Raw genomic sequence first — 142,081 nt, 5'->3', positions numbered from 1 at the left:
CTAATGTACATGTTTGTATTTTTGAGAGAATAATGTTTATGCATGGTTATTGAAAAAACTAAAGTTTCTGAAATAAGGCCACAAAACACATAGGCTACTAAATATGTGTCAATAAGACTTTATGTTGCTTAGAGTTTTTTCTTCAAAATGATGTGAAAATCATCCTCCCTAATCATTCACATAAAACAATACATTGATTTAAATTTTGCAAAACACTTTCTGTTTGGAAAGGCGATATGCGAGTGGGCGTCAACGATCCAACACCATCATGCATATTTAGTGGTTCGCACCTGAGGAGACAATGGGGCCCACATACTTAATGAGCCATTCATTCAGGTGTGTCACTGAGCCACAAGAAAAAATGCAAGAGCAATATGTGTATATATAAAATATATATATATATATATATATATATATATATATATATATATATATATATATATATATATATATATATTAGGGCTGTCAATCTTCCTCTATAATACTATTCGAATTCCATTCCTTATTTTATTTAATATTCGAATAGTATTCGAATATTAAATGCTCAAATGTATCCTATTAGTAATATTTACGACATTACACAGTCTTATGGATCGCCAATGCGTGATGTTGATCGGTCTCATATCTTCTCAGATAAACTCTGTCAGTTTGTCTGTTATCGCCTTTTATTACATGGCTTGGTTGAATTCTAATGTAGAATGCGGTCAAAGAGTATAGAAGTACTTCTATACTCTTTGATGCGGTCTGTTATTTCTTGATAACAGACTGCTGCGAAGTTGCCATAAAAAACAGCATTGCTATGGACGCGGAACGGACCATTTTCTTTAGCGGAAGCAATACAATCGTTTTTAAATCAATAAACTCCTTTTTAAATCAATATTTTGTGTCAAATTATTTATTTATTTTGTAGGTAGCCATGTAATAAGTTCAGCCTGTCGGAGTTGTTATTCGCTATAACAACCGCCTCGCTATTACATTATCCCTTACTTGGCAGACAGCTGGTAACAGTTAAGCCCCGTGATGAGGAGAGAGGCAGAAAATAATAATTCTTGCCTGTTTTAGCGGCGATTCCTCGGACAGATTGCCTATTTGTCAGGGTGTAACGTTGTCAGTTTTTCCATTTAGGGTTTGAAATCTAAACACCTTCAACACATCGCTTCTCAAATTGTCAGGAGTGGTGATCTCCGTTTCCGTGCAGACATTGCTCTCCGCGATTTTTGACAGTATTGTTATGATACAGCGTGGATAACGTGCACAATTGTGTTACAATTCAAAAACGTTATTGTTCATCTGACGAAACAGCATTTCATTTTCACGAGAAAGGCAAGATTGCATTTTATTTTATTTTTTAAATGTAGCCTACATAAAAAAAGCAATATTCGAATAGGAACTTCAGCATTCGAATAGTATTGATTTTTTTAATATTCGAATTATATTCGAATTTTATTTTTGCAGATTGTATTATGGTTGAGGGCAAGGCGGAGGAGGACACATGTTGTCTGGGCATACCACCGATCACACTATTGGTGGGACACAGTTGTGCCGGATTTCACCCCTACACAGTTTGTTGAAAACTTTCGAATGTCCCGGGAGACTTTTGCATACATATGCGATCAAGTCAGGCATCCCATGGGCAGAATGAACACCAATTACCGGATGTCTGTTCCAGTGAAAAAACGTGTAGCAATTGCTCTCTGGAAGCTGGCTACCGGCATTGAGTATAGGACCATTAGCCACCTTTTTGGGGTAGGTCTAAGCACAGTGTTTAACTGTGTTCAGGATTTCTGTGACTCGGTCATAAAGGTCTTGCTCCCTAAACACATCACCACTCCAGATGCTGCTAAGCTGGTTGAAATGTCCACCTTCTTCCATAACCGCTGGAGAATATCACAGTGTGTTGGTGCAATAGATGGAAGCCACATCCCAATCATTGCACCCGAGGAGTATCCCCGTGACTATTTTAACAGGAAAGGATGACACTCGATTATATTGCAAGGAGTTGTGGATGGCAGAGGCCTGTTTTGGGATGTGTGTGTGGGCTATGCAGGGAGTGTGCATGACGAGAGTGCTAAGACAATCAAATTTATGGGAGCGACTAAGTAATGGGGAATTACTTGGTCAAAACAAAATGATCTTCTCTGGCATTAATGTTGGATACTACCTAATCGGTGACCCCGCTTACCCAATGCAGAGATGGCTTATGAAGCCCTTCTCCAACACTGGAAGACTGTCACCTGAACAACACACTTACAATTACAGATTGAGCAGTGCACGTTCGGTTGTAGAGATGGCTTTTGGAAGGTTAAAGGGCCGTTGGAGATGCCTCCTCAAAAGAAATGACTGTAAGCTGGAGCTCAGCAAGAAAATGACGTTGACCTGCTGTGTGCTTCATAATATCTGTGAAGAGCATGGTGACAATTTCATTGAGGAGCGTGTGGACAGGCAGTTAAACATTCAACCTCCAGGTCAGGCAGCATTACCTGAGCATGGTGAGCCAGAAGGGGCAGATATTAGAGCAGCCTTAATCAACTATTTCGGTAGAGAGGAGTGATTGTTTTTAAACATCAATACTGCCAGTTACCTGTTTCCTTCAACATTTAACCTCTAAAAAGCATCTAACAGAAAAAAACATTCAAAATACATATGTCATGGTGTTTATTTGAGTACACTTTGTCTATTTGCGTCTGTATATTTCTTCTAAATGCACCAAAAGTTGGCATTAGTAAATGCCTCATCTGCATACTTAGACATGAGAAATTTTAGAAAACTTGTAATAAAAAAAAAAGAATTGTCTTAAAATCAGATAAAAAAAACTGGGGAAGTTTCATGTGTTTGTTCAATGTTTTTACCTGTTTTGTGGTACATGTATCTGTTGATTATCCCTGTAATTTTGGATAGGTAGTTAATGTGGAATACATTCATCAAATGATATCTTTTAACTGGTTGTGCCTGTGTGTGTTATGCCAAATGAGATTTGTTTGCACGGCACGTTCACATATTCAAAACTGTTTTTTTTTTTTTACATCTTTTCAATTAATATCCAGTCTAGTAATGTGTTATCTGACTTGTTGGAATAGAGAAGGGTGAGAATGTTGGTAAATATATAAATATTTGTTTATTGGCATAGACAAATTACAATAAATAAATAAATAACATGTTAATTAAATTAAAAAACGTAGCCTATTTTTTTGCTTGCGCCTCCATCACTGCCACCATGCGCCCCATGAGCTGAAGCAGAGCGCTTGTGTCTGCCTCCATCTTTGCTGTCATGTCCTTGTTGAGCTGCAAGAACTTATCGTCAGCCTTCTCCATGTACTCCAACAGCTCCTCATTTTCACGCTTTCTTTTTCCTGTGTAGAAAACACAGGGAGGAGGGGGGGGGAGGTTTTAGTTGTTGTAATATAAATACATCTTGTATCTCTGCACTACTAGTGCAAGTCCACACATTACTGCAGATAAGCAACAGTTTGTTTTATATTTGCTGCCATCATATAAATCTAACAATTTATCTGCAAACAATGCACCTGCATGTTGACCATAGCCTACCTATGGTTTCAATAGGACATACTGGCCCTTCATTTAAAGAGACTAGGTTAAATGCTTGTTGGACAATATGTAAGCTGTGAGGCTATGTAGAACATGTAAACATTAAGGAAATGCTTACTACATAGCACAAAATATCTTACCTTGTCTGGCTTGCCGTGATGACACAGAGGTAGATGGTTGCAGTCCGGTGGTGGTGGTGGTAGATCCGTGTCATCATCAACATCCCCTTCATCCCCAGTTACAGACAACTCTATAAACAACCAAAACAGGGAGCAGGTTTAGTTTATAAAGCTCATTCACGGCACACTTTTCACAATAAGACCTGATTCACCTTTATGAAACATCCCTCTTTTTTCTTTGGCCAAAAAAAAAAACATGAGGTGATTTAGCTGTTGTTTAATTGTGTCATAAATAAAAAATCTTCAAATTCAATTCTCATAACAGGAAATAAAAGTGGTTGTGTGTTTGCTCCTCCTAATCATCCCCTGATGTAAGCTACAGACTGCATACAGAGCATGTATTATTTTATCAGTGAGCAAACCTCCAGCTGAATGGTTTGGCTTTTAAAAGTGTTGCACAAAGAGGACATTTTGTTGGTGAATAACAGTTAAATCAAAATCCGATGTAGTATGGACTAAATAGTTGATGAGCACAAAAGTAAAAGTTACCTGCCTGAAAACAACGTGTAGATTCGTTTTAGCATCTCACATCACACTTTTAATCACTATAAGACCACTACTACGGGCAGAAACATTGTGCCAAAATATGAACAATAACGTCGCTGTCAATGGGCTTATCTATTTAACGTTTAACGTTAGATACTGTAAACAGCTAACGTTAAGTTTGATAGCGGTAGCTTGCTACACTTTGCTTGTCATCACCTAACTAATGTTAACCATGCGTATATAACATTAAAACAAGACATAGCTGGCTACACAGTTAAAAAAGACATGATTGACATTGAAACATATGAAATATAAGACCCACCTGAAGCATTGGAATTGTCTGCCTCTCCATTCACCATAGCTTCTAACAAGGCTGTGGCAGAGTTAAGTGCCCCGGTGGTTTGGCATGCCGGTCGGTCACCAAGTATGGAGTCCAGGACGTCGAAATGTGGGGATCTTCTTTGCCGACCACCGCTACCACTTCGCCCAAGCTCCCTTTTTTGGTCCCGATAATCTTTTTTCAATTTTTTAATTTTGTTTATCAGTTGGTCTACACTCCTCTGGTAACCCGCTATCGACATTTCATTCTGTAGCTTTTCAAAGACGGGTTTTGTCCGCACAGCTCCATCCAATTTATTCTGAATTTCTGTGGAGGACCACAAAGCCAGCAAACAGTTCGTTTCCTCCACAGACCACGGTTGTTTTTGTTTTCCGTCCATGCCCAAAGCTAAAGTTAACAGCTGACCGGTGTTTTAAAAATGGCGTCCCAAAGTTTTTGTTGTCGACCGTTACGATAACCCCGCCCCCAGCACCTGACGTAACCGGTTCTTATCTCTAGACCAGCGCAAAGTTGGTGCTGAGTTGGAACCTGTTTTCTTGGCCCAGAGCCAGGTTTATTTGTGTGGAAAAGCAAAGAACCGATTTAAAACTAGGCTCTGGCTCCGAACCAGCACCGCCTTGGTGGAAAAGGGGTATTGTTCACCTTATTCCGCCCCGCCCACTTTTAATACTTCGCGCTTCCGCATTTTGTCATCCGACTTCCGCTAAACTGACACGGCACATCCGGTAGCTATTTCAGGAGTTAGAAGATTGTTTATAGTTAGCCAAAACTTTATCAAAATGACAAATAACGTTAATACCGTAAATGTTTTAAATTGGGAGCACGGAGAAAACTTCATACGACTATCAGTTCGTCTCACATCGTCTCATCCATCGTCGTTGTTAACGTGGCCAGAGGTAACGTTAACCTATGGGAATATTTAACTACGTCCTGTCAGAAGGAGTTGATGGAGCAGCAATAAAAAATTATTTGTAAATAATAAGGAATGAGAATATTTAGGGTTAAGGATAGGAGATTAGGTAATTGGTTAAATATGAATGATTAAATAAGTTCTATAAAATCAGTTGTAAGAAGTGTTTGATGTTTTCAGGAAGCTAGAGACACCTTCTACTGACCTTCATGTAGATACATTTCACCATTTAAATTTCATAAGTAATAAACCAAGATGGTATTCATTTGCAAACTTGACGTGACTTATTCCTTCTAACTAGAAGACTTAATTCCTTTAAGTTTTAAGGGGAATCTACAGAGCTCACATTATATTGTTTTATAATAAATGACTGACAGGTAAAATCTGCTCACACTGTAAAGGTTTATAAAAATAACTATTCATAACAGGTAACATCTGGTCACACTGTAAAGGTTTATAAAAATAACTATTCATAACAGGTAACATCTGGTCACACTGTAAAGGTTTATAAAAATAACTATTCATAACAGGTAACATCTGGTCACACTGTAAAGGTTTATAAAAATAACTATTCATAACAGGTAACATCTGGGCACATTGTAAAGGTTTATAAAAATAACTATTCATAACAGGGAACATCTGGGCACATTGTAAAGGTTTATTAAAAAAACTTCATAACAGGTAACATCTGGTCATTGTAAAGGTTTATAAAAATAGCCTAACTATTCATAACAGGTAACATCTGGTCACACTGTAAAGGTTTATAAAAATAACTATTCATAACAGGTAACATCTGTTTTACAAGATTCACAAGGAGGACAAGTTTGACCTTCCTTTCATAGAGGAGATCGGTAGCCTAATGGTGAAGCCTCTGTCTGCCATTATTCATCACCTTGGACAAGGTTATTAAGTGCACGATATTGAAGAAAAATGCGATAACTCATTAAACAATGCGATATTCGATACGATAATGCTTAAAGTATATAAAATTAACTTAAATTAGATTTAAAATTATATAACCTACATATGTGTTTCACATTCTTTTTGTAACAAGAAAACATCCCTTCAACTTGTGAAAGTGAGTGTTTTACTATATATAAGATGTGTTATTTTAACATCAGTGTAAACCACAGGGTTCAGGTTATCCTACATTAGGTCTATTTAACAACAGAAACTGAATAATCAAATGTAAAAGTAAAACACTGCTTAGTTTTTCATTGTATGAATTATCAGAATCAGAAAGAGCTTTATTGCCAAGTGTGCTTGCACCCACAAGGAATTTTTCTTGGTACTGAAGCTTCCAGTGCACATATACAAATACAAATACAACAAGAAACATAGTAATACAAATTCTAAGAATAAAAATATATAAAAAATAAATAAAAATAGTATAAAAGTAAAAAAGTAGGGTCACAGTTGGGTTTAGTCCGAATAAACATTTACAGATTATGAACATATTTACAGTATTTTGAGTAGTATGAATAATATAAATATAAATATCACCTGAGTTAGAGAATATTGCACTAGACAGTGGGAGTATTGCACTTACAGGCATATGCCTTGGGGGCATGTTAAGTGTTCAGAAGGGAAATGGCCTGTGGAAAGAAACTGTTCCTGTGCCTGGATGTTCTTGTGGCCAGTGATCTGTGTCGCCGTCCTGACGGTAACAGTTCAAACAGGGGGTGTCCAGGGTGAGTGGAGTCTGTGATGATTTTACCTGCTCTCTTCCTCACTCTGGAAGAGTACAGGTCCTGGAGGGTTGGCAGGGGGGCACCAATAATCCTCTCTGCAGTCCAGACTGTCCGTTGTAGTCTCCTGATGTCCGATTTGGTAGCTGAACCAAACCAGACAGTGATGGAAGTGCTTAAAACAGACTCAATGACGGCTGAGTAGAACTGGATCAGCAGCTCCTGTGGCAGATTGAACTTCTTCAGCTGGCGAAGGAAGTACAGTCTCTGCTGGGCCTTTTTCACAATGGAGTCAATGTGATTTGCCCACTTCAGGTCCTGAGAGATGGTAGAGCCCAGGAACCTGAATGACTCCACTGCTTCCACAGTGCTGTTCATGATGGTGAGAGGGGGGAGTGCTGGGGTGTTTCTCCTGAAGTCCACGGTCATCTCCACTGTTTTGAGTGTGTTCAGCTCAAGGTTGTTATAGCTGCACCAGACAGCCAGCTGTTCAACCCCCAGTCTGTAAGCAGACTCGTCACCATTTTGGGTGAGACCGATGACAGTGGTGTCGTCTGCAAATTTCAGGAGCTTGACAGAGGGGTCTTTAGAAGTGCAGTCATTAGTGTACAGGGAGAAGAGCAGTGGGGAGAGAACGCACCCTTGGGGGGCACCAGTGCTGATGGTGAGGGTCCTGGATGTGAGTTTCCCCAGTCTCACTAGCTGCTGCCGGTCCGTCAGGAAGCTGGAGATCCACTGACAGATTGAGGATGGCATGGAGAGCTGAGTCAGTTTGGCTGTGAGAAGATCAGGGATGATGGTATTGAAGGCCGAACTGAAGTCCACGAATAAGATCCGTGCATAAGTCCCAGGTCTGTCAAGATGTTGCAGGATATAGTGCAGTCCCATGTTGACTGCATCATCCACAGACCTGTTTGCTCTGTAAGCAAACTGTAAGGGATCCAGCAGGGGTCCAGTGATGTCCTTCAGATAGGCCAACACCAGTCTTTCAAACGACTTCATGACCACAGACGTGAGAGCGACAGGTCTGTAGTCATTAAGTCCAGTGATTTTAGTTTTTTTGGGAACCGGGATGATAGTGGAGCGTTTGAAGCAGCAGGGAACTTCACACTGCTCCAATGATCTGTTGAAGATCTGCGTGAAGACTGGGGCCAGTTGGTCAGCACAGGCTTTTAGACAAGCAGATGAGATGCCGTCTGGGCCTGAAGCTTTCCTAGTCTTCTGTTTTTTGAAGACTCGGCTCACGTCCTCCACGCAGACCTTAAGCTCAGGTTGGATGGCAGAAGGGGGGAGGAGAGGGGTTGCAGGAGGTGATGGTGGATGTGTGAAGTGCACATCAGAGCGGGTGTGAGGTGTGAGTCTGGGCTTCTCAAACCTGCAATAGAATGCATTGAGAGTGTCAGCCAGTTGTTGATTCTCCACAGATGGGGGGGATGGTGATTTGTAGTTGGTGATGTTCCTCAGGCCTCTCCAGACTGATGCCGGGTCGTTGGCTGAAAACTGGTTTTTCAGCTTTTCAGAGTAGCTTTTTTTAGCAACTCTGATCTCCTTTGTCAGTCTGTTTCTGGCCTGGTTGTACAAGATTTTATCCCCACTTCTGTAAGCATCTTCTTTGGCATGACGAAGCTGTTTGAGTTTCCCAGTAAACCATGGTTTATCATTAGTGAATGATAAGAATGTCCTGGTAGGAATGCATGTATCCTCACAGAAACTGATATATGATGTTACAGTATCTGTGAGCTCATCCAGATCGGTGGCTGCAGCTTCAAAAACAGTCCAATCAGTGCAATCGAAGCAGGCCTGTAGATCCTGCTCTGCTTCGTTGGTCCATCTTTTTACAGTCCTTATTACAGGTTTAGCTGATTTCAGTTTCTGCCTGTAGGTCGGTATAAGATGAACCAAACAGTGATCAGAGAGCCCCAAAGCTGCCCGTGGGACGGAGTGATACGCATTCTTTATCGTGGTGTAACAGTGGTCCAATATATTACTGTCTCTGGTAGGACATGTAACATGCTGTCTGTATTTTGGCAGTTCACGGGAGAGATTTGCTTTGTTAAAATCCCCAAGAATGATTAAAAGAGAGTCTGGGTACCTTTGTTCCATTTCAGCTATATGTTCAGCCAGCTGTTGTAGCGCCGCGCTCACACACGCGTCTGGAGGAATGTAAACATTCGCGAGAATGAATGAGGAAAACTCCCGCGGCGAGTAGAAAGGTTTACAGTTTATGAAATGCGCCTCTAAATTAGGAGAGCACATCTTCTTCAGTGTTGTTACATCTGAACACCAACTTTCGTTAATGTAGAAACACAATCCACCACCTCTCGTTTTCCCCGTTAGTTCCGCGATGCGATCCGCTCGGAACAGCTGGAAGCCCGGCAGATGTAGTGCGTTGTCCGGTATGGCTTCACTCAGCCAGGTTTCAGTGAAGCACAGAGCAGCGGAGTTTAAAAAATCCTTGTTAGTGCGGGTGAGGAGAAGAAGTTCGTCCATTTTGTTAGGAAGAGATCGGAGATTCGCAAGATGAATACTGGGTAGTGCAGTGCGGAGGCCGCGCTCGCGGAGTTTAGCCGGCGCGCTTCCCGCGTTTGCGTCTGACCACGCGTTTTAACAACACCGCTGCCCCTCCAACGAGAATGTCCAGTAAAACGTCTGAGTTATCAAAATCTGTAAAAAACTTGTCTGGTGTGTGTTTCCTAATGTCCAGAAGTTCGTCTTTGGTGAAACTGATAGGAAAAGAATGACTAAACGCAGAACAAACGAACAAAAACAACACAATGACTGGAGAGCTCCACACCGAGGCAGCCATCCGCGGCGCCATCTTGTTCGCCTATATAAACTGATTAAAGCTTATTAAAGCAAAAAAAAAATTATGCATATTGCAATATATACATTTGCGATATTTTGATATATTGTGCTCTACATGTTGTGTTTGGAAACTGCTCTCTGAAACACTTCTCCTCCATGATGTCAAGCCAACGCGAAATCACCTTGCTTACAATGGACTGAGAAACACCAAACCTTTCAGCAAGATCACCCTGAAATAAATTAAAGGGTTAGTTCACCCAAAAATGAAAATTATGTCAGTAATTACTCACCCTCATGTTGTTCAACCCCGTAAGACCTTCGTTCATCTTCGGAACACAAATTAAGAAAAAAAATAAAATAAATGGAGGAGTGAGACAGCTCTCAGTTTAATCAAAAATATCTTAATTTGTGTTCCGAAGATGAACGAAGGTCTTACGGGGTTGGAAAAACATGAGGGAGAGTAATTACTGACAGAGTTTTCATTTTTGGGTGAACTAACCCTTTAAGACGCAGCTTCATCAGAGTCATCAGGAGCTGATACCAAGTGTGTAGCTGAAAGCTGTTGGTGTGTGAACTGGGAAGGTGCTCCGCAACTGAGTGGAATGCATCAATGTCGACCCTGTGTAGAGCTGACAAAGGTGGTCGTTTCTCAGCAGAGTTGAGATTTTGAAGCGTAGTTGTGGTCAGAGACAGATGGATCCTCCCATTGTGTTTCTGCATCCCAGGTCTGGGGCATGTGGCTGTGATCATCCTCACAGTTGTCCACTACAACACTGACTCTCATCGATGTTCTATGGAAATAATAGAACCATAAACATTTTTACATTAGTACTTAAAATAGATTTAAATAGTACTTTTTAAATTAGATTTAAATTAGTACTTAAAATGTAGATTTAAATTAGTAGGCTACTTAAAATGAGAATTAATTTATGATGGCACTCATACTTAGAACAGTGTGAAAAAGAAAGATGCATTAAAAACGAGACAGTATACACACAATCTCCTATATAAATATCTGAGTGAGAGATGTAGCTAGCTGGCCTCCTTACAGGAATAATGTGAGCTATTGTAAGACTGTAATGTACCATAATATATTGTACTATCGTGAATATTCATTCATTCTTTATTTCAGACCCTTAGGTCCATATCAAAGTAAACGAAATATAAGAAATGACATATAGGTGGCCAATGGTAATCATGCAAGATTCGTTGTATTTTGTGAACGGCTCGTTACTAATCTTAAATGTGTAATCTATAATGTATATTCATAGAACGGACTTCATCTAACGTTAGGCTAACAAGCACATAGATAGGTAAGTTAGGAAACAACAGTTAGGTAAGTTAGCTTACCTGCATCTGACAACCTGTTCAGCACCCGTCGGGACTTTTTTACCAGAACATCGTAGTCGAGCCTTTACTCGGGGTAAGGGTGTTCGTTCGTCAGTCTGCTCCCCGTCCATAAAATGGTACCAACACACATAACACACGTGTTCTTCTTCTTAACACACATGGTACGAACACACAGCGCTTGGGTGAGCACTTCAAGTTTAGCGCCTTAATCCGCCATTGCCTCAGGTGCTCCTCGTGTAAATCGTAAAGTACACCACAACATTCCGATCGCTTTAGCCTACATTGTGTTTGTAACACCGTTGGTTAAATTGTTCTATCCTCTTAATCCAATTGTTATGTCAGCCCCTAACTGAGCATATAATACTTTACATAGTTTACCGTTACAACTATAGAATTACGCTAGAAACTAGCGTAGGTCCTTTCAGCCGGAAGTTGAAGTCCCGCTTAGCCGGAAGTAAGATGACAAAATGAGCGTAATGGCGTCGCCCTTGTTGTCATGGAAAATAAGGTGAATTATACCAAAATATCAAGGCAAATTTGGTTTCTCATGTCATGACCCCTTTAAATGATAATGAGCTTTGCTCACCCCGCGTTGTTATAAACGTGGGATTATGAATTATATTGAGAACGTCGTACATAGAAAACATGCTGTAATGTACCCTGAGTGTAAACCTAATGCATTCATCGTGAAGCCTGCAGCAAGGTTTGCAAATTTTGCAAAGATTAATATACATATTAATATAAAGGTTAATAAAACATGTACTCACATCTTCTGGAGGTTCAGCAGGAACATATGAAGGTAAATCAGTAGCAAAACTCGAGAGCACGTAGATGTGAACTTGAGAACTTGTACAATAAATATTCGTACTTGTACATGAACATTTACACTCACAGCTCCAATGTGAAAACCTGTAAAATAAAAATCTGAAGTTGAATGTTGAAATTTGCACTCGCAGACAATAGTCACAAACCTGTATTCTGAATCTGAAGCTGCAGACAAGTAGACACAAATGTGTAAAATGCCATTCACAGAAATACAACGACAGACACAAACTTGTAATATATATTTTGCGTTTAATCTTACATTCACATTCGCGGTACAACCTCAATTAGGCACTGCAACTTCTCAAATCTGTCACTGCAATTTCAAATTTCGCGCCTTGACTTTTGCTACTCTTTTCGCGATATATCAGGTGCAAAACTAACTTGTGCACTTGAAACTCAGAGGTGGTGAGAGAGAAAGGGGGGCGGGAGGAGGGGGGGTCAAAGGAGCCGTTTTATTGGTTAGCACCTAGCCAATGAAATGGGACTTCGATGATGTCACGAAACCCACGTGCACTGAAACGCATTAGACTGATATTAAAAGAAATAAACAATTATCAAACTCAGTAAACACCATGCTAATAATGCATGCTACAGAAAAGCAGATGAGCACAGAATATGAACACAACGCGTTTAATTGAGACAGAGGTATTAAAAGACCAAACTCAGGAAACACCATACAAACAAAGCACACAGAAAAGCAATTGAGCACAGAATATGAACGCAACAATTGTACGTTTTCTTCCCATAGAAAACCAAGAAAACGCTTAATGAGGCTTAATGGATCAACAGTTATATATATTAAAAAAAAAAACAATAACAAAAAACATAATTCGTTGCATTATTAATAAAACACAGGCAGCAAGTTTATTTGCACTGAACACACATTTGCTTTCTTTCGTCATATTCTGTGCTCATCTGCTTTTCTGTAGTATGCATTATTAGCATGGTGTTTACTGAGTTTGATAATATTGTTTATTTCTTTTAATATCAGTCTAATAGCGTTTCAGTGCACGTGGGTTTCGTGACATCATCGAAGTCCCATTTCATTGGCTAGGTGCTAACCAATAAAACGGCTCCTTTGACCCCCCCTCCTCCCGCCCCCCTTTCTCTCTCACCACCTCTGAGTTTCAAGTGCACAAGTTAGTTTTGCACCTGATATATCGCGAAAAGAGTAGCAAAAGTCAAGGCGCGAAATTTGAAATTGCAGTGACAGATTTGAGAAGTTGCAAGTGCCTAATTGAGGTTGTACCGCGAATGTGAATGTAAGATTAAACGCAAAATATATATTACAAGCTTGTGTCTGTCGTTGTATTTCTGTGAATGGCATTTTACACATTTGTGTCTACTTGTCTGCAGCTTCAGATTCAGAATACAGGTTTGTGACTATTGTCTGCGAGTGCAAATTTCAACATTCAACTTCAGATTTTTATTTTACAGGTTTTCACATTGGAGCTGTGAGTGTAAATGTTCATGTACAAGTACGAATATTTATTGTACAAGTTCTCAAATTCACATCTACGTGCTCTCGAGTTTTGCTACTGATTTATCTTCATAGGAACACGTTGGTACCGATCCGTTTTTTCTCGTTTGTAAAGCTGTCTGGTGTGAAATGATTCGCAAACTTGAAAGCATGGATGATCGTGGGGAATCCCCGTGAGGGAATCCCCACGTCAATCCTTTGGGCATATCCTTCAAAAACAAAACTCAGCCACTGCATCTTCAACGGTTCGGATTTAGGAACATCCAAATGACTGCTGTGTTCCTTATTACACCGAAGAACTCAACACCACAATCGCAGAGGCCATTCTGCTCCAGTGAGGGTATCAGTGACGCGCGAACTATGATGACAGACAGCTCGCTCACGAGCGAGGGCGGGTCTGTGTTTAAGCTGCTGTCAATCACCCATCGTGGGAGGGGCGTCGATTTAGTGATGTCACAAAATCGAACGGCTTGATTTCAGAGAGGGTCAAACCAGAGACAATAGAGCATCACAGTCCCGCCCACAGCCGGTTCCGGAAGTAAAAATTCAATACAATTTCTCCATTGACAGTTGGGATAAAAGCCATAAAAACGTAACCATACATGGTAGACTTAAAACCAGCTACGGCTGTACTAAGCGATTATATATGCTCATATAACCGCCAAAAGTTCATGGGGCACTAACCTTGTTTTGGGATAAATGCCTTTTATTCGCGATGTCTTGGAGAAGTACTTCATTACCCACAATCCTGAACAATCCTACAGTGATGCATCTGATTGGTGGAGCTCGTGTAACTGTCTGGTTAAACCCCGTGAAAGTCCGTGAAGACTGAAGATCATTAAAAAAAAAACTGTGTTTGTTGCGTTTTTTGCACAGTAGACTTATCAGTGCAATCATGATCTCCTTGGCTGCCATGATGGCTTTTTTCAAGGAGGAAAACAAAAGTGTTAAAAGGGGTGAAAACCACTTCAAATCGGGTCATGTAGTTGAGTGTAGCGTGTCCGAGGGTCAGCTTGTGGGTTTTGTAAGGGCCAGCATGAGGGACAAGACCTACAGAGTTGTGGTGAGTTTTGCAGGGAGATGGCAACGTTAGTTAGCATTATCGTTCACTTTAGCTAGGCTACTGTAGCCTCCATATGGTATGAGTCATATCAATCATTTTATGATGCCACTGTCAAAACAATATTTAGCTTAGGCATACCTCTTCATGCATTTACTGAACATTTGTGTAATAATTTATTCATGGCAAGTTAATAAACTGAATATGATGCACTTTCTGGTTTGCTGACCATCACTGTTTAATTTTCACTTGTTGTTATTAAGAAAATACATTAAATGTTATTACAATTAAGGATGAACTATAACTTCATGAATAAAATGAGCATGGACCACAAGTGGGAAATTGTTGAGGCATTTGTCTGCAACCTGCCCGTGGGCCGCTGAAACTGATGAGCAGAACGCCGCGGACCGCCAAAACTATTAAACCTTGCAGGCTGTTGGTGACCCGGCTACCGGCAGTTTCATAAACACGTCCACACACAACACAACATGCTAGACATTACAAATAAAATACACGATGATAAATATAAAATTCAATACACAATACCTATAAAACACTATTATTTACACGATTACTACTGAAAGAACTGCTATAAACTGCACAAGAAAAAGTTCGCGTGGCTGTCGTCAGATTTGAAAGTCGCTCTAAAGGCTCTTTCGCGGTTGTGGCTTCAGTCAACTTCAGTGAGGCGCGGTGGTTTATGGGATGAGTAGTTCCTTCGCTCGGAAATGAAAATATGTACACAGTCTTGTACCTTTGACTTTTTTTGGATTTTCTCGTAATTTTTTCACTCGAAACGATATGTTGTATGCCTATGATTTCAGCCGTAGCTGGTTATCCTCAGACATGCTCTAAAACTCTTTAAATACGGATTTTCCAAAACGTCAATGGGAGAAATGAATGGGAAATTTACTTCCGGCACCAAAGCGCTCTCGGGCTGTGGGCGGGACTGTGATGCTCTATTTATATAAGAGACATGCACTTCCTCAATCCTCAATAGAACTATATAAGGAAAACCCGTAACGGCAAAGATGGCGGTTGTATGAACATGTCCCGCCCCTCCCGCTGGAAAGCCAATCATCTGCTTTTAACAGTCAAGCCGCGTAACATTTAAACCTATCGTCTGGTTCCACTGACGCATGCGCACAGTTGAGGTTTTGCGACAGCGGAGACGATTTGGGGACAGCGAGTTGTTGTGTGTGCAAGTCAAGATCAGTGACAGGGCGCATATTTAACTGAAAGAACCATCTGGAAAGGACAAGCAGAGAGGGAGAGCCCCGGTCACGCGCGCGCACTGTCTTGATCTCTCTCCCGCACAAATTACTCTCTAAATAAATGAAAAAACCTATCCAGTGATGTAATGTTTTCTGTGTTGACACTAACCTTGTGGGATGTCCATGTCCTAACTGCTGGGATAATCACACAACCGTATGACAAGTCCAATTCGCGAACTAATGATTCATTTGAACCGATTCATTTTAATGAATTGTTAAAACAACTGATCTATACAATACATTGTTATTACTGATAAAGTGCAAACCTGCTTATATTTAAATAAAGGAGAACAATATTGACATTGGATAGAGACGTAAATGAAGTTGGTGTCGTGAACCCTTGCGCATGCGTAGTAAAAGTATAACCTGTGGGGAAAAAGGCGTTTTAAACCTTATTTTGGGGCAAAGTCATCAAACTTTTTCAGCAATTTTTATCATATTTTACTGCTGTTTCTATACATGCAGTTTTTATGTCCCGGTGACCAGTGAAAGTGCAGTTCTGACTCTCTGCCCATTCATTTAGATAGGAGCCTGGTCTTGTTAGTCCGAAATAGCTGCCCGGAGGCGTTGCCAAGATGGCGGCCGAGTGGCACGACTTGCCTAAAAGGACTTTGGTCAAACATATAAGGAGATAAAAAAAAAAACACTGGATGGATTTTTATCATTTAATGATGGTTGTGTACAGGCACTGCCAACACACATTTCAGTACAATCAACTTGTAAAAGTGCATGTACCATTATATGACCCCTTTAAAAATAAATGTTTTTTTTAAAAAAGTGCCCTTTTTGGTCCTTCCGCCCCTGCCCCGGAGGAGGTCTGTGCACGCCACTGATCAGATAGATAAGGTTTTATTTAATTGGGGACATAATTACTGATTATGACGACTTATACTGTCATTTTACACGTCGTGCCACGTTACGGGTGTGAGAATGTTAACATAAAACCATGTCTGCATTTGTGATCATAGAAACAACAAACAAGCGCTACTCTATACGCCTATCTCCAGTTGGCAGCAATAGAAGGCGTACTGAAGAAATTGTCGTTCCTTTCTGGAGAGACTACCTTACAGATGCAGAAGGTAAACGTTTTAAGCATTTGTATAAAATGAAATGTCTTCTCATTCAAAATTGATAATGCACTGCATCTTGTCATTAGTATATCAGTTAAAGGGTTAGTTCACCCTAAAATGAAAATTATGTCAGTAATTACTCATCCTCATGTTATTCCAACCCCATAAGACTTTCGTTCTTCTTCAGAACACAAATTAAGATATTTTTGATGAAATCAAAGTGTAACAGCGCAGCGCTTCTGTGTTGTACATCACACTCATCACACACATGACCAGCGTCGGCCAATAGTGATCGTACGTCCTGACGTACAAACCAGAAGCACTGTGCTGTTACACTACGTGAACTCAGAGGCTCACACAGACAAAAATTAATAGTTGAATAAAAGTCGTTATTTTTGTTGTTTTTTTGCGCACAAAAAGTATTCTCGTTGCTTGATAAACTTATAGTTGAGCCACTGTAGTCACTTGGACTGTTTTAAACATTGTCTTTACTAACTTTCCGGGGCGGCAAGTTTCAATAACAGAAGCCTATGAAGGAGTGATCCAGCTCTCAGATTTAATCAAAAATATCTTACTTTGTGTTCCGAAGATGAACGAAAGTCTTACAGGGTTGGAACAACATGAGGGTGAGTAATTACTGACAGAATTTTTGTTTTTAGGTGAACTAACCCTTAAATATTAGTGATGCATGCAGTTTTTCAAAATCTGATTTCGGATGTGTTGCTTTTCTCTAGATCAAGAAGGAATACTGATGCTGGAAACGATTATTGCCTTTGCCACTGGAGCCAGTACTGTTCCACCAATAGGCTTCTCTCCACAACCTTCATTTGAATTTCTTCACCAAGAGCATGATGCAGAAATGAACTCTAAACTGCCCATTGCAAACACCTGCATCAATTGTTTAAAGTTGCCACTGAACACCACCTACAGAAACATGGACTTTGCATTGGGCAATACCCATGGTTTTGGCATAAAATAACTTATGGATAGGCCTCCATCTCAGTTTTATGTTTTAAAGGGATACTCCACTTTAAAATGAAAATTCTGTCATCATATACTCACCCTCATGTTGTTTCAAACCTGTACGAATTTCTTTCTTCTGCTGAACAGAAAGGAAGATGTTTAGAAGAATGTCAGTAACCAGACAGTTTCTGGTCTCATTTACTTTTTCATAGTATATTTTTTTTCCTACTATGGAAGTCAATGGGACCAGAAACTGTCTGGTAAATAGAATTTATGGAAGCTTGTTTTCAGTAAGTTCACTGATGTTTTTACTTTGTATTTCATTAATCTCCTCTTTTTGGAGATTTTTGCTTGCTTAAAGGGATACTTCACCGTTTTTTCTTATTAAACTATGTTATTCCCTTAACTAAGACGAGTTGATACATACCTCTCTCGTCTCAGTGCGTGCACTTAATCGCTCTGGCGCGCGGCGACACTTTGATAGCACTTATCTTAGCCCAGTTCATTCATTAGGTACCAAACAGAGATGAAAATAAAACGTGGCGCTTTTCTAAGCGGGTAAAAAGGATAACTATAATGTATGGCGGAATAGCACTTGAAGTTGGAAGCACTTCGACTCGGCGCAGTAAAAAGTCACGCTTGAAAAATCCTCTCCCTCTCACTTCTGAGACCAACGTGACTTTTTACTTTTTACATTATAGTTATCCTTTTTACCCGCTATTATTTTGTGTTACCATACTTGGTCGTGTAACTGTATTTAAATAGGAAAAATGTGGAGGTGTTTGGTATGTTTGGAAAAATTAATGCCTATCTTGTGTAGCTTTACCTAATAAAATGAGTTACTAAAATGGTTTGACAATCACAATACACTTATTGTGATGCAATTATTATTATTTTTTTACAAAATATCCCTCATCTGACTGCATCCCATGTTCACTGATGTGTTTCTGTCTTTTAGGCTGTGATAAGAAGTACAGGTTGCACCAGGGATGGACTGGGACAAAAAATCGGCCCGGGCATTTTGGCCCAGACCGGCCCACTATATGATCATAAACAACACCCATCTTTGCACCCCCTTAATTATATGCATACTAACTCCTATTCATTAAAACCACTAATGCCATGTAATGAGTGAGTATAGAAACAAGTGAGAGTTAACAGATGAAATAAGTAAAAATTTGACATTTATTAATACAGTTGAACTATACTTCACAGTGATGAATCCTGAAACAAGCTATAAGCTGCATTGGCATAGCAATACAAGTGTTTCTCACAGGATTTTTGTTAAAACTATGGTGGTGGGACCTCGGTCCTTCTAGGGGGGTTCGGGGGCATGAAAAAGAAAATTTTGTGCATTTTAATGTTAAATTCATCAATCTGGTGCACTTTGAGAGTTCAAAATTAAAAGCTCCAACCCATATTCAGTGTGCAAATTAAGCAAAGAAAAATTCAAACCTCTTTTAGTTACAGTGTCTATTTACATTACACCTACTACATAATAATAGTTATAATATTAATCCAATGACAGTAATAGCCATATTTTGTAAAACAAATGCACTAAAAAATAAAGGAAACTTTCATAATTAGTGTTGTACCAATTTCTATACTTGAAAGAGATAAGCACATGATCTTTTATTTTGACGCAAACTGCATCAAGCTTTTATTTTGGCGGAAAACATGGTTTACAAACGCCTCTCATTACATTTCTAGTGAATTGCGGTAATCGTCAACTATGCAGATGTGGAAATAATCTGTAACTGGGTTATGGGTTCCTACACTCATGACATGGCCTAAGTGTTTTGAAAGTAGTTCTGCTCACCGCAGGCTCTACACTTTCTCATCTCTCTCCTGATCCTCCGTCCTCACTATCATCATCTGCCGCTGGAGCTGATGAAGGTCAGAAAACATATATTTTGACACAGTTTACAGTGTCTGCTTTAAGGGCCTGGCTCTATTTTTTCACGCTATTTCTCTGCACATTCCTTGCGTTTCTTCTCCATCTCGCTGACTATTTTGACAGATACACACTGACACTGCTGCACGCTCGCTCACTCGTTTAAAGTTGTGATTGGGCCAGCCCAGTGTCAATCAAGGAAAGAACCAATGGGCCGCTGATCTACGCGTTTCATGGGCTGGTCTGTCAGAAAAAAAAAAAAAAAACACTCACACTGACTTTTTTTGACCAATGCATTACACCGGCACAAACCCAGCACCACCAATTGAGCAAAACAAAACAAAACGAATGGGCCGCCGATGTACAAATTTTATGGGCCGTTAAAAAAAATGAAAAAATAAATAATAAAAAGTATGTATGAGTATGACATGTATCGGCCCAAAAAGCACGTCGGCCCACCGGGAAAATGCCGGTATGCCCTATGGCCAGTCCAGCCATGGGTTGCACTTTGCTTTATGTAATAATTGCCAAATATCTTCTCTTTGGCTCTCAACGAAGGCGGTCGCATTTTCTTCCCCTCCTGTCCCTTATCTCCCCTGCTTTGCTGCTCTCGTCTCGTCTACTGTCTTGTATGTACTTTGAGAGACTCTCTCTACACTGCTCTACAAACTAAGAAATTATGGATTTGATCAACTGGTCTCTCAACGCAATTGACACCATCTTCTCGACGAGAAGCTTGGGTTCGGGGGAACCTAACTGCCCTGCCGGGACGTTCGCAGCTGGCTACACGATGGACGCGTGGGAGAAGTGGCGGGTCGTGTGTCTGGCGGCTCTTTCCGTGGAGGACATTGAAGATATCTACCTATTCGGAACCATGATAACAGGTTTTCTGCTGTTTGGATTAGGCATTGCCCTGGGTTATCGAGGAATTAAGAAGACGGTGACAGCTGTCCAAAACCCCACAAGGCTGCCCGTGATGATTGAAGCAGTGGGCAGAGCTGTCAGCACTCAGACTGTGAATATGAACCACTATATGGATAACATCATGGAGAAGCTCACAGCTTTGGAAAGGAGAGTGGATCGTCTCGAAGACCAAGATGGACCAGGAGCTGTGTAAATTGGAATGCGGCTACTCGTCCAGAGACCAAACAACCCCAATCTTATCTGCTTTCGGCCCCCCTCTATCAGCAGTGGCCTTGGCCGAGGCCTGCTGTTGGAACAACAACTCCTCCGGATGAGCACTGCAGCAAGACGCTCTTGCGTTCCTTCCCCCACTCCCCACTGACACCTGCTGATTGTTGACTCTGTCTGGGACCTGACCAAGGTTGTCTCCATGGCAACTGCTGTGTATCGCTATGACATCCTGCGGACTGAGGCACCTAGATTAGGATGCCAGGCGTAGCGACTCTCCAGGCCTACACATACACAAACTCTTACATATATACAGATATGCAATCACCCCCCCACCCCCAATCCCTCGCCTTCGACGCTTTGTACCACCAGTCTGACAGGCGGGTCTGTGACCAGCGCCGAGAATGGCTGCAGGACCGGATGGCTGCTTGCCTGTGCTGGGTTACCTCCATCCCCCACTCCCCTACCCTGTTGCAAGTCTTGTGTGTTCATGTTGTGTACTGATTATGTGCAAATGTTGCTGAGGTGTTTTTTACTGTTCCCAAACTGTACTCCTTACAGGAGCATAGTCTGGGGGTTGCCTTTTTTTCTCCTCACCTCTCCTCATGTTATGCTGTATTTTTTTCCTCAATGCTCTGTCTTCCTGTCCTGTCTACCCCCTTGTCATATTGTATGTATGTTTTGTATGGACAGGTTGATGGCTAATTTCGCTGGTACTTGTGACTAGTGACAATAAAGGCTACTACTACTACTACTAAATATTTTGATTTCAGATATGGGAAAAGCACTTAAGAAGACCACACGTTTCAAGAGCGTGAAGATTAAGGTGGTGAGGAAGACTATCGCTGGTCCTGCAAAGGTTTCTTACCTTAGTCAAGGTCTTCCCCAGCCCAACTCCAAACAGACCCACCCTTCCGACCCTTCTATTACATCTCAACAGGCTGAACCTGATGATGCGACACCAAGCAGTTCTGAGAGTGCATACAGTAAGGCAAAGAAGAGAGAGCTTCATGCCTGGGATGCAGTCAAGGATGACATGCTTAAGGTGTCATTTGAATGTTCAGCACCAACCACTACCCAGTGTGTTGTCTGCCGAGAACATGCTTATTATAGGTGCATTAAGTGCAGCACCACTGCAGTGTTTTGTGAGGTTTGCCTGAAGAGGACTCACAGAAATTCACTGCATCTTCCTGAAAAGTGGAATGTAAGAACAATAGCATGCAGTCTTACATTGCTATTGCTATACTTGCATACAGACAGCAAATTCACAGTAATTTCAACAGATTCATTAGATACTTCAAATTGTTTTAGCACTATGCAGCATCAACTGTTAGTGTCACAAGTTTGTTGTTTTAAAAACATTAGAGCTATCAATTTTTCTTACAGAATGTCTACTATGAGCCATCCTCCCTGGGGTTATTCCTATATTTACCTGAAGGGCATGGCACCCATGCTGTGTACACAAGGGACATGAAGGTCATTGTCAGCACAAGTTTGTCATTTTACCTGATACAAAACCTTAATGTATTTAATTTTCTTGACAGGTTAAGGAATTCAATCCTATTACATGTCGAGTAATGATTTCCTATAAGGAATTAATCAAATTTGTGATACAATTTAGAAAAAAATTTGTTTGCTGATTCCAATAATTACAAACATTAAGTTATAGGTGACACACTCAAGTGATTTAGTCTATACTGATATGGTAGTCTCTATAGTAGTACTATGTTATGTTTTTATGTTATTTCTCTCTTTATATTTGTCAGGACGGCTCTGCACCGTCACAGTCAATATTTGTGCGTGTGAACCAAAAACCTGCACTCTGCTAAGGTATGGGCTCTGGCCAGCAACAGCTGACAAGCCCCAGACAGCCTTCTCCATCCCTCTGCTAGAGCTTTTTGTTTGTCTGTCACTGGAGAGTCAGGTTTCTGTTGAGGGTTTTTGCAACACCCTGCCCTGGAAAAAATACCTCACACTTGCAGAGGTAAGTCAGTTTGCAAAGGTCAGTTTGAAGTCTTGTCTGTCAAGTGAAAATTTCAGTTACTGTCATGGAAGAGTGATGAGTCCATATTGACGTGAAAATTACACCTTCTTCTGAGAAATGACACCTTCTTCCTTGATTGTACTACATCATTATCACAACTAAAAGGAAACATTTATGGAACCATCCAGGATTGTACTACATGCAAAAGTATTCTTGATATTTTCCTATAAAATAACAACTTCTGAGTAAACCACCATCACCAGATGTAAGTATACGAAACAGTAATGTTTTCCCTGACTGCTGCTTACATACCCTAGGTTAACACACTCTAAAGAGCCCTTGTGGGAGAATCCATATCCCATTTTAGGCATCACCACTTCCGACAAAGAAGTTTGGTCGATATTTGCCCACAATTAGATGATGGAACCATATGCCCAGCATGTCCAAAGGTTGGTTCTAGTTCCACCGTGGTTCTTGTTTGATTAACCCAATGGCATAGAATTAAAGGGGGGGTGAAATGCTATTTTTGTAAGAGTTTTTTACACTGTTAAAGAGTTGGATTCTCATGCTAAACATGGACAAAGTTTCAAAAATTAAATTGTACGTTTGAAGGAGTATTTCTGTGCCAAAAATGGTCCTTCCGGTTTGTCACAAGTTTCGGAAAGTTTTTTTCGAGTATGGGTCTGCATGACGTCAGCTGGGGCGGAATTTCCTTAAATGGTTCCTAAGGGCACTTCTCCATGAATAGCGCGGGCGCGCGCGCACTCGTAGACCAGAGCGAGAGAGCGAAAGCAGTACTTCATCAAAGCGCTCTGCTCGGCTTTAGGAAAGTCAATGTCACCAAAGAAGTGTGTTTTTGGTTGCCAGGGCAAGACAACCCTGCACAGATTCCCAAAGATTCCCAGCGTTAAGGGACCAGTGGATGGAGTTTGTTTTTTCAGAGCATCAAGGGAGTTGTGTAAGACTGTTTGTTCCCTGCATTTCGACGATGATTGTTTTATAAACAAAGCCCAGATCAACGGATTTGCAGATCGTCTAATGCTTAAGGATGGAGCAGTCACAATGATAAAGGTTCGCGGTCGTGGATTTGAACCGGACGGTGAGTAAAACTGCTTCAATTGTCTCTGTGTGTTGTTACTAGCTCGGCGCGTAAGCACAGCTTTAGCTTCGCCCACACGGCCCGCCTCCAGCCGCTCGTTTTTTTCCGGAAAGACTCGGTACAGCCTATCTTTCTTTTATAAATATAATAAAACTAAAGACTTTTTGGAGATATGAAGAATGCAATACTACTCTATAGGTACTCAAGATTAACAGGAGATTGAGTGAAAATGAGCATTTCACCCCCCCTTTAATATCTGCAAACTTAGTTAATTTTTGTATATAGTATTATAATAAAATAGTAATAGTATAAATGTATAAACCTGGTGCAGATACAAAACCAGTATTACTGTAAGTGTTTGTTTTCCAGGCGGATGGAGATATGATTGTCACATTGGATGCCAACTTTGGCCTTGTGAGGAAGCAAAGCTCAGGTACAAGTGTGGTTGAGCCATTACATGGAACCCGCATGTTTGTTGAGGAAAAGGATGTAGAGGAATACCTATCACATCTTGACAGCTCAAAGCCTCACGAGGTTAGTCATAGTTGCAGAATTTCATGGACTGAGTATTAAATAAATAAAATTATAATAAATTAAATATTAATTAAACTTGTGAAAAAAGATCATTATTCCTCCCATAAATCTATGTTTTCCTTAAATCTTTAGGACTGCAGTAACTTCAAGGCTGGCAACATGCTGAGGTCTCAAAAACAAGCAAAGAAACTTGATGTTACAGGAGTGTTTGGAGCATCTTGTCGTCATGAAATGCCCCTAATGTTTGTCAACATGAGCCAAGGAGAACGGCAAGTCTATGCCACAGTAGTGACTGACAACTCTGACTATTGACCCAGTGTTCCAGAATGATAATTCCCCTGTTTGATTCTACCTATTCATAAAATGTTTAGAATAGCATAACCCTAACGTAAGGTTAAAATTATTATTTTATTTTTTTCAGTCACCAAATATGAACCTCATGGAATGTATATGGGAGATTCCAAAACATTACAAAATTTGAACTTTACCACCCTACCATAATCTTCACTATTATAAGAAAACATTTTGGATCATTTTGAGTGCCCTTAGGTATTGAATTTGATGCTGGAGATTGTTTGTATAATTATTTTTTACTTTTCCTCAGCAAAAAAGTGTCATCATTCACATTTGTGTATAAATAGATTAGCCTATCCCCTGTATGTCATCGATGAGTTACTTCGAAGATGTGAGGATAAGAACATACACCTGCGAGTAGTCTATGACATTGCCTGTGTTGTTGCCTCACATTTGCATGTAAGTACTTTCTTTTTTCTGTGTAAAACTGAATTATTGTTTTGAGAAAAGACCTTGACACATTTACTCAAAATTATGCCATACTGTGTTCAATCAGAAATCAGGCGAGGGCATACCACACAACATCTCTTTGGCCATACCAGCATTTCATGTTTATGGACACAAATTGCCCAAATTGTCACTTTATAGAGACATCAGGACCTGATGGCCTCCATTTTCCTGTCTATCAGCTGCACATTTGAAATTAAGTAGATGTGCCTAAAAGTAATCTTTAATCTAGCATTTTTCCTACCTGGTATTTGTCTAAACTTGTTTCAGAGATGCACTGTTTAGGACAGTATGTGGAAACCGCTTATCTCACATCTGTCTGGGCCAAATCACTATAAGTGGATTTTTTATGCAGATTACTATCTAATTTGTACAATAATTACATGAATATAAAGTAATAGCATGTAATATAAAATAATACAGTATAAGCTACACCTACACCTCTCTCCTGCTGAATGGTCAAGGTTAAAGCATTACACTGCACTCACATAACAGAGTAGGCCTACCTGCTGCTGTGAGAGATCTGGGATGGCGGGAGGGAAAAAATAACTTTGTAGACCACAGCAGTGCAAGTAGAGGAAAACATCATATGTTGCGAACTGTTAAGGGTGTTAATGCTCAATCTCGATCATCGAATCAAAAAATGGAATCGTCGATGCTGCCACGCCCATATGTCACGTCAGCTCAGCTTGCCTGTAATAGGTAAAACTCCTTTTCTCGAGAATATTGAAGCCTTTATTTTAAAATGCCAACCTCGAGCGCGCCAATTTGGACGCGGCTGAAGTGTATACATTCAGAGAAAACTCACCAAAGGACTTTAGGTTTAAATCGACTGAAGCGAAGTACCTGATATGAGCGAAATAGCACGGCAAGGCAACGCAGTACTCGTTCCCTTATCTCTAAAAGGGAACCGAGGTTACGCAAGTAACCAAGTACGTTCCCTTACGAGAACGTTCTCTCGTACTGCGATGCAAACGCTGTGGGAACCCAATTTAAAACGCCGTGCTATTCGCCTGTGACTGCTCTGAGGAGTCCAGGGAGCCCCGGGACTATAATAGGTAATAGGTTATATTGTTTACTTAAGTTTCCAATTGACTTAAGATATAAGTTATTGTTACATTATGTTGTTAATAAACGTTTTAAATTTGACAATGCAGTGTGTGGTACATTGCGAACAAAGGTCAGATATTATTATATTGCATAAAAGTCTAAAAATGGCATAGTTTGTGCTTTCAATTATTATTTTTTTTAAATCGAGAATCGAATCGAACCGTGACTTTAGAATCGAAAATGTTAATCGAATCGAGGATTTGGAGAATCGTGACACCCTTAGTAACTGTGCACAGCAAGTGCATGTACACACACACACACCAAACACACACATTATGAACAAGGTAAGCGGACTACTTGATTACTATAAACAAATTATTTACACATCATTTCTATAGGAATGATTCTGTCCCAAGCTTTTTGATCCATATAAGCAGTTGATCACTGTAACCGTGATCACTATAAGCGGTTTACACTGTAGTAGGATCATGCTCCGTTTCAGTGTCTGTGATATTCTACCACTTTCCTTTAATCACAGATACAGCACTAGGCGGCTCGAAGGGTTTGGGCTCACAGACGGGGAAGGAATGGAAAGGCTGTGGTCTTTTCTCCGAAGATTTGCCAGAGTCACAAAGGAGATGACTCCATCTCACCGCCTAGACCTGTTGACTGATGCCCTTTTGCATTATGGACGGAGGAAATCAACTGACCTAGGTTTGTTCACTGTCTGCTGCATAACCTGTCAAAATTCTGTGTTGGTGGTTCACTGTTTATACATTTTATATTTTCTGGAGTGAAGCTGATCACTCTCAAATTGGTCAGCATAAGTCTATTAAACTGTCTTTGCAGAGATGCAGCTCCTGCAAAGACTAGACAAAGCAGAGAAAATCTCGATTCTCGCTCAAGACGACATCGCATCTGTCATCAGAGAGGCACCAGGTAAAGAATGCACATAAGAAATAGGTAACATTTTACAATTTTGCAAAATGCGCTTAAAGGATCACTCCACTTTTTTTGGATATAGGCTAATTTTATAACTTTTTACAACGAGTTAAACAGTTTCACTGTTTTCGAATCCATTCAGCTGCTCTCCGGGTCTGGCGGTACCACTTTTAGCATAGCTTAGCATAGATCATTGAATCAGATTAGACCGTTAGCATCTCTCTCAAAAAAAACGACTGTTTAGCTCTGGGGGAATTGTAAAATGAGCCTATATCCAAAAAAAGTGGAGTGTTTCTTCAAGCGCATTTTGCACAGAGTATGTAGTATTGATGTTTTCTTGTTCCCTTCTATTTTGTTGAAAATGACAAATAAAGGAATCTCGAAATGTTTGGCCACAAGATACAGTGCCTGCTCCAAAGATTCTTGATGCACTATCACTGGGATGGAGGCAAATTGATGATGGGCAATGGGCTCCTGTCCTGTCAAAACTTCCACCAGCACCAGAGGCTGTTGTGGAGCTTGTGAAGTGCTCTTGTCTTGCCAGCCAATGCAGTAGAAGGTGTTCTTGCAAGAGCAACAACTTACCATGCACGCAACTTTGCAGGAGTGAGGGCTCTGAGGAGACATGCACCAATATTGAAAAGTCAGACAGTGACAGTGAGAGTGATGAAGATAAATACTTGAGTGACAATGACTGACTGTTTTGTTGAACTCTTCAATAATGAAACAAAATGCAGATTTTTTTTCTCCATTTTTTTCTATTTTTTTTTTTTTTTCACCCAATTTTTTGGAAAATGATCCAATAAATATTTTTCAAATTGTCTGTGTCTCACTTGTCTGCCTTATTAGGAATACATTCATCAAAAAGTTTACCATTTTAAAGCCTTTATAGAAGTGAAAAGATTATATATTTTATTTTATGCGATTTTTCTGCATATTGTCTGCCATCTTGAATTTTGGCACTAAAAATGAAGAAAAAAAATTGGAAACAGGTTGTTTTGTATTCAGTGGGGTCCTAGCAAGTAAAAAAATACCAGTTGCCCAGGCTGGAAAAAAATCATTTCCCTCTTCCTGCAAAAGCTCAAAAGTTTTAATTTTGTTTATCGTTTCCTAGTATCAAGGGCTGGCTATCTTTCCCATCTTTTAATTAAAATGATTATTAGGTTATATGAAAGAAACTTTTAATCAGTCAATGTGTTTTTCCGGGTATGCCAATAAGGGCGCTTTCACACTTGGTTCGATTGCCTGTTCCGAACCCGAGTTCGATTGCTCCCCCCTAGAATAGCCTTTTGCTGTCAGGTCAGATTTCTAGGATTAGTTTCCCTCGGCTTATCTATCATATCATATATCAGCAAATCTAGGAATATTATAACCCCATTGTGTAACAATACATGTTCAAACCTATGGATCAAAGTTTATGATTACCTTCCAGCAGAATCTTGTCCAAAAGTGTTCTTTGAAGAATAGAAGTATAGAAGAGTAGAAGAGTAGAAGTAATATAACCTATTCTTATAATGCTCTGTTATAATATTTATAGAACTGTCTTGTGATGAGCTGAAATATGAATAAACGGTACTTGTCTTTATAAAGTAAAATTTATTTAAACAAAAGATTAAAACACTGGTTATACAATAAAAAGGTTTGTAGCAAATCAACAAAAGGTTACAGGTTATAATACTTTCAGCTCTATCCTACTCCAGGGCAGTCCTGTGAATGGATTCACAAAGGCTAAATACCTCATATGCAGTTCAAGCAATATATGATTAACTTGTTCTCGTCCGAGTTTATCAAGTTAAGAAATTCAGCAGAGCAATAATGTGACGGCCTGAGTGGTGGCCGCACAAGAGCGGTAATGTGGATGCAAACACATGCACACACACGCACACACGCCAACATTCATACATTTACACAAAGGATATACATTTAAGAATGCTCTTTATTTAAACTTATTTTGTCATTCATATTCATTTGTTTCCGTGTAATAATGGATCATAATAAATCACACAAAACAAACAATATTAATTATTTCTTTATTGTTAGGTTTTCATATGTTTACATTTATAGCACATTTTATATACATTGTTACTGATTTGAAGTGCACACAAATTAGTTACGTTGTATATGTTACTTATATTTGTTTCTGTTTTGAGTTTAAGTTTACCGTGATGAACTTCAGACATGGTCCGCTGCAGCCGCATCCTGGCGTAACAAAGATTAGAGTCCGGGCAGGAACAGAGAATTTAAGCGTTATTGGTTCCGCCCGAACATACCATTTGCTGGAATTGCCCGGGGGAGGAAGAAATGTTAATGTCTTTTATCAATTGATTTATTTAGTTGTACATTTATGATATTTGATTACATTTTGCTTTCCTTATCTTTATTTATTGTATACCTTTGTTTGATTTGATTTTGATTTACTTATGGTTATATGTTGAATGTAAAGTTGAATCGTTTCCCCTCTTAATTTGTAATGGGCCCATCCTTTCCTTTATAAACTGTTGCTTTGTTCATTTGAGCAGGTCAGTAGTTTTAGTTTGTTTGTTTGTTTTTTTGTCTAATTGTTTGATCTCATTTTCTGTTTGTTTATTTTTGTTGTAAGAAGTTTATGAGTTTGTAAAGTTATTTTTTTCTTGGGTTCAAATAAAGACCCATTTTCTTTTGCAAAGCTTGTGTTCCTTGTTCTTGCCTCTTGGTCCCTCACATATGGTGGCAGCGGTGGGATATTTCAGTCAGTCAAGGACACAAAGCTGTGTTTTGTTTTTTCTGCCCCTCGAGGCTGTGTTTTTTTCCCTGTTAATATGAGTCGTACCTTAAAGAAAGGTGGGCCTAAGGCTCCTTCCTTGCAGCAAGAGGAAGAAAGGGGTGAGGAGGACCAGGACATGGTTGAAGGAGCTGAAGGAGGCGAGGCAATGGGAGATAGAGAAGTTTCGGTGACTGAGTTGGCAAATCTGCTTCGAGCCCATATGGCCAGGACGGAAGGCCGGGAGACTGTAAGACAGCAGGAGCAGGCTGATCAGGAGCGACGGTTTAAGGCTCTCCAGCACCAGTTCGGGCTTTTGCAAATAGAAGTCCAAGCACGTACCTCTCCGAATCTTCACTTATCTGATGTTGACCGGGAGTCCCGGGAAAGGCCTAATGCAGATCCTTTAGATTCTGATGGAAACTCCATGGCTTCAGCTCATCAGCAGAGTTTTAATCAGGTTGGGAACAATGTAGGCCCACCGTTATCTCAGATACCTCGATTGGAGAAGCTGAGTGACACTGATGATGTAGAACACTTCCTTGTGACTTTTGAAAGGATTGCTGTTGCTTGTAGGTGGACTAAAACTGATTGGGTTTGGCATTTAATCCCTTTGCTGACAGGTAAAGCAAGAGCAGCTTATGTCAATATGGATGTGAATGAGTCTACTGACTATGATAAAGTGAAGTATGCTATTCTAAAGAAATATGATGTCAATGCTGAAACTTATCGACAAAAGTTCCGTTCCTTATCAGTAGATCCATCGGAAAGTCCCATAGAGCTTTATAACCGGCTCAAAGAACTCTTTGGAAAGTGGGTCCAGCCTAAGAGGAAACAGGTGGAGGAGGTGAGTGAGATCATCATTCTGGAGCAATATCTTAGAATGCTGTCCCCTGAACTCCAGGTGTGGATTCGAGAGAGAGATCCCAGAACCGCAGCAGAAGCAGCGTCTTTGGCGGATGTGTTTGTTGCAGCCAGAGGAAAGAGTAAGCCGTGGGCTTGGAAACCTGTTAATGACCGCCGTTCTCTTGACATGCCTCACTTTCAGCAAAGGAAGGTGGAGGGGTCTGGTAAGCCCTACATGGGGAAACCTACTTCAGCCAAATTAAATTTTTCTCCTAAACGACCTCCCATATGTTACCTGTGTGGTCAAGAAGGGCACACTAAACCAAATTGTCCAAAGATCTCAGCTCAGCTTACACAGCTATGTTTTGTACCAAGGAGGGATGTAACCAAATCCCCAAGCTCTTTGAGAACTACAAATGTGGAGATAAATGGTGAGAAATTGACTGCTTTGATTGACACCGGCAGTGATCAGACTCTGGTAAGAAGAAAGTTCATATCACCCTCATTGATCAGCACATTCAACAAATTACCTATTTGCTGTGTACACGGAGACGAGAGACTGTTACCTACCGCCAATGTTTATGTCAAAATAGAAGAACAGACTTATCTGGTGAAGGTGGGGGTGGCTGATAAATTGTCTTTCCCTGTGATTCTGGGTCGAGATATACCAGTGCTGCTGGAGTTGTTGCATCCGACTCGACAGTGTAACATGGTGGTGACCAGAGCAAGGGCCAACCAGTCAGAGGGGATTGAGCACCAACTAAGTACTTTACCTTTCTTCAATACAGAGATTGAGACCGGGGTGTCGAAGAGGAGAAAGACTAGAAGAGAAAAAAGACAAGAAAAGGTAAAATATGCTGCTCATGCAGTGTCTGAAAATATGGACTGTGACTTACCTGTGAACTTCCAGGTGCCCACCAACATCGTTCAGATGCAGCAGGAAGATGCTACTCTCACAGAGTGCTTTGCTAGAGCTGCAGAGGTAAGAGAGAAGCCTCTAGATGACAGTACAGCCAGATATGTGATAACGAAGGGAATACTCTATCGAGAGATCGGGGTCCAGAAACAACTTGTGGTTCCACAGTGTGTTCGAGAGATGGTGTTACATCTAAGTCACTCGATTCCTTGGGCTGGCCACCTGGGGAAAAACAAGACTACTGCAAGAATCAAAAAGTGTTTTTTCTGGCCCGGTTTGAAAGTAGATGTGGCCCAATTTTGTAAAAGCTGTCCTGTTTGTCAGAAGGTTTCCCTCAGACGTCCGTCAAGAGCACCACTACAACCACTTCCTATCATTGGTACTCCGTTTGAGAGGCTTGGAATGGATGTCGTTGGTCCAGTGGAGAGGAGTCGCTCAGGGAACCGTTTCATGCTGGTAATAACGGATTACTCCACCAGATACCCAGAGGTATTTCCGTTAAGATCTGTGAAGGCGAAACCGGTGGCTACTTCCTTGGTCCAGTTATTTTCCAGGGTCGGATTTCCAGCAGAAATTCTAACCGACCAGGGCACTAATTTCATGTCTACCTTGTTGAAGCAGGTCTACCAGCTCTTAGGAATTAAGAGTCTGCGCACTACTCCCTATCATCCCCAAACGGATGGGTTGACTGAGCGATTTAACCAGACTTTGAAGCAGATGTTAAGGAAGTTTGTCAGTGAGACTGGTCAAGACTGGGATCAATGGTTGCCCTACCTTCTATTCGCTTATCGGGAAGTCCCTCAAGCTTCCACGGGCTTTTCTCCTTTCGAGCTGTTGTATGGCCGTGATGTCAGGGGCCCATTGGCTCTGCTCCAGGAGATGTGGGAAGGGAGTCCTGAAAAGAAAGAGCCCACTAGTGTTGTCTCCTATGTTCTGCAGATGAGGGAACGGTTGCAGAAGATGACCGTTTTGGCTCAGAATCACTTGGCGGAAGCCAGCGGAAAGCAGAAAACCTGGTATGACCCCCTGGCTCGAGAAAGAGATCTGGAGGTCGGTAAAAAGGTACTTGTCATGTTGCCTAGTCGAGAGAGTAAACTGCTAGCAAAATGGCAGGGTCCTTATGAGATCAAGAAACGCCTGGGTCCTACGACTTATGAAATCAGTATGCCGGGTCAAGATCGATCTAGTCGGGTTTTGCACGTTAACCTGTTGAAAGAGTGTGTTCCTCGTCCTGAAAAGTCACAGTCACTGATGATTCGCTGTATAAAAGAGGAAGAATCCGATGAGCAGTATCTGCCACAGCCAGTTCCTGGGGACATTGGGTTAGATCATCTAACAGCTTCCCAGCGGTCACAGGTACAAGTTCTCTTCACTTCGAAGGTATTTTCTGAATATCCTGGGTTTACCAACTTGATTGAACATGGTGTAGTACTGAAACCTGATGCTGTCGTGAAACGCCAGAGCTATAGGATACCTGAAAGATTCCAGGTGACCTTGCAGGAGGAGGTAGACCTTATGCTCCGTTTGGGCATTATTGAACCTTCGAACAGTGAGTGGTGTCACCCCATAGTCCTTGTGCCAAAGAAGGACGGGAGTATAAGGTTCTGTATTGATTTCCGATATCTGAATTCAGTATCCCAGTTTGATTCCTACCCTACTCCTCGCATAAGTGACCTAATTGATCGGTTGGGCCAATCCAAATATCTTACAACAATGGATCTTTCTAAAGGCTATTGGCAAATTCCACTGACTCCCTCCTCGCGGCCCTTGACTGCATTCAGAACACCAAGGGGCCTTTTCCATTTTAAGGTGTTACCTTTCGGCCTTCATGGGGCCGTGGCGACGTTTCAGAGGTTAATAGATCAAGTATTACGTGGTTTAACTTTTGCTGCTGCATATCTTGACGATATTGTCGTTTACAGTAACACCTGGGAGGAACATGTGCAGCATCTCCGAGAAGTCTTGCAGCGTCTTCAGAATGCCGGCCTAACTGTCAACCCCACCAAGTGTGCTATAGCTAAACAAGAGACTGAATACTTGGGCTATGTTATTGGCCAGGGTGTTGTGCGACCGCAGGTGAAGAAAGTTCAAGCCTTGGAGAAGTGTGTGGTGCCCCAGACACGTAAGGACCTGCGATCATTTCTGGGTATGGCTGGATTTTACCATCGCTTTGTCCCTAACTTTTCTAGCAGGGCTGCTCCATTAACGGACATGGTGGGGGCACGTTGCCCGAACCAATTGCAGTGGACTGAGGAGAGATCGAAAGCCTTCCGGGACATCCAGGGAGCTTTGACAACTAGTGCTGTGCTACACAATCCTGATTTTAGTCGTCCTTTCATTGTACAGACTGATGCCTCCGAGAGGGGAGTAGGAGCCGTCCTATTGCAAGGACCACCAGAGAGCCGACAGCCAGTGGCTTACATCAGTCGTAAACTGTTTCCAAGAGAAGTACGTTATTCAACGGTGGAAAAGGAGTGTTTAGCCATAAAGTGGGCGTTGGATTCCTTGCGATACTATCTATTAGGCCGTGAGTTTACCATGGAGACTGATCATAGAGCATTGCAGTGGTTGGAGAAAATGAAGGATTCTAATGGAAGGATTACAAGGTGGTATCTCGCCATGCAGCCCTTCAGATTCAAGATACAACATGTTCCTGGTAAAGTCAACGTTACTGCTGACTATCTATCCCGCTCTACTGGCGAGATTCCTGAAGGGAGGGGAAATGTGACGGCCTGAGTGGTGGCCGCACAAGAGCGGTAATGTGGATGCAAACACATGCACACACACGCACACACGCCAACATTCATACATTTACACAAAGGATATACATTTAAGAATGCTCTTTATTTAAACTTATTTTGTCATTCATATTCATTTGTTTCCGTGTAATAATGGATCATAATAAATCACACAAAACAAACAATATTAATTATTTCTTTATTGTTAGGTTTTCATATGTTTACATTTATAGCACATTTTATATACATTGTTACTGATTTGAAGTGCACACAAATTAGTTACGTTGTATATGTTACTTATATTTGTTTCTGTTTTGAGTTTAAGTTTACCGTGATGAACTTCAGACATGGTCCGCTGCAGCCGCATCCTGGCGTAACAAAGATTAGAGTCCGGGCAGGAACAGAGAATTTAAGCGTTATTGGTTCCGCCCGAACATACCATTTGCTGGAATTGCCCGGGGGAGGAAGAAATGTTAATGTCTTTTATCAATTGATTTATTTAGTTGTACATTTATGATATTTGATTACATTTTGCTTTCCTTATCTTTATTTATTGTATACCTTTGTTTGATTTGATTTTGATTTACTTATGGTTATATGTTGAATGTAAAGTTGAATCGTTTCCCCTCTTAATTTGTAATGGGCCCATCCTTTCCTTTATAAACTGTTGCTTTGTTCATTTGAGCAGGTCAGTAGTTTTAGTTTGTTTGTTTGTTTTTTTGTCTAATTGTTTGATCTCATTTTCTGTTTGTTTATTTTTGTTGTAAGAAGTTTATGAGTTTGTAAAGTTATTTTTTTCTTGGGTTCAAATAAAGACCCATTTTCTTTTGCAAAGCTTGTGTTCCTTGTTCTTGCCTCTTGGTCCCTCACAAATATCAATCAAAGAGTAAAAATAAAACTGAAGATGGGCTATGTTCTCTTCAGGGCTGCAACGACATCAAAATCAAAAGCGCAACACACTCATACAGAAGCACTCACATAGGAACGTTTTGGTTACATCAGTTCCTGTGCCTATGCTAAGCAGGGTTCCCACACCTTGGTTAACTTCAAATTCAAGGACCTTTCAAGAACTTTCCAGGTCCAATATCCTCAAATTCAAGGACAAGGGACACATTTCAAGTGAGAGGAAGGTTACATCGTGTTACCTTGTAAGATACATTGTCAAATGGCCAAAAAAAGTTTTTAATAGTTGTGTTTGACACATAAAAAACTGTAACAGAGATAAGATATTCTATTTGTCGTATTTCTGATTTGCATAAAACTGAAGAATATTCGGTACATCCTATACTGTATTCTAAAATTATCTGATATTAACTTTTGCATGAAACGTTGAGGTACCATCGTTGTAGTTTGGTGCGAAAGCACTTAACGTAACGCGAAAATGCGCGTAACTAACGTAAATCAAGCAAGCTAGTATGCATAGGCCACGAAGTGTTGGCGAAATAACACATTAGCGGACTTGAGGGAATAATATGGAATTTTTTTCCAGAAAACAATTCAAGCACTTTTTAAGGACCTGTATCTGTGTGTGTTTATTTTCAAAAACTTTCCAGGGCCTTGATTTTTTTTTTTTTTAGATTCACAAACTTTCAAGGACCCGTGGGAACCCTGGCTAAGGTTTTTCCCAGAAGAAGTAAAACCATGTGACTAATAAATCAATGACAATGTAAAACATGTGACATATAAATCATGACACAATGTGACTTTGTGTACTTCATTTTATTAACTCCTGGGAATTGTGTTCAAATTATGTTTACCACAAGTGTGTATTCATTTCAGCATTCTTTCTTCCTTCCCTTCCATCTTGGGAACCTATGTGTGTGTGTTCTTGAGTATAAGTCCGGAAATGGAGATGTATTTGTTAGTTTGTAATTTTTTTTACTGCCCAGTTCCTTCATTGCTGTGACGCAATCGGCCTTCAAATGCGGCCTTCGGAGGATGCAGCCCTGAGTTGGGACACAGTTTTGTTTCTCAGCACATAAAGATGAACCATTGATCACTCGTGTGCGGCTTCTCTCCAATGTGGTTCCTCATCCTCTGATGTGTTTTCAGATTTGCTGACTGACTGAATCTCTTGTCGCAGTGTGAACACTTGTAAGGTTTTTCTCCAGTGTGGATCTTCTCATGTGTTTTCAGATGTGTTGACTGACTGAATCTCTTGTCACAGTGTGAACACTTGTAAGGTTTTTCTCCAGTGTGAATTCTCTGGTGCAGTTTTAAACAGTTCGGTCTAATAAAAGTCTTCCCACACTCAAAGCACACGTACTCTCTCACACCAGTATGAGTTTTCCGATGTGTCTGTAAAGATTGCTGCAGTGAAAAACTCTTTCCACATTCAGAACATGAATGCGGCTTCTCCTTCGTATGAACTGTCAGGTGTTTCTTCAGGGCTGATACCACAAGAAATGTTTTTCCACACTGATCACATGAGAACGGCTTCTCTCCAGTGTGAACTCTCATGTGAATCTTAAGACAACCTTTGCGTCTAAAACTCTTCCCACATTGATCACATGTGAACGGCTTCTCTCCAGTGTGAACTCTCATGTGCAGCTCAAGACTATGTATGGTTGTGTAACTCTTTCCACACTGAGTGCAGGTGAAAGATTTATTGGCTATTTTCTTTAAAAATTTATTTTTAGTCTTTGAGCGACTCAAAGGTTTTTCTCCAGGTTTGACATGATGTTCCTCCTTCACTTCACTCAGTTCTTCACTCTCCTCCTTCTCTTCACTCAGTTCTTCTCTCTCCTCCTTCTCTTCACTCAGTTCTTCACTCTCCTCCTTCACTTCACTCAGTTCTTCACTCTCCTCCTCCACTTCGCTCAGTTCTTCACTCTCCTCCTCCACTTCTCTCAGTTCTTCACTCTCCTCCTTCACTTCTCTCAGTTCTTCACTCTCCACCTTCACTTCTCTCAGTTCTTCACTCTCCTCCTTCACTTCTCTCAGTTCTTCACTCTCCTCCTTCACTTCTCTCAGTTCTTCTCTCTCCTCCTTCACTTCTCTCAGTTCTTCTCTCTCCTCCTTCACTTCTCTCAGTTCTTCTCTCTCCTCCTTCACTTCTCTCAGTTCTTCTCTCTCCTCCTTCACTTCTCTCAGTTCTTCACTCTCCTCCTTCACTTCGCTCAGTTCTTCACTCTCCTCCTTCACTTCACTCAGTTCTTCACTCTCCACCTTCACTTCTCTCATTTCTTCACTCTCGTCCTTCACTTCCATCAGGTCTGACATGAAATGTGAAGAAAGAAAAATAAGTTACATTTTTAGTACACAATTCAAAGAGATAAATATAAAGTGAAAGGACATAAAAGCGAGCTCTGATGTAATGGCAGAAATTAGGCAACAGCTATAAAATATTACAATGCATTATATAAATCAATTATACGTCCCTGTCCCTCAAAGCATTATAGCCACAAATAACATGTTTCTGTAGTGAGAACTATTAAATATAGTTGATCAACGACACAATTATCTAACATAATTTTAACATAAAAAAAATACAATTTTCTGACACCAACTTTTAGAATGAGATTTCATTTATTTTATGAAAAACTTTAACCCTCTATGGTACGGTGTTGCCTCCAGGCAACAGTCTATTTTAGATTTTTTTTTTTTTTAAATAAAAACTTAATTAAATGTAATTGGTCAATGCTTTAAGGTAACTGGTCTAAGGGGAGGGGATGAAAATGCAAAAGAGTGGCCACATGACCCACAGGGGTTAATTTTGTTCCAGCACACGTGCATATGTCACATGGTTTGATATTTTCTCCACTGAAAAAAGGCATTTCACAAATTTCTGTCCAGATAATCAGCTACAAAAAAATCAGAGTCACCTTCATTGGTAAGTAAAGAAGTATTTTCAAAAACTTTACATTATATATCATCAAATATATCGTAGGAAATAGAACTGCATGTTGCCTCGAGGCAACATTGTACCATAATGGAATCACATAAGGCCATACTAGGTTTTAATACAAGTGTATTTTATTTGTAAGGAAAAGAGTTTGAATTATCTAAATGTATTTGCATTTTTGCATGATTTTGAAATGCATTTATAAGAAAGGTAATTAACATACTATACATGCACATATTATGTTTTAATGAATCCGCACGTGTTCTATGGCACTTCAAAAAGGTATAAAGCACAGGTAGCACTGCCAGTGGATGAGAGTGAGGATGAGATGGCATGTAATGGTGAGGAAGATGAGGTCATAGTGACAGTTCTGCAGGGAGAGAGTGAGAGTGAGGATGGAGTAAGGATGAAGACAGAACTACCATAATGGTAGAAAATCAACAGGAAGAATTTCAGAGTGAGAATGAGGAACCTGGTGATAATGAAAATGGAGGTACAGTAGCAGGCTTGATTAGAGTAGGATGCTTGGTAAATTTGGCATGTCATTTGCAACTAATAAGGTTTTTATTTTTATTTTGAATTATTTTTATTTTTTTTACATAGTCTTGCCAGCAGCAATACACACGAGCGAAGAATTTAGTGTGGAAAAAATGCAGGACAATTCTTCCAGTACCACAATTGAGAGGCAGATGTGGCAACAATTCTTCAATGTGGGCCTCTGACGAGAGTTCACGGGAGCGCCACGACGCATGCGCGAGAACTGAGATTACGGCGTTCTTCTTCTATTGTTACTGGCTGCTCAGTCCTTAGGAGTATTACCGCCATTTACTGTACAAGATCATAGATATCATATAATAATAATATGATATCTATGTACAAGATGACGTCCCGACATTGCCGGAAGTGCAAAACGGTCTGTTTATAAGCAGAGGAAGACGCACGCTGTAGAACGAAGAAGAAGAAGAAGAAGAACGCCGTAATCTCAGTTCTCGCGCATGCGTCGTGGCGCTCCCGTGAACTCTCGTCAGAGGCCCACATTGAAGAACACTAATAGTTGAATAAAGTCGTTATTTTTGTTGTTTTTCCGCACAAAAAGTATTGTCGTCGCATGATAAACGTGATGTAGAGCCACTGTAGTCACTTGGACTATTTTAACGATGTTTTTAATAACTTTTCTGGGCCGACGAGTTTCGGTCCCTCTGAAAGCCTATGGAGGAGTTAGACAACCGTCAGATTTCATCAAAAATATCTTAATTTGTGCTCCGAAGATGAACGAAGGTCTTACGGGGTTGGAACAACATGAGGGTGAGTAATTACTGACAGAATTTTCATTTTTGGGTGAACTAACCCTTTAACTCTCTCTTTTCCAGCACTTTAGATACAGTTGCTCCGTTGCGCTTAAAGAAGATTAAAGAAAACAGCCCAACGCCGTGGTACAACGAGCACACTCGGGCCTTTAAGAGAGCAGCCAGAAAAATGGAGCGCAACTGGAAGAAAACAAAACTAGAGGTATTTCGCATTTCATGGAAGGAGAGCTCGATTGCTTACAGAGAGGCTTTAAAAGCTGCTAGATCTGCTTATTTTTCAACCCTATTAGAAGAAAATAAACATAATTTGTTGAGGCAACAAACTTTTAATTAATAAATACATTTAAAAATAATTATAATGTTTATTGATATTGTTATAGTGTCCAATTTTAAGCAGGAAAAACATAAATATTTTTTCCTCACTGATATCATATTGCATACCTGTGTGGAGAAGTCTGTGCATGCCGTTGAATTGTGAAATTTCTGTCAAGCAATAATAAAAACGAAAACTCATTGTACCATGTAGTAACATATGTTGATACTAAATGCTTTGACAATCACAAATCACAATACACTTATTGTGATGCTAGTTTTTTTAGTGAGGAGTCTAAAGTGACCGGCCCTTAATAATTAACCCTCTATGGTTCACAGTCATTTTCAAATGAACAGCCCATGTTCAACTTCAACCTACTCTGTTAATTTGAGTGGTGACAGATATTATGGGAGTGGCTTGATGCAGTTAACTTAAGAAACTTTAATTAATACTGTCACGTATCAAATCTGCTTCAAAAATAAATTAATATGAATTGCTCATCACAAATTTTAAAATAAAAATGTAAAGCCTGTACAAATCCTAGAAATTGATAAATGATTGGCAATCATGTAGGGGGGAAAAAAGTGCACATTTTATGTATCTATTAACTTTTATAGGCCTATTGTTTTGGTCGCTTGGATGTTTCCTTATAAAGATCCAGAAATGCGTCATGCTTTTCGTCAGGTGTCTTTTTTAATTATATGATGTCATTACGTTGCCATCAGAACAATCTTTAGCTTATTCTAATTTTTAAAAAAAATATTAGTACATTATCTGTGTCCTACATGTTTCCCTCATTCCTGTTACTTCTCACATGATTTTCCTTCTTCCTCAAAAACAGAGCATTTCTTAAAACTGTGGCACCCAGGAAGTAACATCATCTGGGCTCTTTCTACAGCATGATGGGAGGACAAGAAAATAATCTCAATCCATTCTCTCAGTTTTTACACAAACTGTACCATGTTGAACGGATACTAAGGTAATTATAAGAAGAATAATCTCAATAAATATGAATAACTTCTAGAATTTATGAGACAACTTTATTAGTAACTATAAATCAGACTGTTTATTGGTAAAATAATTATAATAATAACTAGGCTATATTGAAAAATGTCTAAAATATTGGCAACATTGTTGCAAAAAATTGTTGAACCAGATATAAATGTAACAAAAAAGAGAGCTAAAATAATATTTATGACTTTTACTGACCATTTGTTGAAAACAAACAAGAAAATGTTTTTTCTATTTCATAGTTTAACTGTTTGTCTAAAAGTGATGAAGTGCTTGGATGTTTCTAGCATCATGAATGAATGAAGAATAAACACCAACCTCTTTGTTCTTCAGGATCTTCAGTGTGTTTCATTCTGCAGGGTTCTGGATCACTCATGTTCTCACCGTCCTCTTTAATAAACTCAGTCTTTGCAGATTTCAGCTCTTCCTGATGCTCTGATGCTCGTCTTCACTTGCAGCTGATGGGAATATTCCAGCATTTATTGGAGAATTAATGTGGGAGGAGCTTCACTGATGATGTGATTGTTATGGGAGGAGCTTCACTGATGATGACTTCCAGTGTGGGAGGAGCTTCACTGATGATGAATCACAGTGTGGTAGGAGCTGATCTGACAAAATCAAAAAATATATCAGTTACTGAGTCTGTTTTTGTATCAAATTATCACATCTAAGCACTTATGCCTGTTTGTCTGTCTATTGTCAAGTAACTGATGCTAATTCACATATTTTTTTACTAACCTGGGGCCGTATTCACAAAGTATTTTATCTTACCACTAGGAGTACTCCTAAATCGCACTAAAAGATTTTAGCTAGGAGTTTTCTCTTAAAAGTTATTCACAACGCCTTTCAGACCTACTCTTAGTAAAGAAAAATGACAACTCCTAAAACTAAGAGTGAGTCTTCGTTGCGTTCTGCCTGCCTAATGTTTTTTCTCATTAAAATCATGCTCACATACTGTTTTAATATAATATAATATAATATAATATAATATAATATAATATAATATAATATAATATAATATAACTTAATGTCCAATAAAGCTGTTCTCATTTACTATATTTTTTTTGTCAGACGAGTTGCTATTGAATGGCTTTTTTATATGTTTGGGAACTGGGTGAACTAAAGCACTGTGATAGTGATCAAGTGATAAGCACAAGAAATGAAAAGAAAATAAAATGGTCAAACTAAATTCTTTAAATATAAAACAAAAGATAAGTGATAAGTCCGTGGAAAAAACACTGCTCATTCACGTCTGTGACTGTTAGCTGCCGTGCTTCACTCATGGTACGGCCGCACAGTTCCTTGATTGTTACGCCGGAATGAGAGTATAGTTCCTAGCCATATAGGCTTAGAAAATCGCAACTTTTCATTTTCCGTCGATCTTAGTACGCGGTTTAACTACAGAAGAGTCAAGTTTTAAATAGGAAAAATATTGAAAATCGTTGGTCATTTTGAAAGAAACGCTACTGCGGGCTCATCAGAATCAATGATCTATGCTAAGCTATGCTAAAAGTGGTACCGCCAGACCCGGAGTTCGGCTGAATGAATGGATTCTAAAACAGTAAAACTCAACTGTTTAACTCTGGGGGAGTTGTAAAACGAGCATATTTCCGAAAAAAGTGGAGTAGCATCCACTTTAAAGAACAAGTTTAAGGGGTCAGATTACTAATATTGGAGTCAAATAACTAAATGCTCATTCTCCATCTTTTTAATCCTATTATTGGTTCAAAATAGCACTAATCCTTCCCAGACTTACAAAATATAGTGTTTTCAGCAGCTGTTAAAGGGTTGATCAGCTTTTTTTCCGAAGGCTTGTGTTTAGGCTATGTGGTGTAGTCTAACATGTGTTCATACTTGATTCAAAAAAAACCCGCATTTTTAAAATAATTTACCTTTATTCTGCACCGCTGTGTTCCTTCTCCTAAAACGATCTGATGATTTCCTGGTTATAAGAAGCCTCGCCCTCAGAAATACACGACGGGCTCTGATTGGTCAGCTTGGCCCAGTGTGTTGTGATTCGCTAACCGCCTAGTTCACGCTGTCCGGAAACGTCCATAACAGCAGTTGCATGTGCTCCGGTGTAATGTAAATACAGGCGTCAATATTGCCTTATCAATTTCATCCCGAATCAGATTTAGAGAATATTAGTGGAGAGGAATCGAGCAGAACTTGCGCACGAACGGCTTTTTCAGGACGTTTCAGAGTGGTATGTTTTTTGTTGTTGTTGTTGTTTTTTTTGTAGATGCCTCATTCTCTTTATATACACTGTTATTTGTAAATGCTAAGTTACTGCTTATGCTAATGCTACTGTTTATGTTAAAACACGCAAAAAGTTCATACAATCGTTCTAACTCATAATATTACAATCCTAGAATGGATTATTTTATCATCTCTCTCTCTCTCTCTCTCTCTCTCTCACACACACACACACACACACACTCACTCACACTCTCTCTCTCTCTACAAAACAAATGTAATCAAATATCTGTTGTCAGAACTATGGACAGTAAACAAAATGTTTACACAGTGAACCATGTTTGATATAACGTTACCTGTGGTCATGATAGAATTATTTTATGCCGTAGACATAACCTCTTCACATTAAGACAAACAGGTAAACTAGAGCATTTGTATTAGCCTATCTGACATAGCATTTGACAGTAATATCCCAGGTGAAAAAAAAGTGCACTAAAATACATTTTATTTAAGTGCACTTAGTACACTTCCATAATACACTTTCATAATGTACTTAAAGTGCTCTATTTTCGACACACTTATTTTGCACTTAATATACTAAAAGCTCATCTTTAGTACTGCTTAATATAAACTTAAAATCATCTTAGTGTACTCAATTGTGCTTTTTTGAGACACACTGAAGATGAATTTAAGTGTATTTTTAATATACTATTTCATATTTTTAAAAAATGTATTTTGTTACCACTTTAAGTATAATTGAAATCATCTTTAAATACAATAATAAACTATTTAAATTATAATAATAATAATATTAAATTATATACAAATTATACTTAGAATGTATTCCTAGATTAAAAAAGTGCACTAAAATACATTTTATTACACTTCCATAATACACTTCCATAATGTACTTAAAGTGCTCTATTTTCGACACACTTATTTTGCACTTAATATACTAAAAGCTTACCTTTAGTACTGCTTAATATAAACTTAAGATCATCTTAGTGTACTCAATTGTGCTTTTTTGAGACACACTGAAGATAAACTGAAGTGTATTTTTAATATACTATTTCATATTTTCAACAAATGTATTTCGTTACCAGTTTTAGTATAATTGAAACCATCTTTAAATACAATAATAAACTATTTAAATTATAATAATAGTAATATTAAATTATTTACAAATTATACTTAGAATGTATTCCGAGATTAAAAAAAGTGCACTAAAATACATTTTATTACACTTCCATAATACACTTCCATAATGTACTTAAAGTGCTCTATTTTCGACATACTTATTTTGCACTTAATATACTAAAAGCTTACCTTTAGTACTGCTTAATATAAACTTAAGATCATCTTAGTGTACTCAACTGTGCTATTTTGAGACACACTGAAGATGAACTAAAATACGCTTTTAACATACTATTTCAGCTTTAATTTATTTTATTTTGTTACCCCTTTTAGTACAATTGAACCCATCTTTATTGCATTTTAAATACACTTAAATTATTTAAAATTTAAGAATATATAATATATACAAATCATATTTATGTATTGCTCACATTTTTTTTTATATAGTAAATCATTTCAAATATGTTTTAATACTGTGAACAGTACCTTTATAAAACAATTAAATATGTTAATGGTGTATTAAAACACATTAAAAAAAAAATTGTATAAAACACACACTTTGAAAGCTAGTAAACTTTAATGTATTACCCAGTGTACATCAGTACAGCAGCATATGTAAACTGTAAAAAAAAATACATTAACATAAAATACAGTGATCTGCAGAGGTATTATAAACAACAACAAAAAAACTAACTTCAATAAACCCAACTAGTCAATAAAGTGCAATCATTAATAGCTGCAAACAGTTACAGTACTGTTACTGATTGGTCTTTGAGTTTGCCTTATTTTCCTTCGAATCAGTGCTTGCACCTCAGACGTGTTGGAAATTGTTTGATCACAGTGTCTATGAAAGGGGGAAAAGATGAGTTTATTTTTATATTAAAGCAAAATTAACCTCTGTTAAAAAAGTAACTGTTCCCTATCAAAAGGGAACTTGCACTGCTTCGATGATGCTATTGGGGAACAATGTTCTCTAGGCGCCTCTTTCATTCTTCTGAGTCGCACTAGTCGTGTCATAGGCTGTCGCCAGTCAAATTCTATTGCCGAGATTGTACAGCTTTTCAAACACTGGTTTACATGGAGGGTGTTCCCCATATCGTCATCAATGCAGTGTCTCATTCCCTGTTCTCAGGGAACAGAGGTCGTAACCTAGACGTTTTTTATTACAACACATAATGTTTTGACATTTCCCTCTGTTGTACATACAAGGTGAAAAAGACATACTGTTAAATGTATTATAAATGCATTAAAGTATATTTGTTTTGTACTAAAAACATACTTAAGTACATATTTATTACATTTAATAGTAAGTCTTTTTCACCTAGTAAAAATGGAATTCTTTAACATAGCATGTAATGCTTAGTTCATATATTTTAACAGTAGACATTTAATATAACATGTTAATTAAGAAAAGGAGTTAATAAAATAGCTCTTGAACAACTGTGAAGTCTACATATGTCACTGTATCACAGCAAAAAAGGGCAATTTAGGCTAACCGTTTAACTGAAAAAGTATACGCAGCCAACAAGAATAATAATTAAAATGTACAACAAATGCTAATCTTGTTTTAGTCAGCCCCCTTTGACTTTGAGAGCAAAAAAAAAAGTTATGTGCAGAAACACAAACTCTTCAAAGAGTTAAGGAAATTAGAAGTAGTGCAAAATATTGTAAGCCATGACAAGTGACTTGCAGCTGTCCCAAAAAAACAATTAAATAGATTTTTACATGAATGAACACAAATTAGACTAGACTAAGAAACTAGGAAAAAATGGTGGAAAAAAACTAGGACAAAAACTAAACAGTGAGCTATTTATTTATGCAAAACAGCAACTAAAACTTACCAGTAACTTCTGATAGCAGTATCTTCATCTCTTCGAGATTCGACTTGGAAAAAATAAAAACAACACTAACAGTTACTTTTTCTATTAACGTTAGAAAAAAAATCTAAATACTGTCATGATCACTCATTAGTTGCAAAACATTTAAGAATTCCGTTAATCTTAGAAATAAAAACTGAAATATCGTAGACTAATGAAACCTTCACGTTTGAAAAGGTTAATCGCAAAAAAACTCACCTAATCCATATGAATCGCGTGGTTTCCTCCAAGTCCTCTAAAGAAACACGATCGCTCTAGTTTGAATTTAGACTTCTATCTCTGAATTATTACACCGTGTCCTAACTACACGCGACGCGACGCCGAAATATAATCACATTCAATGAACGCACAGCCGTCAGCAAGCTCTGAGTGAGGTGTGAGCTCATAATTACACCAGAACCAATCACAGACGTTCAACAGCTGGAACCAATCAGGATTAGTCACGTGTGTTATTAGTGTTTTTCAAATTCAAACAAGTACAACATATTTTTGGACAACATTTAAACATATTTGGAAAATGTATCTATGATGCATTTAAAATAATATGATGTTGATATCCATGTGGGAATTTCAGTTGTAAAAACATATCATGTAATGGACAACAGCCCTTTACAAGTAGCCTACAAACAAGTAAAAGTGAACAACATTCATTTTAAGTGCTTATTGCAATGCTTAATGATAGTTGACAAATGTTTATAATACATTAGAAGTTGGTACATTATACAAAAAAATCTAAAATATTAAAATGGTAAAATGATAAATATTACAAATATATTGCAGTAGGCCTAAGTGTTTAAAGTACTTTAAACACATTAAAAGCTTTTTATATTTTAGATAAACCATTTTAATATTTTAGATTTAGCTATGTTCTTACACAAGTTACACAAATGTACTTTAATTAAGAGCAACATAAGTATGTTTTCTTTAAATACACTAAGACTTCACACAAATGGTAGATTGTGTTAGCATATTTCTTAAAAATGTAACTAAGCATATTTATTAACAATGTACTTGTAGTGCTTTTTTTTTAGAAATATATTAAAAGTATGCTTGTGTTTAGCATATTTCTTAAAAGTATAATTAAGCATATATTTATTACCAAGGTACCTTTAGTGCATTTGTTAAGCCCTATTCGCACGGGATTAGTATTATCTGGGGACCTCGTGTGATTTAGAAATGACCCCCCCACGTCTGAATTTCGTGTGGCGCATTCGCACGGGATAACCGAAGCCTGTGATTTTACTCGAATTTACTGACTTATCTCCCGGATATGATGTCAATAGGCTATTGCTTGGAAATGACTTGTCGTTATTATAGGTCTAGCTGTATGATATCATAAACAGAAGAATGTTCCTCACCGCATGCTCAGTGGCGTAACTTTAAAAAGTGGGTGGGACGGGGGACGGGGGGGATTTATGAATGCTAAATCATAAATCGATGTAGGCCTATGTACAATAATATTACGATGTCCAGCAATTGATTTAAATAGTGCATTGGTTTAATTTGTCATTTAATGAGAATTTTCACGTGAATAAATACATAAATCCACTAAATAAAATGTATATTAAAATGGTCTAGTGGTAGAATTTTTGCCAAGCGTTTCAGAGGTTCTGGGTTCTAATCCACACTCGTATAGGCTAGGTTTTGTTTTTTTTTTTTTCATCAAAACCGATTATGTTTATCAGTGGTTGTATATCAGGCAAGCATACGTTTGTATGCATTTTGTTTTGTAATTTCACCAGAACGAATAGAGAGTCTCCACAACGGATTGAAGCGCACGTCCGAGACTGTGCGCGAGCCACAAGAGAATACAGTATCCGCGCCACTGATCGCAGCGGCAACGAGCACTTTGATCACTTGATTTCAAAAACAACACATTTCAGCGCTAGATCGCCTCTTACAAACGAACTAAATGAATGCTCTGCTAGTTAACTGGAGATGTTTTATTTATTTGTATTGGTACATTCGTGCCGCGAGATGTTTCAAAAATGGTGGGGACATGTCCCACCCGCAAATTAAGCCTATGTCATTCATCTCCATCTAATCATGGTTTTCAGCTTTCTCTTTCTGATAATTGTAGTTGTATCGTATCATGGTGTATAGCGATATGACCCAGCACCCAAAATACTATCAGAACACTCCAACACAGCCTCCATTCTTCACGAAAGATGGATAAAAAAGCGCACAGGAAACAAAAACCTTGAAAAAATTATATACACCCTGTTAAATCACAGAGATGCTGATTCGCACGGGACTAATATTATCACAGGACCTCGGTGTTCGCCGAAATATGGTAGGTCATTTGCGGGGGAATTTTTACTTTACAAATTACAGACATGGCCGATTCGCACGGGATTAAGATCACAGACAACCTCCGCAATTATTACAAATTACTAGAGGTCGCCAGGTAATACTAATCCTGTGCGAATAGGGCTTTTGAAATATATTAAAAGTATGCCTGTGTTTAGCATATTTATTGAAAGTATAATTAATCATATATTTATTACCAATGTACTTGTAGTGCATTTGTTAGAAATATATTAAAATTATGCTTGTGTTTAGCATATTTATTTAAAGTATAATTAAGCATATATTTATTACCAATGTACTTGTAGTGCATTTGTTAGAAATATATTAAAATTATGCTTGTGTTTAGCATATTTATTTAAAGTATAATTAAGCATATATTTATTACCAATGTATTTCTAGTATACTTTTTAGAAATATATTAAAATACAATTCAATGTATTTTTTATGCACTTCAAATAAGCATGTTTGTAATACAAATGTATTATACTATTTGTATTTCAAGTATATTTTTAATACATTTAATACTATGTCTTTTTCACCTGGGAGTACCTTATACACTTAAAATCAATTTAAAGAATTAGTAATATTTAGTTTATTTTTATAAAGTGTACTTAAATACTACTTTTGGGAAAATTCAATTTTTGACTATTACATTTTGAATATATTTTAAGTAAAATCAATTTAATTTAAACTTATAATAGCTATCTAAAAGTGCACTAACAATGAACTATTTTTAATGTGTTAAAAATGTACTTGTAAGAAATACACTAATAAAACACTTCTGTGTATTTTTTCAATAGTATATCTTTTTTCTTATGCACTAAAAATACATTTAAAATATCAATGTTATTTAGTATACTTTTGCAATTACACTTAAGTACTACTTAAGTAAAAATATACTTTTAATTAGTGTATTTATAGTGTATAATTTTTAAACTTTTCTTTAGCACAAAAAATAGGAATGTACTACAAATGTACTTTCTTGTATTTAAGTGTTTTTTTAGTGCACTCAAGTACACTTTATTTTCACCTGGGATATTATTTAGCCACAGCCACAAATCTAACACTAAACTGAAAAGGGTATTTTATAAAAAAAAATAATTAATAAAATTGTAAATTTTAGTTTTGCAATATAACTGTATAAGAAACAGTGCAACAAATAAATCTAGGAATATAAAAAAAATATACATGAATAATATTTGAAAAAAAAAATCTCTTTAAAACTTCATTTCCCAGAAACAATTTTGTTAAATAAAAGGCATTTCAGTTTTTAAATATGAAAGTCCAACAGAAACTTATACTCAATCTAAGTAGTCCTTTAAAGCACTAAGTGCAGCCACAGTGCAGTGAAAGTTTTTACTCGATATAGTGAAGTTTCAGCTATATTAGATATTTGAATGCAGTGTAAAGTTTAATTGTGTATTAAGAAATAGCCTTGTTTTAGTGGACTCGATTAAAATAAGTTCAGGGTACTCATAACTATTGTTTTTTTTTTTTTGTATAACTAACTTAATTGAATTGAGGTAATCTGTATCCTCAAATGAAATGAGTTAGCTTAACTTGTTGGGTTTTACAGTGTATCCATACTTTTATTTAAGTTTTAGGGCCCTATTTTAACGATCTGAAACACAAGTATCAAGTGCGAAACGCAAGTAACTTTGTGGGCGGGTCTTGGGCACTGTTGCTATTATACCGGCGGGATAAATGACTCTTGCACCCGACGCAAATCTAAAATGGGTTGGTCTGAAGTAGCTTCATTACTCATAGGTGTGGTTTGGGCGTAACGTGAAATAAACCAATCAGAGTGTCATCTCACATTCCATTTAAGAGCCGGAGCGCTTGTTCTATGGCGGTTTGCTATTATAACAGCGGATTTGCCAGGCGTGCGCCAGGAGCGTGTTTAAAATCAAAATACTGTGTGAAAAAAAAAACTACTTAAATACAAATACAGTATTTTGTATTTTTAAAATACACAAAATACATGTGAAATTGGCCATCCAGTGCAGGTATAGGTCACAGTGAACGAAGAAACTAGGCCTTGACTTAGGGCTGCACGATTATGACAAAAATCATAATTGTCGATTATTCCCTTGAAATTGTAATTGCGATTATTAATTACGATTATCACAATTTACATTGAATATATATATATATTAGGGTGGCCCTTAAATGTACGAAAAAATTTTTTTTTCCGTTTTTCTGCAGCCTGACCCGCTAGATTTGTTCAATTTATGCTAAAAACACCCCAGAAAAAAAATGGGGCAAAAATATTAATATTTAGAGGTAGCTCAAGCACATCAAAGTTCGCTGTTTTTGTAGGCAATTCTACAAGTCAGCTAAATTCTTCATTCTAAAACGTTTAGCATTGAGCATTGTATTCAATACTATACACAGTTTGCAGAATGCATCAAATCACATAGCCCCACGGTTGTCAAACTGGGGTACGCGTACCCCCAGGGGTACGTGGACTGATTTCAGGGGGTACGCGAATTGCCGGTAATCTTGACAACCGCACCACCGCGGTTGTAAAGCGCCACCGCGGTGGCTGAGTAGTACCGGCGGTGGTTTGCCAAAAAAAATGAATGCTGTTTTACATTAATATTATGACACACAAAGCTTTGTTTACAAAAGAAATAATAGGTTAGCAATTAAATGTTATATCGCAGCCATGGAAAAGTTTGAATTCATGACGAATGAGAGAGTTGTGTGTGAGCCCATAAACTTAAGATTTTTCGGCTTTGAATTCTGGTTTGCAATCTGGTCATCCGATTATTAGCGAATTTAAAAATATTCCATTAGTTATTCCTTATAGAGAGCTTGAACCGTCTACTTTTAAACAAAACAATTCAAAACGAAAATAAACCGACTAGCATACCCTTGTGAAAAAGAAGTGTGCTTAATTGTATTGAAAGCGTACTTTTTGTGTGCTTAAAATAATCAAAGTATACTTTTTGAAAAGTGCACTTGCAGATAATATAATAAAATTAAAATTAAAGACCACTTAAGTGTACTTAAAGGGAATACACTTTAATGACAATATTTATTAACACACTTAAGTGCACTTTTTACAAATGCACTTTGTAATAATATCTAATTAAGTTTAACTTAAAGTAAGTACAATAACATCACAATATTTGTAGCGGTATCCAGTAACCGCTAAGAGGCTGAGTAGAGGGATTAAAGATTGACGCGTTTCCATTGTTGATCCAGGTGATTTATTGTAACATTGAACAGGACAATAACATGAAGATGATGACGGCAAAGTAAACAAAAAGAAAATAAATGAAATAAATTTAAATGAAATGAAAACGGTCAACAGAAAGTGAGCGTCCCAGCTACTCACCCCCTTCCTCCATGCCAACCACACACAAACTAACAGGTAATATGCACCTAAAGCAAGTGACGTAACAAACCAAAAAATAAATTTCAAAATAAAAGACATCAACCCAAACCTGGCACCTACACACCAGCCCCTGATTATTACACCCACAAACTGTAATAATCATAATACAACACAATCATGCAAGTTACACATCGTTGAATATGTACCTACATACATATAAATCGCTAAATTTTATTCCGCAAATAAACAATGTATAGGCTACACATGTATGTGTATGTATGCATGTATATGTAAATGTCCAATTCTTCAATGTGAACAATGTCCATAATCAACTGAAGTAAACATGTCAATTAAAACATCTTTAGTCAAAGTCTTCAGTAAGTCAGTTGAGAGCTCTCACAAGTCAGTCAGTCAATTAGTCAGTCGGTCATAGAATAACCTAGTTAAAATCCTCCGTTTCAAGAAGAAGGCAAACTTTGGTAATGGGTCTGGTCAAACAGGAACTCTTGGTCTTGATTCTTACTTGACGTATCAATCCTTTTTTATCCTTTGTGATCTGAATGATCTTGCCCATTATCCATGAACTCCTTGGAGCAGTATCATCCACTACAAGCACAATATCTCCCACTTGAAAATTGCGTTTCTTCACCAGCCACTTCTGGCGTTCTTGTAGTTGAAGTAGATACTCCCCGGTCCATCTTTTCCAAAATAGATCCACCATGTATTGGACCTGTCGCCAACGTCGTCGTGAATACAGATCGTTCTTGTCAAAGAGTCCAGGTGATAAAGATGGCTGTGTTTTTAAGAGGAGAAGATGGTTTGGAGTAAGGGCTTCCAAATCATTAACATCCAGAGATGCTCTGGATATTGGACGATTGTTGAGGATTGATTCGATTTCACAAAGAAGTGTGTAAAGACCTTCCTCGTCCAGACTTTGCCCTCTAAGGATAGAATTTAGAATCTTCCTTACTGATCTTATAAGCCGCTCCCAAATTCCTCCAAAGTGCGAGCCAGTTGGGGGATTAAAGTTCCACTTAATTCCTTTTTGAAGCAGAAATGAATTGATCTGATTATGATTCCAGTTTTTTATAGCCTCCTGCAGTTCACGTTGGGCACCAACAAAGTTTGTCCCGTTGTCTGAACGGATCTCGACAACTTGTCCTCGACGTGCAATAAATCGTCTTAATGCATGGATGAAAGAATCTGTATCAAGAGAATTCGCTATCTCAAGGTGAACAGCTCTTATAGTTAAACATGTGAATATCACTCCATAACGTTTTACAACGCTCCTTCCCCTTTTTATTTCAAATGGACCAAAGCAGTCCACTCCAACATGCGTGAATGGCGGTTTGTCAGGTGTGACTCGATCTTGTGGCAAATCTGCCATCTGCTGATGACCCGGGATTCCATGAAGACGTTTGCAGACCACACATTTGGACAAAATTCTTCTTATAGCCGTGCTAGCACCAGGGATCCAATATCTCTGCCGTAAATTAGCCAGCATGTAATTTCGTCCACAATGTCCAATGTCATGATGAATCTGTCGCAGAATCAAATCTGAAATGTGTAAATCCTTGGCCAGTATTACTGGATGCTTAACTCTTTCAGGCATCATAGCCTTGTCCAGTCGCCCACCAACTCTGATGACATCTGATTGAAGCACGGGATTAAGTCTATAGAGTTCACTATTCCGTTTTACCAATCCATCTTTCCGTAGACTAACCAGTTCCTCAGAATATCTCTTCTTTTGGCAAAGACGAATAATCTCCAATTCAGCTCTTTCCAACTCATCTGAAGACAACAATTTTGCAGGCACATTGGATTTAAATCTTTGTATCTCTTTCTCAACAACAGTCTCTCGTTGCACCTTATCCATATCAGAGTAAGCAGTCATCAACCTTTTCCTTTCCTTGCTGAGATCAACTAGAATGTTCCTGAATCGAAGGATCCAAGCTACGCCTTTTTTCAATCGCATCCATGAAGAGTAATAATGAAAGTATGGCATAAAATCATACTCTTGATGAACTTGCACAGTATTCACCAGAACACTCCTTTTCACTTCTGGGTCACAAGACGACATCACACCTACATCAGTAGGATCTACGGGCCACAACTCTTGTGGTTGAACAAGAAATGGAGGACCAGAAATCCATATCTGGTTCTTTAAGAATGAATCAACCTTTAGACCTCTGGATGCTAGGTCAGCTGGATTGTTGGAAGACTTAACATACCTCCATTGTCTGATTTCAGAAACACTGCGAATTTCAGCAACTCGGTTGGCTACAAAGCATTTGAATCGAGAAGTCTCATTTTGGATGTACTTGAGGACAGAGGTGCTGTCGGTCCAAAATACCGAATCCTGAAGTTTCATCTTCAGCTCTCTCTTCCACAACTTATCCATGCGACCAGCAAGTGTGGCAGCTGTGAGCTCCAGACGAGGGATAGTGATAGGTCTTAAAGGAGTCACTCTTGCTTTACTCATTAAAAGACAGGAATGAGCACATTGTTGATCATTATAAAGTAGTAAATACGACACCATGCCATAACCCTTCTCACTGGCGTCCGAAAAGTGATGCAATTGGGCGGATATAGCTTCTCCAAAGCTTTCCGGCTTTAAACACCTGCGGACCTCGAATTTCTCCAATTCATGAAGTTTCTCCAACCAGCTTGTCCATCGCTGAATGTACACTGTTGGAATAGTGCTGTCCCATCCAATTTTTTCTCTACAAAGATCTTGAAGTATCATTTTTGCATGTAGAATCACAGGAGACAGAAAGCCAAGAGGGTCATAGATGGAACTAATAATAGAAAGAATTCCTCTTCGAGTAAGAGGTCTGTCCTTGATGGTCACCTTGAACTTGAAGACATCAGATTCAGCACACCACTGCACACCTAGTGCTCTTTCCAAAGGTAGCGTGTCATGTTCCAAATCCAAGTTCTTAACTTTCTTGTCTCGGTCTTCCTCAGGGATGGCATTTAACACAGTGCGGCTGTTACTTATCCATTTGGTTAATCGGAATCCACCTTTAGCACACATTTCTGTGAGCTTCTGGTACAGTCGAACAGCTTCTGAGTCTGTAGACACAGACACGAGACAGTCGTCTACATAGAAGTTATTAAAGACAATGTCCACGGTCTTGACATCATACAGATCCTTATTGTCCTCTGCACACTTTCTCAATGCATAGCTAGAGCAACTTGGAGATGAGGTTGCTCCAAATAAATGCACAACCATTCTGTATTCTTCCAGATTGGCATCAATGTTTCCTCCAGTCCACCAAAGAAACCTCAATAGATCACAATCATAAGGATTTACCTTAACCTGATGAAACATCGTTTCTATGTCAGCCATCATGGCAACATACTCCATTCTGAATTGCACAAGAACACTCACCAGCGGACTTGTTAAATCTGGACCTTGCAAAAGTTGTTCATTCAATGATGTTCCTTGATATGATGCTCCGCAATCAAACACCACTCTGATCTTTTGCTTTTTAGGGTGATAAACACCATGGTGGGGTATGTACCATAAGCGTCCATCAAGTCGTTCCAGTTCAGCAGTGGGAACCTTTTCAGCATGGCCTTTAGCGATGACACTCTCCATAAAGGTAGTATAGTCAGCATGAAAAGAATTGTTTCTTTGAAGCCTTCTTTTAAGATTCAGAGCACGTTGTTCCACTATTGCTCTATTCCTTGGCATGACTACCTTTTCGTTTTTAAGTGGAAGACCAATGCAGTAATGCCCATTGATCAGTCTTGATGACTGTGAAACAAAATCCATGAATTGATGATCTTCCTTTGACAATCCTTGCTGTTCCTCTTGCACACATTCAGGAAAGTCACCCTTGAACTGTTGCTCCCATAACTCATTCAGTTTCATAACGGTGATCCGATTGACAGTCATGTGAGAACGTTCCTTAACAGCATACTCTTCCTGTCGCTTGATTGGTCCATTAACTGCCCATCCAAACATGGTTTTAATAGCGTATGGGCCACTGTCTTGACAGCGGATAATCTGCCATGGCTCCAAAGCTTCTGGCACATTAGCACCAATCAGTAACTCCACACCAGCATCAATGGAAGGCAAACAAAGATGACTTAAATGAGGCCAGCAAGCAAGGTCGTTTTGTGTGGCGATGTTAGTTTTACCCACAGGCATGGTCTTCTGTGTGTATACCTCTGGTAAAGCACAGTAATGCTCTTGATCCAATGCTGACACTTCAAGATCCTTCAAAACGTAACAGCAAACGGATTTGTCCTGACTCATGGTTCTCATTAGAATGTTAACTTTCTTTGCTGAGAGATTGAGCTTGGACATCAAACTCTCTGTGCAGAAAGTTGCAGAACTCCCAGAGTCCAAAAAGGCATAGGTGGTCACAACTTTACTTCCTTTCTTTGATTTCACACATACAGGAACGATAGACAATGCACAATTTTCTTTACCAGCCCCAGTAAGAGCACTGGACTGGAGCGAGACAAAAGCACTTTCCACTGTTGACTTTGACTCATCTTTATACTGCATGCCTTTTCTTTCTGATGGAAAAATATGGAGAAGACTTGGGTGTTTGAGATGACATATTTTACATATGCTTCTCTCTTTACAATCACGGCTGAAATGTCCTGTACATAAACAACCGAAACAAATCCCTTTTTTCTTCAGAAAATTCATCTTTTCTGCATGAGATCTTTCAAAAAGCCTTTTGCATGAGTCCAATATATGCGCTCCATCACAGAAGGGACAGGTTTTATTCACAGCCTTCCCACCACACTCCTTTGCACCACTTGCAGTGACTGTAGTGGCAAAACTACTTCTAGGTTTTGTATGAGGTAATTTGGTATTCAGGTTTCTACCTCCACTAGGCAGAACATCTTGAATGTTTCCGAATACCGGATCTGTGACTATTTTTACCTGTCTTTCTACGAAGTCCACAATATCAGAAAAACAAGCTGGATGGTTCCGTCTTTCCTGTAAATCATATGCCACCATTCTCCATCTTTCTCTGAACTTATAAGGAAGTTTTGCAAGAACAATTTGCATATTAGAGGCAAGATTCAACTCATTCATGTAGCAAATGTTCTGCATTGCATTGCAGCAACTCCTAAGAAATAAGCTGTAGTCCTGCAGAGCCTTAGCATCCTCCGATCTTATCGTTTGCCATGAGAGCGCTCTTTTCATGTAAGCTGAGGCTATTCTTACCTCATTGCCGAAATGCTCCTTGAGCAAAGCCTTAGCCTTTATATACCCTTGTGAAGGAATCATCAGTTGACAGCTTCGAACAAGCTCTTTAGGTTGCCCTCTAGTATACTGTTCCAAGAAATGCAAGCAATCTGCATGGCCACTTGCTTTCTTTTCCACCACTTCTTCAAATGTTCGCATAAAGTCGTGATAACGCAATGGATCTCCATCAAAGAATGGGACCTCCCTTGGTGGAAGTGAAGATAAGTTGTGTTGCTGAACTAATAGGGCAGCAATCTCATTCTGCTTGTCAATAAGCTTAAGGATACTTCCTCCTGCCAAACCATCCTGTAAACTTGATCCATGTGCACCCTGCATTCCGGGTCCATGTCCACCATCATGACTGATGCTGGGTAATGTAGAATGTGTCAACCTTGTGTTAGAATTTACACTCTGTTGCTGTTGTTGAGCTGACTGAGTTGGAAAACGCACTGGATTCTCTGGTGCTGCTTGAGCCTGTGTGTAAAATACAGGTGGCTGTTGTGGCATTGAATATGAACTCGAAGGTAAAAATGGCTCCACATTAGGGTTAAGAGAACTGGTTCCAGTATTTCTTGCCCTTAACACACTGGCATCAGAAGAATTTGTACAAGCACTTCGTTCTGACCTCACGTCACTATACACTTTCATCTTGGCCATGGATACAGCAATTTTAGTGTCCAGTTCCATTTGTTCTTTTCTCCTCCTCAAATCCTCCTCCTCCTTCTCCAATACATGTTTCCGTGACAACATTTTCTGATGTGCCAACAAGGCTGCCATTTCGGCCTTAACCTTAAGATGAGCAGATACAATGGAAGATCGACTGGTTCGAGATCCATGACTAGTTGTCGTTCTCCTGCCCACGTTAGAGACACTATCGGTTGGCTGTATTTGATTCTGCACATCACCATCGTCCATGTCACAGTTCGGATCTTCACTTAGAACATGCATATTATGAGATGATGAAACTGGTTCAGCAGAAGGTGGAACATTAGTATCACAGCTTAGATGAGGTTCAGCACAATTATCCATTGCTTTTGAATGATGAACGACAGAAAGTGATGGGCAATGATTTGCATAATGTTGAGTAGAATTTGATTCTGTTATTTGACCATTTTTCCTCAGATTCTTAGCTTCATTCAACCATCGGTCCACATCTTCCACAAATCCATCATTGTGCTTAGAAACTGCATCAAACCACTCATTTTGTTTGTTTTGTTCCTCAGGAGGAAGAAAAGGAAGTACTTCTTTATGCAACACAGATGCATCATCTTTCAAACATTTTAAAGATCCCACCATTGAAGACAATTGTAAAGCATTTTCATCACATTCCATGAGATCTTTCATTGATAAAATTAAGCTCTTCATTTGATTCACCTTAGACTTGCGATCCTTTTGCAACGTCTCAATTCTAAGAGCCAAGGCCTTTGCTGTAAGCTTAGGTTCTCTTTTGCTGCATATAGCAGCGTGCGCAGACTCATTTGCGTCCATCTCTCACAACACAATCCAAGTAATCCAAACGGCGCTGTATTCAACGCGTAGATCAAGCCAACAATTTCATGAATGAACGCACCACCACAACGCGATCACGAGTGCGTAGTAAACTTGCACTTCATTCCACAACCGCTATCCATCCAATAAGCGGTATCCAAACACTGCACGGCCTGCGACAAAAGCGTCCTCTCTTCTCATTCAATAAACAGCAATGTTGCAGCCAAACATAGTAAAACCGCTCACATACCTCTTCTGCCTTCAGGATACAGAAGCGCGATCTCACTTCAGTGTGTGCGTCAGCACTTCGCGTGCATGCGGTGTGCGTAGAAATCCTTTCCAATCCACGATAATCAAATCCAACAGTGGCCGTTTCTGTTGACTAAATGTAGCGGTATCCAGTAACCGCTAAGAGGCTGAGTAGAGGGATTAAAGATTGACGCGTTTCCATTGTTGATCCAGGTGATTTATTGTAACATTGAACAGGACAATAACATGAAGATGATGACGGCAAAGTAAACAAAAAGAAAATAAATGAAATAAATTTAAATGAAATGAAAACGGTCAACAGAAAGTGAGCGTCCCAGCTACTCACCCCCTTCCTCCATGCCAACCACACACAAACTAACAGGTAATATGCACCTAAAGCAAGTGACGTAACAAACCAAAAAATAAATTTCAAAATAAAAGACATCAACCCAAACCTGGCACCTACAATATTTATAAACACACTTAAGTGCATTTAAAAAAATGCACTTTGTAATAATGTCTAATTAAGCTTAACTTAAAGAAAGTACACTTTCATCTAGGGCTGCACGATTCTTGCTAAAATGTGAATCACGATTTTTCTCCATGGGAATTGAGATCACGATTCTCTTGCACGATTCTCATTTTTTCAACCAAATTTTATTGCACTTAAGTACAAAAAAAACAAAAAAAAAAAACAAAAAAAAAACAGGACATTCAGTATAATAAACTGCAGGAGTAACAAAACATTGTCTCTTTTCTTTATTTTAGACCCCTTAAAGTGAATCATTTTAAAGCTTTATGTTGTTGAACATAAGAGAACATTAACATATACAATAATACATAAAAATAACTAAATAGAACCTGTGATTTTTGCTCCATTTGGCACAGAATGTACATAGTACTTACATCTACTGTGTTTACGGGAATACTCGACTTGGCATTTTAAAATATTTCTGTGTTTATTTGGCCGTTAAGGCGCGCAACCGGAAGCCCACAAAGACTACTATGCTTGTCCGTGTTGCGCTCGGAGCGCGCGCACAGCATCCTGTCAGTATAATTCAGTTCTCTTTCGCGACTTATCGCGCTTTTTATATTTCATTTAAATATAATGCACATCCTGCTCTTTTCTTTCTCATTCATTCACGTTTTGTTTTTAATAACTTTAAACAGAATCATCAACTGAAATCTGCACGGATGATCAAAAATACGACACATTTATAGGACATAAGAGTCTCTGCGGCAAAAGTGAAAGTAAAAGCACAGCAAAGCACCCATTTCAATAAGGATATATTAAAGTTTATATAACCTATACTTTTACATTTTCGCTGCTGTTCTAAATGGTTTTCGCCATTACCTTAAACAAGCAGCAGCTGCTTGAATCCAGTGCAGGAGCTGTAGGTTACAATTTACCACAGAAAGTAAGCGGTTAGTTGATTGCTGTGGTGACTCGTGACACTCGCGAACAGCACTGAACACGCACTTTTGCCGGTAGGCCTACAACTTGAATATTATTATTATTATCATACACTTTTCATTAACTTCGGTATGCTGTACAACAAGGGATCGTTGTAATTGGTTGCTTTTTCTGCAGCGAGCCGATCTTTGTTGATGTGTCTTAATTTATTTTTTTAGTTTGTTGGTGAGAGAGCTTGCGAGCCACATGATTTTTGTCAAAGAGCCAGGTATGGCTCGCGAGCCATAGGTTCCGTTCCCAACCACTAGTGTACACGAATCAATAGATTAAATTACGTGACCTTAACTGCCGTGTCGTGATGTCGGTCAGCCATCACAACCCTATTTTGTTATTGTGTGAGTGTGACCAATAACGCGCGAATGCAGCATGATGAATGCAGGGAAATACCCGGAAGTGAATCGCCATCATTAAGAAATGAGATCGCATTTATGTCTGAATCGAGATCGTGATTTTTTTTCGATTAATCGTGCAGCCCTACTTTCATCACAATATTTATAAACACACTTAAGTACAATTTTTACAAATGCACTTTGTAATAATGTCTAATTAAGTTTTACTTAAAGAAAGTACACTTTTATCATAATATTTATAAACACACTTAAGTGCACTTTTTACGAATGCACTTTGTAATAATATCTAATTAAGTTTAACTTAAAGTAAGTACTCTTTCATCACAATATTTATAAACACACTTAAGTGCATTTTTAAAAATGCACTTTGTAATAATGTCTAATTAAGCTTAACTTAAAGAAAGTACACTTTCATCACAATATTTATAAACACACTTAAGTGCACTTTTTACAAATGCACTTTGTAATAATATCTAATTAAGTTTAATGTAAAGTAAGTACACTTTCATCACAATATTTATTAACACACTTAAGTACACTTTTTAAAAATGCACTTTGTAATAATGTCTAATTAAGCTTAACTTAAAGAAAGAACACTTTCATGACAATATTTATAAACACACTTAAGTGCATGTTTTAAAAAATGCACTTTGCAATGTCTACTAAGTTTTGCTTAAACATACATTTTAAATAATTATGATTTATAGTGTTTTAAATTTATTAAAGTTAAAGTTATAAGTTATTAAAGGGAATTTATTTTGATGTATTGACTAATATATAAAATAACAGTTTTAATGGAAAACATGGAAAATAATTGATTTTAATTCCAACTCAAGTGTGTTGTCCAAAATTAATTGGTTAATGTATTTTAAATGTGTTTTGTCTATAATATATACTGCGTGCATTATGCAGTTGAAATGTATTTTTCCAATACATCTGCTTATACAATATAATCCAGTACAACTTATTGTTGACATTTTTATCACCAGCCCTTGCTCTATGAACTCAACTAGTGTCAGCTTTCTACATAATATTTGAAAATAAAATGTAATATATGAGAGGAGTCTAATAGTAATGTGTTGTAGCTACTTTACATCTGTGAACATAATACAAGTTTTCAATATCATTATGTTGTTCTAAGTCAATTAAACACACATTTAAAATTGTATTAATTGCGAGCAAAAGTTAAACAAATGTAAACAAAATGAATTTGCATTTAAATTCAGTTAAAATACATTTAATTTTAATCACACTAGACTACATTGAAAAAAAAGATTGACTTTTAGTTAGGTTAATGAGTAAAGTTTTGTGAACTTACAGAGTTTAACAACACAATGAGTTAGAACAACTTTAACTTAAACAGAAAAGCTGAAATAACATTTAACCATGCATGATATATGAATATGTTGTTTAATGCGCATGCGCGAGAAATACTACGTCATTATGACGCTCTACTTCACTAGAGTTTGAAAAATGCGCGAAAGGGTTCAAGATGGCGCCTTAGTAAGACGAAGTTTTCAGAGCTCCTGACCAAACTTTACTGTTTTAGAAAAGCCAGCTGCATCTTTTTACTTTTGCTACATCAGTTATCATACAGCAAATTACGAGAGCTGCAAACATGCCAAAGTTTGAAAAACGTAAAGAACGATTAGATGCTGATATTGTCGACGTTCGTATGGATGTCCACGATTATGTTTCTTCTGATGGAAAAGAGACAGATCTTTGCGCGACTCCGCTCCCTGTCACTCCAAGCAAGCCACCTGTCAATAAGAAAGGTAAACCCTCAAATCCAGATGAGCAGGCGGATTCTGCCGTCATTTCCACACTCTCCTCATTGATCAATACTCGGTCTGACGCACTTGAAGGGATGATTAGCGCCAATGCCCTCAAGATAGAAGGGCTGAAGAAAACGGTCGATTTTGTTTGTGCCGAAGTACAAGATCTAAAGAAGAATGTGAAAGATGTAGATACCAGGCTTAAAGCACAAGAACCTCTCACGGACACCTGTGAAACACGCATTTCTGATCTAGAGAGATACTCTCGCAGGTGGAACTTGAGATTGTTTGGGGTGTCTGAAAATTACAAGGAAGATATCAGATCCGAGGTAATTCGCATCTGAGCCAAGAAGTCCCAGTTTCTTAAAGATAACAGCTTGCACTTCGCAGAGGATCTGACTTCAGCAGACCGGGAAAGGCGGAAGACTTTGTGGCCGAGAGTAAAAGACGCGAGGGATGCTGGAAAAACTGCCTATTACATCGGAGCGCGCGCGTTTATTGAAGGTGTGGAGATTACTTTGTGAATCTCCATCAAGAGTGTTACGTATGATAACTGTTTTCTGAAAAGGTGACTGTTATTAACTGTCACTTTGGCATTTGAGTTTACGTCCTATTACAGCTGGACCTTTCAATGTGGTCGTTTTAAGTGGTCACATAAGCTCTGTTCTTTTCAAATTTCTTCTCATTAGTCAATTTGGACTTTTTGCCTTTGTTCTGATTCTTGTTTATAACGGTTCTCTGTTGTTCATTTATTAATGTCGATATCGTTCATTTCTCTTAATGCCAGGGGATTAAGAAACAATGTGAAACGCAAAGCCCTTTTTTTGTTTATTAAAAACCACGGATCAGATTTTTGTTTTTTTCAAGAAACCCATTCCACGCAGGATGATGCTAAATTTTGGAGGTCCCAGTGGGGCAGTGATATATGGATGTCTCACGGTACAGAGCGATCAGCAGGTGTCGCTATTTTGAAAAATAAGTTTGCTGGTGAAATACTTCACCTTGTCAGTGACCCTAAGGGTCATTTTCTTTTGTTAGTGATTTTACTTGGTCAGACCACCACAGTTCTTGTGAATATATATGGATATAATTCTTCTAAGGAAAATACCACCTTAATGGATGTGATTAGTGATCATATACAGTACTGGATAAATAAATACCCAAATGCTGGTCTTATTTTGGGTGGGGATTTTAATATGGTATTAAATAGTGATTTGGATAGGTTTCCTTCAAGAGTAGCTTCTGTGTGTCCAATTATGAATGCATTTATGATGCGATTTAGTGTTGTTGATGTATGGAGAGAAACAAATCCACAGCAGAGACTCTATACCTGGAGCAGCAAGGACCACTCTAAACAGTCCCGTATAGATTATTGGCTTATTTCCCAAAGTCTAGCAAGCAGTTGTAACTCAACCAGCATTCATGCTACGCCTCTTACAGACCACAGTGCTATCTCTCTTAAGGTTAGTCTTTCAGCATCCCCTGATTTCAGCACAACTCCTTCTTATTGGAAATTGAACAATTCCCTTCTCCAGTTTAAAGATGTTAAAAAAAAAATTACATTATTGATTGAGCAGTATTGGAAGAGAGCTTTAGCGTTAGATTCATATTGTTGCCAGTGGGAGCTGTTGAAGTTTGAAATCGGTAAATATTTCAGAAAATTTGGTAGTAACTTAGCTAAATTTAAAAGAGCAGAAGAAAATAAAGTGGTGTCTAAAATTGCAATACTTTCTTCCAAACCCCAAGAACAGCTTTCTGAATCTGATAAGCTTGAGTATGCTGCACTGCAATGTAAATTAGATGAGCTGTACACTTATAGAGCACAGGGCGCTTATATAAGATCTAGACAAAAATGGATCGAGGAAGGAGAATGCAACACAGCATATTTTTTTAGATTAGAAAAGAGTCGTTTAAGAACCTCATTAATTGAAACTCTAAATATTGATGGGACAGTAACTAATAACCCTCAAGAAATTGCAAGCTACTGCGCTAATTTTTATAGTAATCTTTACCATCAAAATTTTTCTGAAGAGGCAACCTGTACTTTTCTTGAGTCTGTTAAAAACTGCAAGGTTATCTCAAGAAATGACAGAAACATCTGTGATAGTGAAATTACTTTATTAGAAGTCAATAATTCAATTATAGAACTTAAAAACAATAAATCACCCGGAACTGACGGGCTAAGTGCAGAGTTCTACAAACAATTTTCTGAAGAGTTATCCCCTTTTTTACTTAAGGTTTTTGAAGAAAGTATACAGAATGAGACTCTCCCCCCAACTCTCACTCAAGGATTAATTACTTTAATTCCAAAACCCAAGAAAGACTTACTTTTAATTGACAATTGGCGTCCTGTATCTCTGCTCAACAATGATTATAAAATTTTAGCTCTTATATTTGCTAAAAGATTAAAATCTGTATTGGATTCGGTAATAGATGAAACACAATCTGGTTTTATGACTAAAAGACATATTGTTAATAATATAAGATTGGTTCTTGATCTTTTAGATTATTCTGAATTGATACAGGAGGACAGCTTCATTCTTTTTTTAGATTTCTATAAGGCGTTTGATTCTTTAGAGCACCAATTTATTATTAAGTCATTACATAAATTTGGTTTTGGAGATATGTTTTGCAAAGTAATCAAAACCCTTTACAATAATGGAAGCTGTTCTATTAAATTAAAGAATGGCACTTCCCCAAGGTTCAGTTTATCTAGAGGAGTCAGACAAGGGTGTCCCATTTCTCCTTATTTATTTTTACTTTGTGTGCAGCTACTCTCAACGTTTATCTGTGAGAGCGGTATTCAGGGTATCCATATAGCAGATCGAGAAGTTTTTATTAGCCAATTAGCGGATGACACCACCTTATTTTTAAGAGATGCTTCCCAAATCCCTATAGCAATTGATTGTATAAAACTGTTCTCTAAAGCTTCAGGACTTAATCTAAATTTAAGTAAATGTGAGTTAATGTCTATTAAAGATTGCACAGCACCCTCCTTTTATAATATTCCAGTTAAACCTGAAGTTACTTATTTAGGCATCGTGATCACTAAAAATCAAGATAACAGAAGTATCTTGAACTTTGACCCTGTTATAGTAAAAGCCCAAAGAAGATTTAATGCATGGTTGCAGAGAGACTTGACCTTGAGAGGCAGAGTACTGCTTGCTAAGGCTGAGGGAATCTCCAGGTTGACTTATCCTGCACTCTCTCTAAATGTGGACAACAAAATGTGTAAGTCAGTCGATAAAATCCTCTTCAATTTTATTTGGAAGTACAAAATCCATTATATTAAGAAGTCGGTAATAATGAATACATATGATAATGGTGGTTTAAATTTTCTGGATTTCTCATCTCTGAACAACACTTTCAAAATTAACTGGCTTAGACAGTTTTTATGTAGTCCAAATTCAATTTGGAACTTTATTCCTAATCACTTCTTTTCCAAATTAGGTGGTCTCCCTTTCCTATTGGTCTGCAATTATAATATTGCTAGAGTCCCTTACAATTTATCTAAGTTCCATAAGCAAGCATTACTTGCATGTCATTAATCTTTAAACACAACTTTTCCCCTCATCGATACTTCATTTGGAACAATCAAAATATTGTATATAAGAAGAAGTCTTTGTTTTTTAGTAATTGGTTTGAGAAAAATATTTTGACTGTTTCCCAGTTACTCAATTCAGAAGGTTTTATTTTAAATTATGAAGAATTTTTATGTAAATTTAATTTCCCAGTAACTCCCAAGGAATTTTCCATTGTAATGGACGCAATCCCTAAAGGAGCTGTTATGCTTCTAAAGGACTCTGTTAGATCATCAAACACTTTTCCTATTTCTGTAGACCCATTTGAACTCCCAATAGGAAAATTGTGCTTTTTGTCAAATCCTTTATCACGTAATAATAGAATTAGATCTCTCTTTCAAAAGGAGCTAGTAACAATTCCATATGTGACCTCGTATTGGAAGAATTTGTTTGATCATATTGATTGGAAAAAAGTATGGACTCTGCCTTTGAAATACATAATAACTAACAAGGTTAGAGAAGTTTCATTTAAATTATTACACAAAATTTACCCTGCTAAAGCTTTTTTGAAAAGGTTTAAATCAGATATAAACACAAGTTGCTCTTTTTGTGATGCCCCTGATGAAACTGCTCTTCATATCTTCTGGGATTGTCCTCACACACAGTTATTTTGGGTTGAATTTTCTAATTTTATTAAGTGCAATGTGCTTCCGGATTTCTCTTTGCTTTTTAAGGATGTACTGTTTGGTTTCTTTAATATACAAAAAGCTAAATTTAATGAGTATTTTATTATTAATCTATTATTGTTCCTTGCAAAATTTCACATTCACCATTGTAAATTCACTCAGCAGAATCCCTTATTCATTGTTTTTAGAAGAGAGGTCCAACAATACATCCAAAGCATTTCGTCATCTAAGAATCTTAAAGCTCTTAAGACAATAAAATTGTTTCAACTTTTTAATTTATTTCATTAAAGCTTTCTGGTCTGTTTTTTATTTTATTTTTAGGAGTATATACAGGCTATATGTATGTATATATATGCTGCTTTGCTTTTTTTTTTTTTTTTTATTCCGTTGTATGTAAATTGTACATTTTTGCTATGTAAGTTATATTTTTGAAACCTTGGCATTAATAAAAAAAAAAAAAAAAATAAAAAAATAAAAAAGTTTGAAAAATGCGCTATGTTTTGCGATGCGTGATGATACTGAAGCTAGCCAAACAAGAGAACAAAAGGAGCACCACGTTTGGATGTTTGTTTGCAGATGAGACGTTATGCTGCAAATAATCAATCAAGTAAGTATATATTGATGCTTTCTTTGGTTAATTTTTTTTTTTCACCGTAACATGTCAGTTGCTGAGTGCATTTTAATCGCAGATATTATAAACTCAATAGACTCGGGAGGTGAATTTATCATGTTTTCAATAATTTATATATGATTGCATTCTAATAATGTCTTACATTGTAATGTGAGGAAGGCGTGTGTGGTCGTGTTCGAGGAATTTGGTTGCTGATTTTTTTTTTAAACCAAACCGACTTTTTTAATTATTTTAAACAAGCTACTAAACATTTGCTGAATGCTGATCCAATATTGTAACACTCGAAGACGTTTATATACATTTAATTCAAATAATCAATCTTATAACCACCATAAATATTTAATATATTAACGTTACCCACCTCTAGAAAAAATGCTTGTAATGTGTTCAATTTCATTTTGTATTTAAAGAGTTGTTCAATTACTATTTGTTTTGGAATATGTAATATTTTTGTGTTTACCTGGATTTAAACATTCATTTTGCAGGATCAGTTCATATTTGTTATTGGAGATACAGTGCAAGCGGTGTGGAATCACAGACCTGTATTGATGAGGTGATGTTACAAGATTTATCATGACAGCACATCCTGATCAAGCTAAAACACTACTTTCAAGTCACTAACTAACGTTATCCCTATAGCTTTTAAATGCTTTGAATCTTTTGCATGTGCAAGTAATAAATTCCCACCTGTGCATTTACACCTGCCCTATAATCATCATATATTTTATAGGTAACAAACCAAAGGAAGAAGGCTTGCAGCATGTGTCAACCGTGGTAAATACAAGAACAGGAACATCCTTCATGAAGATAGCTATGTGGGGCAAGCTTAAAATGTAAGAATACCTTTCTTAATTTGCATTGGTCCTGGGTTTGCATGGGTCATATACTGTATCTTTGTGTAATTGATAAAGTTATGCTTAATTCGCTGTAAAGTAGCAATAAAAAGGTTCTCTATTTTTAATCACTTTAAGCCCAGTGTCAGTACAGATGGCGTAGTCAGTGGAATCCTGGTGTTTGTGGGAAATAGAAGGAACCTTGCCCAGCTTTCTACTACGATGTGGCCCTGGTGACTGAGGTAATCAATCACATCACACAATTTATCAACAGTTAACAGTCAAAAGTTTACATACACCTTGCAGAATAAACTGCTTCATCAGGGTAGTACTAAATAAAGATAAAACGTACATTTTTGTGATCCCTATTATTGATAAAATTGTTAACATTTTGCAGATACTGCAAGGTGTATTTCAACTTTGAAGTGCAACTGTATATCTATCTCTTTCATTCAATTGAGCCAAATATAATAATGGACTGGATCTGTATTATAAACAAATTTTCTGTTTTTTTGTTTTTTTTCCTCAAGGCATTTTTTTCTGACTTTCCTGCATCTTTGAAACATTTCCATTCACATATACTCTGGAGAGCATCTGGGACATTGACATAAACAGCACTTTCCAACAACTTAAAAAATTGGGTGACAAATCATTTTGATTTTTGTGCTTTTGGAGTTCTTCAGTGTTTTTTTTTTTTTTTTTTTTTAGTGGTTTTTTTTTAGACAAACTTAGATTCATTGTAATGCAAGCATTTGGTCCTGTTTAATGTTGGTGCTGGTAAAGGTTTAAAGGGATACTCCACTTTAAAATGAAAATTCTGTCATCATATACTCACCCTCATGTTGTTTCAAACCTGTATGAATTTCTTTCTTCTGCTGAACATCCCTTTAAGAGCTAAATAACAAGGTTCTGTAACTTTTAATTAGGTCTCATTTGTTAATATTAGTTTATTTTATAGCCAACATGATATAACCAAGACTAATATTATCTTACTTAGACTAATAAATGCTTAAAGTATTATTCATTCTTAGTTCATGTTAACTGAAGTAGGTAACTAATATATTTTTGTAAAGCATTACCCAAAGGTCTCTTTCCAAAACTGTTTGTGTTTATGCATAGTGTTTCTTGGGGTTTTCTTGTGCATCAACAGAAAGGTTTTTATGTACTTCTTTTAGAGATTATTTTGTCAGTAAATTTAGAGGGTTTTACATTTAGTTTTGTTGATTGTAACATTGCATTTAATTCACACTTAAGTGTATTGTTAACTGACATTAAAGTATATTTTAAATCACATTAATTGCGTGTCATTATATTGTGTAGTGCACTTTAAGTATATTTTAAAAACACTAGAAGCAATTATGAAAGTAGATATAAAGTTGTAATAAAGTACAAATTAAGTTGTTCCAAAAAATCACTCTTAATGGCAACTTATTACATTTTATTTCAACTTAATATGTGATATATTTGAAATTAATTGCAATTAATGTGCATTCAGTGTGTCGAAAACATTGCATTTAATTCACACTTAAGTGTAACTGACATTAAAGTATATTTTAAATCACACTAATTGCGTGTCATTACATTTTGTGCACTTTAAGTATATTTTAAAAACACTAGAAGCAATTATGAAAGTATATATAAAGTTGTAATAAAGTACCAATTAAGTTGTTCCAAAAAATCACTCTTAATGGCAACTTATTACATTTTATTTCAACTTAATATATGATATATTTGAAATTAATTACACTTAATGTGCATTAAGTGCGCCGAAAAGATGGCATTTAATTCACACTTAAGTGTATATATTTAAAGTATATTATTTATGTAATAAGTACACTTTATAAAAGTACACTTAAGTGCACTTTTTTTCACAAGGGTATGCATGTAATCCGTATGAAGTGTGCATTTCTCTCTATAGGCGCGTTCACTGCGAAGATGACGAGTCAGCATCGTCAACAACTAACTAACACTGACACAAAAAAACAAACACTTTATTAATAAACTATTCAAATGTCTCATTGCTATATTTGACACATTCATAATCATTACTTTTGCCGGCTCTTTGTGACAGCTGTTATGTGCGTTATTGGCAGCGTCACCCTCTGGTTACATGAACTCGTCACCACCACATCAGCACCAGAACATGGAGATTTTATTTTAGAGAATGATCGCACAACAGACATTAGAACATTAGATATTCTATAATTAATTCAACTAATCGAATATTCAAAAATCGTGACTCATCCCTGCATGGAATCTCTTGTTTCTTTTCCCATATCTTCACTCGCGTCTCACCCATTTCCAAAGGGGATTATAAACGTTTCTTCCTTTGTTCGCTTTTAGGTCGATTATTTTCGTATTCTTTACTGTGTTAGGACAGATAGCCTACATTTTTACTTGTACGTCAAATTCTTTTTAACACAGTTTGTGCTTGTTATTAGACATATGATAATTGGTAAGGCGCGTCAAGTTCATTTGTAAAGCGCGTTTCACACGCGCGGGTGATTTTAGTTTGGCTTTCTCTGGCAGCGCGCAAACATAGCCTAAATGCCATATCAGTGGCTAAATGCCCTTGTGGAAGATAGAATTTGCTCTTCATACCTTTTACAAGTAGGAAACATGAAGATACCAGAAAATAGATCGATGGTCTCTTTCCTGCTCGTGTCCCACATCCCTCTCAAAGAGCAGAGCGGTAGGCTGTATCACGCGTCTTTGTGTGGAAAATTTAACGAAAGTTTTTATTTATTTATTTATTTTTAAATAGATTCAACTTTATTATATTATGTAGGTTACCAGTATTTACTGATATTTATTTCAATGCTTTACAGGCTTTAGTGTGTTGTTTCTTTGTTTTTTTATTTTTATTTATTTATTTCAAAACAACCCCCAGACCACCGCAACACCGCCGGTATTTGGGTCCATTACTACCGCGGTGGTAAAAAACTGCCACCGTCACAGCCCTATTTGTATCATATGTTGACTTTTGATTAGATTTGTATCATATGTTTATGATTCTATTCACTATTCTCGACAAAATTGATAAAAATAAATATTAATAAAAAAAAAAAACTTGTTGTTAACAATTGGTGGTGTTGGGGGTACTCCGGAAGATCTATAATGTCTCAGGGGGTACATGCCTGTTAAAAGTTTGGGAACCACTGACATAGCCTATTACTTGATCACAGTTCAATGTGAGTACAATATTAATTATTTAACCAAATATATCTTACACAACATACATTTGACTATTGTAAGATAACTGATGATACGCATCTTTTCACATTTAGTCCAGGCAAAGTAACTAATTTTGGAGCCAAAAATAGAACTAATTGTAAAATAATTTTTTGCAGCTTAGATCATTTCTATGAGGTGTCCAGAACAACATACTAAAAGTCCTAAGAAATCCTAGTTGAGGAAATATGTTAAATTCTCATCAATCCGAGATGTGTGCCAAGGGCCAGACAACAATACACCCCAATGGGGTTATTTTTTTTCCTTTACTCCTATCAAAATGAAACTTTACACAATGAAAGTACCCATGAAGAGTCAAATTTTTTGTATTACAAGTTTCTTTGAAAATTAATTTGAATATGCAAATGAGCTATACACTAATCGAATATAGGCTACCCAAAATACACCCGCATAGGCTTAATTTTTTCCTTTACTTCTACCACAATAAAACTTTACACAGTGAAAGTATACATGAAAAGTAACATTTTTGTTATACAAGTTTCTTTGAAAAATCTATTTTAAAAATGCAAATGAGCTCAACACTAGGCCAATTCAAGAAAGGCGAAATAAACCAGTCTTCAGCTCTAAACCAACTAGTTATTGGAAAACATCCTTCTCTTTGTGTGAGTGGAAAGAGGCTGACACAAGACAATTACTCTCCAAAGTATTTTGGACTTGATGCAGCAAATGAAGCTTGATATGATTTCACACATGGAAAATTGTGTGAATTGACAAAAAAATCGCAAAATTGACTCACTTGGAGCCAGTCTGACCAAAATAGATGGATCGCTTACATGCACACCTTTTGTTTCAATTGAACTGAATTCATTCTGATTGGTGAATCTGAATGTAGTGTTTACATGAACGCTAAACAAGTGATCGGTTGATGTGCGTTTTAGCATTGCTAAGAAAATTCCTGTGTTTTCGTCTCGGTCGGGATCTGTGTGTAGCAGAATGCATGACCTGCAAAGCTGGCACGCACGTGCCAGTGTCAGATAATGTAATGTAAACATAATGAATGGCGATCGCCACATTTTGGGCGATCTCGAAATCCCAGCCGGACAAGGAAGAGCCCGGGAGGACTCGAGCTAGGACAGACTAACTTGTCACTGAGACTCACGATAAAACGGCGTCTTTTCAGTTTCGAGTCGACTAGTATCGACTATCATTTCTTCCGATACTGCCCTCTGTAACCGATAGGCGTGGCTTGGGAGTGTCCTCCTTGGCATTCTGGGAGTTGTTGTCTTTCATCCACATGAGCCAAAAATACATTTTATGGCTTTTCCCAGTCTAGAAGGCACCAACTTCTAAAATAATTTAACATTTCTACTACATAAATGACCCAATTTAAATACACATTTAAATACACAATCCCTTTAAGTTATTAAGCCATGAAAATATGAATCCGGCTTCTCTCTGTGAAGGCGCGCATTTCCCATTTCAAATGTACATTGACTGAAACACGACATGTCGCAATCTGTGACGAAGCAGGCGAAAGCCAATGAGCATTCGATATGACTGCCGTAAACCATGTAAAGGGCTGAATTTGGATCGGTTACTTCCAATCATATTCTAAAGATCTGGATTACAGTGAACGAATAAAATTTGTGTTTTGGTGTATGTTATGGTTATATTGTCAGTCAATGCATAGGAGAAAACACCTTTTGTGTCTCAGACCGAAATGTTATTCTGCTGAAAAAAACACTCTTTATTTCATGACAATAGTTCCTGTTTTTCACCTCATTTATTATGCTGATGTCTTCAGATCTCCTGTAAATTGACACTTGAAGCTCATTTCATTGGTGTGAACAGACTGAGGGTAATTGTTGGTTTCTATATAGAGATATAGACAAATACTTAGGCTAGGTGTGTAATTTAGTATTAAAACTGATATATTTTTTTTATTTTTGCAGATCAGCTCCTCCCACAGCAATCATATCATCAGTGAAGCTCCTCCCACAACAATCACATCATCAGTGAAGCTCCTCCCACATCAATTATCCAATAAATGCTGGAATATTCCCATCGGCTACAAGTGAAGATGAGCATCAGAGCATCAGGAAGAGCTGAAATCTGTAAAGACTGAGTTTATTAAAGAGGACAGTGAGAACATGAGTGATCCAGAACCCTGCAGAATGAAACACACTGAAGATCCTGAAGAACAAAGAGGTTGGTGTTTATTCTTCATTCATTCATGATGCTGAAGAACATTCATGTTAGAAACATTAAAGCACTTCATCACATTTAGATAAACGGGTAAACTGTGAAATAGAAGAATATTTTCTTTCTTGTTTGTTTACAACAAATGGTCAGTAAAGTAGGTTTGATAAATTGTTATATTGATTGTCAACATCAGGTCCAACTAAATTTTTATTTTAGCTGTTTTATTTTACATTTATAACTGGCTCTCATTTCTTTGCAACCATGTTACCAAACGTTTTGACCTTTCTCAATATAGTTTACTGGGTATTGACACAATTTTCACAATTCGATTAGATTTCTATTCACAAGCTTTCGATTCGATATCAATTGTTTTGAATATATTGTATATATCAGATAAAGTACATGGCAAATGTTCTCTAACTTTTATGATACATACAGAGTGAACAGAAAAGAAGTAAACAACCAAAGAAATAAATAAACAGGTATAAATAAGTAATAATAATAACAAAAAAGGTAAAAGACAAAGTAAAAAAAGGAAGTAGTAAAATAAATTTAAATACATTCTCATCAGCAGATAACAATGGAAAACTGAGAAATACTGAGACAGACCAACAAAGTATTTAGTGCACTTAAAACTGAATTCTAAACATCAATGTAAAATTACAAAGTTCTAGCTGGAATGGAAAGGGTTAATCAGACACATATTAAAGATGGCAGAGTCTGTACGTGTGCTAAAAAGGGCTTCCAGATTGTAGAGAATCATGCACTGGGCCGGTGAAGAGAAAGTCATTTTTTTCAAGTTTGATGAAATACAAGGCGTCTTCAATCCACCTAGAGTGTGATGGGGGATGGAATATGGTTTTTCTGAGGTAAATGTGACGTTACATGACATATTGTTTACAAGACGTCTGTCCGTAGTTGAAACACTAATTAACACGATTACATGAGATGTTACAAGGGCTGCATTAAGAGCTCACTGGGTACCGGGGCTACAGTATATGAGTTACTGCAGCCAGTCCCCCCCCAAAAACAGCTGAAGTTGTTTCACATTAATAGAATCTAGAATCATTCAGAATAACAGTTGCCAATTCATTTACAATATACGATTAAGTAAATTGCTTACCTTAAAATTAGGGCTGGGTGATAAAACCATAACGATATATATTGCGATAGACACGTAATCAATATCAATAAAAAATGCGTTCGATAAAACATTCGATAATTTTTTTTCCTTCGTCGGAAGAAACCAGAGGTTGCGAAGCAAGTTTGGTTGCATGAACAAAGGCACTCACTCTCTGGTAACCTAGCAACGTAGGGGGGTGACACGCTAACAGCGATAAAAGCAACACGCCGCAACACGCGATAAAAGGTATCTTTTCTATGTTAAGGTCCTTTCACACTGGACACGATTTTGACACACAAATAATTCGTGCAATGGTTTTATTTTTTGATCAGCTGTTTGTGTAATGAACGCTTCCACACCAACCGCGAATGTGCTGCGGCGAAAAAACAACTTTTATTTTTTTCGCTTCATGTCTATTTTTTTTTTTTTTAACTTTTGCAATGACAGAAAAGGCTTCAGCCAATCACATACTACAAGATATTTAAAAGACAACGTGTGGTGTAGCATTGCCAACCAAATCGGTTATCACGACTGTGAGTATGTTGTGTGATAGTTTTAGTCGTTGTATAGTCCTGTGCTGTGTAGGCTAGCAGGCTAAACTACATTTGGGATAGAAAGCTAACACTATTATCGTCAAAGATAGAGACAGAGACCGTGTTTACTCTGAACATGTAACAAAATGTAGTGAGACTATTTAGGGCTGCTTTTAGTATACTATACATTCTTTGTGTGATATCTACAGTTTCTAGTCGAATGATTTTAACTGTGTTTAGTTGAAGACGCAAAAAAAACAAAACAAAAACTGTGGAAAAACAGTTTCAGGGACACCTATGTGAGAAAAAGGAGAGAGGAAAAGGAAACTAAAAGTGGACATTAGCATACTCCCCCTTCAGACTCTCTGTTCTTTAAGATTGGGTGCACCCAAAACCTTCTTTTCTGTCTTTTTAAAGACGCAAATTCGCGTCGCGGCTGATGTGAATGGTTTTGACCCGAACTATTCGCACACAAACTATTCGCTTTTTCGTTATGCATCCGGTGTGAAAGGGCCTTAAATCAGAGTTTTTGTCCTAACCAGGTGCGACACGCGACGATTCTATTTTAAAAACTGTATCTATTTTTCTGCGACGTCGTGCTGGAACAACAAACACAAAGTGTGGCGATGATAATCTCAGGTACTGTTTATGTGCTTTATTTAATGTTAAAAGCGTGAAATGTGACTTTGAATATCATTTAGTGCTCCAGCTTTGTGTAGCTGTAAAAGCAACAATGGATATAATTCACCTCAGATCTTGAAATTAAACAAATGGAAACAAGAACGTTAAAACTGTGAACGAACAAGTGTATTCTTTGACAGATTGTTTTAGTATCTCAGTAGCCTGTGTGTTTTTTAAATAGTGTAATATTTGTGAATTTGAAAATGCATTCGGTCATGTAAAAGTATGGTTGCGCCATATCGTTGTCTCGTGTTGGATTCTTCAGGAACAGAACCGGCGTGGAGTGATAAGTGGAAAATGAGTGCCGCAGTGATTGTTGATAAAACAGGAAAAGTCAGTTCGCCAGTATGGCAGTTTTTGGGATTTTATAAGTCTGACCGTAGTCAGACCAATGTCGTCTGCAAATTATGCAAGACCGTCATCGGTTTCTCTTTTTATATTTAACACTTTGCACTATTTTATTATGCTTTATTAAGCATTTATTATGTATTCTTTAATTTTGCACCTTAATGTTAAGGGATAGTTAAGTGTTCATTATGATTTTAGACTTATTTTTACATTTTAATTATTTGAGTGTTTTCCATGGTTGTGTTTTAAATAGGTCATAAAAAATATCAATAATTATCGATATCGAACGATATGAAACACTTATATCGTGATACAGTTTTCATCCATATTGCCCAGCCCTACTTAACTTTTTTTCCTGCTTTTGCGGAAAGAGAAGTCCTTGATAATGTCGCTGAAGTCCAGGGATCAGAGAATGTCATTTTCCAGGGACATCAAAGTAAGATGGTTTAGTCTCTCTTGCAACATGGATGAATGAAGACGGTTTTTGACCAAAGACAGTTTTGAAAAAGATCGCTCTCCACTGGTGTTAGTCACAGGCAAAGTCAAGAAAATACGAAGAGCTATGTCCATATTAGGGGGAACAGAGTTTGAACACAAGAAAAACAGTTCTTGAATTGAAAATGTTATGACACTGTTGTATTTGTTTAATGTGTTTATTACATTAGATAATTGTGTCGATCAAATCATTTAATGGTTCTCTTGACAGAAACATGGGATTTGTGCCTATATTGTTTTAACAGTAATAATTGGAAGATCTATGTTCCTCATTCATGGAGATTTTCAGGGACATGCATAATTTATAAAAACTCATCAAAATGATGGGAATATTTTAGGGCTCACTTTTTGTCCTTTAACTTTATAATCATATTTCTCTCTTTGAATTTTGATGTACTGAAAATGCAAATAAACTTTTTTTTTTCTTTCATTTCAGACCTGATGAAAGTGAAGGAGGAGAGTGAAGAACTGAATGAAGTGAAGGAGGAGAGTGAAGAACTGAGTGAAGTGAAGAAGGAGAGAGAAGAACTGAGTGAAGTGAAGGAGGAGAGTGAAGAACTGAGTGAAGTGAAGGAGGAGAGAGAAGAACTGAGTGAAGTGAAGGAGGAGAGTGAAGAACTGAGTGAAGTGAAGGAGGAGAGTGAAGAACTGAGTGAAGTGAAGAAGGAGAGAGAAGAACTGAGTGAAGTGGAGGAGGAGAGTGAAGACCTGAGTGAAGTGAAGGAGGAGAGTGAAGAACTGAGTGAAGTGAAGGAGGAGAGAGAAGAACTGAGTGAAGTGAAGGAGGAGAGTGAAGAACTGAGTGAAGTGAAGGAGGAGAGTGAAGAACTGAGTGAAGTGAAGAAGGAGAGAGAAGAACTGAGTGAAGTGAAGGAGGAGAGTGAAGACCTGAGTGAAGTGGAGGAGGAACATCATGTCAAACCTGGAGAAAAACCTTTGAGTCGCTCAAAGACTAAAAATACATTTTTAAAGAAAAGAAAATACAATAAATCTTTAACATGCACTCAGTGTGGAAAGAGTTACACAAGCAAACAAAGTCTTGAGATTCACATGAGAGTTCACACTGGAGAGAAGCCGTTCATGTGTGAACAGTGTGGAAAGAGTTTCACAAGCAAACAAATTCTTAAGCGTCACAGGAGGATTCACACTGGAGAGAAGACATTCTCATGTGATCAGTGCAGCAAAACATTTCTTGTGGCATCAGAACTGAAGAGACACCTGACAGTTCATACAAAGGAGAAGCCACATTCATGTTCTGTGTGTGGAAAGAATTTTTCAATGCTGTATAGATTACAAGCACATCAAAGAATTCATACTGGTGTGAGAGAGCACATGTGCTTTGAGTGTGAGAAGACTTTTATTACAGCAAACAGTTTAAAACTGCACCAGAGAATTCACACTGGAGAAAAACCTTACAAGTGTTCACACTGTGACAAGAGATTCAGCCAGTCAACACATCTGAAAACACATGAGAAGATCCACACTGGAGAAAAACCTTACAAGTGTTCACACTGCGACAAGAGATTCAGCCAGTCAGCAAATCTGAAAACACATGAGAGGATCCACAGCAGAGAGAAGCCGCACACGTGTGATCAGTGTGGAAAAAGTTTCTATTTTAAAAGTCACCTGAAGCGACACATGGAGATCCATGCAGTGTAGAAACCACATCACTGCAGTCTGACATCACAGTAAGTAGTTCATCTTTATGTGTTGAGCAACAAAATCTCAACTGTCTATAGTTGGCGCTGTTTCACTGTGGCTGCTGTTGAATCATCCAGGTCGTGAATGAGGCCGACACCTGATGTGATTGTAAAGCGCTTGGTGTGAACAGTAGTAAATAGTTGTACTATATAAATGCCTCATCCATTCATTAGTTTTTTAACAGCCACGATGAGAAACGGACATTTTGTTGTTTGATTGGTTTCTATTAACTCATGTTCAACCCAACATGAATGTGTGATATAAAAAAAAAGTCTGTTTTTTACATGTGATTTGTCTGTTCAGTGAATGCAAAATCACTCTCTGACGCTCATGTCAAAACAAGCAGAAATAAAGCAATATACATAGCAGCGCTGTGCAACTTTCTCTTTCTGACACTGCTTATTATGGTGAAGATAAAACGTCAAACAGTATTTTCATGTTTTCTAACAGCAGTTCATGTTTTTGTATTTGCTCTGGTGCTTATCAAGAATACAGAGACGAGAAGCTTCCAGATTCTTCCTCTGTTAATGTTAGAAAGGCGTTGGAAACTATGTGATTGCTTACAGATTACGTCAAGCATGAACCATCGAGAGTTTCATGACCAAACTAGTGATTAATAACACAAATCATCTTCATGACATTAAAATAGATCATAATCGTGCACAGCAGTTGATGACCAGATATGATGGGATTAAAATGACTATTGAACTCATCAGTGATTCAAGATTCATCTTTATTCCCATTTGTCTCTCAATTGAAATCTCACTTGATTTAATGTTTCTTTTAGATCTGATGGACGTGAACAAGAAAGGAAAAACAGAAGGCAAACAATCTGTCTCCTGCCCTCAGTGTAAAAAAACGCTTCACATGTAAATCAAGTCTGAAGATTCACATGAGAGTTCACACTGGGAAGAAGTGGCTCAGGCTTTCGCTCTGAAATCACATCTGCTTCTCATTCTGAAGAAAGACCATTTAACTGTGATCAGTGCGGTAAACAGTTTCATTGAGCTTCAGTCCTGAAGAAACACCTGAAGATTCACACAAAGGAGAAGATTCATTAGTAATATTACAGCAGAAAAGACATGGCTGGTGCAATTCACACTGGAAAAACAACAACTCTGCAACAAGAGATTCAGTCAGAAACGCATGAAAGGATTCACTGGAGAGAAACAGAGTTTTATTCTTAATGAATTTCTGTCATTTCTATCACTCTTTCTTTTATGAAGGAAAGCAGTAGTTTTTTAAAGAAACTCAGTGTTCTTGTGCTCTCATGGTTCAGGAGCTGAATACAAGTGCCTTGCTTTGAAACTGGACACTTTTCTTCTCTTCTTCTCTTGAGATGCTTTGGCTCTTATGAGTCAGTAAAGAGAGATCTGTCTTATCTTTCACTCTTACTTAATGTTTGTATTTCCTTAAAAAATATTGATTATTGACTCATTACTCATTTTATCAGCAACTCCAGGTTATTGTACAAATTTATCAATATAGCTTTTAAAATACCTAATAATTGATATTTCACCACACACATGACTGACATTGAATGCTATTGCTGTCTGTCTACATTATTAATAGTTTCACCCTTGATATGCAGCAGACATGTTCACAAGTCCCTAAATGCCAAGTCAAGTCTCTAGCCAACTAACTATTGCTAAAAATATTTTAAAAAGGCTTGTTATTGTAGTTAATAGTGTTTTGAAATAATAAAACTGATTTCTACTTAAAAAATGTCAAAGTATAATTTAAATCATTCATTTAATTTTTTTTACACACAATCGCGAAGCTAGAGCTGAAGCGGTCTCATATGAAGCAATTTGAGCTGCGTGACTGCGGCTACGGATGCCTTGTGCCCCAGGAGCCTCTGAAATAGTTTCAGTGGAACCGCATTCTTGCCCTCGAATTATCTCAGGCAAGTCAGCAGTGACTGCACGCACTCGCTCGTAAGCTGCGTGCACATGGCGACCGAGTCGATTTCCATACCGAGAAAAGAGATCCTCTGCATGGGGCAGAGTTTGCTCTTCTCCCAGTTGACCTGCTTTGCCCGGCGTTTAGCGGGGCTGGTACGGGCTGGGGCTGGGGCCGGGCGGGAGGGGTGGAAGTCGTGGGAGGGTTCCCTCGGCGGCGAGCGGACTGAGGATTCTGTGCCGATGGCCGAACAGCAGGCCGTCGGAGGAGAATATGCTTTTTAGTCTCATTCTGCTTCTGGGCGGCAAGAACTGTTGGGCAGAGTCCTCAGCTGGGATAAGGGGGCCAGAGGCCAGCCTGGGATATGGAGAAGTTGAGGAAGCGGGTTCACTCAGCCCCGCGTATATCGACCAGGTTAAGCCAAAGGTGCCTGGGCCACACATGTAGACATCGCTTGACCCAGGGAGCCTGTGGTCACCTTTGTCAGTGGTGGCACGCAGCTCACGCATGATCCCTGGATAAGCCCTACCCTCACGCATGTCAGTGAGCATCTAGGCCTGCTAGACCTGATGGATGGCTATAGCATGCAGTGAGGTGGCAGCTAGCCCCGCAGCTCTATAGGTTTCTGCCACCAGAATAGACAAAACCCTACAGGCTTTGGAGGGGTGCTTAGGGCCACCACGCCAGGTGGAGGCGCTGTGGGGACACAATTGTGTTGCCACAGAACACTCCATGGGGGAACTCCAGTGTACCCTTGGCCGTGGCCTCATTGAGAGCAGAGAAGGTGGAAGAGGTATTCACAATTTCATGACCTCTTCATGCACTTCCGGGTAGATAGGAATTTGGGAGACACGCCAGCTCCAAAAACCAATCATCAGCTTTGAGCGCTCGGGACGTGGTGGAAGGTTCCACACACAAGCCCGATGCTCGCGGCTGCCTGGGAAAGCATGGCCCGCAACCTCTGGCCGGGCCTGGCCACCAGCCAAAGTATCCCCTCATGTGGAGGAAATAGATTGGGGTGTGGATGAGGGGACTCTCACTCGAGCAAGGTCATTGAGTCTCGACCGCAACAGTGCAATGTCATGTTCCATACACTTAAAGGGATACTTCACCTCTGGAAAGATGAATGTGTATTTAAAATAGGTCATTTATGTAGAAGAAATGTGAAGAAATTTTTTAATTTGGAGCTTTCTAGACTGAGAAAAGCCAGAAAATGTATTTTTGGCTTATGTGGATGAAAGACAACAACTCCCAGAATGCACTTGCTTCGCTGCCCTAGGAGGCCACGCCTACCGGTAAGAGAGCGCAGTTGAAAACAAGGTTAGGCTACCAGTGAGTCTCCGTGACGAGTCTGCCTGGGATTTCGGGATCGCCCAAAATGTCCGGGATTCGGCTTTTGCGTTCTACAGTCGCCATTCATTGTTTACTGTGGCGAGCAGGACGAGGCTAACGGCCGCGGGAGAACGGCGCGAGGCCGGTGGCGTCATTACTGAGACGTGCTGGTCTCGTATCTCTCACGGAGGTGCGGGAATTTTCTTAGCAATGTTAAAACGCACATCAATCAATCACTTGTTTAGCGTTCATGTAAACACTACATTCAGATTCACCGATCGGAATGAATTCAGTTAGATTGAAACAAGAGGTGTGCATGTAAACAATGAATGGCGACCGCAGAAAGCAAAAGCTGAATCCCGGACATTTTGAACGATCTCGCCCGCCGGACAAGTCCGGGAAAAGGAGGATGGTAACCCCTACTTACTCAGCTTTCTCCTACTACTCAGCTTTCTCCTACTATTCAGCTTTCTCCACAGAAAAAGAGCCTGCTAGCTTAGCTTCCAAAGAAAGATGGCTGACTGTGTGTACATTCTGTGAGTGAGATCCCACCCTCTATGGGTGGGTTGAAAATATGCGGAACAGCTCCTTCTACTGGCTGTAGTCTTTAGCCTCTGGCCAGAAAATCCTCCGATGACGCAAAATGATGATTTTTGCGTCATCGGAGGATTTTTTCCAGACAAAAAATACATAAATCTCTCCTCTCAGGGGGATATGAGGGTGGAAAGCATGGTAATTCGAAAATACTTCAGGTTTTCTACTAATACAAAGCTTAATGCTAAATCCTGAAGTATCCCTTTAATTCATAGAGAAAAAAAGTTTATCTGCACTCTAAAAAGAGATGTGTTGAAAAACAACACACAAGATGTGTTGATGGCATTTTGACACATGTTGTGTAGATTTTTAACACACAATGTGTGTTAAAATGTAACACTGGAAACACTCTAAAAAGAGATGTGTTAAAAAACAACACACAAGATGTGTTGATGGCATTTTGACACAATGTGTGTTAAAATGTAACTCTGGATAGAATAGCACTGGGTGGAGGGCAATTTTTATGAAAAAAAAAATTATAGGTATATTTTATATGGTATCCCATAAAATGCTCTAAAATAAATAAAGCAATATATTCAAATAAATAAATTAAATCTTAATTCATGAACACTTAAAGATTAACGGTTGTTTTTTTGCAGCCAATCACACCATGCCTCTTTTTCAATGTATTTGTCAAATGCTGCTTTCACTTGTTATTAATAACCAGATTGACTTTATTTCTGTCAGACTCTACAGAAGCTCTTATTGAGAATTAACAGGTTTTGGTGTTGACGATTCATTAAATGTTTCATTTAAAGTCACCAGAATCGTGATTAGTGTCAGCTTTATTTGGGCTCTTGACCCTTTAACATTAGTTTTCTCTGATTGCTGTAAATGTGTATTTAATTTGCACATTTGAAACAGCAGAAATAATCATGAGAAAAATATGCTCTGATGATAATATTATCATCATGAACATGTAAGATTGTTCAGCTGAAGCTCAGAAAGAGTTTAATATTTGAAAGATGAGTGTAATACATAATAGATTAGCATAATGAAATTAACTTAAAATTAATTAATAAATACACAGTTCTTACCGAATCTTACAGTCTAAGGTATCAAACAGACATCAAGAATCAGCACATGAATCTCAACAATGGTGACAAACAAAATGCTTCATGCAGCAATGCATGCTGGGTGCCACAATAGTGCAAATCTCATCCATGACTCCCAGCATGCAATGCGGCATGAAGCTTTTCGTTTGTCACCATTGTTGAGATTCATACGCTGATTCTTGAGGTCTGTGTTTGACTAGTTTCTGCTGCAGATTAAAATTTTCAGAAAACATTTATTTTATTATTCTGCACTGCTGGACAGCATGATGTCGTGTCACAGAATAATTATAACTAACAGCACATAAATAAATTAAATGTGCACCATCCATTTACTCATAAACCTGATCAGATCTGCACTTGTTGATTATTACATCATCAAGAAACATCTGATCATATTTTCACTCGCCATAACAAATGTATTTTATTAAAATACAGTTAAAGCAGCCAGAGAAACACTAAAAGAAGAGTAAAGGGTCAAGAGCTCAAATAAAGGAGCCATTAATCACGATTCTGGTGACTTCAAATAAAACATTCAGTGAAACATCAACATCTAAACCTCAGTTAATTCTCAATAAGAGCTTGTCTATGTAGATTCATGATGTCTAAAACATCCAAATGTTCAAACAAACTCTTTATTAAACGTCACTGGACTCCATAAACACAAGTTAACAATACGTTTCAGTGTTCATCCAAACACTCAGTTGTAAAAACACAGGAAGTAACTCTGGCAAATACACACCGACTACAGTCACATGTGACACATATCTGACACAAGTTGTGTAACTATAACACATTAGTGTGTAAAAGGTTTCAACACACTTCTGTGTAAGAAGAATAACACATTAGTTGTGTTAAAGGTAATACACAATGTGTAGTCCTTATAAACACAGAGAGATGTGTTAAGAATCGACACAGGTTGTGTGTTAAATTTGACACAACATGTGTTGTCCCTGAGCACACACACTACATGTGTTAAAACTGACACAATATGTGTTAAAATCTACACAACATGTGTTAAAATCTACACAACATGTGTTGTCCCTGAGCACACACACTCCATGTGTTAAAATCTACACAACATGTGTCATTTTTAACACATCTCTTTTTACAGGTTGTGTTGTTTTCAACTCATCATTTTGAGTGCCGACACTCACCATCACTGTGAATGGTATGCAGTGTTTGCTATGTTCTCAGACAAACAGGCCAGTGTAAATACAAGTTATTTATATACAATATTTTGTCAGTTGCTTCATTTTAATAAAATTCAAAGTGCAAACTCGGTTAACCTTTATTTCTTCATGAACTTTTGTCAAAAGCAGCATTATCAATTAGGGGTTGAAGCGTGAATAACTGAATAATGTCCAGTACAGTGAGTCTGTCCAGTCATTGAGCTTGAAACATTGTCTTGTACTTTGTGTGCACATGCATTCTGTACTCGACTATTGATTAAATGGTTAATATTGTTGCATCTGGCCCTTTCGATTTATTTTTTAAAATGACACAATTTGTGTGTTAAAATGACTTACACATTTATTGTGTTAAATTTGACACAACATGTGTTGTCCTTGAGCACACTCATGTGTTAAAACTGACACAACATGTGTCATTTTTAACACATCTCTTTTTAGAGTGTGGTCTTATTAAAACAATAAACCTCCGTTAATTTTGAGAAATGTTTTGTTAGCTTCAGGTGACTTTTATTAGAGAAACTCTTTCCACACTGATCCTATAATCCTCCTAATCCTATACTCTAGCACAATTTGCATATGAATTCACATGATTTCATTATGTAATGTATTTTGTTTTCCATATAAAGTCAAATAGTTCTTTATCAATCTCTTTACAAATGTGTCTATTCAGATGCAAAGCCATTGCTGTATAAGTCAGTCTAGAAATACCCTCAGCCTTTGTAATCAGATCTCTGTCCCTTAAAGAAAGATCTCCCATAAGCCATTGATTTAATTTACTTTTTACTTTTTCAACAATTGGAATGAAATTTAGTAAACGCCTTTTGTGCTGATCTTTAGTAATGGCTATTCCCAAATACTGAACCTAATTTTTTCAAAGGAATACCATAATACCCTACATAGCAAGCAGTCTTGTCCCGAATGTGTCCTCAATCTGGCACTGCTGGCCTCCTGTGGGCAATGGCATGTCTCCTGTCAGCCGGAGCCGGGCCTTGTGTGGCAATAATGGCACAGCATGATCACGGCAAAACACATGAGGGTTGAATGTTGGTGGGAGGAGTGTGATCCAGATCAATCCAGTGATCATCTGATCTAAATCAGGAGTGTGACCTTGGGTCATATAAATGCACTTTCCCACATATGAAATGTGATCTGGCCCAGCTCTGTTCCACAGAACCCCTTTTCCCTCGGCCCACATAACGAAAAGAATGACGGCCCTGTAGTGGCCCAGATCTGGATCAAAGACAAGGGCCACACAATGACCATTACTGGCCAAAGTCTCAGCCAATTAATAACCCACAACTGGCCCTGCACTGGGACAAAATAGGAATCAAATCCGTTTAATCTACTTGGGAAAACAATTTCAGAGCAAGACAGAGTAAAATCAAATGTAACAATTTATTATGTCAGGTAAATGTATCATGCCAATTTCATAATCAGTTCAAGGATAACAAATGCAACAAAATATACAATTTGCTATGTGGGAAGAAGCTTCAGAACATTCCTTGATGGCCATAAGCTCACATTTAACAAAATGTATATACCAGATGCCCTTGAACATTTCCAGATTAATTCAGTAGCCACAGAAATCTGGTTTTGAATGAAGAGTTTAGTGTCATCGGCTAAATGTTTTTTCTTTATTTCTCTATCAGTGATGGTGATACCTTTCATTGGACTTGATTTAATATGAGAAGAAGCTGACTTGCTAATTGTTACATACAGCCTGTGCCTGGCTATGAAACAGAGAGGGGAGACCACGCAGATTATTTGATTTCAAAAATATATTTATTAAAGATAAAGAATGAGCAACGTAAAGTAAATAAGTCAGTGTAATTGTTAAACTTAAGAAACGAAAACGTATGCAATCAGGGTATATGAAGTGTCATGCAAAAGGAAACAAAATCAGCAAAACGGTGCAGGAGAGAAGGAGAAGCGGCGGCCTCCTTCAACCAGGTCTGGAGAGCTTTTAACACACAGGATACTGGAAACAACCACACGCGGTCCTGGAGCAATCACCCGCAACACGCCACACCTGTGCTCCGCTCACTTATTAGGGGAGACGTAACGAACAGAGTCTAGTTAACAATCTCTGCTGACACTTCAGGGATGCGTTGTGGTCGTGTTCAGGCGCAGGTCCACCATCTGATCTGGATACGGCCCGGATCCGGCTGGCTAAATAATGTGTTGTGGTCGTGTCTAGGCGCAGGTCCTCCATCTGATCTGGATTCGGCTGGCTACAGAATTCAGAAAATTTTAGAGGACGTGGGTTTCATGACATCATCAAGTACAATAGAAGTCCCATTTCATTGGCTAGGCACCAACCAATAAAACGGCCCATTTGAACACTGCCCTATTGAACACAGCTAAGCTGTTTCAAGCTGTTTTCATTCTGAAAAAAAAAAATCTCAAAGTTCAAGTTCCTCCTCATTGAAACGCCTCAGAAGACTCGACGGTGAAACTGAATGACGGAAAAGACGGCGTGACCAGTGACGTCATCGGCCTCCAACGGTAGATGATCAAAGACGCGCCAAATACTGTTCAGAAGACAAAACACCTATAAACATCAACACAATCAGGTAACACTTTAGAATAAAGGTTCATTCGTTAATGAATAACTACACAGGAACAAATGAACAACACAATGTTAACAATCTAGTAGCTACTATTAACTAACAAGAAACTCTGATTAACGAATTAGTAAGTAATAGCACACAGATGAAAATGGTAATTCACTATTAACTAATCACTATTTTTTTTAATGCTTCCCAGAGAACTACTGAACAAGTTTCATAATTCATGCAAAACTAATCAATAACTAGGACAAATGACTAGCACTACATTAACATTTTAACTGCTATTGTAAACGAATACACAAGGTTATTTACATTATCAATATTTAATAGCATAGCAGACTTATGATTTGAGAAAGCTTTCAGTATTTAGCCTATGCTTCATATAGCAATAATTAGCTAGCTCATATATACATATATATGTGTGTGTGTGTGTGTGTGAATATCTTGTGAATGATCAGAAGAATCTTATAACTACACTTTAGGATTGGCTTTTCATTAGTAACTACTGTAAGAATCATGGTAACTAACTAGTAATGACTCAAGTGTTACTGCATACTTCTATGGGAATTACTAATTATTTGGATCCGTATTATACAGAGAAGATCCGTCTCAATTTTATATAAAAGTCAAAAATCAAAAAAGTTCTAGAAAAAAAAAATCTAGTGAGCATCAGCATGTTCTTCAGCATGATGAGTGAATGAAGAATAAAGAATAAACACCAACCCCTTTGTTCCTCAGTATCATGATGTTTCATTCTGCAGGCTCTGGATCACTGGCGCTCTCTCCGTCCTCTCCTTCCAGATGCTTTCTGGTACTCAGGCTAATCACATGTTAAAAAATATATAAATAAATAAATAAATAGGATTAGAGCACATAATCCAGATTTGCTGACAGACTGAATCTCTTGTTGCAGTGAGAACACTTGTAAGGTTTTTCTCCAGTGTGAATTGCCTGGTGCAGTTTTAAACTTGAATGCAATTTTTTATTTTATTTTTAAATAACTAATTGTCAACCCCTAGTTTCAGGAGTTTTTGTTCACAAAATCTTGATATTAAGTTTTAGGTTGATATAACTATATATTGCCAAGTTGATCAAAGAGGAGTTTATGTTTTACTTTCATGTTAATATTACGTTGTCAGATTTGTGACATTACTTTTTATATAATGCTAAAACACTGCTGGTCACTTTCAGAAGTTGTAGTGAGGCTTTCTTTCCAAAAAGAATGTGAAGCATTTATACTATATTGGCAAAAGTTTTGAGACATCTGCCTTTACATGCACATGAATTTTAAGGATATCCCATTCTTAATCCATAGAGTTTAATATGGAGTTGTCCCGTCTTTTGCCGCTATAATAGCTTCAACTCTTCTGGGAAGGCTTTCCACAAGATTTAGAAGTGTGTTTATTGGAATTTTGGACCATTCTTCTGGAAGCGCATTAGTCTGGCTCGCAGTCTTCGCTGTGATTCATCCCAAAGGTGTTTTATCAGGTTGAGGTCAAGACTCTATGCAGGCCAGTCAAGTTCCTCCACACCAAACTCACTCATGTATGTCTTTATAGACCTTGCTTTGTGCACTGGTGCGCAGTCATGTTGGAACAGGAACATCCCCAAACTGTTCCCACAAAGCTGGGAGCATGAAATTGTCTGTAATATCTTGATATGCTGAAGCATTAGGAGTTCCTTTCACTGGAACTAAGGGGCCAAGCCCAACCCCTGAAAAACAACCCCACACCATAATCCCCCCTCCACCAAACTTTACACTTGGCACAATGCAGTCAGGCAAGTCCCGTTCTACTGGCAAACGCTAAACCCAGACTTGTCCATCGGATATCCAGTCAGAGAAGCGTGATTCGTCACTCCAGAGAACACATCTCCACTGCTCTAGAGTCCAGTGGCATCCCACGCTTTTTATTGCGCTTGGTGATGTAAGGCTTGGATGCAGAGCTCGGCCATGGAAACCCAATCCATGAAGCTCTACGCACTAGGGGTGTAACGGTACGCGTATTCGTATTGAACCGAACGGTTATTTAAAATTTAGGCGCCTCGCAAGCGCGCTCTTAATGTAAGAGACGCTGGCGCGACCACAACATCAAATAACAAACGTAATGTAAGCAGAACGAAACTGAGCTACTCGTGACAGACCGTTTATCAGTTTGGAACAAAGCAGCGCGAGCTGATCTTATACTACACAGCGCTAAGAGATCCAGTAAAGAAAGCATTTGAATTCGCCACAGAAGTATTAACATCGCTGCAAGATCTAGTAAAAAGCATTCGCATTTCTCCGTTATTAACGGATCAAACAACGCTGAATGGAAACCAGGAAGAAACATTGTGCCATGACTGAACCGGTGTCCACAGATCAGCAACATTCAACATGGATTTACTGTATTAACACTAACTGTAACTTTGGAAGTTTGTCAGGAATAGGCTATAATGCTTTCAAGTAACGTTACGTCGGTTTTATTTCGACATTATGAATAACGTTGCTGCCCACAAATGTTCATCTGAACTAAAATAAGCATTTGTTTATAAGTACAAAATATTACATTTCATTTTTTCCAAGGAGCCGTTTTGTTTTATATGCTCCTAAGAAGAGTCAATTATAGCTCCATCATTGCTCAAAGTAAAAAATATCATACTTTATGATGTTAGTTTTAATGAAAATTTTTTTTTTTAAATCCTTTAAAAAAAAAATCTAGGAAATTTCTCTGGCATTTCTTTCTTTTTGCTGTATCGAAAACGTACCGAACCGTGACACAAGTATATCGTATTGAACCGAACCGTGAATTTTGTGAACCGTTACACCCCTACTACGCACTGTTCTTGAGCTAATCTGAAGGCCACACAAAGTTTGGAGGTCTGTAGCTATTGACTTCTTTCGTGGCCTACCACTTCATGGCTGAGTTGCTATTGTTCCCAATTGCTTCCACTTTGTTATAATACCACTAACAGTTGACCGTGGACTATTTAGTAGTGAGGAAATTTCACGAATGGACTTAATATGTAATATCTTTATATGATGAAGCATTAAGAGTTCCTTTCACTGGAACTAATGGGCCAAGCCCAAACCCTGAAAAACAACCCCACACCATAATCCCCCCTCCACCAAACTTTACACTTGGCACAATGCAGTCAGGCAAGTACCATTGGATATCCAGACAGAGAAGCGTGATTCGCACTGTTCTTGAGCTAATCTGAAGGCCACACAAAGTTCGGAGGTCTATAGCTATTGACTTTTTTTCATAACATGTGTTCATGCTTCGTTTTTAAAAATTCGCATTATTTTTCACATATTTAACCATTATTCTACACTGCTCTGTCCCTCCTTGTAAAAACGATCGGATGATTTCCTGGTTCTATGAAGCCCCGCCCTCAAAAATACGCAATGGGCTCAGATTGGTTAGCTGGCCCAGTGTGTTGTGATTCGCTACTACCACAACAACTCTTTTCCAAAGCAACATAAAATGGCCTCGCCCCCTTTATGTATTGTGTTCCCAGAGGAAGGGTTTATGTAAATGTTGGGCTTAGTGATGTCAGCAAGCCCACAGGAATGTCGTGTAGTCCCTATCAGCCGTTTCTGTAGTTCTTAGAAATTGATTTCTTTAAAAGCAAATATCTCCCTTTGCTTTAAACTTTGAACGTTGTAACTTTGCAGATGTTGTTTATGCTAAAACAGCAACATTACACACTAACTTAAGTTAGAAAAGTGAAATCTAGTTTTACCACCCCTTTAATATTACACAGCCCTTTGTTAGATCAACCAACAAAATGTCATGACGCTCATCCTTGCTGATAAGAAACTAACTTACACAGAACAGACTGTGTTTCTCAGCACATAAAGATGAACTACTTACCGTGATCTCAGACTGTGGTGATATGGTTTCTCCACTGTGTGGATCTTCATGTGTCGCTTCAGGTTACTTTTAAAAGAAAAACTCTGTCCACACTGATCACACGGGTGTGGCTTCTCTCCAGTGTGGATCCTCTCATGGGTTTTCAGATTTGCTGAGCGAATGAACCTCTGGTCACAATTTGAACACTTGTAAGGTTTTTCTCCAGTGTGGATCCTCTCATGTATTTTTAGATATGATGACTGATTGAATCTCTTGTCACAGTGTGAACACTTGTAAGGTTTTTCTCCAGTGTGAATTCTCTGGTGCTGTTTTAAATGTTGTGCTGTAGTAAAAGTCTTCTCACACTCAAAACACATATGAACTCCTACACCAGTATGAATTCTTTGATGTACTTGTAAATATGACAGCCGTGAAAAACTCTTTCCACACACAGAACATGAATGTGACTTCTTCATATGAACCCTCAGGTGTGCCTTCAGGGTTGATGCCACAGTAAATGTTTTGCCGCACTGATCACATGTGAATGGCTTCTCTCCGGTGTGGATCCTCATGTGAACCTTAAGGTGTCCTGATTGTGCGAAACTCTTCCCACATTGATCACATGTGTGAGGCTTCTCTCCAGTGTGGATCATCATATGAACATTAAGTTGTCTTAATTGTGCGAAACTCTTCCCACATTGATCACATGAGAACGGCTTCTCTCCAGTGTGGATCCTCATGTGACTCTCTAGACTATCTTTCCTTGAGAAACTTTTCCCGCACTGATCACATGAGAATGGCTTCTCTCCAGTGTGAACTCTCATGTGACGTTCAAGATTACGTGTGTCTAAGAAACTCTTTCCACACTGAGTGCAGGTCAAAGATTTCTTGGCTCTTCTTTTCTTTAAAAATGTCTTTTTAGTCTTTGAGCGACTCAAAGGTTTTTCTCCAGGTTTGACATGAAGTTCCTCCTCCACTTCACTCAGTTCTTCACTCTCCTCCTTCACTTTTATCAGGTCTGAAATGAAAGAAAATGTTTTAATTTTCAGCATATCAAAATAATTAAAAGAGAAAAATATTGTGAAATATTATTACAATTTAAAACAGCTGTTTTAAACAGCTGGGAAGAAATAAAATAAATCAATACTTTTACTCATCAAGGATGAGTTAAACTGATCAAAAGTTACAGTAAAGACATTTATAATGTTAGAAAATATGCTATTTTAAATAAATGCTGTTCTTTTGAACTTTCTATTCATCAAAGAATTTAGAAAAAAAAAAAAATGTGCACAACTGTTTTCAACATTGATAATAATAATGAATATTTCTTGAGCATCAAATCATCTTTAGAATGATTTCTGAAGGATTATGTGACACTGAAGACTGGAGTAATGATGCTGAAAATTCAGCTTTGATCACAGGAATAAATTACAGCTTAAAATATATTAAAATAGAAAACAGTCATTTTAAATTGTCATAATATTTCACAAAATTACTGTTTATTTTATTTTATTTTATTGTTTTATCATCAAATAAATGCAGCCTTGGTGAGCAGAAGAGACTTCTTTTGAAAATATAAAAAATCTTACCTATCTCAAAACTTTTGACCAGTAGTGTGTATACAGTTGTACACACACACACACACACACACACATATATATATCAAACTTTATTACAGACAAAAAAAAAAAGACATGGAACAACATATACAACCCATACAGTCCATCACAACCCATACGATTTTGTAATCATAGAGTTACAAAATACACCAGTACCAGTGTCTCCACAGCTTTGACTGATACCGTGTAGTACTAACCCTTATATTTGATAAATCCACAATAATTTCATTTTTAGAAGCATTCTCATAGCATTGTGTTATATATTAAATGTTCTTCTAGAATGATATGTTAAGTGGTTTCACTTAAATGGCAATGCAAATTACCCATTAATTGTCATTTAAGTGAAATTACTGAACTTAAATATACAAGCTTGATAAAAATTATCATTCTAGAAGAAAATGTCAGATGGCACTTAGAGGCTTTTGCATCTGAACTCTTCATACACACACACACACACACACACACACACACACACATACATACATACATACATATATATATGAGAGAGAGAGAAAGTGAAATGTCAAAAATCTTGGTAACATGGATGCAGAAATTGTGAACCAGATTTAAATGTAAAATAAAAGAGGTATAATAATCTTTAGTTTGACCTGATGTTGAAAACTTCGCTTTAATGACCATTTTTGAAAACCATAAATGAAACCGCTTGTACCATTTCATAGTTTAACTGTTTATCTAAATGTGATGAAGTGCTTGAATGTTTCTAACATGAATGTTCTTCAGCATCATGAATGAATGAAGAATAAACACCAACCTCTTTGTTCTTCAGGATCTTCAGTGTGTTTCATTCTGCAGGGTTCTGGATCACTCATGTTCTCACTGTCCTCTTTAATAAACTCAGTCTTTGCAGATTTCAGCTCTTCCTGATGCTCTGATGCTCGTCTTCACTTGTAGCTGATGGGAATATTCCAGCATTTATTGGAGAATTACAGTGGGAGGAGCTTCACTGATGATGAATTACAGTGGGAGGAGCTTAAGTTATGATGAATTACATTGGGAGGAGCTGATTTGCCAAATTAAAAAAATATATCAGTTACTGAGTTTGTTTTTAGGCTCATAGACAACAGAATATAAATAGTGTAAAATCGTCCATGTTTAAACAATGGTAAGATTTTGATCTCCAACAAATCCCCTCAGTCTGTTGACACCAATGAAATGAGCTTTAAGTGTCAATTTACTGGAGATCTGAAGACATCAGCATAATAAATGAGGTGAAAACAGGAACTATTGTCATGAAATAAAGAGTGTTTTCAGCAGATCTGTTAATATTGATGAGCCTCAGACTATCAACACTCATTCAACAAGCCATTCAGGATCATCAGCAGATCATCTCACTTTATTCTGAGTGTTTGCTGTTAGAAACACATTATTTGAGTCAGGATATATGATAATGTCCATTTGAATCTAAATATAGTTCGACATTTTAATAACTACATTCATTGTACACTGTAAAAAATGAATCATGAGTCTAGTAATTTTCATTAAAAAAATGTAGGTGATCATTAAAAATATTATGTATATTTTATTAAGAAAATTGTGGTTCAGTGTTTTATTGAAAATATTGAGAAGTTGAACATTTCACTAATAAAACCAAGAGATGCATTTTCCTATTTTTTTTAAGGAAACATACACAATTTTAAGGCTTGAATTGAGAAACTGATAAACCTCATAAAATTAAGGAAAAGGGGCTACCTATCTATTTTAAGAGAATTAGCTCATTTATGCGGTTTTATTTAGAGACACCATTGTTTGTTTCCAGCATGCTTTGCACATGGCTGGAAATGGAGAGTAAATCTTGAAATTAAGTGTTATTTCATGTGTTTTTGAGTAAAGGGAAACATCTGTTAATGTTTAATGTTCAGGTATGTTTGACATTCGAAAGAGTTTCTATTATGTTAAAGTTTTGATCGTTACCATTGTGCAGAAGAGTAGGGCTTATGGTTAGGTTGTGTAAGAAAAAATGATGTGGACGTCGAAGATCTCAGAAATGAAGTTTATTACAGCATAGCAGTGGCAAGGTACACAAAGCACCTTGGGTTCACCGACATCAGAATGAACCCAGAACATCCAAATCTTAAACCTTTTATCCTGTTACAGTTTACAACTCTTAATGTATATTAAGTTGCCCTTGTTGTAACAGCTGTGATCTGTATGTTAATGAAGTTGAGACACCCCATTGTCTGAGAAGGTTCTCTGTGTCCCACACCCATTCCCATTCTACAATTGACTACCATTTGCCCAGGATGTGATCAACCCAAATGGTCAAGAAACAATAGACCTTGACTGCCTTAATCTCTATGATAATTAAGCCATTTTGGGGATGAGCTTATTCTAAAATATATTTAGGAGTGGAATCTGGGTCGAGGCAGACTACAATTTCTTACAGTTGTGAATAACTGCATTTTATTAATATTCTGAAGCATGTTGTTACATACATGTAGCCATAACTCTGCTAATGATAGTGCAGTAACAAGTTTGATTCTGTGCTGTCCTAGCAGCACACAGTCTTTTTATAAAACAAAATATCTCAAAGTTAAATATTGGTCATATCTATTCACTTCACACAATTTTGTGAATAAAAAATACTTCAAATAAAAAAAGCACATTTCACTAAAAAATTGTAATTCATTTTGTCATAGACTAAATAATTTAGGGTGTTTTACATGATTTATTCAGGTAGATTCCATGAATGAAATCAAGCTTTAACTACTCAAAAATATTATGTGTAATATTGTTACCATAATTTTTTTAAGTAAATAGCAGTAACATTTTTTTACAGTGTAATAATGTAATTAGATCATTAACATGTTACAGTTTTGTTTGTGCAGAAACTGACAATGATCATAAAACCTTTATTAAAGGAACACTCCACCGTTTTTTGAAATTGGGCTTATTCACCTTCTTTCCTACATTTAGATAGGTGGGCAAATGCATTTTTGTCTCAGTGCATGCGTTGTTTTAGTTTGACAGGGTCGGTGCTAGCTTAGCTTAGCTTAATGAATGGAATCCTTTGTTGCCAGCTAGCATGGCCTGAGTAAAAGTGATACTTTTTTTTTTTTAAAAACCACCTAATTACTTCTTGTGGCCTGCGTATTCACAACGAGTACAAATAGCGATGCAGATTAACTCTAGGTGATTTCCTAGGCAGATATTGACTTGGGACTATATTAGGGGGAAGCACAGGCTAAGCACTGCTACTTGGGCGCAGAGATATCACGCAACACATGAAATCCCACGACTTCCGTCATCATACCGGCGTGAATAGTAGCTGGCTATTTTTCCTACAGTACATGAATGGCAATGAACATGGCTAATTTTGTGAGAGACGAAGAGGGTGACTTCTCAGACAGTCAAGAGCCAGAACCATACCTGAGTTTTCAGAAGATGAGCTGCGTGCTTTGGAAATAGAACGACAGGAGGAGGAGAATGCGATCGCTCAACAGCCTGAGGACGTGAGGATGAGAGCCAACACGAACTGGTGGTGTGAATGTGGGGGAATATGCCAATCTATCCTGACTGAAATAGTGTCTGTGCTGTAGAGAGTGGCACAAGTTTCTGCCATCGATGACCAGGCTCAGCGCGTCAGATCAAGATGAGCGTGCCGGCAGTTGTGTCACAGCTACCGAGGATTTCACGGCGTTGATCCATCCAGTTACTTTTACTCTATTTCTTTTCCCGGTGTGATAAAGTGAACTGGGAAAAAAAAGCCCCACGCCGAATGGACCAAATGGACAACTGTCCACAGAGTAAGTGATTATTTTAAACATGACATGTATAGATCGACCCATATTATACCTGTATTCACATTCACATATTATACCACATATTCACATTTCATGTGTTGTGTGTTGTGTGATATCTCTGCGCCCAAGTAGCAGTGCTTCGCCTAAGCAGCAGTGCTTCGCCTGTGCTTCCCCCTAATATAGTCCCAAGTCAATATCTGCCTAGGAAATCGCCGAGTGTTAATCTGCATCGCTATTTGTACTCGTTGTGAATACGCAGGCCACAAGAAGTAATTAGGTGGGTTTTTTGTTTGCTTTTAGATCACTTTTACTATTTTAATTTTTATTTTTACATACATAGGTTTAAATTGTCTCACGTGGCTCCCTATAGGCTCAATGTAAAGTATTTAGTGGTATCTTCACCAGTCTTTTTCTCCAGTTATTTTAACAATGCAAAGTAAAGAAATACCTAATTTAATCCAAAAATGTTAAGAGTAGAAATAAAACGGCAGCAGCAACACTTGCTATCGAGTCCCATTCCCCTCACAGATCTCAAACTTTAACTCTTGACTTGACATTCAGTAACAGTTCTCACTGAACATCGAGACAATCACACAAACGAACACAAAATCGCTCAGGTCTGAATGAACTCAACCAGGGCCGGCGCTAGCCAATTGGGTACACAAAGCACAAATGCTTGGCAGTGACTCAATCACTACCATCAGTTGTTAGAGGCCCTACAGAGGCACACGCCTACATTTCCTAGCTGCAAAATCAGCTATCAGGTCATCATATGACAGTATCTTAGCCACGTCCCCATTTATGCTGATGACAGCCAGACCACTTAAACGTTCCTGCCCACTGATGAACGCCGGTATGTTTTGATGAGTTTGAGCTTTGAAAAGCTTCTCTCAGCAGAGGCAACTGTGACAGGGAGAGTCAGTGCAATACGAAGAGCAATCCACAGATTGGGATATACCTCTCGAAGCCGATTGTTATGCAGAAATGTCAGCATTTCCAAGGCAGATGTCTGTGGTGAAAGCTGAGGAAGGTTGATGATTTCCTGCATCATCTCAGGTCCATCAATGTCAGCCAGTCCCTTATCCGTCATTGTCTTGTGTACTTCATTGCAGTGTCTCTTCAAGTCCTCCTTGGACATTCCATTCACTTTGCTGAAGTCAAGCAGCACTCCATATTTTTCTTTGACTTGATTCATGGTCTCAAACCTCTCCTGTAGTGACATTAAAGCAGTCCACAACACAATTGAAAAATGTGACTTCAAGCTTTTTAAGGGCATCATTGAGGGGCTCATCAGCAGCTTCGTATGCAAAGTGCCTTTTTGTGCTCCTGAGCCTTTTCTCCTTAAGCTCTGTTTCTATATTCAGGGCCTCACAGAGTTCCTTGGCAGTTGACACAGCCTCATCAAACCCAGATGGTCTGTATTTGGAGAGGTTGATTTTGGTACTGTCAATGAGCCTGACAGCAATATCAAGCTGCATGGAACTGGATTGCAGTAGCTTGTTCACCTGGTTTGTAATGGTAAGTAGTTCACACCACACAACAGAGCAAATCACAAAACGAAATGAGGCTACTTCTTCAGCAAGAGCTTGAGCCTCCACTTTTGCCACTGGATCATTAACAGCCTCCCTTGCCTCCAGGAGAGCATCTCTCACTTCCTTTGTTTGATTTCGGACAGCTGTTACACTCTGAAGCCTACTCTCCCATCTAACGTCACTCCAAGATTTCAGAGTGAGTTTAACATGTTTTGTTAAAATGGACCATCGCTGGGTGGCACCGGAGAAGAAATTGAACAGCTTCTGCAAATACCCAAAGTAGCCAGTGGCATCTTGTGAGGACTTGGCAGAATCAGCAATGACAAGATTCATAGTGTGAGCTCCACAAGGGACAAACAATGCTCTTGGGTTCAACTGTAGCAGTCTAGCCTGAACACCTTGCTTCTTCCCTCTCATGTTGGCTCCATTGTCATAGGCCTGTCCTCGACAATTTTCAAAAGGAATGCCAAGCACCTTCAATTTCTCAAGGACAACATTGGACAGGTTAAGGCCAGTAGTTTGCTCCACATCAAAATATATCCTAGAAAGTATTCTTTAATGTCTGGTTGCAGTTGGAAACTATGGAAGGCATATTCTGCCAAATTTAAATAAATTAATTAAATGATTAAAATGAAAATTAAAACCAGATTAACGATTTCATTACAGAAAACTGTATGCAAAATATGTGACAAAATTGAGAATGAAATTAAATGATTTTCGATTACAATATAATCACATTTAATTTTGTTTCACACATTCAACTCATGCAACAGGGAGGTTGGCGACTTCGCTTTACAGAAGGCGTGCCTCTAGCGCCGTTACAAGCCACACCCACTCATTAACATATAATTTGCATGCAGGTTGGCTTTGAAAATGAAAACGAAAATGAAAACTGTGAAATAAAAGAGGAATTAAAATGAAAACGAAAATTGACATTTGAATTTGAATTGTGTCACTATTATTGCGTGAGCATTAATAAAGAGCTTTGTAAAAACTGTATTTGTAGTTTCTTTTTCACGTTTGGCTTTTCATTTTAATATTGGCAGTCTTTCCTCGAGACTGTAGTGAAAATGAAATGTGAAATCACCAATTGCATTTTATTTTTCAGGGAGGATGCACTGTCACCGTGAAAATGAAATCATTTAATTTCATTCTCAATTTTGTCACATATTTTGCGTACAGTTTTCTGTAATGAAATCGTTAATCTGGTTTTAATTTTCATTTTAATCATTTAATTTATTTATTTAAATTTGGCAGAATATGCCTTCCATAGGAAACAGACAATGCGCACTATGACTGACATCTGTTCCTTGTGACTCACATCTGGAGTACAGTCAAGAATGATAGAGAAATATTTGGCCAAATGGATTTGTCTCACAATGGTGCGTAGTGTCTCTGAAGAGATGATCTGAATTAGTTTGTTTTGTATCTCATGGCTGAGGTAATGTGTGTGGGAACTGTCATCTTTTATTCTGGCCAAATGATTTTCCATTACAGGGTCATATGTTGCCATAAGCTCTACTTCCTTCAAGAAGTTGCCATTGTCTGGGTCATAAAGACGGTCAGAAGAGCCTCTAAAAGACAAATTTCTTGAGGCCAGTGAGAGAGTGATTGAGAGCAAGCGTTTGAGAATCTCTCGCCACCTTTTCCTTTCTGCCTCCAGTAGTTTCAACTCCTGCTGATCTATTGCCATGCCCTTCTTTAGCCGTGTGTCCAGTTCTCTCCACTTGAGCATGCACTGTGTGTGATCTTGGCTACACTCATGACCCCTCAAACTGGTGTTGATGTTAGACCAATCACTGTGGCCCTCTGCAGTCAGCTTTATATCTTTTGTGCTAAAAAGCTTGCATGCAAAGCAGAACACAGCATTGTTCTGTGGAGAGTACACTACCCAGCTCCTGTGCACCTTTTCTCCATTAGGGAGAACTTTGAACTGGAGGCTAGTATGAAATGCTCTTCCATCTGGTCCCTTAGGGAAATTAAAATCAGAGCTGACTTTAAAAGGCCCTCTCCGCACAATTTCCACACGACCAGCATCTAAAATGTGAGCTGACCATAGAGCAGGATCAGTTGGAGGGGGCACATATGGCTCTGCAGTATCACTTGGCCCCTCAGATGGCCCCTCAGTGACAGGACTCACTCTGCCCTGAGAAGCGGATGCAGTTGTATGCCGACTTGTATCTGTACCTGGGCTAGGTGCTGTTGCAGAGTCTGAGTTGGTTGGTGGCTGCTGGTGTTGTTGGCTACAACTGCTGGTTGATGGTTCTTCATCCTGGCCTTGAGTTGCTCCTTGCATGTATTTTAGCATTGACCCTGCATTCAGAAATACAAGACAAAATATTCAGGGATTCTACTGAAATGCATTTTTGATTGAACCATCATACAAAAATATTGGCAAAAAATTGTCTGAATATTTTGTCTATTTTGTTTTGAATTTTAAATGTTCCAGTGACACATAGGCCTATCATGGGTGGATCTACAGGGGGGCAGGTGCCCCCCCACTCTAGCGCCTTGCCCCCCCAGTTGCCCCCCTAACTTTGATTATCCAAAAAATGTACTTGTAAAAACAACCCACCACTGTGTCCACAAGCTTCTCAAAACAGTGAACTAAACAATACATTTACCAAAAGTGATCAATTTAATTTTTAATTTTAAATGTATTATTAGCCCCTCCCCCCTGCCCCTCAAATACTTAGTTACGTCCCTCATTCAAACGCGCAGAGCGGCGTTCGCTCAGTCTGGCTCACACACAGCGAGTCTGCTTCGATGCGGTGGCCCTGCAACACAACTGGAGAGACTGAGCTGCCCCAGAGCCTCTGAAGGTGAAGTGAGTTTCCCCATGTGTAGTTTAAACACACGTTTAACTTAAAGTTACATTTGTTATGAATAAAACATTATTCATTACGTATGAGACGATTCAGCATCAGCAAAAACAGCGAATCTATTACGTTAGCCAAAATCAGCGGTCAAATCGCTCCCTCGTGATTTGTAAGAGCACTCTTCCCTTTGATTAGCCTAATTTTGATTTTAGTAAATACAAGAACAGCTTAATAAAAAATATAAAATATTGTTTTTATCCATAACGTTTAGTGATGGTTGCCGTTACGCCGACGTACGTTACGTTACAACACACAATACATGTGCCAGTTAGGAGATCGATCATTTGATTAGCTAAGCAGTCCTATTAAATCCAATTTCTCTCAGATATCACAGCAATGAAACTAGGTTACAACTGGGGAAATAACAAATACAATAGGATTAAGTATGGGTGTTAATAGTTGGGAGAAAAAATGATGCGTAATAATGATTCGATCTGCATTTGGTCTTAAAGAGGCAGCAGTCTAATAAACCTGCTGACGATTGCTCCAATGATTGTTTGTGAATCAAACAACAAAAGGCAAACAGAAAATCAGTCGCAGTCTTGAATGATATAAGCTTTAATCTATCTGTGATAAACTATGCAGTGTTATTTTAAATCTGACTTTATTAGATGTCTTTTTAGCCCATAGGCTATTACTCCTGAACAGTAATGTCAGTAGACATTACTGAAATTAAAGCACTGGGTATATAATTTGTATATTTGTTTAATTGTATACTTTTTTTGTTTGACCATGTGTTTGTACTTTATTTTTGGTGTTCTGTCTTCTGAATATAAAACACAAAAGCCTCCACCCTTCTGCATAACATACATGTTTTATTTGTTTTGTTAAAGCATTGGTTTTTCTTTTGCTATAGATATTTATTTTACATTTCAAAATATAAAGTAATATTAAGTGTCTTCTAAATTATTTTTTTCCCTTTTTTTAATATAACAAAAATAACTGATAAGAATACCGTTAAAGTACCGGATCGATAAGGAGTATTGGTAAGAGTAGTAATACCGAACGATACCCATCCCTATTGGCAGCAAAGAATTAAAAGTTATGGCCAATTTAACTGTGATTAAATTCAGTATATATACGTCTGCCATATGTTGCCACCCCTCAAAAATGCCTGCCCCCCTCTCGCCACCCCATAAATATTTTTCTAGATCCGCCCCTGAGGCTTATATAAAAGACTAATGTGTACAATATTATAGTCTGGTAGGAAGGGGAGGTCCACCTGCACCCGAAAGGTATATTTTTTTAACCTAGTTTTTTGTAATCCTTAAGGTGTCTAGTAAAGGAATTTTGATGTTCCCCACGCAAATTATTGTCCCATATGTGATTTTTTGTATCATCTTTTGTGTCCGTGCTTGATTTTCGGCTGTGAAAAATGAAAACTTTAAATCTACATAGAATCTGAACAATACATCCTACAGACACAATCCACCCCATTTTCTCTTGGTCTTTGCATGAGGAATTGATAGATATGAGGATTGTCATGATTAGATGATGTATGGTGCATTAAAACTCAAATAAACGCAAAAAAAATGTAAAAAATCTGTGACATTGGATCACTGGAACTCCTCCCCTATGGACCCTATTGATATATGTTTTCTAACTTTTGTATTTTTATAGTCTTTATGATGTCTAATAAGCAAATGTTGATGATCCCTACTTGAAAAATTGTCACATGTTGGTCCAAATGAACATCTCCCATAATGAGTTACTATTCAAACCGTTATATTGGTATTATATTTATTGAAATAAAACAGAAAACCACTCATATAGTCAAATGTGTGTATATATAGGGTATAACAAACCAAACCGCATACTTCCCATGGGAAAAAGAGTAGGCGAGCGAAAAAGTATGTACGAATCCAAAAGAGTAGGCGAGAATTACCTGGGTGACGTACTAATTATCGCGAGATTCGGACTTAAGTGCATTCAAATATGCCTACTTTCCTACTATATAGTAGGCGAAAACAGTACGTGAAGGAAGCAGTACGTTCGAAACATCAGTATTCATAAAAGAGTAGGCGAGAAGTTCCCGGATGGCTTACTGCTTTCGGCCAGATTTCATGCTCAACCGATGGATACTCTTCTATCCCAGGAGGCCACGCGAGAGGATACGTCATTATCAAACATCGCAGAGATCAGCGACGCGGGTGCTTTCAAATGTGAGTAAACAAAGTTCCTTTTGTTAAAATTGCATGTGTTGAACTACTGTAGAGTAAACTGTTGAATTGTTGAAGGTGTAAAGACGTTACACAGTATAGTATAGTTGTGATTTTGCTGTAAAAACACGTTTTATTATGTATAACGTTAGCTAACAGGGGAGCTCCAGTAAAGACACAAGTTACTTCTCTAAAGTGGATTTACATAAACCATATACATCCTAAAGACGCTTATTTTAAATGTACATTTACATCTGACAGGAAAATCTTGAAATATCACAACATGAAATAGACATCTGAGTGATGAATGTGTCCTATTATGTAGAACAAATCTATAAAGTAACTAACGTTAAACATAAGTTATCTATTTTATTTGTCCATTAGTAGTTGATAAATTGAGAAACATTTATGTTGGATAAAAAGTTAAAAACAACCTCAACATGTAAATGTAGTGTTGAGTTCATAAATCACAGAGGTAATGTGAATCTTGTCTGGATGTTACAGGGACAGATGAACATATGTGTGTTTATCCTGTGGAGAGTGGCTCATGAAGGCTTTGAGTGAGTATACTACAGAAATGAATAACAACTATTTAAATCTTAAGTTGTAGTTTATTTTAATTATTGTAATTTCAAACAGAGCTATTACAGCACCTTTCTGATTCTTGATTTCTGTGCATTTGCTGCAGAGCTTTTGTGGTGGAGCAGGACCTACAAGGAAAGATGATGTTACAGGGACATTTGTGGAAAAAAAGCGTTTTTGTCTTCTAAATAATACTGAAATCAAATGACATTGTGCGGTTAAAATTACTGCTTTTGTGCATTTTGTAGGATCTAAAATGTCAGCAGGCTGGTGTGAGCACTGAGGATGAGGAGCCCAGAGCTGAATCCTGGAAATGGTGCCATCGATGAGTCCCTCCATCACTCCACCAGCCCTTACGAGACCCTCCATCACTCCACCAGCCCTTACGAGACCCTCCATCACTCCACCTGCCCTTACGAGTCCCTCCATCACTCCACCAGCCCTTACGAGACCCTCCATCACTCCACCAGCCCTTATGAGACCCTCCATCACTCCACCTGCCCTTACGAGTCCCTCCATCACTCCACCAGCCCTTACGAGTCCCTCCATCACTCCACCAGCCCTTACGAGACCCTCCATCACTCCACCAGCCCTTACGAGACCCTCCATCACTCCACCAGCCCTTGCCCTTATGAGACCCTCCATCACTCCACCAGCCCTTACGAGACCCTCCATCACTCCACCAGCCCTTATGAGACACTCCATCACTCCACCTGCCTTTATTGCCTCAGATTGTGAAGCACAACACATCACGCAACAACCTCTGGCACGAAGGCACGGCTCACCTCTGGCGGTCAGCTGATTCATCAGAATAAAGCCGCAGAATGGGAACCGCTGTGTTGAGATGGCAGAAGGATGTGGTTCAGCGCCTGTAGCCTACATACGATTGTAGTTTGAATAAAGCTTTGTTTCATGTGTTGACTTGTATATGCATTTGTTATTGTGTGATGGTGACTTTCATTCATTCTTTTACTAATTTATTAATATTTCTCATTGTTGTCAGTAAATAAAATATAATTATTTAATTAATGTTTTATTTAATTGTTTGAAAGAAAATGTAAATATGTTCATTATATACACATCTAGAGTGTATTCAATCATGCATAGCTATGTCATATGACATTACATTTTGTTTGTTTTATTGAATTATATCATTTTCAGTAAAAAGTAATATAATTAAGTATTGGTCAGCATTTATCGTTGTTGTTATTGTATGTTTTGGGGGTGGGATAGCAATGCAATTCATTCTGAGGTAATATTAATTTTTAATATTAATGATACTTAAATTTTTCGAGTATAAAATCAACAGTTTTCCTCCAAAGGCGAATCTTCGAAAAGCTGCCCTTTGTGCAGACATTACAAACGCTGAGGAAACCTGTTCTAGGTAGGGCTGTCGAGTTACTGATGTTATGAGATCTGTAAAAAATCTCATATTATGTATGCAAACCCATAATATATATATATATATATATATATATATATATATATATATATATATATATATACACTGCTCAAAAAAATAAAGGGAACACTTAAACAACACAATGTAACTCCAAGTCAATCACACTTCTGTGAAATCAAACTGTCCACTTAGGAAGCAACACTGATTGACAATCAATTTCACATGCTGTTGTGCAAATGGAATAGACAACAGGTGGAAATTATAGGCAATTAGCAAGACACCCCCAATAAAGGAGTGGTTCTGCAGGTGGTGACCACAGACCACTTCTCAGTTCCTATGCTTCCTGGCTGATGTTTTGGTCACTTTTGAATGCTGGCGGTGCTTTCACTCTAGTGGTAGCATGAGACGGAGTCTACAACCCACACAAGTGGCTCAGGTAGTGCAGCTCATCCAGAATGGCACATCAATGCGAGCTGTGGCAAGAAGGTTTGCTGTGTCTGTCAGCGTAGTGTCCAGAGCATGGAGGCGCTACCAGGAGACAGGCCAGTACATCAGGAGACGTGGAGGAGGCCGTAGGAGGGCAACAACCCAGCAGCAGGACCGCTACCTCCGCCTTTGTGCAAGGAGGAGCAGGAGGAGCACTGCCAGAGCCCTGCAAAATGACCTCCAGTAGGCCACAAATGTGCATGTGTCTGCTCAAACGGTCAGAAACAGACTCCATGAGGGTGGTATGAGGACCCGACGTCCACAGGTGGGGGTTGTGCTTACAGCCCAACACCGTGCAGGACGTTTGGCATTTGCCAGAGAACACCAAGATTGGCAAAATCGCCACTGGGGCCCTGTGCTCTTCACAGATGTTGCAGGCAGCAGAACGTTCTCCATGGCGTCTCCAGACTCTGTCACGTCTGTCACATGTGATCAGTGTGAACCTGCTTTCATCTGTGAAGAGCACAGGGGGCCAGTGGCGAATTTGCCAATCTTGGTGTTCTCTGGCAAATGCCAAACGTCCTGCACGGTGTTGGGCTGTAAGCACAACCCCCACCTGTGGACGTCGGGCCCTCATACCACCCTCATGGAGTCTGTTTCTGACCGTTTGAGCAGACACATGCACATTTGTGGCCTGCTGGAGGTCATTTTGCAGGGCTCTGGCAGTGCTCCTCCTGCTCCTCCTTGCACAAAGGCGGAGGTAGCGGTCCTGCTGCTGGGTTGTTGCCCTCCTACGGCCTCCTCCACGTCTCCTGATGCACTGGCCTGTCTCCTGGTAGCGCCTCCATGCTCTGGACACTACGCTGACAGCAGGGCCGTGCAGAGACCTCTGGAGGGGCAGGTGCTCAAAGTATAAAAGGGGGCACATGGAACAAGGCTTTAAATAGGGCTGTGATCAAAATACAGTAACAGGGTTTTTCCAGCCTCAAAATGATGGTAAAAATCTTAATGTATTTTAATAATAAGATAATTCAATTTTTTTTTTTTTTTGTAGATCATCATATAGCCTAATGTGTTTCCCACATTATTTTTGTTGGTAGAGCTTGGTATCTCTAGGGGGGTCCGGGGGCATGCCCCCTCGGAAGAAAATTTTGTACATTTTAAAGATAAATTCATTAATCTGGTGCACTTTGAGTCACCCGAATCCACTGTTAAAAATAAATAATCCACCCACAAACCGCCTATATTCTCTGATTTAGATATCTGCATCTGATCATCACATTACAATTATTCAAATTTTCAGTGTTAAGCATGATAATATGGTAACATATCTCACTGAAGTAGGCTGATTTAAAATTAACATTTATTTAAAATAAAAGTTCTTCTTTTGGCAAAATTACATTTCCTTAATAGCCTAAACAGAGGCTTTACTCCCTTCAAACTTAAATTGTCAATGTTTCATTACATCACTTTGAAAACACTAATTTTTTGTACCTTTTAAAAAGGGCATTTTCCCCCTAATTTTATTAAAGGGATACTTCACCTCTGGGAAGATGAATGTGTATTTAAAATAGGTCATTTAAGTAGAAGAAATGTGAAGAAATTTTTGAATTTGGAGCTTTCTAGACTGAGAAAAGCCAGAAAATGTATTTTTGGCTCATGTGGATGAAAGACAACAACTCCCAGAATGCACTTGCTTCGCTGCCTTAGGAGGCCATGCCTACCGGTAGGAGTGCGCACTAGTTGAAAACAACAAGGCTTAGCCTACGTGATGAGTTTGCCAGGGATCTCTAGAGATCGCCCAAAATGTCCGGGATTCGGCTTTTGCGTTCTACAGTTGCCATTCATTATGTTTACTGTGGCGAGCAGAACGAGGCTGACGGCCGCGGGAGAACGACGCGAGGCCGGTGTTACTGAGACGCGCCGGGTCTCGCATCTCTCACGGAGGAGCGGGAATTTTCTTAGCAAGGGTAAAACGCACATCAACCGATCACTTGTTTAGCGTTCATGTAAACACTGCATTCAGATTCACCAATCGGAATGAATTCAGTTAGATTGAAACAAAAGGTGTGCATGTAACGTTAAACAATGAATGGCGACCGCAGAACGCAAATGCTGAATCCCGGACATTTTGAACGATCTCGCCCGCCGGACAAGTCCGGGAAAAGGAGGATGGTTTTCCCTACTTACTCAGCTTTCTCCTACTATTCAGCTTTCTCCACAGAACAAGAGCCTGCTAGCTTAGCTTCCAAAGAAAGACGGCTGACACTGTGTGTACATTCTGTGAGTGAGATCCCTCCCTGTATGGGCGGGCTGAAAACATGCGGAACAACGCCATCTACTGGCTGTAGTCTTTAGCCTCTGGCCAGAAAATCCTCCGATGACGCAAAATGACGATTTTTGCGTCATCGGAGGATTTTTTCCAGACAAAAAATACATAAATCTCTTGTCTCAGGGGGATATGAGGGTGGAAAGCACGGTAATTCGAAAATACTACAGGTTTTCTACTAATACAAAGCTTAATGCTAAATCCTGAAGTAACCCTTTAAATGTTTGCTCCATCTTTCATTTCAAATTCTCAAATTTGATCAATATATTCAATTAAAATAATAAGACACTAGGCTGTTACCAATCAAATAAAATAATTAACATTGAAAAATCATAACTGTATTAATTTGGATTATTTTAAATATTTTTGAATATACAAATAAGGAATGTTGAAAAGCATGATACTTTATGAAACTAAACCGCCAGTAGGAGGCGGCTGGCGACCGTCTTAATGAGCGAGTCATTGAGTCATTCATTCAAACGATTCATTCAAACGGCTGATTTATTCAGAAGGAGGCTAGCCTGGCTAACGTCAGACCACTTTCTCTTTGAGACGTGGTCTGGAAACCACATGTACATTTTCTCGTATTTGAGGCGTGGTTTACGAATGCCCAGAGCCGTTTATTGGGCGCTACGAATGTCTATCAAATGCACCTGTACGCAGCTCATAGCCAATCATTTCAAATTATACCAGATGACGTATGTAGAGCGACAGATATTCAACGAAGAAGACGACGATGGGTCAGATTTATGTGTACACCAGAGAGTCCTGACCTGCACGGGTCCGATTTTGTAAATCCGCACCCGACCCGTTTTCCAACAGCAGCACTAATTAAAATCTGCACCGACCCGCTTAAAATAGAACCGACACCCGACTCGCACCCGAAATAAAATCAGTTTAGACTATCACATTATAGACACACTTACAAACATTTTTATTGCCAGGTCATACAGAAGTTATTACACGACCATTAAGGACAACTTCAGCCGAAGCTGTCAAAAGGCCGATACATGAAGAACATGGCTAACGTTACCACACAAATCGAACAGACGCGGCTACAACACTATATGCCACACAATTTCGTCTAGCCTACATCTGACAATTTTGGGTTCAAACACACCCTGCACACCACACATACTTAACAGTGTTAAATATGAAAAATACCGTTCGATAGAGCTGCTTTGTTACCAGTTATCTGCGTGCTTCCTCAGGGATGAGTTCCACATTTGCGGCTATCCAACACGAAAATGTTTGCAGCAAAGCCTTTCACAATATTTTCTTCAGATAACTCCAAATTTCTCCCACACACTGGACTTGATTTTTGATGACGTATTGTCGACAACTTTACAATCTCCACTAGCTATTCTTTTCTTCAACTCCTCAGCATCTATCTCGACGACTGCAAGCAGAACGCGCGCGCGCGGTTGTGATGCATTTTTAAAAGTGGAAGTAGCCTAGGTAACGTTATAGATCCTGGGAGGGCGTGGCGCGTCGGCACAAATAAACTGATGTGGATTTTAAATTATTTTATCAACTTGAAATACAGGCATATTTTTGTAGATGTGTTCCTAAAAATATGCATATATTTTTACGTCTGTCATGTTGGATCCATAGATAAACAAACTGCTTCGGTGTGTCGCATATACTTCGTCATCGTCTTCCTGCTCCCTCCCCGTTCTGTGATTGGTTCCCTATTTCAGGGGAAAAATTAGTCCATGGTATCCAGACTACCTTGCAGCGTGAATAAAATCGCGCTGCTCAAGGCAGTATGGGGAAACCCAGGCTAGAAGGAGGCAGTTTATGAATGGGTAATTGAATCTTTGACTCAACTGATTCGTTCAAAATGCTGAATCATTCAGTAATGCAACAAGTGTTGCTGTGAGATGCGCGATTATGGTTCTGCTGTGATCTTTGTTTGGAACTATTTTCGCTGCTGAAACAGAACAAAAATAGTCATTGCGTCTAAAATGTAAGTGACTTAATTTTAACTTTGTTTATTGACCTGCTATTAAATCAGTCTCGGTTTCAATCTTGATGGCATTCAGGAAAATAGTTTCTTCTATAGCCTAACGTTACACACAGCAATATAAACAACATCTCTGCATGCTCTCTTCACGTCGTCCTTGTAAAATAATAATAAGTAAACGAACATCAAAATCACTTCGCTGAGAATGAAACGCCACTTACCAGCAGCCGCAGATTTGAATACATCCTCTGGTAGTGCGCATAGCCGCGCGAAATAAAAAAAAAAAAAAAAAATTGTGCGTGCAGCGTGAGGAATGAGTTAGTCAGGTGAAAGGTCATCATGTGGGTCATTTTATTTACGGCTAAATTATTGTTAATTAATTCAATAAATATATTTGTTTGACAGGGAAGCTGTGCGCAAACAGGAATATATATTATTTTTCAAAAATAGAAAAAAAGCACCCCAGAAAAAAGGGCACTTTCTCTCCAGGAATAAAAAGGGCAGGTGCTCAAGCCCCCTTTGATGTCTATGTGTGCACGTGCCTGGCTGACAGACACAGCAAACCTTCTTGCCACAGCTCGCATTGATGTGCCATCCTGGATGAGCTGCACTTAGTGATGTTACGTCTGACACTGACGCTCCGAAGCTTGCTTCGAACTCGAACGGTCCTTGCAATGAACCACTGCTTCGGAGCTTGTATCATTACGTCACTAGTCACGTGAAAAGGACTTCTGAAGCAAACACACTGGTTCACTCCTGTAGTGAACCACCTGACTGCTTTGACAGCCCAATCCAGTGTTGACAGGTTTGAAACCTGGCGGCTGTATTTTTTATAAAAGTGAAGGTAAAAAAAAAACATAGAAACCATTACAGAAATTCTATTGGATTTAATGGTTTTCATGGGAATTTTATTGGTTGTAATGGGAATTATAGTGGTCTCTGTGGGTCTATGATATGTGTTGGGTTGTATTGGTGGGGGCATTAAATCCTAATGGAATATGTCCCAAACACACAGTTACAAAAAAGAATTATGTAGTGGTTTAAATGGTAAAAGCCAATGGTTCCTATTTTAATATAAACCCATTAGAATTTCTGTGATGGTTTCCAACTTTTTTTTAAGCTGGTCTGATCTTCTGTCCTTGTCTAAAGAAATAATTACACACACACACATCATGCTTAATGTTTTATTATCAAGGTGAACACATGAAATTCATCAGTATCTGTAAAATTCACCTACATAAATGAGTAGCACTAACACTGTTTCAGCTTTGATCGCCTCGGTGAACACGTAATAAACGGGGCGTTACTTGCATTTTATGGTTGTCAGCTTTGTTGCATTACATTACATTACTTCACCAGGAGATGGTGCTGCAATTTCTATCTGAATGAAGCTTCGAGTAATGAACCATTTTCGACACAATTGTATCAGAAAGCAATAATGCTTTGAAACGCTTCATTTGGCCATCACTAGCTGCACTACCTGAGCCACTTGTGTGGGTTGTAGACTCCGTCTCATGCTACCACTAGAGTGAAAGCACCACCAGCATTCAAAAGTGACCAAAACATCAGCCAGGAAGCATAGGAACTGAGAAGTGGTCTGTGGTCACCACCTGCAGAACCACTCCTTTATTGGGGGTGTCTTGCTAATTGCCTATAATTTCCACCTGTTGTCTATTCCATTTGCACAACAGCATTTGAAATTGATTGTCAATCAGTGTTGCTTCCTAAGTGGACAGTTTGATTTCACATAAGTGTGATTGACTTGGAGTTGCATTGTGTTGTTTAAGTGTTCCCTTTATATATATATATGTAAGGAATAATTGACGACAGGCCGTTGAATTATTAGAAAAATAATGCACACCCGAGGTGGTAATGCGGTCACGACGCGAAGCGGAGTGGCCGTTCACCTCGGGTGTGCATTATTTTTCTAATAATTCAACGGCCTGAAGTCAATTATTCCGCTTATACTACAGTTACCACACCTCGAAACATTGTTCAGATTATGTATTTCAAGACGTTTGTAAAGTTTTTGTCATTAAAACGCTCTTGTATGTAGGACTAATTTCTTACGCATCTAAACCAATGCCTCCGTTGCTAATTCCAAAACGTCATTTTAGAGTTAGTAACGGATGTTTGAGCCACTGATAGCAGACTAATGCTGGGACACACGGCTAGCTGACACATTCTCTGACTGTTTTCATAGACAGATTTTAAACACCGACTTTGAACACAGACTGAACGCGCTGAACGCGCGTTTGGGCATTATCAGTATCAAATTACATTCATAACCGGCCTTAAAGTGTGTCCCCGGCTTTATGCAGTTATTAATGCAGTTATTAGAGAGAGATGTTGCAATAATGAGACAGAAAAGCATGTGCGTCAGTATTATTAGCCTATTTATTTATTAATTTAATTCGTTTTAATTAATTCGTTCATTCTTTTTTTTTTTTTTTTTTTTTCATTGACAGATGACAGTAGACTATAGCCAAATAAATGAAACACAAAGCCCTTTTAACAAGTGGGCCTATAAATAATTATTTATTTATTATTATCTGCAATAAAAATCCGTACTGCAGAACTATCCATTTATTTAGCCTATATTCAGTTTAATTTTCTATTGATTATAATATAGACAGGACTATATACTTTATTTATTACAATTAAACTGCATGTTTCTATTGATTGTGAAGCTAGACATTGAAAATTGCAGATCAAGCGCATGCGGCTAAATGCTTTTTCTTGTTATGAATTGTATCCTATTTTCCGTTATTACCGTTAACTACGCGAAGTGATATGGAACTGTAATGCGGTCAAGACCTGCCTGGAACTACTTTAGCCGTGCGTTTCCCTGAAAATAATGCACACCTTAGAACGTTCGTCAACCAATCAGATTCAAGCATTCAACGGCCCTGTAGTATAAATATATATATATAATGGGTTTGCATACATAATATGAGATTTTTTACACAGGAAATAAGAAGGTTGAATATCTTAATATATATTTTCTTAAATAATTCATTATAATACAATTTAAAAAAACTTTTTTTTTGTTATTTATAGGCCTGAGGGATGAAACGACAGTTAAATTCAACAAGAAAAAGAGGAAAAAATAAAGCAGTTAGCCACTTTTGCTTGTGGATGAAAATGTTTGGATAAAAAAAATAACAACATATTCAAGAGATGACAATTTTGGGATTTCGTAATAAAAATAAATAATATCGTTAAGGATAAAACAGTGGGTCACATTAGTAGGGTTAAATATAAGAACTTAAATCAACCCTAAATGTATTCACAAAATAAATGGGCAGCAGTTTCTACAAAAAGACCACAAAATGAGCAAGTTTAATCAGTATCAAGATATTTACAGATAGATGAATTAAACGTGTCGTTCAAATCTAAGTTGTTGCGCGTGTGATAACGCGTCGTAGGTCACATGATAACGTCAACATGGCAGATGTCCGGTTCGCATTCATACTCAACGAGATCTGGCTATAAAGTACCTACTCTTTTAGCGCTCGTTAAGTAAGTACTTATTGAAATTAAGTACCTACTCATTGAGTATGCGGTTTGGAACGCAGCCCGTGTGTGTGTGTGTGTGTTAGCGCATTTGAAGTGCGATTGCGTCACAGCGGCGCGACGAAGGATGTCCCAATTCAAAGGCTGAACCCTTCTATAGTGTAGTTATTCATTAACGAATGAACCTTATTCTAGAGTGTTACCCATAATTACTCAAAAATAACAACAAGGATTATACACCAATTCTCTTTATTCCAGACAGTAATCAGTTTAGTAATTTCAGTTTATTTTGTAAAAACTGTGTGTTGTTTAAAGTTCGTAGTAATTGTTCTGACTTCATGAAGCCTCATGGTGTGAATGAAACATCAAACTGACTAGAACAAACTCTTTGAAATGTATATAGCCTATGATACTGGATATCAAGGGTGAAACTGTTAAAGCTGCCGTCGGCAACATTTTTTTTATCAAATTCAGTGAAATTGACACTTTAAGGGTCATAGAGAGGATCATATTGCTCACACAACCCTAAGAAATTGTCAAGAGCGATTCAATAAAAGAGTAAAAAGCTTTGGGTGGGGTATCGAACAAAAAGTTGAGTGTATGGGTTTAAGTGCTCTTAATATCTGTACGACAGTACCATACTCTACAGTTCCCCCGTGGACTTTTGAGGAATTAAAAGTGGACTTAGGGCTGCTGGAGGAAAAGCAGGTATGTGGAGTGGACAAGGGGAGAGTTAATAGATATATAACAGAAAACTACAGAAATTACATTATTTTTACAGATGCATCCAAAAGAACAGATAAAAGGGTGGGAGTGGCTCATGTGGTGCCTGAGCTGGGTCTGGCTGTAGGAAATAGGCTAAGTGATGATTTGGCAGTATATACGGCAGAGCTTGTAGCTATATGGTTTGTCCTGTTATGGGTAGAAAGTCATGGGGGGAATAGACAATCTGTCATAGCTTCTGACTTCTGCTATTTTAAGTATCAAGAATTCCCATTCAGGATCCAGGAAAGACATTCTGCTTGAAGTTTTGCAGTTAGTAGATTGCAAAAGGCGGGTAAAATGTTTTCCTTCTTATGGGTTCCAGCACACATAGGGGTGGAGGGGAATGAGCTGGCTGATGTATGGGCCAAAAAAGCAGCAGATAAAGATATCACTGATGTTGACATAAAACACAGTAAAGCAGAAGTTAAGAGTATTATTAAAACAAGAACTTTTGAAATATGGCAGCGATGTTGGGAAAATGAATCAAGTGGGAGACATCTTTTTAATTTACAGTCTAAAGTAGGCCTAAATAAGATTGCAGTGTCAGGTAGAGCTAGACATGAAGAAGTGGTGTTGTCCAGGCTGAGGATTGGGCACACCAGACTTAACAGTACATTATTTTTAATGAAAAAGCATGCTGATGGTATCTGTGAGTATTGTCTTGGAAATAACCCAGAAACTGGAGAGCATGTATTGTTTTATTGTCAGAAATATAAGCATGAGAGGGAAAGGTTTATTACGGAAGCCCTGAAACGCAACGTTAAAAAAAAAAATTCTAGTACCTTAAAAAAAAAACTAAAAAAAATCCGTAAAAAATAAATAAATAATAATAATTCTAGTACGTTAAAGGGTAACTAAACCCTAAACCAACTTATTTTAGTTAAGGATCTGTGAGAATGGGTCTTTCTTAGTGCTGTTCATTGATTCGAGTAACTTTTTTGACATTTGGGTATAAAGTGTTTTAATTCTACAATATATAGTGTAAAAACATCTGAGTGCTGCCCTCTTCAGGTTGAACGGTGGCTACTGCAGTTGAATTTTCCTATTGGATGTTGCGGTACAGCGTGACGTAAGCGGTACACCGCTACGTAAGCAGGTTCCAGTTCACCACGCCCTCCCTTGGTACGAGCTCACCACGCCCTCCCTTGGTACGAGCTAGAGCTACCACGCATCAGTTAGGATAGCTTCAAGTTAGCACAGATTTATCTGCATTTAGTACAGTGGTCAGGAGGGTACGTAGGTGTAGGTTTGCTGGTTGCAACAGCACTGCTGGACTGCATAGCTTTCCAGCAAACTTGGAAATTAGGCGCCAGTGGAGCTCAAGTGTGCTACCAATATTGTCTGTAAGCTGTAACGCAATCGAGGTGGAAATGGGCTTCTCCACACAGCTCGCGCAGAAAAGCGACGCAGTGTCAAACGCTGCTCCTCCTGCATGGACTCCACCACCGCAGCGGCGACTTGATGTGAGTGATCATATATATATATATATAATCACAATTTTTTATGGTTAGGCTAAAGTTAATCCTCAGGGGTTGACAAACGCGTCGGCGCATTTTGCTGGATTTTTTCACATTGCGGCAAAATATGAATATGCCTACAGAGAGCGCGCGCTATTGACATCAACTCGATAAAAGTCATCAGATGCATGTACTTTACGTCGTCTTGCGACCCTGCTGTGAGTCACTTTCCATTTTAGAGTCTGACAGCAGCTGTCAATTAATCCGTCACTGCGGGTCTCAGGTGCACGCCCCACCGCTCAGCCCCGCCCTCGGTGCGTCCCGTCTATCTCCGCTGGGGTCTGCCCACTTTTCCAGCATTTTTCAAATATTGGCAGTGGGTGGAGTCAGGCTCTGACCAGGGGTTTAGTTACCCTTTAAAAAAAAAAATCCGTCAACTTTTTTTTTCTAGTATTTCGAGATTAAAGTCGAAACGATTTTAGAGAATACAGTCTTCTGTAGAAGTTGCGTGTGTGTGCATTCATAACGCTGCGCGTCCACTGGTGCATATAGGGCGTGTTTCCAATTCTGAATTTTGTGTGTGTCTGTGTGTGTGTGTGTGTGTGTGTGTCTGTGTAAAGAAATGCACTTGTGAAGTCGAACTGCCTCGGACATGGATCTACACAAAATAGTAGCTTTTTACTTTTATCTGGGCTTTCAACAAAAAGAAAATTTGTGGTGCCAATCTACCAACATGCATTACCATGGCGTTGCCTATAGACGAGCACAGACTCCGCCGGAGTAGGTTCACAATCTGATCGAAACTTTATGTGGCAGTGTTTTTGACGTGTTTTCGTGCTCGTCTATAATAGGCAACACTATCTGGGTCGAGAACACTTAACAGTAACCGCACTGATTCCCTCTTCACAGTTCTGGAGACATTTTAAGTGCATCATTCTGTATCCAATCATGTGGCCGGATCCCGTTGTTTCCTCAGATATAAAGCTGGCTACCTCCATCCAGTCTGAAAGTGTTTTCGTCTGTAAAGTCTATTCCAGCGCAGTATATTTTGTAACGTCCTAAGACAAATGGTAATGCCATGTTGGTAGACTAGCACCTGTAGAATGTCCTTTTGTTGAAAGCCCAGATAAAAGTAAAAAGCTATGTTTAGATCCATGTCAGAAGCAGTTCGACTTCAAGAGCGCAGGTCTTTCCTAAAAAAAATTACGACTTTATTCTCTTAATGTTTTGACTTTAATCTCGAAACATTTCGACTTTAATCTCAAAACATTTCGACTTTATTCTCGAAACATATCGACTTTAATCTCGAAATGATGGCTTTTTTTTTTTTTTTCAGATGTTTTTTTTTTTATTTTTTACAGAATTTTTTTTTTTTTACGTTGCGGTTCAGGGCTTCCGTAGTTTATTGAGCAAGTAGAAGCCAATGAAATTATATTTAATTATATAAATATTTTACATAGAAGTTCTGATAAGATGTGTCAAATTTTGTTTTCTTTTTTAAAGAATACAGGGCTTTTAAAAATAATTTAAAAGTATTGAGAAAATAAGCTGTGGGTATACTCCAGTCCAGAGGTGGCGGTAATACAACAACAAGTTGTCAACCGCCAGATAAAAATAGAAGAAGAAGAAGAAGTAGTAGTTTCAGCGTCGAGTCTTCTGAGGTGAGGAGAGCAGTTCACGGTATATTTACACTCCATCACACACACTTTATACAGTTTGATTAAGCGACAGACTCATTTCTGTATTGTTTTCATCGATCACAGCGATACTTGTGCGTCTTTTCTGGCGTCTTCCTACTGAAATAAACATTTAGTGCAGCAGCAGCGAGCATAGATATCATATAAAGGCTAGATGTCTCGTCCGCGCTGCTGGCCAATGGAGCTCGACATCCGCACACGGCGGCCATCTTACGACAGGATGCTCGCTCACTCATAACATGGTGCATGTACTTTTAAATAACCATAACTTGCTCAATTTTCAACCGATTTTCAAACGGTTTGGTTTGTTATAAACGACAGAGATGTAGCTATTATACTGCATACATATGAATAATTATGTTCAAAATGTTTAAGCATTCAGAATTATAGCCACGTTAATAACGTTTGTAAGAAACCAAACCGTTTGTAAATCCGTCCAGATTTCAGCAAGTTACGAGCATTTTAGTTGGCGTATGTCACTCACCTTCCGTCCACAGCAGCAGGGAGCAGCAGCGCAGTCTCCTGACCTAAGATGGCCGCCAAGTGACGACACAGCTGACTCCGCCTTGAGCCATCTAGCCTTTCTATACATGTCTATGGCAGCGAGCATGAGGAGAATATGTTGAGTTCATTCAGACCTGAGCGATTTTGTGTTCGTTTGTGTGATTGTCTCGATGTTTGTGTGAGAACTGTTACTGAATGTCAAGTCAAAGTTTAAGTTTGATATTTGTGGGGGAATTGATGCTGCTGCTGTTTTATTTCTTCTTTTTGACATTTTTGGCAGATCAAATGTGATTTACGTTGTTAAAATACGGGAACAGATACGGCTAAATACTTCACATTGAGCTTATGATTACTTTTTTAGATGCATAGTGCAATCCATCTAGTTACTAGAAAATCAAAATATATTTTAGATATTGACATTATAGCCTACTGCTGTGGTTATTTAGATGAGGTGGTTTATTAAGATGAATGCCATTAGTGTTTGTTTTTATTTTTGTTTTATCCTTGTCTGTCGTGAGAAGCAATAGTAACATTATTGTCTTTCAATATAGCAGTTTTACAGGCTTGTATCATCTATCCTGACTCAAATAATGTGTTTCTAACAGCAAACACTCAGAATAAAGTGAGATGATCTGCTGATGATCCTGAATGGCTTGTTGAATGAGTGTTGATAGTCTGAGGCTCATCAATATTAACAGATCTGCTGAAAACACTCTTTATTTCATGACAATAGTTCCTGTTTTCACCTCATTTATTATGCTGATGTCTTCAGATCTCCTGTAAATTGACATTTAAAGCTCATTTCATTGTCAACTGACTGAGGGTATTTGTTGGTTACTCTTGTGTGTTTATTTCTGTGTTTATGATTTTTTATCTGTTTTTCTTCATCATCATTGAAGCTCCTCCCACTATAATCTCATCATCAGTGAAGCTCCTCCCACTGCAATTCTCCAATAAATGCTGTAAATTCCCATCAGCTACAAGTGAAGACGAGCATCAGCGCATCAGGAAGAGCTGAAATCTGCAAAGACTGAGTTTATTAAAGAGGACAGTGAAGAACATGAGTGATCCAGAACCCTGCAGAATGAAACACACTGAAGATCCTGAAGAACAAAGAGGTTGGTGTTTATTCTCCATTCATTCATGATGTGGAAGAACATTCATGCTAGAAACATTCAAGCACTTCATCACTTTTAGATATGCAGATAAACTATGAAATGGTACAGAATGTTCTGGGGTTTTCTTCAACAAATGGTCAGTAAAGGGAGGTTTGAGAAATGTTTATATTAATTGTTCAACATCAGATCAAACTAAATACTATTTTAACTGTTTTATTTTACATTTATTTTATAAATTGCCCATAGGCCTACATACAAACGTAGGCTACGCTCTATCTTTTAAATAAAAAGCTGTGGCGTCATCTATGATTATAAGGGCTGTATACTATGCGAAATTAAACCGAAATCGCGACTCTCAGGGCCACCAACCCCTTCCAACTCCCAGAGTTATCCTTTCCGTCCAGATCCCATGCTACATCTTTACATTACTATTAGGCAGTTTACTAAGATTACTAAGCGCACCGTAGGTCACGTGACAAGAACCAACCAATCAGCTTCCTCACCTTTTCTGTTACTTTGAAACCTCAGCAGAAAAATGGAGGAGCAGCTCATCATTGCGGTCCAGGGATTTTATGACTACTTTATGACTTGCTGAAATTTCCTTGCTGTAACGGAGAGCGCAGCTGATGGTTGCTTAGCAACGACAGACACCTCCGGAGCGCAACCGCCCTAGCGCTTTGGAAAAAGGAGAACGCGGCGCGCCTACGTTTTCTACGCGTTTTAGGCGCGATATGTGAACGGCGCCTAAGACATTAAATTTGTAAGCACATAACACAAGTAACACTTCTCTTTAAAATACAAACAAGACGTTATTGATTATTCTAACACATAAAACTAATATCTAATACAAACACACGCATTCATACGAGTTGCAGAAAGAAAGAGAGTGAGGAAAGAATGAGTTTTAAGAGTGAGATGATGAAATCTCAAGATTCTATGCACCTATAAGACATGACCTGAATGAACCATCAATCATTAATTTAACCCTTCTATCCTTTCTTAGGCAGGTTATTAAATCTATATCAATTACACCAGTTCAGCTTAAGAGTCTGGAGGCAACTTGCTTGTCTTTGCGCTCCTTTGGGAATTCCCTTTTGTCAGTGAAAGGGGGTTTCCTGAGTTTGTTGATTGGCGGGCCATCTCCTGGTGCCTGGATAGATGTCTGGGGCGGCCAATCACATGGTGTGCTGGCGGATGGATGGAAAGTCTTTGAAGTTGGAAGCGGCTTTGCAGTCGAATCGTGGACCGAAACTTTGCCGCAAAACTTAACTCAACCGAGACTCACAACGGAAAAGAAAAGAAAGAAAATTGAGATGAGAGTTGTTAGATGGCTTGAATGAAGCTGTTTAACCCATGTTCTTCTGATCTTGATTTGGGTTCTTTCATCTGCCCGTCTACATGTTTACTCGTCTGTCTGGTTACTCCGTCATGGCTTCTCCATGATCGCTTTTTGAATCTACTTTTCCAAAGCTTTGTTCGGGTCCTAAGATTTTAAAATCGTATGTTTGTCCACCCTTCTGGATGAGTTCTGACCAATTAGACACTGTCTTTATTTGAGAGGTGTTTTTTTCTTCACTTCTCATCGTAAATCATGCGTTATCTGTGATCACTTTACTCTCCAGGACGAGCAGAGAGAACAGAGGCCACAGTTTATTACTATTCACATCATTATTATTATAAGAATACAACACATTTTACACTGATTTTAATCAAGCCATCTTTTGAATCAAGAACATACGATCGTACTGATAGGAAACGAGACACACTTTCATTCAAACATCTAATAGGCTAGTTATAACAATTACATGACGTATATATGGAATCTAAGCATATTAGACACACATATAGGTTGTAGACACAATATAGAATTATGTAGTTGAACGATGTTTGATTATAAATCCATCAAGAATTGTTTTGGGATGATTTTATGTATTTTTATAGGTAAAGTCTCAGTCTCTGTGGTTTTAACCCTAGGATTTCAACCCTAGGGTCGTTCAGAGTTCCTTAAAGGACAAGTTCGGTATTTTACACTTAAAGCCCTGTTTACAGATCGTTTCTGATGAAATAGAACGGTTAAGATTAAAATTTGGACACATGCTGCTGTCCCGAGAATTTTAGGTTTATTTCGCTTCCCCCCCCCACCTACACAATGGCAGCCTATGGGCACTGGAACAATCCTTCCTAAAATGCATTAAACTTTCGTTTACAAAGACGTGAAACACACCGAGTGGTCAGGGTTGTTCACTGATATGCTCACACAAAAATCGCTGCAAAAGATGCTTTCCAACAGGTTTTATCATAGTTTTTGTCCAACTCCATTGACTTGTATTGAAAGAGCTGTGTGGGGTACGGTATTACTCCGCCGCTTCTTCTTCTGCTTCTTCTGTGTATTCAATGAAATGCCAGTGGTTTGCTTGCAATTGGCAAATGTGCATTATCGCCACCAACTGGGCTGGAGTGTCTATTATTCAAGCTCTCAACGGAAGAATCTATGGGTGTGAGACGTTTGGAAAAATAGATCCACAGTTTTACAACAAATGGTAAAACACCTGTTGGAAAGCATCTTTTGCAGCGATTTTTGTGTGAGCATATCAGTGAACACCCCTGACCACTCGGTGAGTTTCACGTCTTTGTAAACGAAAGTTTAATGCGTTTTATGAAGGATTGTTCCAGTGCACATAGACTACCATTCTAGAGGTTTTGGGGAAAGCGAAAGAAACCTTAAATTCTCGGGACAGCAGCATCTGTCCAAATTTTAATCTTAACCGTTCTATTTCATCAGAAACGATCTGTAAACAGGGCTTTAAGTGTAAAATACCGAACTTGTCCTTTAAAGGGGGGGTGAAATGCTATTTCATGCATACTGAGTTTTTTACACTGTTAAAGAGTTGGATTCCCATGCTAAACATGGACAAAGTTTCAAAAATTAAGTTGTACGTTTGATGGAGTATTTCTGTGCCAAAAATACTCCTTCCGGTTTGTCACAAGTTTCGGAAAGTTTTTTCCAAGTATGGGCGTGTGTGACGTCAGATGGGGCAGAATTTCCTTATACTGGTCCTAAGGGCACTTCTCCCAGAAGGGCGCTTGCGCACCCGTAGACCAGAGAGAGAGAGCGAAAGCAGTACACCCATTAGGGAAGTCATCGGCTGCACTGCCCAGTTTGACGCCGGATTTGCAGATCTTCTAATGCTTAAGGATGGAGCAGTCCCGACGATAAAGGTTCACGGTCGTGCGTTGGAACCGCAGGCGGTGAGTAAATCTGCTTCAAATGTCTGTGTGTTGTTAGCTATCGCATAAGCACAGCAAGTAAACAACATTTGTGATTCTTTCGCTCCGCCCACAAGGCACGCCTCCAGCCACTCGTTTTTTTTTTCCGGAAAGACTCGGTACAGCCTATCTTTCTTTTATAAATATAATAAAACTAAAGACTTTTTGGAGATATGAAGGATGCAATACTACTCTATAGGTACTCAAGATTAACTGAGTGCTTCACCCCCCCTTTAAGAAGAAGGAGGTCTGTTCTGTATATCTGTCGTGGGATCAAGCAACCTCTGCCGTTATCTTAGTCGGGCCTTGAGCTTTGCCATCTCTGAACCAATCAGTCTTTTCCAAGCTATCTAACATTGACAATGTTCTTCCTTTAGTTGGACTCATCTCTTTGAAGCTTGCATGGCTATAAAGTTCTTAGCTGGGGGTTTTCGTTGGTTTGGATTGGTGATTTGGGGTCTGGAGTGTTGAGTTCTGTGTGGAAGATTCATTTGTGTTTGGTTCGCCCTCAAACCCTACAACACGGAGGCGCCGGCGCGTGATCTCAGCGCATAAGCTACTTGCCTCACAGACCTGAGAAATATATATTTAGAAAGCATGAAATGTGTACTTTTAAACAAAACAATTGAAATCTAAAGAAAGCAGACTGCTCTCTGCTTATGTAATCCGTATGAAATGTGCATTTCTCTCTGGCGCATTCACCACTGCAAAGATCGCGAGTCAGCATTGTCAACTTCATCTTTGACACAGAAAACACTTGTTTATTAATAAACAATTGAAATGTCTCCTTGATATATTTGACATATTAATAATCATTACTTTTCTCAGTTCTTTGTGACAGCTTTTAGGTGCATTATTGGCAGCGCACCCTTACATGTTACATTTACACAACACCACCACTCAATTGTTAATAGTGTTCTTTGGTGTTCAGTTTATACAGGTTTTCTAATTATTTAATATATATATATATTGGCACAAAGTTCTGGAAAACTGTCAGTGAAGTCCCGAAATGCAAATTTGTTTAAATTCATACCTATGTAATCACCATGACCAAAACTTTTTTTTGTACTTTTTTTTTTACATTGAATCTTGAAAAAAAAAAAAAATAGACCGACCTACCGACCCTTCTTTTTTTTTTTTTTTTTCCTGTTACAGCAAACCAAAATATTTTTAAGGATGGCCTCAATACAGTGACGTTGGTAACGGTTGAAGAATACAGTCAATGCTACAGTTTGTGTAAAACTGAGACAATGGATTGAGATTATTTTCTTGTCCTCCCATCATGCAGTAGAAAGAGCCCAGATGATGTCATAATTTTAAGAAATGCTCTGTTTTTAAAAGGAGGAAAATCATGTCAGGAGTAACAGGGTTGAGTGAAACATGTAGGACACAGATAATGCTAATACAAATTATTAATTTAAAACTAGTTAATGCTGCGGCCACTCTACACTTTGATCATGTGAAATTTCTACACACACTGCTACGGTCGTGAAATGACGTCACATTTTGCGGCAGCTTTTTTACAAACATGAATTTAACATATAACAAATAATAATTCAAAATGTAAAAAATAAACAATCCACTCCACTTGAATGCTAAACGCTTGTTATTTCTCACAGGATTATTCACTTGAACTTGTGTTTCTGGTGTCCCACTTTCACATGTGTATGAATGGAAGTCAGTGGTAGGAAAAGTCTAGTGTGAACGGCCATTAATAATTCAAACGTTTTAGTAAAATAAATATCAATCTCAAAGTTGGTGTCAAAACATGGCAGTATTGTATATTTTAGTGTTAATATGTTAGATAATTGTCATTGAGCAAATATATGTAATAGTTCTTTTCTAAAAAAAAACATGGGATTCGTGCCTATAATGTTTTAAAAATAATAATTGGAAGATAAATTTACCTCATTCATGGAAAGTTTCAAGGACATAATCAATTTATAAAAAGGCTTCAAATTATCATAGTATTTTATAACAGTTGTCTACTATTACATCAGGGCTCACTTTCATGTCCTTTCACTTTATATTTCTCTCCTTGAATTATTTTGATGTTCTGAACATTATATTTAATATTTCTTTCTTTGATTTCAGACCTGATGGAAGTGAAGGAGGAGAGTGAAGAACTGAGTGAAGTGAAGGAGGAGTGTGAAGACCTGAGTGAAGTGAAGGAGGAGTGTGAAGACCTGAGTGAAGTGGAGGAGTGTGAAGAAATGAGAGAAGTGAATGAGGAGAGTGAAGAAATGAGAGAAGTGAAGGAGGAGAGTGAAGGACTGAGTGAAGTGAAGGAGGAGAGAGAAGACCTGAGTGAAGTGAAGGAGGAGAGAGAAGACCTGAGTGAAGTGAAGGAGGAGAGTGAAGACCTGAGTGAAGTGGAGGAGTGTGAAGAAATGAGAGAAGTGAAGGAGGAGAGTGAAGAAATAAGAGAAGTGAAGGAGGAGAGTGAAGGACAGTGAAGTGAAGGAGGAGAGTGAAGGACTGAGTGAAGTGAAGGAGGAGAGTGAAGGACTGAGTGAAGTGAAGGAGGAGAGTGAAGACCTGAGTGAAGTGAAGGAGGAGAGTGAAGAACTGAGCAAAGTGAAGGAGGAACATCATGTCAAACCTGGGGAAAAACCTTACAAATGTTCACACTGTGACAAGAGATTCAGTCGATCATCCTATCTGGAAACACATGAGATGATCCACACCGGAGAGAAGCCGTTCTCATGTGATCAATGCGGCAGAACTTTTCGTCATGCATCAGCCCTGAAGAGACACCTGAGAGTTCATACAAAGGAGAAGCCTCATTCATGTTCTGTATGTGGAAAGAGTTTTTCACGGCTGCAAACTTTACTGATACATCAGAAAATTCACACTGGTGTGAGAGAGTACATGTGCTTTGAGTGTGAGAAGACTTTTACCACAGCTGAACATTTAAAACTGCACCAGAGAATTCACACTGGAGAAAAACCTTACAAGTGTTCACACTGTGACAAGAGATTCAATCAGTCAACAAATCTGAAAAGACATGAGAGGATCCACAGCAGAGAGAAGCCGCACACGTGTGATCAGTGTGGAAAAAGTTTCTCTTTTAAAACTCACCTGAAGCGACACATGAAGATCCATGCAGAGGAGAAACCATATCACCGCAGTCTGAGATCACAGCAATTAGTTCATCTTTATGTACTGAGCATCTCTACGGAGCAAGTCTCTTCTGTGTAAGTTCGACACACATCACTCTATAGCCAAATCTAGCGTGTGTGTGGTGAGCACAGGACACTTTGTTGATTGATTGGTATCTATTATCTCATGTTCAACCAGCAGGAATATCTAATTAGTCAGTTCAGATTAGGGCTTTGACTCCGAACTTCGTTATTCAAATATAATTTGAACATTTAAAAAAAATAATGATATTTGAACGAATATTAGGCAGCCTTTAATATTCAAACCTGTTATGGGCATTATTTTTTGTGTTTGCTTGTAAACGTTGTTTTCAATTCAGATTCTGAGGCTTTTTTACACCTGAAGTTGTGAATCGCAAGTTTATTAGCAAGGCTATTATTGGTCATCTGGGCTTCTGTAGGTGACGTTAGCGTCCTGGTTAGCGCCTATTTTGTATATCAAATCAATGGCTGCGCCAACGCCTACAACACCCACGCCTGAGGAGGAGTTCGAAATCTACACTCCTGACAATTTGAAAAGCAATGTGTGGCGGTACTTTGGGTTCCCAAAGAAACAGGGAAAAAACACGAGTAAGGACAAAGTATTTTTTCTAGGGATGCACCGATACAATTTTTTCAGAATTGATCTGATACCAAAAATTCCAAAGTGCTGCGGGAAACCCTGAGGCATAATTGTCATTGCGTATGTGTATGCAGCATGAGTCAAATCTTCTGTTTGTGAACAGTTGTATTTCATTCATTAATCTGACTATGCATCCGTGCTTTTAATTGCCATTGCCTCGTGTGATAGTAATATGGATCTTAGTAGTATTTTAAGTGATAATTGATTCTATAAACAACTATAAAAAAAAAAGCCTTTCTCCGGCTCCCTGCACCGGGCGTAATGCGAAACCGGAAGTGTCTACCCGCACACTTGCTGATCCGAAATCCAAAATGGCGGCCACGTGCAACTAGCCTATATTGTGACGTTGTGGACTTTCCCAGAGAAGCAGACAGGTGACGAGGATCGAGTTTACAAGCACCAAACGGCTGTGGTTTATTTCCTGAACGTGTACAACCTAAACACGGGTACCAGGAGGTGTCTTAAATGTCCCCACAAACAACAAGAAGGCCCAAAAAGTGATGTAACTTTCAACTAACTTTTCTCCGCACCCCTCACCGTCCTCCCCTCTTTTCCCCTTTTTCGTCTTTAGCCTCTCCCTCTCAACTATTTCCCTCCCGGACACCTCCCCCCAACAACAGCAGGTTGTAGAATACATCTGCGATGCTACCATACACTCATTTCTAATGGATGAAGCCTTGGCCTAGGAGAGAGGTCATCAGGTGGTCTCCAACCTTCACTGGCTGTTTCGACCCTTAACCACAACACCCTCCAGTTGGCGGGTCATCAAGTGACTGGCCAGGTCACTGCTCCTCTCCTCCAGGCTTCCAGCTTGTGCCCTCGCTCTTGTGCCAGAGCCAACAGGGGGCTCTCTCTGACGCTTCTCACAGCCTACGAACGGCTGCTTTCCTCAAGTGGCCTCTCAATCCAACCTGTCAATAGATTCCACACATATTGAGCTGGGAATCCCTGACATCTGACTTCCACCGACATGAGCCATGTTGTCCACCCCTTGTCCCGGCAGTCTTGGACGAGTTGCTGGCATTTGGGTTTTTTCCTCTCTGCAGCTTCCTCACAGCCCTCCTCCCACGGCACCGTCAACTCCACCAGAATGATCTTCTTTCCCTTCTGGAGACTACATGATAATGTCGGGCCTTAGAGTTGTGGACAATACCGCCTCAGGGAAGTGGAGTTTCCTCCCGAGATCAACCTCCATTTCCCATCCCTGGGCTGACTGCAGGAGATTCTGCCTGGCTTGGCTGTGGACGACAGGTCTTTGGCCATCTTTCACAAAGGCGATGGTGCTCAGCATTGGTCTTACTTTGGCTGGTTGTTTCTTCCTCCTTTCTTGCTCCAGGATGTCTGCAAGCACTGCCAACACCTTGTCATGGCGCCACCTGTATCTTCCCTGTGTCAATGCAATCTTACACCCTGACAGAATGTGTGCCATTGTTCCTTTACCACCACACAACCTGCACAGTGGGTCCTCCCTCATCCCCCACCTGTGCAAGTTGACTGGGGTTGGTACGGTGTCATACACTGCTCGGAGTAGAAAGGATATACGGAAGGGCTCCAGCCGCCACAGTTCACTCCATGCGATCGTTCTCTTGAGGAGGTTCCACCTCGTCCAGGCACCTTGGGTTGTGAGCCCGATGGATTTTGCTCTTCTCCCTTCTTCCTCAAGGTTTCGGACTTCATCCTGGATCATGGTTCTCTTCTCCCTAAGGGTGGACTTTGACCACTGCTGGAAATGTGCTGTTCCTAGACCCTGTCTTCCAGTGCAAGGGTTTCTGATGATATCTTTGGTTATGAGAGAACATTCTGCCTGGTTAATTGCCGTGCTGGCGGCCCACTTATGGCCAGATCTTGTTCTGACTCCTGCTTCCCTGGTGAGTTGGTCTTGAGAGTCCCTATATGTCACGGACAGTCTGCATTTGGCGACTTTAAACTCCTCCACCACTGAAGACAGGGAAGCTGGAGCTGGCCCGACCTTATGTAGATCCCCAAGGATGTAAAGCTTGGGGGTATTCCCAACCATCTTCTAAGGTGCCTGTTGAACTTCCTCTCCATTTCTTCAACAGTTGATAGAAGCACCTCATATACCGTGAGAAGCCACATGAGTCTCGGGAGCAGGCCATGTTGGTAGATTCAGCACTTGTATTTCAAAGGCAGACCAGACTTGTCAATCTTTTTCATCCATTCTTCAACTTGTTTTCTGGTGCTGGAGATGCTGTTCCTGTCTGACAGGGAATCATCATACCACTTTCCAAGGCATCTAATTGGGTTCCCCTGGATGTTCGGGATCACTTCCCCTTGAACAAGCAGCTTGAACATTCCAGTTGTTTTGCCCTTTTGGATCACCAGGCTCCTTGAGGTGAATCAAGTAAGCATATTTACAACAGAGAATAAACAGTGTCAGGGCCACAATATGAATAGCGTTTTACTCTTGGAACAATAGTGCTTTGTGGTGCTCTTATTTTTAAAAGTTTTATGATCATTTTCAGTTTCTGCACATATAAAATGTTATTTTAATGATCTAATGAAATCTGATGATTTGATGAAATGAGTGTCATTAGTGATTGTTTTTGTATTATTGATGTTTTATCCATGTCATGTTGTGAGAATTAACAGTATTGTCTTTCAATGGAGCAGTTTAATAGTCCTTTATCATGTATCCTAACTCAAATAATGTGTTTCTAACAGCAAACACTCAGAATAAAGTGAGATGATCTGCTGATGATCCTGAATGGCTTGTTGAATGAGTGTTGATAGTCTGAGGCTCATCAATATTAACAGATCTGCTGAAAAAACTCTTTATTAATAGTTCCTGTTTTCTCCTCATTTATTATGCTGATGTCTTCAGATCTCCTGTAAATTGACACTTAAAGCTCATTTCATTGGTGTCAGCAGACTGAGGGGATTTGTTGGCTACTATGTTTATTTCTGTGTTTATGATTTTAACTGTTTTTCTTATCATTATTTATATTTTGAAGAATTTAAATTATTTATATTCTTTTCTACATTTCTAGATACCTATATTTTAATGAAGCAGCAGAATAATGTTAGGATTAGCAAACAAATTTTTTTTTTAAATAATCAGTTACTGTACGATGAATAGATGGACAGACATACATGTTTAGAAGTGTCATTTATTATAAAAACAAACTGATATTTATTGAGTATAGTATATAGTAATTTATATTTTTGATTTTGGCAGATCAGCTCCTCCCACTGCAATCACATCATCAGTGAAGCTCCTCCCACTGCAATCACATCATCAGTGAAGCTCCTCCCACAGTAATTCTCCAATAAATGCTGTAAATTCCCATCAGCTACAAGTGAAGACGAGCATCAGAGCATCAGGAAGAGCTGAAATCTGAGCTCAAACTCAGCTCAAAGACTGAGTTTATTAAAGAGGACAGTGAGAACATGAGTGATCCAGAACCCTGCAGAATGAAACGCACTGAAGATCCTGAAGAACAAAGAGGTTGGTGTTTATTCTTTTATTCTTGTTCAACATCAGATCAAGCTAAATACTATTTTAACTGTTTTATTTTACATTTATCTGGTTCCCAATTTGCAACAACTTTACCAGAATTTTCAACATAGTTTACAATTTTTTTTTTAAGAATAATCAGTAAACACCAAGTTACTGATAAAGTTGTATTTGTCAAATATCATACAAGTTATTCATAGTTATAGAGATTCTTCTTACAGTGACTTTGGTAACAGGGTTGATGAATGTGATCAACATGTAGGACACAGATAATGCTAATAAAAATGGTTAATTTAAAACTAGTTAAAGCCGCGGTCGCTCTACACTTTGAGCGTGTGAAATTTCTACACACACTGCAACGGTCGTGAAATGACTTCAAACTCTGTGGCAGCTTTTTTGCAAACATTAATTTAACATATAACAAATAATAATAATTCAAAATAAAAACATTAACAATCAACTCCACTTGAATGCTAAACGCTTGTTATTTCTCACAGGGTTATTCACTTGAGCTTGTGTTTCTGGTGTCCCACTTTCACATGCGTATGAATGAAAGTCAGTGCAAGGAAAAGTCTAGTGTGAACGGCCATTAATTATTAAAATGTGTTTAGTAAAATAAATATCAATCTCAAAGTTGGTGTCGAAACATGGCAGTATTGTATATTTTAGTGTAAATATCATGTTAGATAATTGTGCCATTGATCAAATTAATATTTCTTGCTAAAGAAACATGGGATTTGTGTCCATAATATTTTAAAAATAATAATTGGAAGATAAATTTACCTCATTCATAAAGTTGAAACTTTCAAGGACATACAATACTTTTTTTTAAAAAAGGCATCAGATTATCATAATATTTTATAACATTACATCAGGGCTCACTTTCATGTCCTTTCACTTAATATTTCTCTCTTTGAATTATTCTGATGTTCTGAAAATTAAATGTAATATTTATTTATTTCATGTCAGATCTGATGGAAGTGAAGGAGGAGAGTGAAGAACTGAGTGAAGTGGAGGAGGAGAGTGAAGAACTGAGTGAAGTGGAGGAGGAACATCATGTCAAACCTGGAGGAAAAACTTTGAGTCCCTCAAAGACTAAACAGACATGTTTAAAGAAAAGAAGAGCCAATAAATCTTTCACCTGCACTCAGTGTGGAAAGAGTTTCACAACCAAACAAAGTCTTGATATTCACATGAGGATCCACACTGGAGAGAAGCCATTCATATGTGATCAATGTGGGAAAGATTTCAGTCGATCTTCACACTTTAATGTTCACATGAGGATCCACACCAGAGAGAAGACTTTCACATGTGATCAGTGCGGCAAAACATTTATCTGTGCATCAGACCTGAAGAAACACCTGAGAGTTCATACGAAGGAGAAGCCACATTCATGTTCTGTGTGTGAAAAGAGTTTTTCACTGCTGCGATATTTACATGCACATCAGAAAATACACACTGGTGTGAGAGAGTATGTGTGCTTTGAGTGTGAGAAGACTTTTACTACAGCAAACAGTTTAAAACGGCACCAGATTATTCACACTGGAGAAAAACCTTACAAGTGTTCACACTGTGACAAGAGATTCAGACGGCCATCAAATCTGAAAAGACATGAGATGATCCACACCGGAGAGAAGCCGCACAAGTGTGATCAGTGCTGGACAAGTTTCTCTTTTAAAACTCACCTAAAGCGACACATGAAGATCCATGCAGTGGGGAAACCACTTAATCAAAGTCTGATATCAAAGTAGTTCATTTTCATGTGCTGAGCAACAAAGTCTCTTCTGTGTAACTGTGGGATTACAAATTTAAGAATCTGTTTAAGATCTGCTGATCTTATGTCCTTACATAACATAACATGAAAAAACCAAGGTAGAGTAAATAGAATTTAGCATTTAAGGTTATGCCAGTCCTGCTCTCTCTATTGTAAGGTAAATTAGTCAGATGACTGAAACTCTCACCCTTTGTCTTTAATGGCTCTTGGAGCCCCTGGCCCAGTCTTTGAATAGTCAGGCTGATTGGATTATGCATCTGAATGACACTGTTATGCTGATGAGATCAGGGCTGAGGAAATTCCGGTGACGGCCTGACTCCTGGGGCCTGTTGCACAAAACTAGGATAAGGGATTAAGCCAGGATATCTTGGTGATCCTGGCTCAATTGATCCGTAATCCGGTTGCACTAAAGCTGGATAGGGGGCAGGAGGATATGTTATGGTATAAATTACCATGGAGATTTATTCTGTGGAGCTAGCCTGCTCCAGACCAGGCTAAATTCCAGGATCTATTTAATCTCATCCCTATTGTCAGTCAGCAGTCACCACAAATGGAAACCAATAGTTATTTCACTGCTCACTATACATTGTTATCACATATAACTAGACCCACTGTCATTATTTAAAACGTTTGTGATCATTAATTTCAATCATTTTGGATAAATAATGATTTTTAGATGATGTTGCTATCATTAGATAATTTACAGTTTCCCATAGACTATAAGGCTATAAAATGATAGAATATTAGGGCCACAGAGGGAAAAAAAAGACAAGTCATAATATTGTAACCAGTTGTTTTAAAGGAGGACAGTTGTTAAAATGACAGATGTGGGGCATTTCGTGAAATTGTACTTCAGTATGGTTTCATAAACAAAGACATGCTGATGTGCCAGAATATTAAGTATCACATTGTCATAAGTATCAAAACTGTAAAAAGAATATGTAGCTTTTCTGCAGAAAGAACCAGCCTCATAAATTTATGACTTTATCCTTTTTCCTCAGTGTGGCCCTAGTACTCTGTCATATAAACAAATACACAAATACACATTCCATATGAATATAAAAACACAATGTGTAACATTATGTTCCTTTATTGAATAAGGACAAAACAAAGCAGGTAAACCATCAGCTCCTTTCGAAACTGAAGTCACAGTGACTCTACAAGATGGAAAGCACAGAATCAAAGCATATTATACAAAATGATACATACACATTCAAAGGTCTGTATATAACACACCCTGCATGTCTGCACACTAAAATAAATGCAGGACAAATCCATACACATCAACTGAACAGACAAATGAATGGATGCAGTAGCCTCCCTGCAGCCTTGTATTACACACAGTATACCGCACAAACATCATAAGAGGCCAAATTCGTAAAAAAACGAACCCAAAAAAACCCAAATTCCTCTGCCACCGCAGGACATATTTAACCAAAATTGAAAGCACACATACTAACTAAAATAATTCAACACATATTGGTCCCTCAGCAGCCGACCACTGTCGTCATCAGGGAAGATTGCCGGATTGTCCCAGTCCATGGCTGGTGGCACTCTGGGGGCCCTCTCCTTCCTCAGGCAGGCCACATTGTGGAGGACAGCACAAGCCACAGTAATATCACATGCCCTAACAGGGCTGACCCTTAATTTGTGAAGGCAGTGAAAGCGTGCATTCAGGAGGCCAAAGGTCATTTCAACTCTGGCCCTGGTCCTGGCATGGGCATGGTTGTAGGCCTGCTGTGCTTCCTGGGGGTCTGTGAAAGGTGTCAGGAGAAAAGGCTGGCAGCCATACCCCCTGTCTCCCAGCAACACACCAGAGAATTCACCTGTCAACACAAAATCTCATCATTACTACCTCATAAACACAGTGATATTCTTGACACAGCCATGATGGTTATAAATAGGGGTTGTGTGGCTTACCTTGTGATAGGCACTGATAGATTTCAGAGGCCCGAAAGATTCTGGAGTCATGGACTGAGCCAGGCCATTTTGCCACAACATTGCTGATCACACAGTCAGCATTGCAGACCATCTGAAATCATAAGATGAGGAATATTACACCAATCAATGCACATCACTGGCAATGCAGAGTGTTCGTCAATGGACAATATCAAAAAGTTATGTTCACCTGAACATTAATGCTGTGAAAGGATTTCCTATTCACAAAATCGGCCTCATGGGCACCTGAGGGGGCTTTTATCCTTATGTGTGTGCAGTCCACTGCACCAATGACATTGGGGAAACCTGTCACACAAAGTAATGAGTATCCTACTATGTGTTAACAGTTGTCCTGTAATTTGTAGATCCTCTTACCTGCAATCCTATAGAACTCCTCTTTGATGTCACAGAGTCTTCTGTGGCCAGGGAAGGAGATGAAGACATCTGCTAATGCTTTGATAGCCAGACACACACTCCTTATTGTGCGGCAAATTGTGGCCTTGTTCAGCTGTTCTGCATCCCCCACTGAGTACAGGAAGGCTCCACTAGCAAAAAAGCGCAAGGCCACACAAACCATTTGCTCCACACTCAGTGCATGGCTCCGTGCAGTGCGGTGCTTAATCCTGGGACCCAGTAGTCTGCATAGATACCTGATGCCATCTGCAGAAAACCTGTATCTTTCATATAGATGGTCATCAGGGAAGGCCAGTGGGTCCAACCGGTCCCTGAAGACCCTTTCTCGCCTGAAGGCTCTCCTCAGCACAAGTGCTTCTTCATCCACCACATCTCGCAAGAATGGGCATGCCATTGTCAGAGCAGAAAGGAACACACAATTTTGGGCCTTCATATAGGCTAGTGGCCACACCTGGTGCTGGGGGGGTGGGCAAAAGAGGCCGGTGCCTTATAACGATGACTTGGTTGTACTGATTGCTGGGAAAATAAAAAAACCTTAGAAAGATGCCACCGTCCTGTGTGCTCACAATAAGAGCTCATATGTCATGGCTCACTTGACTTTACGAGAATATACCTAATTTTTATTTTGAGCTGTGTCATCTTCTTGGAGCTGGGGGAGGAAAGAAAAATAATGATTAATACATTTGTGTTACAGTTAGCATACAGTGTACATTGAAGGCATATCTCACCTCCCTCTCAAGTTTTTTTATTTCAAGGTCCAGTTTCCTAATTGTCCTCTTTTTTATTTCGGACTCCAGTGCAAGATTTTCCATCTTTTTCTTCTTGTACTGAATGTCTATGTCTGCCAGTTCTATTTGGCGCCGGAGGTGGTTGCCATACAACTTTCTGATAGCTTGTGAGCTCTGTGAACACAATACAATTAGCGCAGCTGGAATTTGGCAGGATGTGGTGTCCTTTTATTAATACGCACTATGTTGCCAGGCTGGTTTTCCCACTGTATAGCATCTGGGTCCTGTAAAAGAAATTAGATTTTTTGATTTTGATGAGGACTCCTCACCATTGGAGTCTTTAGTAGTACTTTCACAGTCTTAACATGATACCTCATGCCTTCTGGAATCCAGAGAGATGGTCTCCTCCTCATCATCGTCTCCATCATGTGCTGTTGCTGCTGCACTGGGGCTTTAACCCTATCACATTTAATCGGATTCATATTGAAGCTAGTAGACAAGACATGCCAGGCCTACAGTATGCCTTTGATGGAGTACTCACTGGATCAGCATCGTCTGGTGCTTGTGCTGGTGGCTCTAACAGGAACACAGTGCTGCCAGACACTGCAAGGCAATAGGTAAACCAAAGTCAGACAGTCCAAATTGATTCAATATGAATGTGGTTGTATCCCATGTAGAGATGGAAGGACATACCTTGAATGAAGCGGGTGGCATCTTGGGAGGAACCTATGCTCGTCTCTTTCCCCCCAGGGATCCCCTCTAAGACGGGCCTGCCTTTATCTAGCTCCAAGGCCATGCCCTCTGCTGGGGTAAGGTCAGCCTTTGGTGACCCACCACCCGTGCCTTGTCTGTGGGTATTCTTTTTCACTGCTAAAACAGTACAGACAATGTGTGAGCAGGCACCTTCTGGGTACAATATATGCTTGTGCTTTGTTAAATATTAGTCAGGGACCATACCATTCTGCAGAATGTTCTTGTATTTGATTTTGACCTGCTGCCATGTCCGTTTTGGCCCGTTCATGTTTAATCTACATCTCACACTCACACACACACACACACACAAAAATGACTTGGTATTTTTGTCTTGTTTTCAGTAAAAATATATATAAAAAAAAAAATCTTACATAAAGATGTATTTTCTTGATTTGCTAAATGACCTAGCAAAATAAGTATAGTTTAGACAAAAAATATAAACTTTAAGTAAATGTGTGCTTAAAACAAGCAAAAAAATAAAAAAAATCTGTCAATATAATAAGAAAAATTCTCTTGAAATAAGTTTACTTTTTCCATAAACACTTAATTTTAGAAAAGTTCTCTTGAAATAAGTTTACTTTTTCCATAAACACTTAATTTTAGAAAAGTTCTCTTGAAATAAGTTTACTTTTTCCATAAACACTTAATTTTAGAAAAGTTCTCTTGAAATAAGTTTACTTTTTCCATAAACACTTAATTTTAGAAAAATTCTCTTGAAATAAGTTTACTTTTTCCATAAACACTTAATTTTAGAAAAGTTCTCTCGTTTCACTGGCAGATTTTTTTGCTTATTTTCCTAGGTAATTTTGCTCAAGAAAATATTTAAGATTTTTTTGAGATATTTTTTTTTTACTGAAAACAAGACAAAAATACTAAGTAAGAAAGACATTTTTTGCAGTGCAGTGAGCAACCGACCTTGGGTCCTTTGAAAGGCGCTATATAAATTAAAGTGATTATTATTATAGCTCATCTATTTATTCAATTAAATTTTATTTATATAGCACTTTTCACAATTGTTTCATTCTGTCAAAGCAGCTTTACATTAATAAAAGCAGGAGAAATACAAAAAAAACGGTGGACAACATAAGAAGCTGAGTACAACGGCTAAGATTAAACCGTACTGAGCGTAGTAACGTTAAATAATAATGTAAGGCTTTAATAATAATTTATCATAGCTTTATACAGTGTGATGTAGTTACTTTACACAATTTCACTCATATCTGCAGTGCATTTCAATTAAAAATTTAACCGTTTCATAATTACAGTACAACTGCATTTTTGGAGATGTGAATTAAATATTTGAATTGTAATTGTGATGTTTCAGCGGAGCGGTGAGTGTGTAATTGTGCACAACTTACGCATTCAGGTGGTCTGAAATACTTTGCCACGCTTTTTCTCTTTGCTTTATCACTGTGGCGGTGTTGCCTTTCTTCTTAATTATATCTTTTACCTCCTCATATGCCTCCATGAGGATTTGTGCTTCCGACGGGGAAAAGTACGCGGCTCTAGTTGCCATGGTAAATCAGTTAATCTGTGATCTGTGGCGGGGTCTATTTGAGTGAGCCGTGAGCGCGCACCTATCCAGGATTGGTTTCACCTGGCTTAATGAATCCGTGTCTGCTCATCCTGGCTTGGTCTTTGTGCAACCAATTAAGCCTGGACGCACATGTTTTGGCTTCATTGAGCTCAGCTGAGTCATTTATCCCGGATGTCTTAATTCTACTTTTGTGCAACAGGCCTCTGTACTTCATTTGCATGCTTTGTTCAGAGTGTCTACACCTCCATGTAATCCCTCCCCCTTTGAGAGGTATAAACTCTACAATGTACACTGCCTGAGTTAGACTTGGATGACTACAGCGACGCACAGCGAGTTCTCAATAAAGAGTAACTTCTGAAAGATATCCCAATATCTCCTGGGGCCTGTTTCAATAAGGAGGTTCAACCAACTCCGAGTTAAAACTTGAACTCTTGAGTTGATTTACCCTGAGATGGGAAACTGAGTTTTCAGTGTCATAAGAGCTGAATTGAGTTAGTTTAATCAACTCTGAGTAGGCTGACTCTGAGTTAAGAGCGTACACCACGACTGTGAAAAGCCATGATCAATGGAGCCCTGAAATTACGATTCACCATGGCAACAGCACCTGACATGAAGACGCCGTATACTTCAGAGTCTATACACAAATGTAATTCTCAATCACTGTTATATTATCAGGTGAAAACTGACAGAAAGGTAAGTTATTGAACTAATACTCATTTTCATGGTATCCCACAGGCAAAAAAAATGTGGCAGCAATAAAACCATAATTCAATTAGTTAAATATTTAAGCATAAAAGGTTCATGGCTGTAGGCTTTATGACTTTACTAACATTTGACATATTACATAAATATAATTCAGTGTCTATTTCTATGTGCCCCCATTAGTACAGAGGCCCAGAAAGAATACATTAGCCCAGAGATCCAGAATGAAATTCTGTCCACAATGAGCAACAATATTGTTCGTGGAATAGCTGACACAATCGGGAATCTACCCATTCTTCAGTATGCAATTATCATTGATGGAACACAAGACATATCTGGGCAAGAACAAGAAAGCATATGCCTGCGTTATATTGACAATGACATGATTCCCCATGAAGAATGAATTGGTTTGTACGGTGTCTCAGCTACAACAGGAAAGATTCTTGCTGAAGTTGCTAAGGATGTGCTGCTGAGATTAAATTTACCAATCCATGGTTTACTAGGTCAAACCTATGATGGGGCTGCTAATATGTCCGGTAAGCATTTTGGGGCACAGGCAATGATAAAACAAGAGCAGCCACAAGCACTCTACGTTCACTGTGGTGCCCACTGTACTAATTTAATTGCACAGAAAGCTTGCTTTGCCTCCGTTTTAATCAGAGACTTCTTGGATTGGGTCAACCAGTTGGGAGTCCTGTTATCTCAGTCAGGGAAGTTTAAAGCAATTCATGCAACGATTGCACATGCAGAGAATCCACTCTGTCCATCAAAATGGACGGTGTGGAACAAAGCCATCACAGCTGTTTTATCACAGTATGGATCAGTGCTTGCTAGCTAGGAGGAGATGGCTTCTGGTACCTCAAACACAGCATCTACTGCTAATGGCTTGCTAGGTCAGTTTTGTAAAGGTAACAGTGTTGGGTCTAAAACTTGCCTCACCAGTGGTTCATGAGCTTGAATGCCTGAACATCTCTTTTCAGAAGAGAACTGCTACAGTTGCTGGCATGAAGGCTGTTATTGAAGTTGTCAGGACCTCCGCTCATTGGAGGAGCTGAAGCACATCAGCCTAAATCTGCAAAGGACCACTACAGAGAGGAATTCTTTAAAGCCCTGGATACTGTAGATGCACAGTTCACTGAGCGGTTTAACCAGGATGGTTTGCTGACTTTGCAAAAATTGGAAGAGACACTTCTGAGTGGAGAGGTTGAAGCTCCAGTGATTGATAAATATTCAGAGTTGAACAGAGTCACTTTCAGTACAGATTTCTATGTTCCGAGCATGGGGGGCCGGCACTGGCATTAGAGGAGGATAGTATACTCATCTGTAGACTTAAGCATCAATTTCTGCACCATTACAACACCTACATGATTTATCTAATCTGACAATGTTATTTTTGTTATTATTTATTTATTATTGTTAGCTCCTTGTTACTTATTATATCACATACCTACCTTAGAGACCCATATGTGACTATGACAAAGCTGCATGACCTCACGGACTGCACTATGCTTCTCCGTAAAATGAAGGCCTTGTTCCAACAGGAAAGTGAACTTGATGAATGCTCTCAGTACTCCATTCAAGATGGTCTATTGTACTTAAACGATCCCAAACCTGCTTGCGGTATCCACCCTTTGAAATGGTTAAAGCTGTATTCTCCTGAGTCTCTCAAATAGGGCTGGGCGATTTAAATCGCGATATTGTTATGCGCATCTCGTCAGTAAAGCCGGTTCCTTGATTAGTAGTAAATCACCATCCCCTGCTTTCAGATGAAGCGGCATTTAGGGCTGAGGAGATAATTAAGTGATTAATTTAGTGATGATTGAGCATTATTGAAGACACCTGATGTTAACAAGCAGAATCACTGAAGAAGAAAATCACAAATTGTAAGTTACCATTAAGGTGATGGGTGTTTGCTTTAGTTAGGCTCTAGACCATTATATGTTTACTTAAATATTTACTGTTGTTTGTCTGCTGTTATTGATTTATAACAGTTAAATGAACAAAGTAAAATGTTATCTTATAGTGTTGGTTATGTTTTGACATAATCATGCTGTGATCTGAAAAATAAAACATATTAAGATAGTTTGGTTTAACTTGTTAGCAGCAGTTTTGTGATTCTTCAGCCTATGATTATCAGTTCTTTACTTCTAATTCAAAATATTTAATAAACATTGTTCTGATCAAAAAGACATTCAGACATATTCATTTAAAACACAGACATCAATAATCAGCCTGTGAATCTCAACAATGGTGACAATAATAAAGCATGTTGCAGTGGCTGCCACCAATCACAACTCATTAATGGCTCCCATCATGCATTGCGGTATGAATAAATTATGATCTGAATTGTCTATGTAATTTACTTTTCCTCATTGACTATTCTGCTCCTCACCATTGTTGAGATGCATAGACTGAATCTTGACATCTGTGTGTGCCTAAAATAATGTTTTTTTTTTTTAAAACAACTTTTAAGAAATCCTTTATATTATATCAAAAATTCTGGCCATTTATTCAGATTCACAGTTATGCTGTAACCAACAACATAAATCGAAGTCAGAAAGAAGGATTTTAATGAGTTCAGTGATCAAGTTCAAATGATGATTGTCATAATATAACCAACAACATCAGATCACTTTTGATTCTTTGTTCAACTAGCAGTTTTAACTCAGATACAACCACCAAACAAAATCTAAAGTATACATAAAAGGGTCAGAGCCCAACTAAAGCAACTACCCATCACAATAATGGTAACTTACAATTTGCGATTTTCTCCTTCAGCGATTCTACTTGTTAACATCAGGTGTCTTCAATAATGCTCAATCATCACTAAATTAATCGCTTAGTTATCTCATTAACTTAAACACTCTTGAGTGTGGACTCGTACACTCCCAGGAGTGTTAATTTAACACTGGAGGTTTTGCTGTGTACAAAGAGCCGTAATTAACTGACAAGCTGAGCCATATCGCATTAAATATCGCTGGCGATACGTCCGCGATATTGATGCGATATGGCTCAGCTTGTCAGTTAATTACGGCTCTTTGTAGTAAATGCCGCTCCATCTGAAAGCAGTTGATGGTGATTTACTACTAATCAAGGAACCGGCTTTACTGATGAGATGCGCATAACAATATCGCGATTTAAATCGCCCAGCCCTACTCTCAAAGGTACCTTGCTGAGTTATTATCATGATCATCCAACTGCGAGTCTCCTGGAAATAACTAAGTCCTTAGCCCGACTGAAATTCAGGTTTTTCTGGCCTAAGATGGCATCTCAGGTAAAGAAATATGTAACCTTTTGCACAGTTTTCCAACTGACGAAACCAAGTCAAAGAAAGCCTGCCAGTCTAATGGTCCCAATTCGGCCTCAGAAACCTTGGGAGTATGTTGGTGTCCACAGGCTTCCTGTTTCGAATGCGCATGCGTCGCGTCTGAACGCGTTGTTGTCTTTGGAGCTCCATCGATTGATTTATAATTCTTGATTTCTCTTTAAACTCACTTACAACGAACATTTTCTACTTTTCCTCACCTCATAGTTACAACGCGGACTGTTGAGCAGACGCGTCTCAAGCCTAGTGATCCAACGCTGGATACTCTTATAGATTACGTCCGTGGATCACGGCTGAACGCGTCTTCTCCGCATTCATTTACAAACAAACATTTTTTCGCCTATCGTGCGTCTACTCTACACCCGTACCACTAAAAAGACGGATTATATCCAAGACTTAAGCCATAAATTAGTATTAATATTGATAGCATCACTGGTAGCGTTGTTGCTAACTTAATGTACTGTCCATCTGTTAAAATGGCGAATATATGAGATGTAAGTAGTCTACCTTTTGGTGCAGGTGAAGACACATTTGAGCTGCACGCGGTGCAGTCCGAGCTGGAAGCTGTTGAGAAACAGATCCACGACCTTTTAGTGAGACAAGCCGAGCTGATAGACCGGCGTTTGGCTCTTGAAACATCATGCGCCGATGCACACAAATCAGTGATTAACGTTACTAACCCGCTGACTCCGACCTCGTCTACTCCGTGCGTTACTCAGCATCGGTCCCGCGCGCCGAGGTCGCGATCAGCCATGGTCTCGTTCACTCCGGCTCCAACATGCCACCACGAAGCCTGGATGGTTCCGCAGCGGAAGACGCGAGTCAGGTCTAGACCAAGAAAACTGTCTCCGACCCTCCCGGTTTTCGAGATATACACACAAAACCGCTTCTCCCCTCTTCGCGAAACAGAACGCGATGCTGTGATCATCGGCGATTCCATCGTTCGAAACGTACACGCTACGTTAAATAAAAGTAAGGTGCATAGTCACTGCTTTCCTGGTGCTCGTGTTTCTGAAATCGCCGCTCGCGTTCCCGAGATTCTGAACGAGCGCGTCGGAACTGTGGTCTTGCACGCAGGAGTGAACGACATCAGGCTGCGCCAGACGGAGGTTCTGAAGAAAGACTTCAGGAATCTGATCGATACGGTACGCAGCACATCGCCTGATATAACGATCATTGTGTCAGGACCGCTTCCCACGTACCGACTAGGTCATGAAAAGTTTAGTAGATTATTCGCGCTAAATGAATGGTTAATGTCATGGTGCAGTGAGCAGAAACTGCTCTTTGTAAATAATTGGAATCTGTTTTGGGAGCATCCTAGGCTTTACCGTGCTGATGGCTTACACCCAAGCAGATTCGGATCGGATCTTCTGTCAGATAACATCTCCAAAATGTTAAATACCTTTTGACAAGTAACCAAAAGTCCAAATCATAGTCTCTGCTGCACCAATTTAACTGATATAAATAGTGTTGAACATTGCATAGAAACTGTGTCTATTCCTCGTTTAGTGAGATCAAATAATAAATCTACTGCAGGATCTAGAAAAAATCTAATTGTTATTAAACCAGAGAATGTTGCTATTAGTAATCAAAAACAATTTCTAAAGCTAGGTCTTCTAAACATTAGATCACTCACACCTAAGGCAGTTATTGTAAATGAAATAGTCACAGATAATAGCTTCGATGTACTTTGCCTTACTGAAACCTGGCT

General features: G+C 38.7%; 4 protein-coding genes across 6 annotated transcripts; 1 reads left to right on the top strand and 3 right to left on the bottom strand.

Annotated features, from left to right (window-relative positions):
- Positions 1-36,226: 36,226 nt before the first annotated feature.
- LOC307163034 (uncharacterized protein) lies at positions 36,227-43,084 on the bottom strand. 2 transcript variants are annotated; one of them, XM_079878846.1, is made up of 4 exons: positions 43,019-43,072; positions 41,445-41,734; positions 40,244-40,285; positions 36,227-37,866 (listed from the first exon to the last, which is right to left on the bottom strand). In XM_079878846.1, the coding sequence occupies exons 2-4, from the start codon at positions 41,500-41,502 to the stop codon at positions 36,623-36,625; spliced, it is 1,344 nt and encodes a 447-aa protein (XP_079734972.1). In that variant the 5' UTR covers positions 41,503-41,734; positions 43,019-43,072; the 3' UTR covers positions 36,227-36,622. The 2 variants fall into 2 exon arrangements, with proteins under 2 accessions (XP_079734972.1, XP_079734973.1); XM_079878847.1 differs by lacking the exon at positions 40,244-40,285 and having other exon boundaries at positions 43,019-43,084.
- Positions 43,085-43,246: 162 nt separating this feature from the next.
- Positions 43,247-124,718, top strand: LOC307163129 (uncharacterized protein). Of its 2 annotated transcripts, none has more exons than XM_079879020.1 (4): positions 43,247-43,332; positions 73,356-73,611; positions 77,222-77,677; positions 124,192-124,718. In XM_079879020.1, exons 2-4 carry the CDS (start codon positions 73,554-73,556, stop codon positions 124,395-124,397), a joined length of 720 nt encoding a protein of 239 aa, XP_079735146.1. In that variant the 5' UTR covers positions 43,247-43,332; positions 73,356-73,553; the 3' UTR covers positions 124,398-124,718. The 2 variants fall into 2 exon arrangements, with proteins under 2 accessions (XP_079735146.1, XP_079735145.1); XM_079879019.1 differs by lacking the exon at positions 124,192-124,718 and adding an exon at positions 79,274-80,205 and having other exon boundaries at positions 77,222-78,473.
- LOC307163418 (uncharacterized protein) lies at positions 86,326-93,483 on the bottom strand. Its single transcript, XM_079879444.1, has 4 exons — positions 93,354-93,483; positions 90,984-91,980; positions 87,849-87,949; positions 86,326-87,110 (listed from the first exon to the last, which is right to left on the bottom strand). Exons 1-3 carry the CDS (start codon positions 93,409-93,411, stop codon positions 87,880-87,882), a joined length of 1,125 nt encoding a protein of 374 aa, XP_079735570.1. The 5' UTR covers positions 93,412-93,483; the 3' UTR covers positions 86,326-87,110; positions 87,849-87,879.
- A 7,710-nt stretch (positions 124,719-132,428) lies between the features above and the next one.
- On the bottom strand, positions 132,429-134,500 carry LOC307166004 (putative nuclease HARBI1; the record flags this gene model as incomplete). The annotated part of the gene is made up of 6 exons (XM_079884098.1): positions 134,426-134,500; positions 133,939-134,337; positions 133,287-133,841; positions 133,102-133,217; positions 132,894-133,005; positions 132,429-132,799 (listed from the first exon to the last, which is right to left on the bottom strand). Exons 3-6 carry the CDS (start codon positions 133,756-133,758, stop codon positions 132,429-132,431), a joined length of 1,071 nt encoding a protein of 356 aa, XP_079740224.1. The 5' UTR covers positions 133,759-133,841; positions 133,939-134,337; positions 134,426-134,500.
- Positions 134,501-142,081: the final 7,581 nt, after the last annotated feature.

The sequence above is a fragment of the Squalius cephalus genome, assembly GCF_949319135.1.
Source record: "Squalius cephalus genome assembly, chromosome: 1".
In the NCBI taxonomy this organism is placed as follows: Eukaryota; Metazoa; Chordata; class Actinopteri; order Cypriniformes; family Leuciscidae; genus Squalius; species Squalius cephalus.
The sequence above is the reverse complement of the archived record's forward strand: the minus strand, read 5'-3'. Positions and strand labels throughout refer to the sequence as shown.

Bases quoted from the DNA above. Each gene is read 5' to 3' on its own strand.
- LOC307163129 (XM_079879019.1), top strand. From the start codon at position 73,554: ATGAGTGATCCAGAACCCTGCAGAATGAAACACACTGAAGATCCTGAA. The intron at 73,612-77,221 runs GTTGGTGTTTAT...CTTTCATTTCAG, and splicing joins AGATCCTGAAGAACAAAGAG to ACCTGATGAAAGTGAAGGAG.
- LOC307163418 (XM_079879444.1), bottom strand. From the start codon at position 93,411: ATGAGTGATCCAGAACCCTGCAGAATGAAACACACTGAAGATCCTGAA. The intron at 91,981-93,353 runs GTTGGTGTTTAT...CTTTCATTTCAG, and splicing joins AGATCCTGAAGAACAAAGAG to ACCTGATAAAAGTGAAGGAG. The intron at 87,950-90,983 runs GTAAGTAGTTCA...ACATGTGATTAG, and splicing joins CACCACAGTCTGAGATCACG to CCTGAGTACCAGAAAGCATC.
- LOC307163034 (XM_079878846.1), bottom strand. From the start codon at position 41,502: ATGAGTGATCCAGAACCCTGCAGAATGAAACACACTGAAGATCCTGAA. The intron at 40,286-41,444 runs GTTGGTGTTTAT...ATTGCTTGACAG, and splicing joins AGATCCTGAAGAACAAAGAG to AAATTTCACAATTCAACGGC. The intron at 37,867-40,243 runs GTATGCAATATG...ATTTCATGTCAG, and splicing joins GCACAGACTTCTCCACACAG to ACCTGATGGAAGTGAAGGAC.